This window comes from Pempheris klunzingeri, chromosome 4 (genome assembly GCF_042242105.1).
Source record: "Pempheris klunzingeri isolate RE-2024b chromosome 4, fPemKlu1.hap1, whole genome shotgun sequence".
Classification (NCBI taxonomy): Eukaryota; Metazoa; Chordata; class Actinopteri; order Acropomatiformes; family Pempheridae; genus Pempheris; species Pempheris klunzingeri.
Window position 1 is genome coordinate 7,217,281 of NC_092015.1, and position 142,066 is coordinate 7,359,346.

General features: G+C 41.2%; 7 protein-coding genes across 8 annotated transcripts in view; 1 reads left to right on the top strand and 6 right to left on the bottom strand.

Moving 5' to 3' along the window:
* Window positions 1-1,179: 1,179 nt before the first annotated feature.
* Window positions 1,180-59,380, bottom strand: stard13b (StAR related lipid transfer domain containing 13b). The gene is made up of 17 exons (XM_070828945.1): window positions 58,409-59,380; window positions 51,086-51,229; window positions 49,710-49,856; window positions 44,159-44,192; window positions 10,902-10,973; window positions 9,660-9,741; window positions 7,697-7,760; window positions 5,342-6,705; window positions 5,053-5,223; window positions 4,628-4,787; window positions 4,202-4,400; window positions 3,782-3,995; window positions 3,249-3,363; window positions 2,925-3,146; window positions 2,531-2,748; window positions 2,259-2,435; window positions 1,180-2,070 (listed from the first exon to the last, which is right to left on the bottom strand). The coding sequence occupies exons 1-17, from the start codon at window positions 59,378-59,380 to the stop codon at window positions 1,953-1,955; spliced, it is 4,473 nt and encodes a 1,490-aa protein (XP_070685046.1). The 3' UTR covers window positions 1,180-1,952.
* Window positions 59,381-71,384: 12,004 nt separating this feature from the next.
* hdac12 (histone deacetylase 12) lies at window positions 71,385-73,860 on the top strand. Its single transcript, XM_070829591.1, has 8 exons — window positions 71,385-71,493; window positions 71,589-71,732; window positions 72,089-72,248; window positions 72,344-72,540; window positions 72,640-72,790; window positions 72,919-73,035; window positions 73,122-73,264; window positions 73,407-73,860. Exons 1-8 carry the CDS (start codon window positions 71,392-71,394, stop codon window positions 73,428-73,430), a joined length of 1,038 nt encoding a protein of 345 aa, XP_070685692.1. The 5' UTR covers window positions 71,385-71,391; the 3' UTR covers window positions 73,431-73,860.
* A 1,192-nt stretch (window positions 73,861-75,052) lies between these two features.
* On the bottom strand, window positions 75,053-81,096 carry trmt9b (tRNA methyltransferase 9B). Its single transcript, XM_070829801.1, has 4 exons — window positions 80,915-81,096; window positions 77,002-77,201; window positions 76,607-76,780; window positions 75,053-76,213 (listed from the first exon to the last, which is right to left on the bottom strand). The coding sequence occupies exons 2-4, from the start codon at window positions 77,156-77,158 to the stop codon at window positions 75,252-75,254; spliced, it is 1,293 nt and encodes a 430-aa protein (XP_070685902.1). The 5' UTR covers window positions 77,159-77,201; window positions 80,915-81,096; the 3' UTR covers window positions 75,053-75,251.
* Window positions 81,097-87,232: 6,136 nt separating this feature from the next.
* n4bp2l2 (NEDD4 binding protein 2-like 2) lies at window positions 87,233-89,394 on the bottom strand. The gene is made up of 5 exons (XM_070829502.1): window positions 88,756-89,394; window positions 88,537-88,661; window positions 88,091-88,179; window positions 87,919-87,995; window positions 87,233-87,836 (listed from the first exon to the last, which is right to left on the bottom strand). The coding sequence occupies exons 1-5, from the start codon at window positions 89,295-89,297 to the stop codon at window positions 87,668-87,670; spliced, it is 1,002 nt and encodes a 333-aa protein (XP_070685603.1). The 5' UTR covers window positions 89,298-89,394; the 3' UTR covers window positions 87,233-87,667.
* Window positions 89,395-90,944: 1,550 nt separating this feature from the next.
* On the bottom strand, window positions 90,945-97,321 carry LOC139200248 (breast cancer type 2 susceptibility protein-like). The gene is made up of 17 exons (XM_070829501.1): window positions 96,810-97,321; window positions 96,548-96,646; window positions 96,380-96,449; window positions 95,689-96,182; window positions 95,407-95,597; window positions 95,118-95,305; window positions 94,802-94,972; window positions 94,048-94,420; window positions 93,805-93,960; window positions 93,564-93,711; window positions 93,383-93,495; window positions 93,099-93,297; window positions 92,827-92,996; window positions 92,609-92,735; window positions 92,271-92,527; window positions 91,511-91,654; window positions 90,945-91,403 (listed from the first exon to the last, which is right to left on the bottom strand). Exons 1-17 carry the CDS (start codon window positions 97,246-97,248, stop codon window positions 91,050-91,052), a joined length of 3,693 nt encoding a protein of 1,230 aa, XP_070685602.1. The 5' UTR covers window positions 97,249-97,321; the 3' UTR covers window positions 90,945-91,049.
* Window positions 97,322-97,406: 85 nt separating this feature from the next.
* LOC139200111 (uncharacterized) lies at window positions 97,407-104,890 on the bottom strand. The gene is made up of 12 exons (XM_070829345.1): window positions 104,870-104,890; window positions 104,445-104,543; window positions 103,992-104,225; window positions 103,581-103,644; window positions 103,387-103,439; window positions 103,252-103,280; window positions 103,024-103,132; window positions 102,887-102,942; window positions 102,149-102,239; window positions 101,316-101,987; window positions 97,912-100,490; window positions 97,407-97,445 (listed from the first exon to the last, which is right to left on the bottom strand). The coding sequence occupies exons 2-12, from the start codon at window positions 104,497-104,499 to the stop codon at window positions 97,407-97,409; spliced, it is 3,981 nt and encodes a 1,326-aa protein (XP_070685446.1). The 5' UTR covers window positions 104,500-104,543; window positions 104,870-104,890.
* A 500-nt stretch (window positions 104,891-105,390) lies between these two features.
* frya (furry homolog a (Drosophila)) overlaps window positions 105,391-142,066 on the bottom strand; it is a 51,462-nt gene continuing 14,786 nt past the window's right edge. For both annotated transcript variants that reach the window (XM_070829956.1, XM_070829955.1), the window contains exons 2-61: window positions 141,222-141,421; window positions 137,368-137,421; window positions 136,337-136,476; window positions 136,158-136,248; window positions 135,935-136,014; window positions 135,739-135,819; window positions 134,595-134,763; window positions 134,168-134,260; window positions 133,939-134,037; window positions 133,199-133,300; window positions 132,896-132,999; window positions 132,198-132,306; window positions 132,010-132,096; window positions 131,656-131,827; window positions 131,435-131,567; window positions 131,170-131,277; window positions 130,066-130,321; window positions 129,647-129,829; window positions 129,465-129,551; window positions 128,699-128,958; window positions 128,297-128,486; window positions 127,910-128,034; window positions 127,343-127,400; window positions 127,044-127,135; window positions 126,605-126,777; window positions 125,980-126,140; window positions 125,216-125,326; window positions 124,547-124,701; window positions 124,059-124,158; window positions 123,793-123,964; window positions 123,174-123,427; window positions 122,927-123,073; window positions 122,655-122,823; window positions 122,294-122,384; window positions 122,125-122,207; window positions 121,461-121,611; window positions 121,190-121,293; window positions 120,609-120,794; window positions 119,588-119,789; window positions 119,014-119,135; window positions 118,710-118,897; window positions 118,061-118,155; window positions 117,395-117,975; window positions 117,033-117,130; window positions 116,780-116,950; window positions 116,554-116,694; window positions 115,842-116,021; window positions 114,882-115,046; window positions 114,481-114,555; window positions 114,213-114,383; window positions 112,189-112,389; window positions 111,167-111,310; window positions 110,169-110,329; window positions 109,609-109,816; window positions 109,107-109,256; window positions 108,906-109,004; window positions 108,723-108,806; window positions 107,237-107,347; window positions 106,928-107,133; window positions 105,391-106,842 (exon numbers count right to left, since the gene is read on the bottom strand). In XM_070829956.1, coding sequence (XP_070686057.1) covers window positions 106,584-106,842; window positions 106,928-107,133; window positions 107,237-107,347; window positions 108,723-108,806; window positions 108,906-109,004; window positions 109,107-109,256; window positions 109,609-109,816; window positions 110,169-110,329; window positions 111,167-111,310; window positions 112,189-112,389; window positions 114,213-114,383; window positions 114,481-114,555; window positions 114,882-115,046; window positions 115,842-116,021; window positions 116,554-116,694; window positions 116,780-116,950; window positions 117,033-117,130; window positions 117,395-117,975; window positions 118,061-118,155; window positions 118,710-118,897; window positions 119,014-119,135; window positions 119,588-119,789; window positions 120,609-120,794; window positions 121,190-121,293; window positions 121,461-121,611; window positions 122,125-122,207; window positions 122,294-122,384; window positions 122,655-122,823; window positions 122,927-123,073; window positions 123,174-123,427; window positions 123,793-123,964; window positions 124,059-124,158; window positions 124,547-124,701; window positions 125,216-125,326; window positions 125,980-126,140; window positions 126,605-126,777; window positions 127,044-127,135; window positions 127,343-127,400; window positions 127,910-128,034; window positions 128,297-128,486; window positions 128,699-128,958; window positions 129,465-129,551; window positions 129,647-129,829; window positions 130,066-130,321; window positions 131,170-131,277; window positions 131,435-131,567; window positions 131,656-131,827; window positions 132,010-132,096; window positions 132,198-132,306; window positions 132,896-132,999; window positions 133,199-133,300; window positions 133,939-134,037; window positions 134,168-134,260; window positions 134,595-134,763; window positions 135,739-135,819; window positions 135,935-136,014; window positions 136,158-136,248; window positions 136,337-136,476; window positions 137,368-137,421; window positions 141,222-141,341 — 8,862 coding nt within the window. In that variant the 5' untranslated portion in view covers window positions 141,342-141,421 and the 3' untranslated portion in view covers window positions 105,391-106,583. The remainder of the gene's footprint in view (window positions 106,843-106,927; window positions 107,134-107,236; window positions 107,348-108,722; window positions 108,807-108,905; window positions 109,005-109,106; window positions 109,257-109,608; window positions 109,817-110,168; window positions 110,330-111,166; window positions 111,311-112,188; window positions 112,390-114,212; window positions 114,384-114,480; window positions 114,556-114,881; window positions 115,047-115,841; window positions 116,022-116,553; window positions 116,695-116,779; window positions 116,951-117,032; window positions 117,131-117,394; window positions 117,976-118,060; window positions 118,156-118,709; window positions 118,898-119,013; window positions 119,136-119,587; window positions 119,790-120,608; window positions 120,795-121,189; window positions 121,294-121,460; window positions 121,612-122,124; window positions 122,208-122,293; window positions 122,385-122,654; window positions 122,824-122,926; window positions 123,074-123,173; window positions 123,428-123,792; window positions 123,965-124,058; window positions 124,159-124,546; window positions 124,702-125,215; window positions 125,327-125,979; window positions 126,141-126,604; window positions 126,778-127,043; window positions 127,136-127,342; window positions 127,401-127,909; window positions 128,035-128,296; window positions 128,487-128,698; window positions 128,959-129,464; window positions 129,552-129,646; window positions 129,830-130,065; window positions 130,322-131,169; window positions 131,278-131,434; window positions 131,568-131,655; window positions 131,828-132,009; window positions 132,097-132,197; window positions 132,307-132,895; window positions 133,000-133,198; window positions 133,301-133,938; window positions 134,038-134,167; window positions 134,261-134,594; window positions 134,764-135,738; window positions 135,820-135,934; window positions 136,015-136,157; window positions 136,249-136,336; window positions 136,477-137,367; window positions 137,422-141,221; window positions 141,422-142,066) is intronic.

Genomic DNA, 142,066 nt, shown 5'->3' on the forward strand with positions numbered 1-142,066 from the left:
TTGCACATTGAATTGAATTAGGCTGGATTGTTTTATAGATATTGTGTCCTAAGGTATTTGTTCTTTGAGTTCTTTTTAATATTATTATTTGGTTGTTCCAACATAACATAATAATGTCCTTTTAATGTCAGTGGGGAATCACTATCAGGAACTCAATCCCTTCTATCCTCCCATCCCCTCTGTTTGGCTTGTTGTTCCCCATTTCAATGAGCACCATAAACCCTTCCAGCGCTTAATAGAGGTCAGTGGAGGGGGTTTGACTTTCCCTTTCGCACACTAAGAGCATATGTAGGGAACTGAATTAGAAGAGCAGATCCAGACTCAATGACTTGCGGTGGGGTTCGTGTAATGATCGTTTCTGTAATCTGACACAGCACATCTCACTTTATTGAGTAATGGTTTTAGTGAATGATACTTTTACATTCATCATGTCTGAGCGGCCACAACCTGAACATTAATCTCAGTAAGGTTTTAAATAGGTGCCAGATGGTGATAATTTTCAAACCATCAACCACAATCTATTTTAATACTGGGTATGGTAAAATGGGTATACTGTTAGTGTGGCATCCCATAAGACCGCAACAATTAAAGCAGTATTGCTCAATTACTGTTGACATAGACGCTTCCCCATTAGATTTCTTATTGATAAAATACCTGTGGAAAAAGGGGACTTAATCTCAATCTCATTTTCTCTGGGGAAAATGAATGACTGTAGCCACAATAAAGATTCTGCTGCTCAGAAAAGGCCATCTAGTGGACAATAAGGACAATAAACCAGATTTATGTGTTTAGCCCAACGCTTTCCTTTTCCATTTAATTTGAAGGGAAAGTCCAGACAAAATTACTTACAGTCTTCATTTGCTTTTAATTTGGCAACACTGTTATGTTTGGCTGACTTTCACTGACTTGACATAAAGTGTCCATGTAAGTCCATCTTCCCCTGTGGACTGCCTGCAGTCACGTGTTTCCTTCAAATGGCCAGTAGAGGTCCCTCTCATCCCAGATCAGGGAGAATTGTGTTGCATGTCAGCCAGGGCATCTGAGCAGTGTACATGATTGTGGAATGTAAACATTTTTGCAGAAGCATCACTGACTGACACTGTATTTAGACTCCTTCACAGGTCAGTAGACCTCCACTACTGATGTGGCAGCAACATTAAGAATCAGTGCATACAAACATTTGACAATTTTGATAGTTTTATTAAAAAATGATGTCTCTTGTACTTGACTGCACAATCCAGTACCCTTAAGCAGGTATGATCAAGTCAAACCTTAAGTCATTCTTTTCACAACCATAGGAGGTCAAAGTTTAATAAAATTACACCCATTCCAAAATGGCAATACTGAAGCAAAGTAAAACCAGCTTACAATTTTGTACCATGTGTATTACAAGAAGGTTTACACAGTGAAATCAATATATAGGATATTAACATATGTACTATTTGTCCCTTCACTTATATACAATATATACATCTTGTTTGCATGTACAGTATATTCATACACACATATATACAGACACTTGAGTCTACATCACAATAATTATAGCTTTAAATCTGACATGAATAACATATACATGCTTCCCAGAAGCATTAAGAGCTTGAATGTCCTAGACATTGTAGATTGAAGCAACAGTAACACAATATTATTAAAGATAATTATTATCATAATATAGAGGTTTAGAAACATCAAGGTAAATAAAATCCTAATTCTAAGGATGTTGGCAGGATGATTAATTTCCCATTGAGTAATTATACTCAGCACCTATAACATGTCCTCTTTTGTCATTGTGCAAGTACAGAGGAATTAATTTCAGAGTCTTTCTACTCTGGGAAAAAAGTGAATAAACTGTGCTTTAGTTCTGGGGTCCTGTCTATGCATTGTGTCTGCCTGTTAGCAATGACTCAAAGGCTCAATCTTGATCTCAAGGCTGAGCAGACACAATTGGAAGAGTTTCAGATTTTGGTCTCTGGGCCGTCTGTTATTAGTGGCTGAAAGGAGTTGCGGATCCTGGCAGCTTCTGCAGCACAAAGGTGACCAAAGGCTTTGTTGTACCAATCTGGAGTCCTTCCCCTGAAATCAAAACAGTATTTCAATATATGATAACACGCACACACAAGGGGCTTCAAATCAATATCTTAAAAATGCAACTAAGCATTAGGAAAAAAAAACGTAGTTCTTGAGTGAGTTAGTGAGAAAATTTTAATAAAATAAAAAATTTAATAAAAATTTACTTTTAATAAGATGCTTGTTGAACTTACTTCAAGTCGACTCTGCAGATATGAGTTAGTCTGGACTTTCCTGAGCCGCAGGGTTCTAGCAGGTAGTTGGATTCCAGGACAATGGCTCGTACCCCTCCAACAGGACGACAATCCTCATGTTCTATAGACACAGAAACCAGGGAGCAGGCGCCTTTGGGCAAGTCTGTCCTCCATGACCTTGAATAAACAGAAAGAGATTGAGTAAGAAGTGATGGCTACTTCCAAGCAAAGGATAATATGTTGTTTAGCATTTTCTTATCATCATCACTCACCTGAGTACTACAAAGTCCCTGCTTGGATGAGGGGGCATGCGATTGAGGACGTACTGAAACACCTCTGTCTGCTTGTCCAGTGTCTCACATACTTTCCACTGCAACAGGTCCACATCCCACAGGTGGCGCTCTCGCAGCACACGATTCAGCACTACAGACGGAGGTGCTTCCACCTCCACAGACACTCGCCAGCGTCTCAAAGGGTTCCCATCTCCCACCTGGATGGGAAACACACACAGAATCCACCGTGTTAACTTGGGGATCTGAATGCCAGATCCATGTTTGATGGGTCAAGGAGTGCATGTTGTGCTTGCATCATTTATTTTCTGTTGTCACTGTCATGATTTGGAGTTAATAAGTAATGTATGAAAATAACAAATGAACTCCAACCAACCTTCTTATAGTAGAGCTCTGTGTTATCCGAGCTGCTGCAGGACACCCAGTATTTGGACTTTTCTCTGGCCTCTTTGAGCAGGTTCTGAAGTCTCCCCTCCATATGGGTTTGATATGTTCCATCATCATCCTCCAGCTGCTTGCACAGCTCGTCAATTGTTGGTGCATGCAAGTCAGCCTCCACGTATGAATTACGTGACTGAGTAACCATCTCATGAGGAATCTAATGTGGGTATAAAAGCATGAGGTAAGGCTCACAGAGGGAGATCTGTAGATATAGCATTTTGGTTGGAAATTCTTGCATCATCTCAACTACAGATTGTACCTCAAAGAGACGGTTGCATTCTATGATCATATGAGCGAGGCCCTGTGTTGCTGCTAAGTTTTCATTTAGATCCTTCTGGTCTGGCCTGCCAGTGGCGTACTTCTTCTGCATGGCCCTGAGGATTATGGTGAGAGAAACCTTATTAGGCCAGTCTCCAGGTCAACATCCCCACGACACAGAGTATATAAACCCTTCCTCCGCTCTGCAGGAAACCCCTTTGATCCCTTTAGCAACAATTTCAATGTGGTAAATTAGAGAGCTTTGCTTTGGTTGCACACAGCATGGTCCCATAAAAGACTGAGCTTTAAAAAGAGTGCCATGTCCTTAAACTGTTAAAACTGGTTCAGAAGGAGCATAATCTAATGCCCCCAAGCGCTGAGCAAACCCTGTAACCCATTTAATATCTTCATGGAGGAAGGTGAAGATAATCATGCAGGACTTAATAGAACGCATGCACGTCTTGTTCATTAGCTTTTTAGGAACTGAGTGGCGGGCAACTGTAACACTGGAAGACACAAGGAAACAAAATGTACCTTGGTGAGAGATTGTCTTTCTTGAGTATGTTGAGATGAAAGAGGGAGGGGGCCAAGCACACAGCGATGTTCATGGGTGTCATCTGGTTCTCCTCCACAGAGGAAGTGACGTCACTGAGGAAACAGAGCAGCGTCTGCAACACTTCTCGGTTTTCATCTGACATCAACATGATGGCTGCCTGGACAGCTTGCAACCTTTGGTCCTTCGGCACATCTGCACAGTTGAGAGAATTGATTTCTATTATTTCTGCTTTACAGACATTCATGAACTGTCAGAGGTCTTTTACTAGATTTGAAAATGTATCCTCACACAGCCAAATGTATTCTAAGTTCTTCAAATTAAAACAAAACCAAATGAGACAATTAAGTTAAAACCTGATGTAGGACAAAAGAAAAGCAAAGAGAGATCTATGTTCTTACATTGATAGATATGGAGAAAAGTCTCCCCCAGCTTGCTGGTGAGCAAAGGCTCAGGCAGATCCCTGAAGAATTGCTTCACCATGTCAGCCACATCATAGGCAGACTGTTCCTCATAGTTCACATTGTCTGGGGAACTCTCATTCATCTGCCTAAGAGCTTGAATTCGAGACTTCACCCCTGATTTACGAAAGAGACCCACCTGGAAGCAAAGGAGAAACGTTGACAGCTGACAGCAATATGCAATTACATTGTACAGCAGTTCCGCTCACTGCATTGTTATTATACTACTATTGTATGTGCCTACAACCTGTGTCAGTCATTGTGCACCGAAACCTTATACATATTAGATGAACTCAAACCATTTGTTACATCATATGTGAAAATGCAGGTCATATGCAACATGAGTGAGGGTGTACTGTGGCTGACCTGGTCAAGACACTGGCTCCTCAGGTACCGCAGGGCCTGCTGCAGGCCGAGGGGCAAGGGTTGTCCAGAACGCTGGACATGCACTATGAGAGGCACTCCGAACACATTCTTATCCTTATAGTCTGGTACCTTCATTCTCTTCATAAACTTTGGCACAGACCTAGGAGAGACATCAACACAATATGTTTGACAACTTGCTCTATTGGCTAAACAGGAGACTATTCTGTAGAAATACCAAAAAAATACAGCACAGACACATTTACTTAACATGAAATAGCATTACCAGCATGTAAGCTAAAAGGAAATTTGGTTACAGCAACTCATTAAGGCCTAAGCCAAATGCTGTGCTTTCCCTAATAAAGAATGGGTGTAAATAATCATGAATAACACCAAAAGTGGATCTTGAAAGTTAAAATGAGACTTACCAAGTCCAGCCATGCTTGTTGGACATGGAGTACTTCTCCATGATTGCTGTAAGGCGCAGCAGAGAAAACTTCTGCAGCAAACTCAGCTGGCCTGCTGACTGGTTGGTAATCTGCAGGGATGCCACTGAGTGACTTAGGCGATTAGATATCTGAAAGCTGGGCCATCGTAACCTAATGCCATAATAGATGAAACAGCAAAGAAAAATAAAGCATTTTACTTTTTGTTCAAAGAAGACTTAACCTGGTGTCATTTCAAATACTTCAGGGCTTTCAGTTGCATGAGTCTTACCGATTAGGTCTTGTGAGTGAAGCACCTACTCCTGAGTCCCTCCTTTCCCTGAGCCTTGTTGATTCTGTCTCAGCCAGTGATAGTCCGTCTCTGTCCCCATAACTAGGCGTGGTATGGTTTTCTGTGACAGAATTTCCCTCGAAGTCTAAAGTGATCTGACTAGAGGACTGGAGACCCTCTGTATCTTCCCTCTTGCCATCCACATGCGCCAGTCCTTCTCCAACAGGCAAAACATTTTTAGACCAGTGGTCCACTATCTGCTGTAGACCATTGACGTGCAGCAAGATATCGTCCAAGTGCGGGAAGAGGTCCTCTTTCTCCAGGTCTATCAGGTCTCCGGTGCTGGCATACAGATGTGAACCAGGAACGTTATCGTACACACTGATGCGGCTGCCTCTGGAGCAGCACTGGGTGACAGGCCTGGATTCCTTCCTACATGAAATAAGTGGGGAGTCCAAGTGCATGCTGCCTGTATGCCAGTTGATAGAGGCACCATTGGTTGGAGACAGACTCTCTATGGACAGCGCTTTGGGGAAGGTCCCTGGTTTGTGGTCTTTGGGAATGTGGACCACCAGGTCTTCGTAGGAACAGAATTCATTCCTGCGGTTTTGTTCTGCAACTTTATTCACTTGGGTGCCTGAGAAGATGTCTATGTCCTCCAAGTACATGCCACTGCGCTTGTAGTCAGCCCGGTGAGGCTTACGCTCTTTCAGGCTGGGTGTGCTGACAGTGCTGCCACTAGAATGGCTGCTACCCTCACTACTGGACTGGGACGGCAGAACTTGGCTGGACTGTGTTTCTGGAGCCACACCATCTCCATTTATGATCTCGACACAACGGAGCGTCTTCAGTGCCTGGGCCTCCTGCTGCATCACTGGAGAGCTGATGACCAACATCTTACGGCCCCTTCCCAGAGTTCCTCGGGAGCGCAGTGTCTCCATCCGCTTCAGAAAGTCTTTGGCACGGATGCGGCTTGTCTTGCCGTGCTTATCTGGTAGTGAGCCGTAGTGAGAAATCTCTTTGGGGATGTGAGGCATGGTGAGAGAAGTAGAGTCTGGCATTGCTGCAGAATCTGAGCAGGTGCGGGTGGAGCAGTCAGAGTCCTCTGTGCTGAGGCCCCTATGACCGCTGCCCCCACTGCTCTCACTGTGCAGAGAAGAGACCTCTGGCTCGCTGAGGTCTGTCAGAACACTCTCGCTGCTGGTGGTAGTTCTCAGAGGCACGCCGTTCCTGGAGGACTGACCCTCTCCGTGGTCTCCCAGCAGACAGTCAATGTCCTGTAACCTGGACCAACGCCTGCTGCTCCACTCAAAGGTCCATTTGTCACTGATAGCAAACAGGTCTTCTTCATCAGAGTCTTCACTCTACGGAAAAACAGATTATGTTCTATCAATATTCTGGCCTACATCATATAATTTGGTGATTTTTTTTGTAGAAATGCATTTTTCTATTTAGGTCTCTCAAAAGAGACTACTATCAAATTAAATACTAATAAATACAATTAAATCAAAAAGATCATGCATACACATCCTCCACTCATTACCATGCACAGGAAAAACAATAAACTGAGATTGACTTGGAAATAGCATATGTAGCTGTTGCATATTTTTCAAACTTAATGTTCCCAGTATTAGCTGGCTTGCACAATAAGGCATACACAGCATCAAACATATCATCTATGCCACAAAGACGAGTTAAATAGGGAATGCAGGAAACGCTAGAGGATGTATCTGCTCAGAATTAATAACATTATATAATCAGCCAACAATGATATAACCCCAGACTAATTATTCCTTTGAGTTGAAGACTTTTCCATAAATAGACCAGAGCAGGAAAAAATATCATTAATATAAGCCAGCAGGCTACATTCCAAATGGGGAAAGATAAGAAGCAATCATACTCAACAGGCATGAATACAACAATGGTACAATCTCAAATATCATAGAATCTAGGTTAAAAGGTTGAAACCAGATTATATGTATGTTGGTGCAGGAAGCAAATGCATAACTTAAGGCAATCTTTGTAAGAAAATACCATTTCTTATGGAGGCATTGACATTTGTCTTGTATTTCTTACAGTTTTCAAATGACAGTTATGACATTCAAGTCAAGGCATGAGACTTTCTGAGGAGTAAAAAACAAACCCTAAGAGGTATATAAAAAGTATTATATTTCAAAATAGTCTATGCACAAACAGAAAGCATGACATCCACCTAAGCCTAAACATTTTTATTTATTTATACTGAATCATCAGTTTTTAAAACAATACTTTTATTACATTTGGGGAGTGTTCAAGATGTCAAAGACAGCAGAAGCATCATTTTGATGATAAAGCTCATAATCTAGAGTCACTTACTTTCTTCTTCGGAAGGTTCACATCAAGTTTCATAGAGGCACACTTGTTCAAGGTGTTGAGTCGCCTGAAAGAAAAATGGCCCGAGAATGAAAACAGCTCTAAACAAACAAGAAGAAGCACCAGAATAGTCTCCTAATGAGCAACCAGAAATAAAACCCCATTCTGTTTGCTATTTAAGTGTTAAACGAATCAGCTTGTGGTCTGGATGCACAACCAGACCCAGAGGGAAATTCACTTTGTCCATGCCACAATATCCTGAATCTAATAAACACCGGTAATTGTCACTTGCTCTGTTCTCTCTCTCTCAGCATTGGATCTGAGTGATTGTGACTTGAAAGGTGGTGTGCAGTAGTTGGAAGAAAAGTAAACTGATGTATCAGCCACATTTCAGCTCTAATTTCAGCCCAAGGCATTCAAAATAGTAATTTTTAATTGTTACTTATCTACAGATGCACCAGTTTTTGATGGCATCATGCACATTTGATTCTTTCTGAACTTTGTTGGGTGATTTCAGTTGTGTCTGACGAGGCTTACATTAACACCAAAGCTTTGCCTCTGAAATACAATGCAAATGGAAATATAATGTAATATTGTCTTGAACTCAGTTTTCCAAAAGTCTCTGTGAGAAGCAATGAAACATTTTTAATATTTGTAATCAACCCGGCTTGGAGCCTTGGGCTTGGTGATTAGAGGTTTAGCGGGTGTGCAAACTGGGATATATAAAGGAACAGCCATAAAAACTGTACATAGACCAACAATAGCATAAAGCATGACAAAATACACTCTAGCTCACTGTGCCTCGGCTTTAGACAAAAAGGAACTCATTTGTGGTATGATAATCACAAGCTTTTACAGCTCCAGATATTTCTAAAAGGCTTTTTACAGATCGACAGTATTGTTCTGTGACGGCAAATGGCTTCAGATTGAGACTGAAACTATCCCCCAGTGCTGCGGATGATAGGGGTTAGCCAAACAAAAAGTTCTCATGATTGTTACTGTAGATAGTGGGACCCAACCGAAGAGAGGATTTCTAAGCTGGGGGCCCTTTATTCCACATGCCTAAAGAGCTTTGAATGCGGTTGCTAAAATAGGAGGCTGCTTAGCCAGGGATCAGGGAGAGCAATCGCATACATGAAATATCTATCAGTTTCAGTTATATCAAAGACATCCACAGTTTGTAGGGTGATTTTTATATTTGCACACTAGGCTGTGATGGCGTAACTGACAACAAAGCCATCCTTATGTTACCATAGAGATACTGGGAAGTCAAAGGCAAAATCACGCTGGAGGTGGAACTGTTTCCAATTGTCTTCTATTTATCCCGTGGCTAGTTTGGAATTTAGATGAGTTGCTTTAGGGTTGTTTAGAGTCAGTCACAGTATATTGAGCTGTTCGAGGAAACCCTCATGCGCCTCCTGCTCCCCTCTCGGGGTGGTTGCCATGGTAACCGTGGTAACTGAAGTGCCGTTTTTTTTTTTGGCTTGAGAAAACCTTCCCCTACCTTCCCCTACAAGGGAGTGATGTGGAGCCACCAGTTGTGGGCTTAGTGCACTTTTATCTTCTTAATACTGTCTGGCTAATTGGGGAAAAAACACACACATCCAGTATTTCTCATGTAGTTATATCACAGAGAAAATAAGATATTGTGCTAATGCGCTTGCAGTTAAAGTGTTTATTAAACCAGTATGTCAGTCTAAGACTTCAGTCCCGACAGATGAAGATCTGTACGTACTGATTCAATAAATCAAATAAATGGGGTGTGGAAAATTCAGCTTTTATAGCCAGGATAAAGCCAAACATAAAACTGACATAACATTATACTTTTGCCATCATGAGATGTGAGATGAGTTTTTACTTCAAGCATTCTCACATAGTTACACTTCCTTCAGGCAAGGAAATTATTTATGGCACTGACTAATGGATGAGCCACCGTGTTTCCAGTGTCAATCAAACATCTGGTTACCTGCACAGAGGTTCCACAAGATCTTTGTCCAGAAAGTCATGATCTCTTTTCACAGGAGTAATGTCAATGGGGAACTGGGAATCTGAAGGAAAGAAAAATGGAAGAAAACAGAGAGTGTTGAAATTTGATTTGATATTTCAGCAGTTCTTTTAGACACTGTTCATGGACAGGATGAATGGAAAGAAAGATCTGGAAACCACATTCTTTCCAAAGTACATTGAAGGCTGGGAGACCATCAAACTTGTTTTGTATGCGATGGTAATGAGAAGAGACAGAATGTGCCCAAATAACAGCGCTCAGGCTTGTGCAGGAATTACGTCTTGCTCTGGGTATGGGCCTCCTCTTACATAACTTAAGAGACTGAATCCAGACCCTCAGAATCTAACATTCCACCACATTCATGAGAAGTCGTTAACTTTTTATGAAAAGCAGGAGCAGCAGTGAACGCTATGACCACAACAAGGCTCAGTCTGTTCTTTAAGGGGGCAAACATTCAGATCTACTGTAGGCTATGAAACATGATTACATCCTAATTAGGGATTTAATTTCATTCACTCTAATGTCAATTCTAATGCATGAGCCTGATATGATACATGAGGATCAGGTTATCTGCTTTGCATTCCGACAGCCACTATCAGTGCACATTTCTTGAGCTCTGTTACAACTATCTTCAAGCTGTCAGCAAACAAATATATTGCTGCAAAGCTCATCAAAAGTCTGGCCCCAGCACAAAGATCTGAAGGAGTAGAGCTACTTCAAGCTCTGATAAAACCAATTTCTTCCCATGACTTCAGTCTCTAAGCACAGAAGACAAGTTTATGTCGTAACCGTAGCTCGGAAAAGATTAGACTTTAAAAGCAGCCGATGTTCCGCTTGTTTTGTGGTGTCTGGGGATCCAACTGGAGCCCTTGCTCCGGGGCTTCCTGAGGACAGTTGTGTAAATGAGACTCACTATGCAGCCCGTGAATACATGGTTTTGTGTACAGTGTTGGGGACAAGCGCAACAGACCAGATGACACTGTGCGCCATTATTCACACATCATCTTAAAAAGCCCACATGAAAGCTAAAACAGTGTTCTGTTTCATAACAGGTATGAAAAAGCTAAAATGAAAATGCCATTTTTGGTTTTTTTACAGAGTCTTTTTTATTGATGTGCTACTTCATTTATCTCTATCTTTTAACCAAACATTTCCCCTCTTTGTGATGAATGTGTGTAGGAGTTTTCTGAGTGCTTTTATTACCTTCGAAGAGCTGAGCATACTGGGGAAATCCTGCTGCCCGCAGCCAGTCACACGCCTCTTTCGCTTCAATTTCTGAAACACAAGAAAATATATGTTTTTAAAGAAGGATGAAAAATGTAACTCAGCCCCATTAAGTCATTTTCATTTTGACAAAACCATTGCAGCATTAACCAAAGCAGTAAAACCCCTGTGCACCTGATGTCCTACAAACACAGTAGCTTTGCAGATGGACAGATGTGGATTCTCAAACTGAAACCCCCTTATTATTATTCAGAGACAGCGCGGATGTGATGATGACCCCGCCAGGCAGTCTGTCTGGGTCGGAGGTATCCCAGCTCACTCACACGAGACAACATGGGACCTTACATAATCATATGTATTTTTACTTTTAAAACAACATATATGACATAACATACCAAAGACTTAAAAAGAAGGTTAAATAAGCAAAAAGACACTGTTGAGCCAGAGATACTATCATATATAAACCACATGTTTAAAGAGAAATAACCCATTTTAAGACAACAACAAAGTTAAAAGAATGATACAGGTAAAAAATAATCTTAATCAGAGCCGTCAGTGACCGTCAGTATCACGCCAACTTCTTGATAAACCAGTGACCCCAGCAGTCAGGACCACATGTTGGTCCTGCTGATTTACAGAGTGAGCCGCCTGCAGGCTTCAGAGACGCTGATGACAAGGAGAGGAAACAGACCGTTGGCACCTTTCTATTAATGCTAATATAGTTGGGTGCCATTTACCGCCTCGGTGAGACATACTCTCCGACACACCCGTGCTAAAGTCCACAGCCATCTTTGCATTAAGAAAGAAAATATTGTTATATTAAATAAAGTATATGTTATGTTTAAACGTATAAGTAAAGTTAGAAACTAAATAAAAGCAACAGAATGAGGAAGAGACCCATAAACATTATATTTCACCTAAAATTCTTTTAAAGTTTGCTCCTTAAATATATCTAGAGACAGTATTCCTTCACTTTAGTCTAACAAAAATAGAGCTGAAATGATTAGTCCGTAATTATGAGGAACAATTTCCATCATTGATTAAATGTTGAGGTAATTCACTCCATTCCAGTTACAAATGTGATTATCTGCTGTGTTCTGCAAAAAGGTACATTTCTTTGGGTTTTTAACTGTTTGCTAGAAAACCTCTGGCTCTGGAGGGCTGTGGTGGACATTTACTGTTTTCTCATGTTTTAGTGACAAAACAATGAATCGATTGATCAAGAAAATAGTTAATAGATTAATTGCTAAAAACATACAAGTAGGGCATTCTGCAACAAAATACACAAGCAATTATTTCCATTACTTACAACCCAAAGTCAATCACTCACAGCTACATTATCGAGGATTAGAAACCATAATGGTAAATACCATAAATCATTCAACATAAAATTATAAAGCGCATACTTTTAACATATATAGACGTTATTCTTACCCGCACTTCTTTAAATGCCACAAGCTAATACATTTCCTGCTGCCTCTCAGTCTCTCACACACACACACACACACACACATACCTGAGATTTAGCCAGTTTTCCATAATGTAAAGAATTTTTAAGAGCATAAACATCACATCCAAGAAAACTTAGCACATAAGCTGCAGCCATGGGTAACAAACACCTCTCCCATCACACATCTAAGGTCTCAGTTCCACTCCCTGTCTGTGCCTGTCACACTACAACTGAAACATGAACCGCGGTCATTCATCACACAATACTGTGTAATTACCGCGACTGTAACCTTGTGATGAAGATACTGCTATCGTCTGTTTTTCAGAACTGTGGATCCGTGACTCACCTGTGCTGCTTCATGTCTGTGTCACAGAGAAATCAAGGAAAATTTACTTTGGTCTTCAGACTGACCAACAACTGAATAAATATTAACAGTTCCCTGTGTCCTTGGATAACAAAAAAGTCCACTGTTTACCCCCTCAACCAGCAGTTAAGTCAACATGTGTGCACTGCCAGGAGCCACTCTGCTCTGTTCCCACCTGTATCACCAGGAGCTAAAGGCTTTCTGTTCAACTAGACTTCCCTCCCAGGTGGATAATATCAGGTCTATATTATTCAACTGCAGCACATAGTGAAAGCGCTGCCAGGTCCTCTTGTGTCCCACAGCCACAGGTTGGACCACTGGGAGCAAGTAACATGAGCTGGGAATTCCTCTCTGTTTGGCATTCTGTAACACGATACCGAGACATTCTGTCCTCTCATCCTCTCTCTAAGGAAATCTCTTGTGGATAAAAGGCTGGGACGGGCATCATGCCAATGAATGAGAACTTGTGTTTGCTCTACTCTCCACAACCAACAGCTTTAAAACTGTGTACAGTATAAAATTACAGTCTCACATAGAGATGAAACCCAGTTTGGCTGTCACATAATGGCCCAGAAAGTCAAAAGGCTGTGCACAACTAAAGCATCTGTGGCAAGGGCAACTCCTTCTTTTACAACTCATTTTATGCAACGTTCACAATCAAGAGCATCGGTTATGTAATGATATGTTATGATGCGCCGCAGGAAAAGATATGTCACACTTGCACAGGGCTTGGGCTGAGCAGACACAAGCTGTGGCCAAATTAGAAAGTTTTAAAGCTTCGTTCGCATTCCACCTCTTACACAATATTTACAGCCAACTACACGTGTGAAAACTTTTAAGGGTTTTTTTGTGATAGGCTTTGTTTTGTCTTGAGCTGCATCTGCCTGACTGCAATGTTTTGTGACTAACAATAATCTTCTTCCTTTCATACTCTTCTGGAAAAAAAAAAACAGATTCATTCATCCAGACTTGCTTTGAATAGAAAACAAGACATCAACATGACTGAAGCACCAGCCTTGATATGCCTACTCTCCAAAATCCTTCAATCAACGAACACCATAGTTTATTTCCGGTAACAAATTACTGTGTACTTACGGGATACTTTCATCATACAGAGAGAGTGGTTCATATATCCGTCAAGACTTAAGAGTGTCTCTCGACGTGTCAGAGCATCCTTATTCCCACGCTGAGCCACATTCCTGCTCTCTCTCTGAACACAGCTTGTAGTTTGAACTCAGATCCACTGCTCCCTCTTTCCCCTTTCTCTTTCCATCTACCCCCAACCACCATGTGCCTGTCCCGATACTAAATCTCTCCTTCAACCCACCCCTTTCTGTGGCAGGCTCCCTAATGTTCACCCCCTCTCCCTCCTCCCTCAGCTTCTTGTACCCGACCCTCCTACCCAGCTCTGCCCACGACAACTCTTTTATACCCCACTCAGCACATTTTTGGCAAAGATCTAAGCTGCAGCCAAACAGCGAGCATTGCCTCTGAATTCTGGGACTCTTCTTGTATTTCAAGACACAGTTTTTAAAACATTAAAAATGTACTACCATTTCCTGGTACATGTCTATGTTTTTGTAATTTTGGTCAGATTACATTATGTCAGCTTTTACAGTCTTTCAAAATTTCATCCAAGAAGTGTTAACGCTGTGGGAAATATTTTATTTAAACAAACAAAAGGGAAGTGGGGTTTGGTAGAGTCCAGATGTTGTTCCAGCAGGTCAATGAAATGGAAAAAACGTAGGCAGCTGAAGCGGGGGGAAAACCATGACATAAACTGTCAGCAATCAGCAGCAGTGAATCATGCTGAGGCACTCAGCTCACAAGACTCCGCGCTAACATCATCACAGTGATATATTAGTCTGTTTCACCTCAGTGTCAGCCTCTTTGTCTGCGCAAATCAGTGAATGAGTGGAATTGTGTGATCTGTGTCATCTGAGACAGCAACAGTGGTGCTGTGACACAAAACAAAGAATTAGTTGATTTTTCTTCAGAATACCTGAAAAGATTTCCTTTAACATAATGAATAAAAGAAAACAGATTGCAAAGAAATAGTGACTAATTGTGAATACGTATAATATTATAAATGTTTAAATGACTCATTTCTTATCTGAAACAAAATCTAAAAGACTCTCAAACATTTTGAGTTTCACCATCTATCCAAGCTTATAATGAAGATTATTATGGGGTTAGGTTAAGAAGAATAGAAAAGAGAAAAAATTAAATTAAATTGAAAAAAAAAGCATATAGGCAGTTAATCCATCATAAATCTAATCCCAGAGTAGATACAGTGTGTGGGTCTGCCATGTGAATACATATGGTGAGCTGGTAATCTTAATGTTCCTACAGTGACTACTTCCCCTATTTGGCAAAGAGCCATATGCACAGAAATGACCAGAGTCAGTCTGTTTAAGAAGATATCATTTATATCTGCAAACCTGCTGTCATGTTAACAGCCCAAGTTTACATTATATTATAAAAGGTGACATTACAAAAATATATGATGTATAAGGAAAATCTATTAATTTAAATGTGCTGATAAAATGACCAGCACTTTCAATTATAGGGGTTTGCCCTAGCACCATGATTACTCAAGGATATCACATCTATCCATAATTTCCTATAGCGTAAGTAGATTTCCATATGTAGGCCGCTTTTACTGTGCCTGTCTCTTCGTGATGTTTCTGCCATTTCCTCTTGTAAAACACAACTCTTCTAACCTACTGGGGCCAGGACTGGGTACAAAGCTGCAAGCATAGACAGAATGACGTGGGCAGTCCACTTTAGTCACCTAAACCATTTAGCAATAAAAACACTTTAAAAGCCCTCTAAGACAAACTGCTTAAATGTATAAGCACAAACTGAGCAGACCCTTACAAATGTGCCTGTCCATTCCTCCCCCACACCGCACTGAATGAATCAGCCAGACAAGCCAGCCGAATATATCAGTCAAAAAACACACAGACTAAAACTGAGCGCTGAGATTGTCTGTATCAGAAACACCTGGAGAAAGAAGAGAGCCAGCAATATGGAAAAAAAAAGATTCCACTACTGAGCTGGCTGGCCTAGAGGTGTCGTCACGCTGGGAGGCATGAAGGAGAGGCCTCTCTTCCCCTTTATGATGCTAATTGCATACAGACACCCACTCACAGTGAGCAGTCAGGGTTACTGTAAAAGTAAGGCTAGACAGACAGCCAGGGGAAACACACTGCCCCCTCTTGTAGTCTGACCAAAAACCACAACATCTGATGCTTCATGCCCAAAATAGCCTAACATTTCCTTCTGCCTCACAGTTTGCAATTGTACATAAGGAGACAAGAAGGAAGCACAAACAACAATGAAAGACGGACACAATGATTGTTGATGCAGGTGGCACAAGAGATCTGTTCATAAGAGTTTTTAAAAGTTCAGGTCCTCTAAGGGGAATGCTGGAAATGCACAAGGTAGATTAATACTGCGCTGCCCCATGTAGTTCACTTAATGTCGTGGGAATAAAGCCTGCCTATTTTCAAGAGTAGGTTTTAATTAAGCTCTACATGTCCCTCAGACTCCAACATCCTCAACACAATATGCCACAATCATCAGCGTAACAGGAGGTGCCCCTTACTAATATCACAACACATCTTCAGTTCACAGCATTCTCATTGTCTTTACGCAGACAAGGTGTTGAGACAAAGGACAAGAGCCAAATCTAAGAGATTATCTCCCTAGAAAGGTGAGTAACAACACAGTGCCTTTGTTGGTGTGACTTTATTCTTGGGGTGATTGGCACATGAGCTGGCTGGTCTCCGCAAGGCGAGTAATTACAGAGAGCCTGCGTTGAATCACCCGTGGACTCCCAGCCCCCTCATTTGATCCCGTGGGGCACACAGGGGACCTGTTATCCTGCAGTCGACATGGGATGCAGGTTTAAAATGATCAGCTCCAGGCTGCGTTGCTAAGACAACAAAACAAAATTTCCTCAAATACAAATGAGCTAGCAAATCCTGGGCCTGCTTTTGCCCTGTGGTCCACGGTGACCTGTGGAGAGTTCCTTTCAGTGGAGCACAGGTCTCCAGTAACAAGTGGACATACAAAGCCGACAACAATGCCTCCTGGAGGACGGGGACTTGAGGACAAACACAGTGCCAGCCCATGAAAAGCCAGTGCCAAGGAGGCATTAGCATTCTGAACCGGTGTAGGTCAGGGTTTCACCACATCCACAACTCATTTCATTTTTTAAAGATCAACCTTTTCAATAAATCATCATCATTTGCTCTTCAGTAAAAATTCCACTCTGTCCAATGACGATCACAGATGCATGTTTTAATTATAAACACAGAGGTTTGACAATCTCAGTCATTTTTAACAATACTCGTCTGGTGAAAAGACTCAGGTCCACCTTTCACTTCACAGCAGACAGACACACTCACAGCAAGAGCTTATTGATTCTGAGAGTAAATAACATGACTATGTGAGCTAGGGAGCTGCTGTTGTTGACCATTGCCAAAGCCTGCTGGGTCAAAAGTCATCTGAGCAGTGTTTTTCTCTTGGGGTCCTGTATTGAATTTAAACAAGAGCAGCACAGCTGTGGTAACACTCTCCTTCACCTCTGAAGGACACCCAGAGAGAAGGTTCTTTCATCTTCAGGGGTAACAACCCATCAACTCTCCCTCTTTCTCTGTCTGTCTCCCTTTTGTGTGTCTCTCTCTCTCTTAGGTCTGGAAATACCAGCCACAGCTTTTGCACAGCGCACAGTGACAACATTAAAATACCTAGACGTTCATTCACATTCCCCTTTTTCCTGTGCAGTGTCAATTACTAGTAGTGTCATAGTAAAGCCAGAAGCTGATTCATTTCTTTCACACAGTGCTGCAAGAATGGATGACTGCTTGGAGGAGGGTTAAACAGTTAAAACTAATGTGGGGTCAGCATGATGCCGTATGGAAAATCACTTCAAGTTGTTTCCAAAACAGAGGTTATATGTGTTGCAAGCCACCAGACAACAGCCTGTCAGAAAGAGAGAGGAAGGATTATCATAGAGGAACCGAACTGCACAACGACAGCCCACTGAACCTGGTTGGGAGTCACAGTCAGAAGAGGGGGCTGCTTGGCCTCTGTACAAGCCAAGGCTTCAAAATTCAAACTGTTAGCTTTGCACTGTTTTCATCCAACTCGCTACAATATTTCCCATTCAGTCAGTTTTGAGAAAATGTTCTAACAACCACGTGTTGATGCCCCAGGGTTATTCAGCAAGCAGCCAACAAGCCAAGCGAAGTGTCGAGTGTGCTCCGGCTTCACAGACAGGTGCTCTTCTTCCTCTTTTCTTCCACATTACAGGATATTTTGGCATATGAGTTCCAGCAGACATTTCAAGAGAAGTGACCTTTACTAGAAAAGGGGCCTCTGACCCCCAAACCTCTAGGAAGGAGGAGGCATCTCAGCCATTTCCAGATATCGAAGCCCCTCCGCTCTACTGCCATCAACCCTGAGCAGAGTAGGAATCAATCAGTAGAACTTTCTGTGAAATACATACTGCAGCCACTGCCAAGGCACAATGCACAAGCTAAACACTTCCAGACACTGAACAGCGGCCATGTTCCCACGCATGTAAGTGTTTTGGCACCAATCTTGGAGGCCTTTATGAAAGATTTGCTTTCTTTGGTGATAAAAACATCAACTTTGGCTTTTGGAGATTTCCTTTCTCATTTCATCCTGGCATACCTCCCTAAAACCCTCAACTATTTCTTCAACCCTGTGTTGATCTTTGCTGAATAATCATTGTGCAAGTTGTTCAATTGAAGTTATTTGCTTTATACACAGATAAATAAATAACTCTGTGAGGGATGAATAATGCAGGCGGGTCAGTGATAATACACATCAAGGTCTAGCCATCTATGCTGATACTCAACAGTTTTCTTCTCTCAGGAATTGTGATTTTAGCCAAATAGCCATTCTTATCTCCGTGTTGTTTTTGGTCCTCATTCCAAAATAGTTTTTTATTATAGAGTGAGCTCCTCAAAGTTAATAACAGCATGACAAATCTTCCCAGAAAGAATATAAACAGTAAGACAGTCTGGTGTAACAGCATTGTACCTGTGGGCATGTGTGCTGCCTTGGGTCCAGATGTAAGGCTTAGAAACACACTTTAGAATGGGAAAGTTCAGCTTTGGGCCTCCCTGAATATCCCCCAGCTCTGTTTTCCATCCACTAACATCCCCTTGAAGATCTGATCTGAGCTTTTTCATTTGTCTTTTCGCAGATTTGCAGTCCATGCATGTCTTGTTTCATGTACAGTAGGCTGCATGCCTTACCTTGTCATGCTGTTTTCCTACTCATAATATACAGTTGTGTGGCTGTAATTCTTCCTTCCCTGTGATAGCCTTTATAAACACTGTAATTTGGTTTTCCGAGAGCGCCGTGTAACACAACTAAAGGGGGATAACTGTGAATTACTGACAAACACTTTGCCAGCTGACCCAAAATCTCAACTCAAACATGAAAAAAAAAGATTTACTGGAAAGTTATCGACACATGCTCAGTAAGTCCTGACATCTACACAAATTAAAGATGAAAGACCTCAAGCTGAAACTTCTGTAAGTTTAGCAGATGCTAATGAGAACAGAAAATCTGAAAACTAACAAATGAGGTCTCATGTGCGACCACAGCTCTGTTAAGTACAGGATACGGGTAAAAGAGGGAAAAGAAAAGCATCCAGAAGAAACTCCTCAGAAGTTGAATCCTACAGAGCTTCATTAGGTCCACCTCCCTCTCATTTGGACTGGATCCCAGAGGGGACTACATGGGGTTCCCTCCTTCTCTGAGAATGGCCTGAGAGTCAGAGGGTAGAGAGGGGGCCAATGTCAGAACAAGGGCCCCTACCGTGAGAAAGCCCTCTCAGGACCTCCACAATAAAAGCATGGAATCATCCCTAGGGACGCTGGTCCTAATTAACAACATCAAAGCAAACGGCCACAAGACTGCCTCAGGAGCCTCGCAGCACTCATGCGACAGACTTGTGAGTCGCAGCAGAGATGATGATGCTGTCAGAAAGTGCTGCTGTGCATGATGAGGTGCGGCATACCTTATCAAGAATGCTGCCCATTGAAAGAGCTAAGTGATTGTTCTGCTTTATCAGAGCGTTCAGAGTCTCTCTCTCTCTCACACACACACAGAGCACTGACAGAAAATGTAGGACCATTTGTCATGCGTGGCCATCAATGACAGGCTGTGTTCAGAGAGTCACTCCCTGGCTGAGAGGCCTATAAAGTGAAGGGACAGCGGCTGACTGTCTCTGGTCTGGATGCATGCTGCCTTTGCTCCTCTTGTCAGTTTTTCCAGTTAATGACAAATAATGTACATTTCTACCACAGGAGGGCGGCCAAGCGCTGAACTCTGTCATGGTTTCCACCAAAGACTGTATGGTTTCCATGCAGATGAGGGGAAAAAGTACTTAGATTAACACTGTCCAATACATGTTAGGCATGATACCCACTGTCTCACTGTCTGTAATGTGCTTTTCAAACACAGCAGTTATTTGATCAATACAAATGAATTTGGAGCATGTTTCACATCATCTGTCAGTAATCTATACTGTCTTCATTCATTTGTACAAAAAATGTTTTAATGAGCAGATGTGGACATCTGCATCCTTTTGTAAAACACAAGTTCATGAAATGTAAATGTAAGCTTAAAAATTGCATTACATGCTTAGTTTATCCAAGGCAAGTTTGCTGTAGTTTCTGGTATGATTAAGAGGAGATTGTTTGGGTGAAAATATAAAATATTTAGTGTATTATCTGGATGTAGGGTTTTTTTCAATAAATTAGCATTTCCTAATCTGTAGAATGTAAATGACCTTAGAACTGGACAAATTTTCCATCATGGCTCTGTTAATATGTGACTTTCTGTTCCTGTTACAGTGCAGCTGAGGCATTTCTGAAATCTCCTCTCGGTAAATGATTAACCCTGCGCATGTTGCAGCTGTCAGCTTCCCTGTGTAGGAGCTACACTGATTCACACACAGGAGAAAGATTTACAGCTCAGCCTGCCACCTACAGGCAAAGCATGGTAATCCACACAAGAGCTTTACAAGTGTGACCTTTATTTATCAGAGGTTGGTTGGATTGAGTCAGTTTATTCTTGGCCGTTACAAGACTCTCGAATCATGTACTCTTTATCAGCAGGGTGGGAATTTACAACGGCTACCAGCTGCTGGTAAATTTTGGCTTTGGAAAGGGTGGCAATAAGCACAGTACATTAATCACCTCTCAGAGCTGTAGACAAATCAGATATATGGGGATGCATCTGAGATAAAATGTTAGGCTTTGTTTGTGTATGATTGTGTATGGGTGCATATCCCCCCTGTCAAAACAATGTTTATTCTAAACAGGCATTCTCAAGAATTTCACACAACAAATTGTTGCTACTTATGTCAAAGATTTTATGAATTAGGATTTACAAAATAAATACAACAGTAATGATTCCAAATGCCTTATCATCTCCAGTGTCTGCCTATCCCACATACTGTGCACCTTGGGCACACATTCATATAATTATTCACATGCACACACGCAGCAATTACACAGCGGGAACATGCAAATATCGGTATGTCCCAAATCCAATACACATATAAAACGTATACAAAAGCCAGTGCACCCCCATGTGACATTTTCTTCTTCTTTTCTTTCTATTTAGTACCTGTCCAGCAAAATAATCATATACTTTAAACACAAAACAAGAGAACACGTCACAGATGTAATTAAGTGAAGTGCAATGATGGTAGCACTAGTGGTAGACGACCAGCTTATCACATTGTCAAAATTGCTTTGGGCTCCCTGACAGTATTATTTACTACTCCCTGAAGGTAGCACACAAAATCTGCATCACATAACAATCTCATTTACAAGCAAAGAGGCTCATGAATAAAAGATTAAGTGGCTTCGTTGTACTAAGTAAACAATGCGTAAGGCAACATCTTCACTCATCATCAAACCTCCATTTGAATGAGGGAGCAGTTATATTTGTTTCACACACAGATGATCTAAAGTGCCACATATTGTAGCAGACCATTAATGAATAATTCAGTGCATTTCAGAGAGGAGTCCTGAGTGGGAGAGGACAAAGTCTGACAAGATTCCTCACCTTGAAGAGTCTTTTTTTACCGTTACAACTTCTCAAAAGACCGAACAAAGCAAACCCCTTTTCAAAGCGAGTTTCTAACAATTATCCACCTACTAGTCAGAGGAAGAGGGGTAGAGCTTGTCCTCTTAACAAGCTGGAGTGTTCCTGTGTGTACGCATTATACACTATTATCCTGCTCAGAACCTTTTTGCTCTTCCCAAAGTGGGGTTTGTCTGCTCATAAAGTGCACTTCAGTGTTTCACAATATTAAAACTTTGGCATTAACTGTCTCTTGACCGTGACATGAAGCAGTTAGTGTTGATATGACAAACATTTTGCCAGTAAAATAGAAACTGCAGCAAAAAATATACAACACAGCATTTTCATATCAACTGTAAGTAAAAAATCAGTGTAGGACAGCACTGTGAGTGTACAGTACAAATACTGATGCATGCCAGCAGGGGAACAAATGTGGCCAACAGCACGTTAACCTGAAACACAGTAGCCTTTCGGCCATGACAGCCAAATAAAAGGCATGCTTTGTAACTCCAGGACACAGACTGATTCATGATAGGCACACAGCTGCCACGCAATAACTTGTGTCATTTGACAAGAGACACACAACATCCTCAAACATGGCAGAATGCACTAATGGCCTTTCCAGGGCAAAGATCAGAGTCCATTGGAAGCACTGAGGTCAAGAAGCCATGAGGAAGGGCCACGGAGGGGTCACCCTGGTCGGAGCTTCTTGTCCGAAACACAACAGCTCCTCAATGAGGAAAAGAGCCATACAGCCGGTATGCCAGTCAGCGAGCAAGATTTTAGTCACGGTGTAGCATTCAGCTGCTCAGGGTTTCCACCGAAGCTCCAATGAAGTTTCCAGGACTTTTCCATAGCTAAACAGGAACACTTAGAGTCTAAAAACGGTCTGTGGACAATCAGTGAATTGTCCACAGTCTTCAGTCCAGCTTGGCAAGCAAGAAGCTGAAAACCATCATCCAATGCAATAAAATGTGATGTGATATATGGACATATTAGTACGAGGTGACTCAGTTATATTCTGACATTTGATGAAATCTCAATTGAATCAGTCAAATTCCATGTAACACACCTCAATACATCTCATCTAAATTTCTCTTCAAAAAATAAAAGAATTTGGCAATTTTAGAATCAAATTACAAAAAATACAGTGACTTATTTAAAATCTAGTTATCTTTAGAAAGCATGAATAGCTCATTGACTCACAAATGATATATAAAAACATGTGCAAATTAAGGGTATATTCGTCACATACAGTATGCTCAATGCATGAGTAGCAAAAGCAGATGCAGAAATCCTGAGAATCTGGACACCATATGGGCGGAGCAGGGAGGAATCGAGACAGACGGAGCAGAAAGAAACACAGTAGCCTGTCCAGAGTGATGAAGTATGGAATACTCCTCCAAAAGCCAAGGAATATGTTTGGTAAAGGAGACACATTCCTCCACAAGGAAAACAGGCCCTTTCCCTTGCACAACAATCCCCACTGTGCAGCACTCAAATGCCTGTTTCTTTTTATCTTTCTTGACACAGCTGTGGATTTACATCCATCCACTCTCCAAGCTGATGAGATATACTGGTCAGAATTTTTGGGAGAATGGGAGCTTGTGGGTCTTCAGTCTGTCCTGGTATTTTGTCAGTAGCTAATCATAGTGGACTGAGCGAGCGAGCGAGGACACACATAGCTTTGGTGGCTTTGAAATGCCATCAAATCGGAAACATGACTAAGACCCCACAGGCTCCCCTGGAATTTGAGGTGAAACAATACTGAGTAACTCTGCCTGTCACCATGGCCCCCACTCACTTTCAACCTGCTATGTCAACAGGGTTGGCCAGCTGGAATGCAGGAGCCACTGCAACACATGGAGATCAATCCTGTGGCTCTGCACCCTCTTCAGTCAGTCCCTCAAAATACTCCATTGCTGTTATCTCTCGCATTTCAAACAGGTAAGCATCCCACAAGGTGAGGCATGAGGTATTGGGCTGACAAGCTGCCTCCTGAGGAAAATGAACTGCTACACTGCGAGAAAATTGCTCAATTAAAGCATTTAAAGTAAGTCAGATAAAAAAAAAAAACTACAATTACCCAAATCATGCATAATCACAGCACTTAAGGCAGCCAATGAAAAAAGATGTGAAATACATTAAGTGTCTCCCAGTTTTATCTTTTGTTAATCTTTTATCATCAGACGCCTTGGAGATAATTGTATTATATGCACTATATGCAAGGGACATTAGTGAAATCTGGTTTAAATAAAAAGTGTTTGATATGTATGGGACACTGACTGAATGCAACACAACTCAGCACACACAGCTTTTTTCTATACTTTTCTGCATTTACAGCAATTTGATGTTGTGACTTCTCATATATATATTCAGATGAAACGGAAGATGAGGACGATGACTGTATACAGTCAGTGGAATATTAACAATAAATACAGATTTATGATAGTGATGAGAAATGGTTATCAAAGTCCAGTGTTAGCTTTGGCCGCTCTGACAGTCTGACAGACTGCAGTGGAAAAGCTGTGCAATGAAAACTGTCAGATTGATAAAAAAATATATATATAATTCACCCAGACTGCACTTTGACAACAAACATGAAAGTAATAGCTGTTAAAATGACACTTAACTTTTATTGTACAAAGAATCCTAAAACCCACTTCAAACATGTGAATATTTTCAGTCCTTGTCACAGATATCCTAAATTATTGGTTTGCTGTCAGAGCAGACATCTGTAATCTGAAAACACATGCCAGGTTACATGACTGCACACGTCTGCAAACATCAGATCATAAAGATTTCCACCTGAAAACAAATGTACATACACACAGCTTCAGGACATCTTTACACACCAATCCAACAGTAAGCTCTGTGTATCCCTCACATCGTCACAATCACAAAACATGCATCATGTGTTGCCTCAGTCCTCTGTGTGGTGACACAGGAAATCTTACCCACACAAGGGGCTCCATTATCCTACTCCTACTGCTAGCGTGACTGAGAGGAAAACTATGTTGTGTGGTGCCATCTGATGACGTTTCTTACTGGTGAAGCTTCCTCGGTTCCTTTGATCCAGGGCGCTAACACCTGCAGGAGGGAGCAGGAGTGGTGCTGTTTTGTCCTCCATTTGTATTGTTATGCTGCCCTGCCCCCTCCAAGGGCTGACATTACATCTCCAGGTAAATGTAAAGGCAAGAGGTTACAATCCTCGGAGAAAGATGAATGGGAGGTCAGGCCCTGTTGTGGTTTAAAAAAAATAAAAACACCACTATTGCTCTCCTGGCTACATACAGCACTCCACAAATGAGCTGAGGTCTTGTAAAACTCAGGTCAGGCATTCAGTATTATCTGTTGTTTACACTGTGGGTTTACTTGTTACATAACTGAGCCTACAGCTTATCACCTATCAGTGTACATTATGATCAGTCAATACGAATTGTTTACCACCACTGCACCCATGCCTACATATTGGCTGAAGGTCAAGTTTGGCTTTTGTCTACAGTAGCTCTCTCTCTCTCTCTCTCTCTCTCTCACACACACACACATGCACACACACTCTGTTATCACAATATTTATTCCAAAGATTATTTCTATGAATTCCACCTTTGTCAGAAACAAGTGAACAAGGAAAGAAGTCAGAGTCAAATCAGCTGATCCCAAACAAACACAACAATGCCCTTGCTCACTTGCCAGCAAGTTATCCCGCAATCATGCTCTCATATTCATGCAGATGTGTCATATCTTATTCACAACATGTTTTGACTACCAGCTTGCTTAGCCGTTACTCTGAGCATTCCTGAAAGTATGACAAAGAGGGATTCATTTAAGCACAATGTCTGACCGCTAGCTCTTCAGCCAGAGACCATAAAAAGACCAACAGTCTGAACTGTCACTTGCTCTCCTACCTCCAGCAATCTTCTTGAGTAGTTGCTGCCTGGCAATGATCCTGCCCAGCCTGTACCCAGATCGTCTGCGGTGATGGTCCATTCTCAGGTAGATATCCTGAGTCTCTGGGGTCATACTGCCAAGACACTCGCTGCCTGTGGATTCTGGGAGCTCCCGAAACATAACTGAAACACTGTACCCCAAACAAACCCCCAACTGCTGGCTGATACACGCTCACCCACACACTCTCCCACCAACAGAAAACTTCACATACAAGTGCAAAAAGCCTTAAGTGAACTGAGAGGCACAGCAGAGCCTAGGGGGAGGAGTGCCAACACTTCGGTCTATCTCTGCAGGTCATGTGACCACAGGGAGGCCAATGGCAAGGAAGCAGTGGGAGTACTGCCCACCTTGCTGAGCTGAATCCAATGTCTGTGTGAAGGCTTGTCAACTTCCCCCTGCTCTGGAGGGAAATATAAATACCATTGGAATGCCTATGAACTGAGTAAGGAGAGCAGGAGTGGAAGAAAGAGGGGTGTGGGAGGGCTTACAAAAATAGTGGTTTAGGACCCGCCCTGCACTAGAACAACTCTTCTGCTGTTGCTGGTCACACAGGTGCCAAGTTTACTGGGCAAGAGTGAGTCTGTGCCATTTCAGAGAAAACTACAGAGGAGAGAGAAAGAGAGGGAGAAGTTGTTTTCTCGGTTGGAGAATGCTAATTTCTGCTCCCCCACCCCCACCACATAACCCCTAGTTCCAGCCACAGGAAGGCCTCTCAGCAGGTCTCCTCAAAGTGTCAGCTCCACAAGGGAAAAGAAACTCTAGCTTGAATACATATGAGTGACCTAGATCCTTGTTACTCAGCAGAAAAGGAAAGACCAGGCTTTGGCATGTCATCTGGTCAGTTCTGATGGCTGCTCAGTGACAGGAATTAAACCTTCCTCTGACAATGTGTCCCTGCTAAGACTCATAGTCCTCTATGGATTGGCAACATGTGAAATAGTTGGCAAGTTACATAATTTGGGGAGATAATTTACTGAAACCCATGCTCCTCTGATTTGAAAGTCCACTTGTCTCTCCTGGTTTACAACAGTGAACAACAATCTCCTCACACCTGAAATAAAGTCCACATCCGTAGAAACCGACCCACCCAGCACCAATCAGGGCCCCTGCCACTCTCCTAGTGACTGCCCTGGCCTCTGCATACAGGCTTGCCTGTGTAGTATAAGCATGGCGCCATACATGTGAATAGAGCACAAATGGGCAAGCAACCAAGTCAAACACAGCCCCTGTCTGTTTTGCTCCTTGGCTGGCAAAATCCACCCTAGCTTAAACTCACAAAGACCACAATTCAGCAGCACACTTTGGAGCCCACTGCACATTTTCATAAACTCCTCCAGGGTTTAATGACCCTCTCCACATCCTCAGGTGGAGCTATTTAAATACGTGATTGTTGCTTTTTTAAGGTACTAGGCGGTGGTGTGACACTATTCAGATGATTTCATTGGGCGGTGACTCATTTCTTACGCACACAAACACCTGTATTCATTCAAACTGTAGAACGATCGTTTCAGGTGTCTGATACTAAAAAATGAGTGGCAGCATGTTGGCAACAGTGTGATCTCCCTGAACCCATTTCTGTGTTTTCTTCTTCCCTCCCCGTCTAGACGTAGAAGCTCACAGAGTGCATCATACATATCGCATTACGGAATCACTCACTGCTATGCAACATCATAATGAATGAGATTAATGGTGTTTTCGTCTCTGTCCGCACTCAAATACCGCAGCGGGGATTGTGAAAGACTTACACGATCTCCAGTGTTCTCTTTGGATGTCCCTGTGTTTAACTTTGTGCTGCATGCCATGAAGAAATGGCTGTGGTGTGTCCTTAGTGGGAGTGTTGTGTGTCGGGCGCTGCCACTCCAGCCCTTATCAAACTTGTTCCAGCACGCCTCTGTCTGGGTTTCAGAGCTCAACTACTATACAGCATGGTAACAGGAATCCAGACTCACACTACACACACACACACACACACACTTAAAAACATACCGAGGCTCTGTGAGATGCTGGCCCGCTTGACAGAGTGGATTTTATTGTTTGTCACAATGATGAGAGTAAATGTAACTGCGTGATGACGAATTAAGCCATGTTGAAATGTAACTGTTATGCCGGCATTTATCGCATGTCTAACCTTCACTCATCCTCTGCTCCAGCACTCAGCTTTAGCTAGGTGGGATTAGATTCTGAATCATGGAGTCAAGTCACGGCTCAGGGCCCACAGATGATGAGTATGGAGGCAGTCAAGTGGGGTTTAGACACTGCTCTGATGTGGTTTGATTCGGCGGCAGACACATGTAATCTGCACTGGGCAGCTCTGGCTCTGGTGTGGCTACGTTTCCTGTGGTTGAGGCTTAAGAATAGCACCAGTGTGACTGGAGCTTTCCACCTCATGAGCCATCAAATATCTGAATTCTGAGCTCAGGTCTGGGAGTAAATCACACTTGACCAGTTGAGCTGTTCTGCAGGTAACCTGAAGCATTTGGTAATTTAATGATGGCCCAGTGGATGACGTAGTAGGTGCTTTACCGCAGACTTTGTACTTACTACAACTGTGACTCAAGCCAGCGAGGATCACCCTATGCATGATTATTCAGACCATAATCTCATCTTTAGTGGTAAACGCTCCCTCAGCAGCTGCATGAGGCTGCTGGGTTTTCCCCAAAACAGAGGTGTGTCCCAAGATATTAAGGCTTCTTACCTGCATATGATTAGGTAAAACATGAGCACAAATATACATTTTAAATGAAATAAGGTATAGAAGAGGGATGACATGCTTCTTGCATTGAAATCCCAGGTGAATAGATCTGACATCATTTAAATATGGTGACTTTCTCGTTTATCCCAATTATGTGAGGGATGGTTCTGGCTGAGCACTATGACCGATATGGCTGATTATAATTACACAAAAACATAAGCTACCACGCATTATGAAACAAACCTAAACGGAGGCTTGCTCGTTAACAGTCCCAACAATTCATTGTCTCTTCTTCTCTGTCATTTAAGCTGTGGCTTATCACAGTTAATGCTTTTTAAAAAAACATCACATTGTCGTGTTAGTCATTGTTTCACCGAGGACTCTGAGAGCAGATTATGAAACAGGCAGGTTTTCAGCATCAAGCTCAAGCACAATCTGTTAGAGACTGACACACTGTATAAAAGCTACTGGAATATAATGGAGGAACAAGAAAGTCTGTTTACCCAGCATGGCAAAAATGCAGCCTGTACATAACCCGATTACTGTGGTACCCGTGAGAGCAGTAACGGATGTGCTCATAGCAGTAATGCTGTGCGGTGAAACACACACAATGCCAAGTAACATGTTATGAAGAGGCATAAACCATGTTTGTGTAATTCAAACTAGAAGGTACTTTACATATAAATGTAGTATTCAATCATTCACCTCCTCAGTGTCGAACTGAACAAATTGAGTGGTGAATATTCCCAACATGGGATTTTAATATTTCTGATTCACAGCCCTCAGTTTGAGCTCAAGATGAAATAATAATGGGAATAGTGTTTTGCAGTATCCTGCATCTTCGTTAATCTTGGGTAGTTAAGCCACTGACTCAACTAAAAGGCAAACCCTTACAGTGTAAAAAGATTTCACGTGTCTCCTTGTAATTAAAAAAGCTCAGTGATGTATGTTCATCTGTATTTGGTTCACGTTTTCCAGTTAACCCGCAACAGTTAACACCTATTAATCACACAGGAGTATGTAAAGCCCATCATTTCTTTTCAAATATTTGCTTACTGCAGAGTGACTTTAAATACAGCAGCAGGCTTATAACAATCAGAAGTTTAAATTTAGATTATATTTCATGGATAAGCTCCACACTTCTTACCTGATAGATCACATTAGTCTGTCAGCTCAAGTTTCAGTGAACAAAAACATTTTTTGCACCAATCTCTAAAAACAGACTCTCTGAGACAGCTGCAAACTGTCAATATTTGGCTGTAAACAGGCCACCATCTCTCATTTGACATATGAGAATTCCCTCGTTGACTGGCCAGATCATCTCTGATGAGTAAGAAATTAGCTCTCAAGGGAATAAAACAGGTAAAAAACGTTAATTAACTGGAAATATATATGCATCTGTAACACGCCTTGCAAAAAGGAATAAAAAAGGATAACACTATTCACAGAATTTTCAATCCATTTGTCAAATCAGTGAGCTGCATCAGGTCTATACAGTATGTGCTCCCCTGTTCACTGTGTATATAAGCAGCACAAAGCCTCAGGACTGCAGACGCTGCCAGATGCATGGCACACCTGACTGAGATACGCACTGTATATGGAAAAGAATTCAAGATTAATGTGTCAAACATCCAGACCATGCAGGACTCAGCTGCTTCACCAGTAATGTGCCTCGGCAGCCTGCACAGCTGAGCCCAGAATGTAACGAACTTCAAGCACAAAGTACAACAGCCAGTCTGACATTTGAGCAACAGCTTTCCAAAAAAAAAAAAAAAAAAAAACAGATGCACTTGGTCTGATCTTTAACTGAATGACATTCTGCACTCAAACTTTTGTAGCTTTTCCCAGGTGAAGAGCTGCTGTGGTCAATTCACCGCACTTAGTGGTAAACTAATGCACAAATCAATGATTTCCACTCCTCATGCACAACTCTGTCAAGACCTTTGACTCAATCGCTGCACACCAGCCATTAACCCCCGAAATCTTTCCTAAATCAGTGTTTCTCTAAAAATGTATCCTTTATCATTATTTTCTAAACACTGTAAAACATCTCACATATATTCTTTTTTTAACTCCTGAGATTCTTTGAGGCATTATGCTGCATATATTGAGTTCAATATTCTAATAATTCTTCTTTACCTATTCTTTAAATGGCAGCATCAAATGGAGGATTGTAGATCTATCTCAATAGATAGATAGATAGATAGATACATAGATGTATTTAAAATTACGGTAATGTTAATCTAAGGTGCTCTGTGAGCACATGCATTGCTTTCCATTACCAATCAAGTAGGAAAATGATCAAGCATTGTTCACCTGTCACTCATCTCTTCACTTCACAGTGCAAAAGTTACCCATCAGCGCCACCCTGCGCCATCACCAGGTCAGTGGTCATTAATACTTGATAAAGTTGGTGTTTAAAATGAACACTGTACAGTACTGGATGGCCATGGATTTCCTACACGTGTGCAAAAGGTTAGCAGTTGACTATGTTGTTAAAAGAAGTTAAAATCGATGGGATTTTAGTCCAACTGACCGACTCAACACAACCTCAACTCAAATAAGAACTTTAAGTATCACATTGTATTTTTCCAGTGCGCTGGACCACATGAACATTTAATATCTATCTATTTTAGGATTTTCTTTTTTTTTTTTACTGCACCCACCTGCCAGCTGACCTCATCATTAGACAAAAAAATCTACCACAATCAAAGGCAGATTAATACATTTTCAAAATTGCTTCTTCTTCTCTAAAAACACCCTTGTTGCTCCCGTTTGATGACTCTTAATTTACACCATGAACCATCAGTGATCCATCTAAAATGACAGTGACTGCGGTGGTTGGCGCTCTGGGCGGGCTGCGCTCTGCCTGCAGCGGGCTACTGACCTGCCAGTCTCCGCTCTCTCACATTCTTCCAGAGTAAGTCCCAGGCTTTGGATGTGGAGCTGCGCAGCTGCTCGCTGAAAGACCGCCGGAGCTTCAGTTTCGATGAGTTTCTTCTAGATGTCATCGCAAACCCTCCACTCGGACATAATAACAGAATCCTCTCCGTCCCACTCAAACCCGTTATTAAAGCCTCCGACAGAAAATCACCTTCCCTTTTCCCGGTTCTAAACTTGTTCTCTACCACAGCAGCCAACCTGACTTTGGTGCCCGGTCTTCAAACACAGCTGTCAACATTTTGAAGGAAAGAAAATAAATATATTCCTCTCGGTGAGATATATAATGTATCAAACAAGTCAAAGCACTAAAGTGACAGACTTTCACACTTCACACCAGATGTGTGTGTGTACGTGCGTCTCTGTGTGTGTGTGAAGGGATTCACGCACAATGAGCGCTTCGGAGATGTGATACCTTCAAGTGCTGCGGGAAATATGGCGATTCCCAGCTAAGCACGTATTATCCACCCACAAAAATGGTTAAAGTCTGACTGGAAAGGAGAGCTAAGAGTACCGATAGTTGCAACAGATGGTGAAATTCAACCATTTTCACAATTTCTATTTTGTACGTTATTCAAATATGATGATATATAAGAAGGTTACTGAATTTCAGCCTTTGTTTGACATTATCAAACTCACAGGATCATTTTAGACACAGTTTGTTAAGAAAACTCCGCTGGAGACACGCAGTGGAACAATTTTAAACAATTACCAAAAAAACTCCCTCTTATAATGCACATTCTCTGTAAAAGGATAATATATAAATTAAAATAGGTATAGTAATAGAAACAGAAGTACAACACTCATGAATGTAAGTAACATTTTAAAAAGCTTCTCCAAAATGTTCTTCCAACTAAAAATTATTTGTTGGGTATAAACTGTCCCTGGGTTAACAGCAGCAAATGATGATTACAGCAAAATAGTGCAGGCAATGCTGTGACACAGGACACAACAGTGTCTGAGCGCTATGTCAAAGTTTCCCCCTTAATCTGGGGTAACATAGCCCAACCCTAAGGCACCTGATTTCTAGTATAAAACAACCACAAGATAGAGTTTCCAGTCCAGGTCCGTTCAGTCACTATTATCAGATTAGCAGCACATAGGATAAGACTTTGAGGTCGGAGTTTTACGTGGAGCACCTGAAGGCATCACCAGCTGCAAACTACTCAACACCCCGCCACCACTACAAACACACACACAGACTCTCAAATGACACAATTCAAAACTAAGCAAACACTTTCTCTTTTTTCTCACTTCATTATCATCCCCAAAACAATAAGATGTAAAAAGAAAAAACAGAAAGAAAGAAAAAGGAAAATAAGTATGTGACTAAAAAACATCACTGCAACATTACAGCAATGATCAAGTGTAAGGAATCCTTTGTCTGTGGTGATCAATAATAATGTTATCACCTCATATAATACCTATTATTTTCTTTAAACAGGCACTGAATTTAAAACATTTGATTGACTCAGACCTTTTCTTTAACTGTCGTTAGGATTTTGACCTAGATTTCCCATCAGGATGATGTTGTCTATTGTTTTTAAGCTTAGTGAGAGTTCAGCACGTTCTCCCCTGGTAGATTAGAGTAGGTCAACCCTTTAACAGAAACACGGGTTCAGTTTCAGCACCATTTACTTTTGTTGTCACAATATCTTTCACCGCAGATACTGAAAAGGAAAAGAAAACCTCCGCTCATGTATAAAGAATAAACACGATAAGTTCTTCTATGAGGCTGCAGCTGGCTCAGTAATCATTATACTATAATTATTTTAGGAATTTCCTCCTATTATTGCGTGCCCATTTGGGCAGCACATGACGAGGCGGTGATATCATATCAGCTGTACTAATTTCTTGTTCAACAGCCGGGATAACTGGTTTAATACCGACACAAATACGCAGTCTTAGCACAGAGCAACTAGCTGAAGATTGACAGTTTCTTAAATGAGCAGATCTCTGCTGACCTCAGTTTGCCCTCTCTGTATGAAGCTGAGCTAACATTACTTCATTTCAATAAGGAGATAGACCCCATTTGCCACTGAGCAGGACGGGTGATTTAATGATTATTTCAAGGTCACACGGGGAGATATCTGAGTGCCAAGGGAGTGTGCAGCTGAGGGAGGAATATTAATGAAGGGCTCGGTTTTCCATTTGTTCTGTTAAAAACTGAAACAATGTGGTGGCAAGAGGAATAAACCCCAAACCTCCTTTTAAAGAGTGAAACTCTGATCTTACTTGATCTGACATAATAACATTAACATCTCCATATTTCAGGTTAAAGGCGGCCCACTCTCTTCTAAAGTGGACTGGAACATTAAAGAGTGTACCTTCCAGTGAAGCAAAGCATCAAAACTTTCTGCTCCTTCACAGTAAAGAAACTAAATAATTCTTAGTGTGAGAGCTTTTCATCTGCGCTTGGATCTAACTGAATTTGTCACTGTTATTTTAAGGTTTAGCAAGTGACAGGAATGAAAAGTATGTGATAAAACATAGATGCTTTCTTGGTTCAGCATGGGCCAGAGGGGTGAAACTTGTTCACCAGTGATCAGCATGTTGCTATTTTCAGCCCCACTTGTTCCGACCCCAGGCCAAAGGGTCAGGGTTAGGCCGAGTCAAGCACCTTGTTTTCCGCTGGTCGCGTGAACCAGGAGACTTACAGACATAAAGGCTGAAAGTTAACACACAAATTCTGGCAATTTGATTCAATACAGGTAATAAATTCAAGATAAAGTCACTAGTCTATTTCCTCTAAAAGTGAAGGCATTCACTAAAACAGAGTTTTTTTTCATAAAGAATCTTTAAAACATCATCTTTCCATCAGCTTAGTAATGTTTTGGTTGCTATAGGTTGACATGGGCTGGAAAAAGAATAATGCATGAGTGCACTAGTCGTCAAAAATGTAAACAAGGACTCAACCTCAAGGCCCAGTGACTGACAAGACAGGAATGGACAGACAGACAATACCATCCCTGTCAGCCCCCGCCAGTAAAAGTGATAGAGGAAGTGCAGCGACAAGGTTCTGACCTCTCTCGACATGAATCACCAGAAAGGTAAACACAGCCAACCGCTGCGCCTCTCCTCTCTCACTCTTAAAGAAAAAAACCTTGAACAATGAGGGTGAGCATAATCACAATGAGAATCCTCGTGGCTGGACGATGACTTCGCCTCTGCAGCGGTCCTTGGCAGTGGAAGTAATAGCAGATACAAGGAGAGGAAACATCAATCAGACTGAGAATGTTTTCCCTTCGCTGACTCACCAACTTGTTTGTTTTGGCCAGACAGCTTTTACAAAATGCTCGTTTCACAGTATTCCCTAAGAACTGGCACATTTTCTCTGTTACTTGTTGCCCACTCTCTCCACCCCCCCCCCCTTTCAAAAGCACATAGAGATAAACACACACATATCAATTTGTGCACAAGTTATCTAAATTCCAGAGTTTGCTTGTGTGCGTGCTGTGTCCGTGTCTGGTGACATGTGGAATGCTGCCCCATAGCTGCAGTGGGAAAATCCCAGATGTGAGGAAACTGATTTCTCCTCCACGATTGGGTCATGCTGTTGGCCAGGAGGTCTTACACCAGGCCCCCTCGAATAGTCTGAGAGATTGCTCTTCCCAGCCTAATGGAAACAAGGCTCGGGGAGCGGGGAGTGGGGAGATCTCCCCTCCACCTCCGCCCCGGCCCCTGAGGGCTCGTCCCAGGCATGTGCTATAAATTTCCTGACCATATATTCCCAAGTCGAGTTCATTTTTCCAGAGGAGCCACACATGTGGCGTATATCTGGGTTTAGATTATGGGGTTTGGGAAGGAGGAGCTGACTTTGGTCCCAATCCATTAAAGTGGCCACTAATTCTGTTTGCTTAGGGGACCGTGTGCTGTAACGTCATAGTTTCTTCCTTTAGTGGAGGTGGCTCTTTATGGAAACACTAACTCTCAAACAGATGATCAATTGCATCAAATCTGTTCCAGAGATGAAACATAATAAACTACAGATTTTCACATGACTCACTCATACTGTGTATCCAAATCTTCCTGCTGTAGCAGTTTGTTACATAACTCGACTTTTTGTATTAAACTACAACACTAGTGATGTGAAAATAGAAAAAAAATCTCAAAAGTTTGTTTTAATATTGTGAAACTTCTGTAGAAGTGAGAGCTTGCAGGGGTCAAAGTTTGTATAAAGAGGCTTGAAGAATGTAAAACTGGCATGACAAGCGTACGTGGCTATTGTTTCATTGAATGACAAAGCATGTAATGTTGTCAGGTCTGAATCTGTTAAGGCTGCACTGCCCACAAAAATGCATGGGAAAACATTTACACCACTGTCCAGCACCTGGTTTCTATTAGCGCAATGAGGATCTAATCACAGAGGTACATTTCTCTCTCAATCACTCTCACTCCCACGGTTGCACTCTTTCTCTCAAAAGTGGCAGATGTAAAATAAGCATAATCATGTTTTATTGATTTTAAATCATTTTCAAACTGGTTTCAAGTCTCTTTTTTCCATCTAAGACTAATTTCTAAGACATTACCTTTCTGGTGATATAAAATGCACATTGGGGGGGGGGGGGGGGGGTTTGCTGTAAGGTACCTTCACAGCAACAGCCTATAAATACAGTTGGCAGGATAAATGACATCTTATGATATACTATAGCATGACACTAGCCTCCAAGAAACAAATTCAAACAGGAAGTCGATGTTTATATTCCAAGATGAGTGTTTTCCCAAGAGAGAAATTGGAGTTAAGAGTCTGACAAAGACCAAAGGAGAAAAGGACAGTTGGGCTGGTAGATTCCTCTCCTGTGACAAATGTCTTATATACAGAGTCCTATTTGACTTCATTACAGTTTAGCCAAGGGTTTCATGCTGAGTACAAATGATTCTCAAAATACTAGCTGATCTATACGAGACATTTCTGCTTAACGGAAACCAAATTGTAGCTGACAACATCTGTGTGAGCACTTAAAGGATTCTCAGACCACATGTTAACAAAGCTGAGTTGTATTTGCAACAAATAAGAAAATGGTTTTTGAACTGCAAAAGTTTTTCTGCCTCCCATGAAATAAAAACATATTTAGATCATCTCTAAATCATCAGCAAATAAATGATCAGTTTTATTAATGCCTGTGTGTAATCACTTCATCCAAAGATTCTGCTCAACTCATCAGGCGTGATAAGCTGGAAGCACAGTGCAGGCATTGTTTTCAAACTGAGACACAAACAGGTCCTGCTGGGCCCTTAACTTTTAAAGCCGGTGGGCCAGAGAGCAGAGAGGATGCAGGAAGTCTGCTCTGCCTCTGCCAGCTATTGCTCTTTGATTACTGGGCCAAATTGTTTAATCAGGTCTGAAACCACAAGAAAGCCGTAGTGCTACACTGCCCCGAGACAGAGCCCCTTTTAATGGCATGCTGTGTTTTTTGTTATCTGGGTACAGGTGGAAGCACACAGCTATGTAAATCTCCAGTAGCATGGTTACCCATGGCCTTGCTACTGTGCAGAAGGACACAGTGTTTTGGTGTGACCTGCGCCGTGTGCTTGGCCAAACCAGGGATGTGGAGGAAAGGGCTGCAGGCCCAGCGAAGGCACAGACTTTTTGCCTCCCTGCAACATCTGGAATCTCTGTGGTTTATGTGGGAAATTTGGGAGGCCGGTGACAGAGCCAGTGTGGTAACTGTATCTAAACCAACCCTGCGGAAATGTTCTTGGCTTGGAAACTGTGTGTGTGTGTGTGTGTGTGTGTTATGTGTATGTGTGTATGCAGAAACACTGAGGTACTACAAAGTGAAGCAGCAGACTTGGATGAGAAAGGAGTTATTGTTTGTTATTGGATTCATTTCCAGCGGAGTGGTGAGCATTCATAGGAAAGGCACACGCACACACAGACACACACACACTAAAAGAGATAACAGGACTCGAGCCTGTTTGCATGTTAAGTCACTACATCCTGGTGCTGGGTCCTGAAGTAGTGTGGCCCTTCCTGCCTCATTACTTCCTAAATCTTGTTTCTGCTTTTCTTTTCAGTTGGCAGTTGAGTGTTGGACCAACCTGTTAGCTTTTGTGTTGCTTCACAGTCACAATCTCTCACTCCATCACACCCACTCACCCACCCACCCACCCACCCACCCACCCACCCACACACACACACACACACACACACACACACACACACACACACACACACACACACACACACACACACACACACACACACACACACACACACACACACACACACACACACACACACACACACACACACACCTGAGTGCCTGTCTTCCTGTGACTGGCCTGCATCCTGACACGGCTGCCCACGTCTCCTTCCACTTATTTTATAAAACCCAGGCCCAAATTCCTCAAACTCACAGCAACGCACACGGAAAACACTCTCACCTTGGGCTGTTTTGAGGAAGTTGTTGCCCAAAGGATTTATTGACTGCCTCTTTTCTAACTGGCAGTGTGGATATAATTGGGAATCAGAACATTAAACCTGTCTCCTCCCACCGAAGAACATAAAACTGACTATACAGTTTCTATTTAAACGGCTCTGTTAACACACAGTGCGCACAATGGATCACAGGATCAAACCAAATGATTTATACTTGGCAATAAATTATGCCCAAACATGATGGGAACTGTTGAACATGATGACCTCATTGAGTACAAGGCCCTTGTAGGCATTATTAAATGATATTATGTGCTATTTCATGCATCATAGCCACAATAATTGCAATAAAATTTTAAAAGATTTCAGAGCGGGTTAACCAAATATATTCTCTAATGTTTTCACAACCTTGACAAATGACTGTATATACAAAGAAAAGTCTAGAAATACTACCATGCTTCTTTTTTTTCTCCCTCTCTTTCCCTGTCAAACAGCCGAGCTGGCCTCTGCACTCAGGAAACCACAAGTCATTTTCCATCTTTCCATGTGTGGAATTTTTCATGCGCTCGTCATGCCAGCAGCACCCTTTATAGTCTGAACTGGATCTACAAATGACGACTTGGTTATAAATTTAGCGCATGATGTCACTGATCTGGCACCTGTTAGGCAATGGATAGACGGAGAGCCAAAATAACAGTACAATCTCATGAAAATGGATTTTCCCGCAGCATTTAAAGTCTGCATGTGCTTTAAATCAAGACGTTTCACAATGTCCAGGTCTGTCTTTAAATAGTCAAAGAGCAGATGAAAATGCTTGGCTCTATTCAAAAATGCCGAGGTGGAAAAAATGTCCTCTGTTGCCTTTTCTTCATAATACCAAAGCCACTTCTGTTGCAGCACACATAGTCTTTGGGGGCGACACACAGGTAAGAAAAACTCATTGACGCATCCCCTTTTCTTGTCATATTCCCTCCACAAAGAAGATGAACGTCTCTTACCCATCAATGCACTCAAGCCAATCCACACTGTGTCTTAGTTCCTCTAAAGGGATACACTGGTCCTTAAATTTTACATTTTTTCTCTGCCCATGCACGATTCTACTGACGTGTGAATTTCTAATTCATGTATTTACATGCAGTCTTCAGATACACTAAACAGTGGAATGAAAAATGGCCTCTCAGTTGCTGAATATCTGGAGCAACTCTGCTCAAAAGTATGGAGGAATGCCTTTAATTTTCCAAACAGGGACAGCTGGTCAGTCACAAGTTTACAGGTGTCCCCTAACAGAAACACTCATTCCATATGATGATTACAACATATGCTATGTGGTCATAAGTATGTGGACATCCCTTCCAATCAAGAGAAATTTTAAGGCTACAGCAGTCAAGGAATATTTAGATAATAGTGTGCTTATATCTCTGTGGCAACAGTTTGGGGAAGGCCCTTTCCAACATGACAGTGCCCCACTACACAAAAATGAAGAAACGTTTCTCCCTGCATAGAGCTTTGACTTCAACCCCTTACTGCCCAATATCAGTGGCCGTCCGAATGTCAGTAAATTCCTGTAGCCAGGTTCCAAAATCTGATGGGAAGTCTTCCCAGGAGAGTGGGGGCTGATATAGCGGCATGTCAGTGATTATGGCTTCGGACAAAAAGTTTGCATGATTCTAGACAAATCAGAAAAATAGGACAATTCTTCTGAAATGACATATTCCTTTAAAAAGCCCACGGCCTCCCTTTGGGAATTATGTGATACTTAACTACGTTTGGACCTTTTCTGTCACAACAAGAAAGATTTCATAATAATAAAAAGTACTGGGGTCATTATCCAATACAGACCTGTGAATGACAACGGAGTTAATAATCATGCTTACAGCTCAAAACATCCAAAGTTACATATGATTTCAATATCCTGCCTGCCAGCCCTCTTCTCTTGTTGTACATGTTCTGATTACAACTACGTAGGTGACAGGCTATTTTATATTTCCTCATTTGTTGACACAAAGTTCTTGTGATGTGTATATTATGGTCCCGAACAGGTCTCCAGAGAGAGAGCAAGAGAGAGACTGCAGCTGTCTGAGGTCACAGTCAGCCTCCACTCGCAGGCGGTGACCCAGGGTGAGACTGAAAGCCTGGACTCTGAGAACAGCTGAGGAACATGCAGGAGTCAAAAACAGACCCGACAACCCTGCTGTAATGCCTTAGTAGCTATAGACATTATATAATACCCACTGGTGCTTCATCTATAGCTGGACTGGGATTTATGTAGCCGTGTTTACTCACGAGGGTCCGACCCACACAGGAGTCATTTCACACTCAGATGGATGCTCGTGTTGGCCAGTCTCATACTGTGGGGGTCACGAATAAAAGGCTGGTAAACGGCTGCTCTATTAATCTACTGTTCAAACTCACCGGGGGCTGTTTTAAGTTTTCTTTGTGCCAAGTTTTTCATATGGGTCTTTACTGTTTATCATGTACAAAGCAAAAATGTCTGATGATGTCTCGCATGAATACATTTTTACTTTCTGACCAAAACACCTGAAATGAAACAGGTATATATATATATCAGATAGACAGATATTGACCTCAAACCTGCTTCCAGCTGTTGTGCACAAAACACCACAGGTATTGTTGCTCATCACCAGAAATGCTGCCAAAACTCACCAAGACCATTTTTATATCATTAGAAACATTTGCTGCCAAGGGGTAACAGACAACCACATTTCCCTGGCTTTACGTCCCACACATCCAATGTTTACCTCATCTTACTTTCAGAGTCTAGAGCACATGCCAAAGACACGTCTCTCGGTGCTAAAACAGTCTGCAGCTTGATAAGACAACCCTAAAATCAGAATCAATAAAAGCAGCAGGGCTGCATTTAGGAATTCATCACCAGGTGACATTTGACACTGACAATAAAGGAAAAGTGGCGTGATTAAAACATTCTAAACATCCCTTTTCCCTCTTTTCTGCAGCTTTTCTCTGGGAGTCATTCACACCAACATGTGAGGGCTTTACATTACAAATAGAAAGGAGTCTCCGAGGGATTCAAAGAGTTTCCTCTTTGTTTTTCTTATAATCAGTGGCAGGAGATTTCTACATTGAAAGTAGATTAGCATATTCATTCAGAAAGAGGATCTGTGTAAATGTGCACAGTCTGTCTGTTTGAAAGCTCAGAGGCAGAGTGGGAAGTTTCAGCTTGACACTTCTAGGCCAGAAAGCGCTGTTTAAGCCTCACTTGTGTCATTTTCTCAGACTGGCATTCGGGAAGGTGGTGTTTATCATAACAAAGCACATGACCATTTATTTTAACTGATGCAAGTTAAAAGTCATTGAGTTCTACATAACTGCTTCTCCCTGGACCCTGTCAATGCTCGTGTTTGTCTATCCTACTGCACTCTTTATTTTTGTGTTAAACACTAATGCATTACCTGTGCACAGAATCATCCAACATAAAATGTCTGTTCACTACTAAATACATCTTTTAGACCAGACACACAAATGCAGCTTCATCCTCCTTATCTGCACTGTATCTGTGACAGAAACCTGGCTAGATAGGGAGCTTTCGGCATTTCATTATCACTGTGGATTCATTAATTCTATGATTAATGTCAGTTAAGGCAGCGGGGTTTTGAAGATGAACATAGCTGCCTCCTCTCATTTCCACATTGCAATTAAAGAGACTTTAGGGAATAGATTTCCATACAAATTACGCTGTGTGAGAGCGAATAAGCACTTTTGGCCCATCATCTACTCAAGACTTGAAAAATATAAATGTTGAGTAATGCCTTCAGAAAATAAACATTTGAGAGGGGGGGATTAAGCTTTTTTCCCCTCAATAGACCAAATCTCTTCTGAGTATACCCATATGTGGTTTTAGGATGGAACTCTGTGTTTTGTTTTTTTGCCTCAGGAAAAACAAAACAAGTCAAGAGGTCTAAAAGGTCTAGTGTTTTTTCCATAAATACTGTACATGACCGTAAATAAATAAAAACAAGAAGGAAGGATGAATTTTGAATTGACTGTGACTATTTGCTAAAAATTGGACAACAGCATGATATAAACAAACCCATCATGCATTAAAAACCATGCAAAGTGAATGCAAAATGGTTTATGGTTGCAGTAGATGGCACTACATTTATGCACACACTGTAAATATAAATTTAGATGCAAAAAAATCTTCACTCCTCTAAAAGGTAAATTGGGAGCTTGTAAAATGCATGTTTCTTGTGTTATTCATTAATATATATTTTAAATGGATTTAGTAATTACACAAGGTCATTAATAGCTTGCTATTGTCAGCCAGAAGGTCTTATTTATAGGCAGCTATTGATGAAAATAGTCTGCTTGCAAACATACTGAATGTGAATATAACATGCATATGAAAGCAATAAAAAGTAGATGGACATTTATAGCACAGAACAGCAACAGGTTTCTCTCTGCTGCTTTGCTATTTTGGATCTGGACCCAAAGAATGTGCTTTCCTCTCCTGGACAATGTCATTTTAATGAGGTGGACAGTGTTGTTATGGTCGATACCGAGAACCATCTGGCCACCTCGTATCCGTGTCATAAAAGAGGTCTCCTCAGCCCAGCTGTAAAATACAAACAGGGAATATCGCACCTAATGTGTCTGACTCTCTGCCAGCTTTGTCCTTTTTACAACATTATCATTCTCAAGTTATTTCATCTTTAAATGCCAATTGAAACCATGTGTTGATTTCATTTACTTGATAACTAAATAAAGTTGACAGTGACATTGTCTCTTGTATGGTGCGTTTTCAGCCAAGATAACCACCTAGAATAGAAAGCCCGTGGCTGAATACACAACCTCATATGAAAATCATATGGTGGAACAACATGATGATAAATGTATTTGAAAAGAATTTAATAGCTGTGTTGACAAACTTGTTGATGATATTCACGGTGGTCTCACACTCAAGTTTCCAAGACTAGCAGTGAGGAATGACCAGCGCTCGGTCACAGCGCATATCTCATACACATCAGCAGACCACACATTACTTAACTGCTGCATAAAAGTGACATGGAATTTTTCCAGACCATAATGTCCACTTGTGCGGTACCATCATGCACAACAGAGGTCATGTGAGAGTGCAACCTGAGCCTAAAATGGCATCTACCCAAATCCCGCAGCTGCCCCCCAAGGGCCACATCACACCAGGCCAAATATTTCCCCTCAGCAAAACAGAAACAATGATCTGGCACGTTGCCTAATTTTAACTGCATCCCGCCATGTGACCAATATATAGAAGGCCTTTAAAGTAAGAGGCACTGCACTTGGACATTCTCGCCACACCGGCTGGGGGGGAGCTCGCAGACACCTGTGGCCGTCAGTCTCATTAACATTGTCAGGATCCTGAGCAATGCCACCATGCATGCCAGGACACAAAGCAGGATCAACTAGTAGGGAGATTTTCATGGTGACAACAGAGCAGCACAGTTTCAGCTGCAAACTGTAGACTGACATTGAACAGATTCCCTTAAACTGAATCAAGCTTTAAAACTGATTCAGAAATAAATCTTCAAAAACAAGTAATTCTTTGACATAATGAAAATTTGACAAGGCAACAGTCTTCTACATTTCAGCATAGAGGTTCCTTTTGAAGTCACATTTCTAATTTCATTGCTCAGAACGATGTGATACAAAGGGAGATCTACTGCTCCTCCAGCTACATTTTTTTTGGTCTCTTAGTTAAAATGAACAAAAATGAAAGAAAAACACAATTGTGCACCCTTAAATCTCATGACTGGACATTCCAGTCCGCTTTCAATGAATGTAGATGTAATCACCATTGCATTCATTGTAATACAATATAGATATGCTGACTAAGATTTCTAAGGACTAAAAGTAGTCTTTGCAATACAAATAAGTATCTATTGAACTTGTTAATATCCATTTCTAATATCCATGTAGTGCTGTTATCATATTGACTCATCTGTTTCCACTCTCTGCTTAACCTGTCAGTCCATCACAGGCTTAAGACGGACAGAAAGACAAACACATCTTAGCCTCCCCACTCTACCTAAATTACATGTTTGTGGGAGGAAAAGATAAAGAATTAGAGCCAGAAATCAAAACGCTCTCATTCTTATGTGAAGTGGTGGTATTAAATTCTAACAAAGCAATGAAAACACATTGCATCCAAAAGCAAGGGAATAAACACAAACTAGACCTCATGTTTGTATGTAAGTTGCAGATTAACGTCATCAAGTCAGTATTCGACCTCATGTAAAATATGGTCATAATATCCCCCTCTGTTCCTGAGTTATATTTACATACACATTTAATTGCTTACCTGGCCCTGCTGCGCTGGTCATCTTATTCAACATCTACAAGACAAAACAAATAGCAAAATGTCAGTAACTTTAGCACTGTGAGTTGCTTTATACCTTGATTTCATTTGAGAGGAGGCTATTCATTACTAGACAGAGGATAGCTGAAACCACGAAAGAGGGATGTGAACAACGACAACAAAATTGAGATTTTGGCTTTACTTGAATGTAACTCCACTCTGAAAGACTGGAGCTACATTCAAGGAGAAATGCCACATTATGTGGCTGTGAAAACCATTAGAGACACACACCCAGTTCCCTGAAATCAGGGGCAGAGGATGTCTCACTGCATTTTTGAATAGTGCAATCACAGCCCTATTGACAAAGCCAATAAAGAGTACCCACAGCAGAAGTGGTGGCATGATTTAGCACCGGTTAACTCAGAGGCTGCTGTGCTGCTCATCAGCCTGCTACCCCCAATTATCAGCTGTCAGTGCAGCGTTGATAAGTCAGGAAATGAAAAGAAGAAACACCAGGAGCTTTAAAATTTTGGCTGAAGATTAAAAGGCATTTTATTGAGCCCTGCAGCTTCCCTGGAATACTGTTACATTGGTCATACCCAGAAAGTGGTGTAAGGAAATGGAAGGAGAAGGTGGCTGTAAAATAAAATAAAACAAAATAGGATTATCATTGAAAACATTGGGTGATAGAGGTCCTTGATTTTACAACTAGACTGAGGGACTTTTACATAGAAATGAAAGGTCTTGCCAAACATGCACACAATCCACCACCAGCCTCATTTGCTCTATACCAGAGTTTTTAAAATCTGGTGTCTGTGGCAACATTCCCACATTTGGTTTCCCACATGGTTTGCTTGAGCTGAATGGGGAAGCAACCGAAGGACCTGTAGAGCAATGACCTGTAGGCATACATCTTAAGTGCACATCAACAGTGTTACGCCAGAAGGTGGAGACTAGTTTCAAACTGCAGGCTTAATGGTTAATTTTGCAGGTGATAAAATCAGGACTGAAAGTTTCTTCCTGATCTGTGCCAGTCAGGATTGCTTCCCTTCTCTTGCCAAACTTTCTTCCATTCAAAATGCTGCAAAAACTCAAAACCTGTCAATCAGCAACCAGCTCACATGGTGCCGATTCAAACTCCTATGAACATCTGCAAAGGTTTTCTTGTTAAGTTGGACTCCATACAATAAGTTGTTCGTGTACTGCATGTTTCATGAGGGCCACGGCCCCCAAGTGTTGTCATGGCAGCAGAAACGCTCTCAGTGTAAAGAAGCACTTGGCTGGATGAGCGACCTATATGCTTGCCACTTTGCTGTGAAAACAAAAAAGACCTGACTGGCTGGATTAAACAGGACAGGCGGTTTTGTTTGCGTGCTATCTTTCTCTGTTACACGGTCTTTGACACTTTTAGGCCACACGGCAAATGTGGTCAGAGGACAGTGGGCACCTGCCAGTCCATATTTGATTTATTCAGATGAAAAAGAAGATTTAAAGCAAAGAGAGAGAGAGTCACAGCCAAGAAATTACCAGGGGGATCCATGTGGCTCCAGGGTTAGCAGGCTCAACCATTCACTTTTTTTATGGGCATACAAACCAAGCTCTGACTGTTACTCAACAGAGAAACAAGATAATAAGAAGAAAGGACATAAAGTATCACTCACACCCTCATGTATGTATTTTTACCTCTGTTTAAACATGGAAAAGGGGAGTGGGGCCTGTGCAAAGTATGAGGTGCAGCCACTGATGTATCCCACATTACTGACTGTGAGATTTGGCACAGTCTGGCCGAAATTCGTCACATATTTAAACACTTCTGTAACAGAGATCAAAGGCTGGGTTTGATGTACAGAAAAAGGGAAGGACACTATCTTTGTGCTTCAAAAACATATACATGTGTCTTTGAAGAGAGGGAGATTATTGAAGGGGATTATTGTGTTCTGTAAATCCAATGGACATGATAAGGGCTCCAAGGACCAGCTTTTGAGCCAGTTTCAGAAATAAACTCTAAAAATTAGCACTCTAAAAACCAGATGCTGGGCCCCAGCGGACATGTGCTGATTTGACAAGGCTTCAAAGACTTGAACACATCACTCTCTCTCTTTTTTTACCAGCCAAGAGAGAGTATTTCATCCTGGCACATCTCTAGCACTGACCCACTTTAAAAGACAAATCGCCCTAGTTCATTCCAATCACAGTCAGATGGTGGACATATGTCAAAGGTTGCAGGTCAGGAAAAGTGACATCCTCCACGCAGGAGCAGCACAGCGTCCCTTTCAGGGCTGTTGTCAGACGGAAAACTTTCCTTTGCTTACACCGACAGGGATGTTTATATGGAGTGACAGGTCTGTGTGGGTGAATGATGGCTGCTGTTCCAGCACAAATGACACCCCGCCTGAGAGTCAACAGGGCAGTTACAGGACCGACCAGTCCGAATGACAGAGCAGCACGTCCTCTGTTCTGCTCGTCTCTGTCAACACCAATTAAAAGTAGGAATCCTCAACCCAAATACGTCTCTATCCACCAATAATAGAACACAGTATGCAGCTGGCCTCAACTAGACTCTGCGCTGAACAGCAAGGTCAAAATAAGTACCACAAACATACAATTAGGGCTGCTACTCACAACTATGTTCATCATCTATCACTTTTTAATTCAAATGACTAGTTGTTTAGTCTACGATATGTTAGAAAATCAGAAAAAATTATAGCGCAGCACATGACCAAATGAAAGATAACAAAGAAAAGCAACAAATCCTCCCATTTGAAAAGTTGTAAGCTGTGACTCTTGTGCATTTTTGCTTGACAAATCAAAATTCATTTACAGGACCTTTTTGAGAATTACAATTACATATTATAAAGTACGCAAAATAGCATTTTTGAGCAACTTTTAAACTACTATAAATCAAAGATAGTCAGTTCTTCACTTGTTAGTATAATAATAATAGTAGTATGATAATAATCATTTCTCTAACACGTGAATTGAGCAAAGTTAAACAGAGGAGTAAAGTTTATCCTCTACTGCTTTAAAATGAACTGGATTTTAAAACTCTGGTATGAATAGACAATTGGGGCTCAGGAGAGTCAGAAAAAGAACTTACATTGTATATGACGGATTAAACAGTAGCTTTAGTAGATTATTACAACTTGGATGTTCCTTATTTTGCTCTTTGCTGTTGAAAATGCATTTAAGGAAAATTGCTGTTATGGCTGTAAGTCTATTGACAAAAAGGCACATGCCATCTTCTTATAGTCATTGTGTAAGTAATGATATGAAGGTTAAACAAAAAAAAGAAATAAATAACAAAAATTTGATCTATCCCTCCAGCGAGAAAAAATCAAAGTTAACACCCAACACATTCCAGATAAGATTAGTTCAGCCTGCATGATGTGCAGCAGATTGGGGAAGATATGAGGTGCATTCCAGTTTTTAGAGATCACACAGAGGCTGCGGGGAGTCAAAGGTTGTCGGGTGAGAGCCAAAAACATTTACTAGATAACTTCCATACAACAGTAAAAGCGTGAATGCGTATTCAAGCAGGTTGTACTGGCTCACACATTCGGCTTGTGTATTCTTAGACTCTGAGACTGTGATTCATTCTGTATCACATTCTCGCTCTCTGCTGTCACAAGTTTCATATGGACTCCACAGCTCTTATGTAAGACTCAGAGGAAAAAATCTCTGTGCGATGTGTGATGCTGCTGACATGTCGTCTTCTCTGTTTATGGAAACTTTGCAAGGTCACACCAGTGGCAAACTAAAAGGAATAGTTTGACATTTTGGGCAAGAGGTCTATTTGTGTGCTTATGGAGAGTATGTTTTGTTACCTTTGGACAGAACCAGGCTCGCTGTCTCCCCCCGTTTCAAGTCTAAGCTAAGCTAACTGACGGACTACTGTGCACACAGTAGTAGTTGTATCTTCTCATGTAACTATCACCAAAAGGCGGATAAGTGTTTCCCAAAACTATTCCTTTAAACATAAGATTATCTTAAGCTGATATGATATTGTTTTCCTATCCTCAGCATTTATCACTCTACAAAATTACAAATATTTTTAATGAGACACTTACAAGAATATCAGCATTATAAGTGTAATATATGTAAAATGTATTATTCTATCATTTGGAAAATGACAAGGAAAAATGTATCATTCATATAATCATCAGCCCAGAACATCTTGTCACTAAAAAACATGTGATCTCATTATATTCAAGGTTGCACTGCAGCCAAAATACTCTTGTCTTTAACATATGTGAACATTCCCAGCTGTCCTCTTTAGCCCATGCTGCTGTCATTTTCAGAGGTAGTTATGGGTTCCACCAAAAAGACAGGTGCCCACAGACCAAATAATCTTTCTTTTCTTTTTTTTTTACATTCAACTCTCAGCTCTCTCTTTCAACACGGTCTCCAAAAAATACTGGATGTGCTAAAAAAAACAACACAAATATCAGAAGATAACACGATTCCAAGTGATATCCAATACCACAAAATGAAGCTGGAAACTAAAAGAGAATCTGACCAGATGGCTACAGTTTTCTCTTATAAGCAGGTTGTTTGCCATCACGTTGCAGCAGAGCCATCAAGAAAGCACAAAGCACAAGCTGAAAGGCTTTGAATTTAAACCCGCCCTGCATTCTGCAAATCTCTCAGTTGTCTGTTTCTTTTAGGGCAATTGAATAGTGACATTTATATACTTTGTCCAGCAGAAGTGAGTCCCGCTTGTTTAAGAATGCCTAAGCTGACCTTATTCTCAACGCAAACCTCAAATATTTACAGATGTAGAGGGAAGAGCAGCTGCACAGAGGGGAATGTCACAATTTCAGCTGGCTGGTGGATTTATCTTAAAAAACTCCTGCAATGTTCTTTTTGTGATTTGTTCCCTTCTGTCAACACAGTGATCATGACACAGGGGTTAAATATTTGATTGTCACAAACTGATTTTATTCACGAAGGAAACTGATAATAAAGCTTAACAAAATATTTTGCAAGAGAATAAATCATTCTTTTACCAATGAAGTCATTCTGTTTTTACCTTCATTTAGTCAAAAAAGAAGAACAACTGCTACACAAAAATGTGCATACCCACCTAGAACATCTAGATTGGATCTGGATGATGATTTAACACACAACATCTTTTCAGGATAAAACATAACTGCTCAGCTAGAAAGACTAAAATGTCAAATTTGATTTAATTTGCTTCTTAAAAAATAGACATTTCATATGTGTGAAATTCGAAATTTAGGATGGAGACAAAGTGAAGGAACTTTGCATTAGCAGGGAGAAATGCTTTGTGCAGTGCAGGAAGTAAACGAGTCATGGCAGTCACCCAAAAATGATAAAGCCAGATTTGAGCTGAAAAAAGAAAAATGTGCAACCAGTTGTGGAGTCAGGCTCGGATGTATTTAGTAGCTCACAGCCTTAAAGATGATAACTGGACAACTGTACTATATGCAGCAATGTTGCACGTGCTGCACTACAAACCACCTGTATGATTTCTCATTGACTCAAAGAAACTGTAGGATGCCTGCAGGAAGCTGTTATTCTCAGAAAAACTTACCGTCTTCTTGCTTGTCGCTCTTGTTCCCATGGAGGCGCAGTGAGGAGCAGAAGTCCTGGCCTGGCTCGGACATTCCCCTCTGTCCTCTCTTCGGAGAGCTTGGTCGTTCGGGGTTTGGTTTAACGTGGACTTTGAAACAGCACCCCACTGCAACAACATCACAACAACAATCAGGACCGGGTCCGTCTCTGTCTGGTCCAACCATACAGACTATGGGTCCAGCAGACTAGGACAGGATGGTCTCAACGGTGGCCAGGGGAAAAGAAAACAAGAGGCTGAGGTCAACTGCTGGGGAAGCGAAATCTCCACTCTCAATTCAGCTTGACAGAGGCACACAAAGGAGCCTGTATGTGTGGATCTTCTTTTGAGAGGACGGAGATTATGACCTTGTCAAATATCCCAGTAAAGATGTCTTGTCTTGCCCAATCGCCTGTCATTAGTTAAAGCAAGTAATAGTGAATGCCTGGGATGGCTATGCAGATGCCTGGGAGGCATGAGAGCCTCCCTCAACCATTCCTAATGGACCAAATCATACAAACTCCCTTAAATACAATAGCTCCTCTGTGCGGTACATACATATGGACCCCGAAAGAGCACTTTTGTTCCCAAATGCTAACTCTAGTGGGATATTTCATGAAACATGCCACCATGAGAAGAGCCCTTTTTAAGAACAGAGTTGCATGGTTCTAATGGCAACCTCAAAAGCACAATAGCTGTCTGTTCCTGCCACACCATTCTGACCCGGCTAAGGCACTGTACACTCCAGTATCACATCTAAGAGCTGCAGACCTACATCATAAAACAGACTCAAGCCAGAAGGACACTATAAGATCGCCTGACAAAGCCCATAGTGTCGCAGACAGACTATATCCCCATATTTCACAAGACACAGACACAGTTACGACTCTCACGACATCAATAGCCTGAATCTTCTCTCTCATGCTGCTTTCATGGCTTGATCTAAATTGTTTGAATCTAAACCTAATGTGGAAAACTTTCTAAAATGGACCGGGACGTAAAACTCTGATGAACACCTGTTGCCTTACAGGTCCGAATAATCCATTGGGATTTTTTTTCCACAGAGCCAAGTAAATTGATTTAGGGAAGTTTACAAGCATGACCAAGTATGCAGCATACACTTCACAGGAATGTGCACTGTACCAACCGTGACAGTGCACATACCATTACGGGGGTGAAAGTGCTGCAATCTGCATGCTGCTTTATAACAGAGAGTACATACAGTTAGTCCTGTGTTTATGTCAAAGTATGAGGCAAAGCTCAGGTATGAGGTAAATGGGATGTATTTGTATCGGTAGGTAGGTAGGTTATAGGTACTGTGTTTTTTTAAGTGACAGCAGAGATGAGCACACTCTCACCTGTTTCTTGCGGGTGGTGCAGGGTGTGTCGGAGGGGGAGGAGCTTGCACTCAGAGCCTCCTCTATGTCTAGATTAAGCTGGTCCAGTTTCCTCATCAGCTGGTTCATCGACTCTGACCAGGGAGATGTGACCTGCGGAGCCTCCTGCAGGTAATCAGGGAAGCACTGATTTTAGTGAACAAGCTACTCCTGCTATTATTGATTCAAAGACTGAGCCACTACCAGAATGCTGATGCACTTTTTGGGTCTTGTATTATCCCTGTTTTCAGGGTGGTATCGTTTACCAAATTTGTACACAGTTATTCTGTCTTGTTTAAGCTGTTTCTTTAAATACAACTTGAAGCAGTTTTGCATTGTAATTTTTGACAGAAAAAAAATTTATATATATTTTTACATAATCTTACATAATATCTAATTTTATCTGGATTTTCAGATTCTTTAGGCAAAACACAATTTTCAGGTGCTGTTTGATCTACTTTTTCAGATTTTTTGTCATCATGTTTGTGCAATAAAAATAAATAATTCACAGCAACAATCACATCTACTACTTACATTCATTATGCACACACAAGTTTTCACGTGGGCTACACACGTTCAAGGCATTAATTTGAGGTTAATGTCAAGTTGAGCTGCTGACACTTCATCAAAATTGTGTGGTATCTTAATTATACGCTCCAGCTAAACCTAAAAATAATGTGACTTTCAAACCCACAGTAAAAGTAATTTAAATCAGGGGTAAAACCAGGTTCATTAGCAGGGTCAGTAATTGCCTGTCATCCTTGTCAGACTCATTTAACACACAAGAGCTTTCAGGTAAGATGAGAGCATCTGTCAATTTACCACACTGCCCTAAACTCCAAAAGAGTTACAGGCAACCCCCAAAAAAGTATCTTGTAAATTGCAGACACTACATCAGGGGACTGCACTGCTGCCACACATGGAAATGTGATCTCCTCAGACATGTCTCAGGGTGAAAGAGCAACGAGGAGGGCTCCAGACATGTGTGCCATACAGAGTATGATGGAATTCCCTGCATTGGCTTTCACTACTCCCCAGACACACAGCGTATATAAATAGACCATCCTCACACAGACAGGAGCTGCGTCTGAGGATCTGAAGGTCCAGCCTCATAACTCAGCAGGACACACCTCAGTCACCAAAGCATAAATTAACATTGTTGTTCTGCAATCTGAGCAGAAGTTCAGGCTATCAGGGAGGTTAAATAGCAGTGTGTGTGTGTGTGTGTGTGTGTGTGTGTGTGTGTTTCTTGCCTAGTCCTGGAAAGTGTCACTTGCTGTAGACTCTCTGACAGCATTACTGTGGATTCTTTTTTATCAAGAATCTCAGTATGAATTCCCAGAACAACAGAGGAGTTAATTGTCTGAAGTATTTCTCTTGTTGCACTAACACCATGCATTTCCTAAGATGCTCCTCTTGGAATATAGTTTCTGCAGAAAGTCTGTCAAGATTGTGATGAGATTCATCATCAGTTCATCCAAGAAGTATCTAATAGATGTTTTATAACACACTGTAATGTAGTTGTAGCAGCTTAAAGGACATTTTCAAGTATTTGTTAATGTACAATAAATATTGTCAGCAGTAACTTCTCAGATTAAGATATGTTTTATTAAAACTCTTATACTATATTGTCATTTAACATATTTGCTTACAACTACATTAAAATGTTATTCTATTTATTAAATGTCTATTGCTTATGAATGCTAAACAGTGTTGCCTAATGAACGAGGCCAGAGATTATCCCTGATAGATACAACCAGTATCTTTGCACAAAGATCTGAGGCATCTGAAGTTTGTATGTGAGTATTTCTGATCCTCTTCCTTAACCCTACCCAATCAAGTAAACCAAAGTATTAAATTTTTATGCAAAGCATGACACTATAAAGCTGCAGAAAACTCTAAGACTGTAAGATCCCCATCAAACATAGCTGCCACCTCTTGATCATTCGACTGAATCCCACCCAGACTTCATTGCTTTGCTCAAATTTGGATTTTAGAGATAACTGTGTATAATAAACCCAACTCCAGGCATCAAAATGTCTCTTCAAAGACTTCTCAATGATGTAACAGACAGCTACGTCTATGTGTTTCTACCATCAGTGGTCCTTTAATGTTGACTGACTCCACTATTAAAAACAAATGGCCAAAATTAACCCGAAACAGCAAAACTATTAATTCCTTTCCTAGAACTGAAACTAAAAGAATGTGACTGATCCCTAATTACTGCCGGTCACTTGTATATCAAGTCATTTTTCCAGCCAAGTCATTTTAAGCCTTTCAATGCACAATCATTTCATTGAAGGGACTGGTCAATAAACGCTCTGATGGGAAAACCCCAGTGTCTTGAATAGGGCGTGGTTCCTGTCAGAAGGGGTTTGATAAACTGTTTTGAATTTTGGAAACAAATATGACACTTGTTTTGGTATTTTCAGTGATTCACTGTGGTTTGACTAAAAATATACAGAGAAAGAAAGAGACAGAGGAGTCCAAATGAGGACAGGCTATCCTTCTGACCTATTTTGAAAGTGTTTGTAATCACTTTTCTATCCATAGACTGTTTACTTTCAGTAACTGTTTAAAATAAATTCTGTCCAGTTTAAGGAATTAGTTTGGATACATGCGTCTCTGGAAATAAATCATAATTTGACATGCTTAAGTAATATACCCTTCTACCACTTCCCACAAGCAGCATATCATTCTCCATGGATCACTATCTGTGATTTATATCTAAAATTACAAATTACGCACTGACAAACTTATATTATGTTACATTCTTCCTAAATTGTGAGAAATTAAGGGACCAGACACCAGACGGTCCATTCACCCTGCTGAACACCCAGTGTCAGCTGACTGACCCAGCACTGGGAGAAAGTGTCTTTTTCCACTCAATCCCAGAGGAATGACCTAAATCTGGACAATCCCCAGCTGACTTCTGAGGCCTGAGGGGTCACCTGGGGTCAACGGGAGGAAAAAATAAAGCTCCCCTTCTCTGCTATGTCTGCCCTCCAAGCATGGTGCTGACCAGGAAATATAAAAGGTCTGACATGGGATCAGTGTGTTTAGACAACTCAATCCTCTGCTTAACAAATAAATGCCCCTCACATTCTTTTATACTTTGCATATGTTGATGTCAAAACTGAAGACTGATCAATAATGATTAGTGAAGATCCACTTCCGAAAAGAGAAACTAGATATCACAAACCCTATAACCACCCTTTACAGTCATAATGAGTCAGACTTACTGCTAAACTGTGACAAAATGAAGGCGATATAGATGGTTAGATGGTTATGACTCCTGGAACAGATACTACTGCTACTAAGTACTAGTACTAAGTACTACTCTCTCCTGTAGCTTGGTTGCCTTTGGACAATTTCAATTCATGCCTGGATATTCAGAGTGTGGACTTTTGTCCGTAAGGGGAGCACCCTTCCTTCATTTGAATATCAGAGGCCTCCTACCTAAGATTGACAAAATTCATCTCATCTGTAAAAGCTATCGTGTAGGACTGTTTTGCATTAGTGAGTCTTGGCTGGACAACTCAATTAAGGATGCTGAAAAGAAATTGAGAATTATGTTTTAGTCAGGAAAGATTGTAATCATAAAGGCAGAGGAGTGTGTATCTATATGAGAGTGGATATTGGTTTTAACTTGAGAGACCTAATCCATGATCAAATTGAAGCTTTTGTGTCTAGATATGCCTTTAGCCAATTCTAGCTGGAATAAATCAGACCGCCTGATCAGAAACACTTCTATGAACTTTTGGAAATGGCCTGTTCAAAGTCAGAGGACTTAAATCTGAAGTGATGATGACCGGTGATTTTAATACGGACATTAGAAAAACAGATCTCATGGGGTATTAGGCTCTCACCGGTGTTTTTTCCAATATCATTCCTTTATTTTCCGTACAAGGAAGATAGAGAAAAATGTTTCTAAACTGCCATAACGCCATAAAAATCAGATCTCTGAAAAATATAGTACAGAAGCACTTGTTAACTGTCAAAGGAGTAAAAGGAACTGCTCCACTTTATAGCATTGTACTGACATAGATAAGAAGTTACTACTCCCTGTTTAACCCATATTGTAAATGTGTCTATTAAGCAATGTCTCTTCCCAGTGATCTCAAACTTGCAGACAAAAGAAAGGGAGTAAACCTGATCAGGGAAACTACTAGACCTGTTTCAATCTTGTGTACACTGTCTAAGATCATTGAGAAGATCATTTTTAATCAGATTGGTATGTAGAGTAGGATATAAAATCAATGTAGCCAAAACTTTAGTTAAAGCTACGAAATATGTGTGCAAATTTAATTTTTTCCACCTGTGAGTTCTGAACAAATCCTCATGTCTGCACCTGAGTGGTTGAACATTCTTCCAGACAGAGACTGATCAAACTCTTCTGTAGTGAGTCTATGGATATCATGTATTGATATATTGACTGGGATTAAGCTGTTATGATGGTAAGCACGAATCCTGCTGAAAAGTTCATAAGCAAAAACGTTGATTTCCAGCTTCAGTGGTACTTGGAATGTGTTTGCGTGTGAAAAGATGATTTTTTTTTTAACTTGTCAGATGAAGAGCAAAGACCTGAGCTTCAATTGTCTTTAAAGGTACTTGTAGGAAAAAATGTCAAATCCATGCCAAATGACAAAAACTTAATTTTGTACGAAATAAGGAACTGAAAGAAGCTGAAGATCTTGAGTCGGTCTCTTAATTAACCCCTGGAGTCAGACAAACACAAATGCCAGAAACAGATGCCCCATTCTGGCCAAATCTGGAACACATTCACACTGTCTCTTTTCAGTGACATCCCCACAAGGTGCTGTTTAGGAATGTGGACACTTCTACTTAGAATGAGACAAATTCCAGAGAAGGCCTGACGCTCAAGTGAGACACTACCCTTGATTCATCTCTTCATGCCTTTCCCCTCAATCCGGCCCCGGCAATTGTGTGAAGTCCTCACACCATGGCAACTGAGCTGGTATGAGTCAATCCTTTAGATAAATGCATTAATGTTATCTTCTGGGGACAACAAAATGTGAGCTGACTATAACTTTATCAGCGCAAATTGGCCACATTGTGAACCCCAACACAGCAGCTTTGACATGGAAATGAGGAGTTAAGTGTGTGAGCTCTGGGCTTGGTGCCTAGTCTGCGCCACCCACAGAGAGTGCCAGAGATCACCATGGAGGTATCCGAATGTAGCAGCCGGTCATGCGAAAGGGCAACGGCTACCTGGCTGCCTGGAGGAATAAATTATTCTCCTAATATCCTGCGATGCAAAACACCAACTGAACACAGCCACAGTCATGTCCGTAGAGTGGGAAGATTTGGGGAAGAAATGTGTATTTTCAGCCTTGTTTTTGGGTCTCAGTTGAGTTAAATGTTGCAAGCAGGGGGGAGTCATGAGATGACACAGAGTGCAAACAATATGCTTACAGTGCCCTCATATGGTTAATGTTAACAACTGCATCTACGTGCTATTGCAGTAATTGATACCCCAACATTTTAACAGATATTAAAACTAAAACATCAAGTTAAATCATTCTAAACTCCTGCTGGGGCATTCTGCAGCTTTTAAAAAAATTATCTCTAACTAGAATTAAATACTTTCTTAACCTGTAATATCAGGTAATGTCACGCTCATATTTACTTTTTCATACTTTGGATAGTTTGGAATTATTATGCATGCATGCATAAATAATGAATATTTATCCTTATGCTTATTGTATTATTCAAATAAGACTACTCTTTCTAGGCATGTCTCATAATGATTTTTAAAGACAAGGTTCCTTTATGACCTGATTGAATGGATGGCTATTTCACTTTTATGAGTTGTTTATGTGTTTCTGTGAATGAATAATCTATCTATCATCTTTTTGTATCACATATTACGCACACAGTGATATCTAGTTGAGAAAAAAACTTGTTTTGAATCCTATTTTCCTGAAGTCAATGACAGCAGACCTTTTTTCATCCCAGTTGGATGAAATTGCAGACATGATGATAACAATGCACACAATGCAGCGCACAACATGATAACAGAGTTTGCGGTGTGACAGCATAAGAAGCAGTGACCTGCTGTCCTTTGATAATATTTACAACAGGCTCCCTGGATTCCTTGCATTCCTCTGCAGGTATGCGAGTGTCATTCTGCACATAAAGCTGGCATTACTTCAACGTCCTATCCGACCGACTCACAAAGACGCTAATCTCCACCAGCGTGTACTGATTAGATGTGCACTAATATCTGCAGACTGTTTAGAAAAGGATGACAGGTGTGTGTCATTGCATATGTTCCCTCCAACTCTAACAGAACACATATCTCACAGACTTATGAATGTCCATATGAAGCTTTAAAGGGGCAATAAAAAGCAGGGATGAGGGGTAACGGGATGGTTACGACCAAGGTCAGGGTAGAGGTTGTGTGAAAGAGACTCTAATGGGCCTTGACTTGAGAAAGCTAAAGGGAGCCATTCAGTAATGGAAGGCTAAGTTCAGTGCTAATACAGCCGGTTATGGGCCCTGTCAAAACACCGCTGCCTGCTAAGGGAGTGGAGAGAAAGCAGAAGCTGTTTGCATTCTTTCTGGGTCTGTGTTTCACCAGTACAAATGTGAAATCAGTGTACTCCTACACACTTACTGTGTGCCAACTATGCTTTATCCCACAGTGAAATGATGTCAACTGCTGGGAGCTGACAAATATGGACTCTGACACTGTGGTCTTTTCCCTGAATAGACCAAGCTAATTTATGCCACTACGAGCCCATTTTCTTTAGCGCATACAAAGTTTTCCAGATTTCTGTACATGTGATTTAAAATGCCTTTGACAGATTTCTATGTGACTTTGCGGTATTTGGGTAATTCATTACTATAACTGCATTAAGTATAGGATGAATTACTTGACTCTATTTTCATTTTACCATCTAAAATAATTTTTCTAATTTTCCCCTAAAAGACTTGAAGATTTGTTACATGTGAAACAAAATTTGAATAATAAGCACTTAACAAACACTATTTCATATTCTTCATGGTTTAGAGATCTTTCACATGTGAAACATAAGACATCACATATCAAGTGTTTGTAAATGTTGCTCTAAATAGTTTCTTTGTGTTTGCTAAATATTTAATACCGTTGCATTATTTATTGATGGTTTTATTTTTCTGCTGATCAATAAGCACTATCCTTGGCAAATAAACTAATGAAATAAAATAAATATAAATAAATTCCAGGTAGTGCCACTAAACATCTCTTCTAATTTCTTGATATTAGTCAACATATGAACAACAGTACAAAGCAACACTTACCTCCTTACTGCCGCTGTCCCTCTCTGCTTCATAACCACGTTTTCTGACCGTGTGATCGATCTCTGCTCGGGCACTCACAGCTCCTCTCCTCTTTTGTTTGTCTTTGCCTGTGCTCCTTTGTCTGTGATTGACAACGAGCTCTCTACTTTGAGGCAGCTCTGGGAACACATCATCATCTTCATCATCATCACCATCACCATCACCATCTTCATGATCATCATCCTCGCTCTCAGCCTCCGGTGAAGACTCTCCATCATCGGAGCTCTCATTGACAAAAGCATGGCTGTCAGTTCCAGAGGGATAGGTGTAATGTGAGAAGGTGATGGAGCTCTGTTTGTGTTTCACGATGCGTGGGAGATGGAGGCCTCTCTGGTCTGAATCTGGAACAGTGACAGTGGGAGCAGGAGGGGAGTCCAGATTGAGGATGGAGAATGAGTCCTTTGGAGGTCTAAAGACATGGTCATTTGAGATTGGCTCTAACCGCTCGAAGTCAGATTTTACACATCTAGAGTTCAAGTCTACCGTCTGACCAGAATGATTCTGAGCCACCTGGTCTGACTGGTCCTCTGCCACAGGAACAGGAAGTGAAATGTTGCCCAAGCAGTTGTCATTTGACCCAGTGGACACAATACCTGCTTCATGAAGCTGAGCTGAAGCCAGTGAACTCTGGTCCAGAGGTGCTTCGCCAGAAATGACTAACACTCGTTCAGGCTCCTGTATGTACACAGCCTCTGCAAATTCAACGTTGTTATGACTGTCGCAAACAAGACTGTTCTTCAGCTTGTGTATGTCCTCATCAGGCAGCGAGTTTTGAGCTTCAGGGAGACAATCATCCCCTCTGTACTCTGCTGAGCCCTCAGCTGAGAGAGCACGGCTTTCTGAGGTCCACTCCTGTGCTGAGAAGGATTTTTGTAACCCTGAGGCTGCCAAAGACTGATGTCCCTCCAAATTCACCACAGGTGGAATCTCCATTATTCCTCTTTTCTACAGTTTCTCATAGTTCAAAACATAAATCCACAGGTACTTGTGCTTGATGTATCGAATGGCCATTTTTATCCAAGATGCTCAGTCAATCCCCACAGCAGATAACCTGAAATAAACAGAAGTGAAAGTATATGAATGGAATGTAACACATCTGATAAGCACAGAGAGAGTCTACAGACACATTAAGACCAACTATACATACGTGTTAGAGTGTATACACATCTGTCCTGTGGTGGTCAAAGTTTCGGCATACAACTAGAGTTTAATGTAAAGCTTCTAAATCCAGCTCTGAGCAGTTCCGATTACGTGCCATCCAGCGAGAGGTTTGCTGTGAAATTCAACATCTGGCTCAGGCCGTGCCGTTCAAGTCTGGATCTGTTTCACACACGATCGTGGTGACATCACTGCACAGAGGAATCCGCTTGCTCTTCCCCAGTTGGTGATTTACTACCCTCTACTACACCATTCATCAGGGCAGACGATGTCCCTGGTCGACTGTGGTTAACATCCAACTCACCCCTTCATTAAGCCCTTCTTTAAAACACACTTTGGACTGGTCTTAGACATCTGAAGTACACACGGAAAAACAAACAATTGCATTATCGGGCTGCAGCAGATGATTATCATCTTGTGCAACCAAGAACAAGACTTTCAGATGGGTTAACAGTGCAACTGAGCTCCTAAAACAATTCTAACCTACTTATGACCTGCTGAAAATTGTATAGATGGAAGACACAACACAGCTACAGAGTTAATTTATGTAATTTTTGCATATATTGGTCTCTGCTGTCCCTGTGAGAAAGCTGCAGTTGGCAGTGCCTTTACCATGGCCTTGAGACACTACACATATTCACACTCACACACACACACACGCTCCGTTGCTCTTACACACACCAGCAGATAAAGCAACCTCAGACAAGGACAAACTTTAACTCTGAAAGTACTTGTACAGAAATCTGCCATAATGTTGCAAACCTTGGAAATCCTGCATACATTCTGTATGCATTTGCAATTCCACGTAGCAACATTAAATAATTAGTAAATGAAATGCTGTACAGTGCCTCCTGTAAAACCTGTCCCTACATGGTGAATGTGAAGTGAGTGTACAAGAGATTAGAGTTCCTTCCAAGAAACCCCCCTTTAAAAAACACTATGCAAAGAGGGTCTCATTATTCTCAAATGAATGCAGACCAGATTTAAATTGAGGGAAGAAGTCACAGAGAGAAAATGAACTGGCAATGTTGACTGGTAAGGCAAGACCACAGCTTACTTAGAAGAGTAGAATAAAGCCAGCATTGGAGAATTTTCAACAGAAAGGTCCTGAACAAGTCCTCTCACGCAGAAACAACCTATAGTATAACTTTCTCTACCCAGCCAAGGAGTTTTAGTGAAGAGATAAATTGAGAGTTGATATTTGTTTCTCCACCACAAGCAGATGCCAGTCAATACTGAATCAGATTCACAGGAAAACGGAAAACAAAAGACTCACCTGCTGAGTGGAAATAAAGTTGTCTGTGATGCCCAAACAGTGTTACTGAGATCATGGCAAAACAGTGGCAGTGAGGCTTGTTCCTGTAAGAGCAGAGAGGGTTGGACAGCCCGTCGCAGAGCCACACTTATGTCCCCATAGGCCTATTCCGCTAAAAGGCAAGCTTGTCATCACAGCTATCACCCCCTCCTCTTGCGTTTCCCTAGGGGGCTGCAGGAGTGTTCAGTGAGCAGCGACTAAACCATTCAGAATATGCGTAAGAGCAGGGAGAATGTGTACTTGTTGGGAGATGTAAAGAGGAGGAGAAAGGAGACAGGGAGGGAGGGGGGGGTAAAAGAGGGAGGGAGACGGTTGGTGGTAGAGGGAGCAGCAGTGGTTGGCACTCAGAAAGAACAAGGTGAAATGGGTTTCCAACCCTCACAAACAGGCTCTGAGGAATGGCTAACTTCACTGGCTCGAGCTGTACAGGAGCAAGATGTACCGTGACCTATGGCTTTGAAACACTGGGCTGAGGAATGCTTTCAAGTCAAAGGGGAAAGCTGTGAGGAACCATTATTTGCTGGAGCATAATACACACAGATTACGATGATATCTTTATAAAAGGAACTGATGCTGAACTGAAACCAAAAGCATGTTTCCCCAAGTTTCTATTTGATATTATATGTCAATAAAACTGCCTAAAACTGTTAGGACTCACCCCAATTTACAGAGTAGAAGTAATATATGAATTGGAAGGATGCTCCATTGTATGTTAGGGCAAAGCACTCACTACTGATAGCTGATTAGCATTCTACCAGTGTCAAACATTTTACTTGACCAATCAGGGACTATCCAAATAATCAAAGATAAACGTATTTTTAAGTTAAATATCGTCATTCTTCAGTCTCCAACATTTAGCATAGCATTTATGATGTGTGAAGCAGAAGATACCAGCCCTATCCATTTGACATGAATCCTAAACAAAAGCAAAAACAACATATCTTGCAAATTTAAGACAAGGCATTCCTTCGTAAACAATGGTCCTGTTGTTTAGAATGAGATAGAAATGTATGTAGAAAGAGCCAAGTATACTACATATAGGAACTGTGGGTGAAAGTGAGTGAAAGTGAGAGATGAGCATGGAGAGTAAACATGAGAGGGGCATGTCTGAGCGTTTGCTTGTTCATTGGCTGAGGTCTTGTTGTTTATGCAGCTCTTGGGCTCCCTGGTAGGACAGGGGTGTTGCAGAAAGAATTTCTGAGTTCTCACCATGTAAGTTGTCCTTGACTTTATATCATTGGGGGGGTCACTCATCTGTTTATTCACTCGTTCATTCAGTGTCTCACCAGGAGTGAGGTGGTGAAGCCGCGGCCACAAATCAACACTTGGACTCAGTTTGACCTCCGGCCGGAGTGTTAACTGGCTTCTCTCATTCATAAAATACCTTACAATCTGCCCGTAGCTGTCATTCTGTCTCTGGAATGGTTGAAAGCTTCTTGCTGCTTTTATCTTTTTGGTTTTTACAAGTCATCCTCAGCCTCTGCCCTGTGAAATATGTGGAAACATGCGCACTTTATGAAATGGAGACTCCCATCAGTGAAGCCTGTCTTTTCTACTGATTTTGTCTTCTACTTCACAATAAGCAGAAATGACAATATGTTGCTAACTAAAATTCAGATGCAAGACATTCAAGACAAAAGGTAGAAATATTCTGTGGTATATTTTGGAATAGTCAAGAAGCCATGTAACAGCAATGTTTGATCAGTTAGATAAGCTACGTGTGCAAGCGTTTGATGTTTCCTGATCTTTTGTTCAGAGTGAGTGACATTCCTGATGTCCTTGTTCGTTATCTGTATTTACATTTCCACTATTGTCTGAGTGGTTACATGGAAAGGTTACAGGAGCCACACAAGAGGTTTGGTGTTTGCTAACTATTCAGCATCAAATCAACTTTACTGGCCAAGTTCGAATAGGCAAACAAGGAATTTGACTCTCTGTACAGTGAGGAAGTAAAGTAGAAATAAACTACAACAGTAGGAAAAGAATACAGGACAGTATAAATATAAACAATATATAACTCTTTAACAACAGTATGTACAATAGAGGTAGGTGTAGTGCAGAAATTGCAGTGCAAAATGTTGCAAATGTGCAGGGGTGTGGAACTATTGTACAGTGGATCCTGAGACTGAGGCTAGTGCGAGTTCATCAGGGTGACGGCCTGGGGGAAGAAACTGTCTGTGTCTGGTGGTTTTGGTGTACAGTGATCTGTAGCGCCTACCAGACGGGAGGAGTTTAAAAGAGTTTATGTGCGGGGTGTGAGGGGTCTGCAGAGATGTTACCTGCCCTCCTCCTGACCCTGGACAGGTACAAGTCCTGGATGGAGGGCAGATCGGCCCCAATTATTCTCTCTGCAGACCTGATTGTCCTTTGCAGTGTGTGCCTGTCCTGCTTGGTGGCCGATCCAAACCAGACAGTGATGGAGGTGCAGGAAAGTGAAGACGCACAACTCAGTCTCAATCGTCCCTGAAAATCAGTTTATATTAAAACAAAGTTAAAACCAAGATACTGTCTTAACATAAATTTAAATAAAAAGTGGAAAAGAGACACAGTGAAACAGGAACAGAAAGAAAGTGTCTGTCCCCTGCGTCGGTTCTTACAGTAAACAGCAATGACTGAATTGGCTGCACTTGATGAATAGCAGTCTCTTCCCTGCCTGGTTTATCTGAGCTGTGGAGGTTAATAGTCCAAGGCCAGTGGGACTGAGAACAGTTCAGCTCAAACACAGCTGGATGTTCTCACAAGCTAACCTGTAAGGCCCCGTCTGCCCATGGCTCTAATGGAAATAAAGAAAAAACAGCCTTGTTTGTGCCACTGCAAGAAACATGCTATTCTCACGGAGGATAGAAGTCAGAAACAGCACCTGGTGCAGGGGGATTTAAATAAGAGAGACATCTTTGTGTATTTAAAGTAGTCACTTTATAGTGGCTAAACACCAAGCTCTGTCTGTGCTCCATTCAAGTTTGGGCAAATCAGTTCAGTCAGTTTCACACTCGTAACACCTGTCAAGAGTCTTTTACTGGGTTCATAGCCTCTCTTAGATACTAAAAATCCTTTGCTGTTGCTGTGACTTTAAAGAAATTGTTTAGAGCAATTTGGCTGTTAACAAAACTCAGAGTCTATAGCCAAGCAAGTGGCTCTGTGAAGCTCTGCCTAAGCAGTATGCACAGTTGTACTTTGAGCTGAATGCTAATAAACATACTAACGTTTTCAACAGTTTACCATCTTAGTTTAGCTTGTTAACGTTTCCTCATTAGCATTAAACACAAAGTACAGCTCAGGCTGGTGGGTGATGATGAATGTGATGGACCCATCAACATTTGGCACCATGCAGTAATGTTCCCTTTCATTTCAAATAATCACAACACAATTTTTGGTTTAAGAATGTTTATTTTTCCTTTGATTTACATTATGATATTGTTCTCCAATTTGAGTGCACGCATTTTGGTTAACATTTAGTTATAAGTTTATCAAGCTGGTTTTGAGTTAATACATTTTACCTTCTCTTTGGTTCTCCACATGCTGCTGAGTTCCTGGCAAAAGGGGGAGGTGGAGTTTAAGGCACCATTTTATGCTGGAACGCAGGAAGTGGAAGGTCTCAACTCCCAGTGCTGGGCAGGGGTGCTCTGAGTTGCAGAAGTTTCCAGAAAGTAACATGTTGTTGTATTGTATTATGTGGTATGGATGTTTCTTTGGGTTTTGGGTAGTTTTAGTATATATTGGTATTATTTGTGTTATATCTTTAAATGGCAGTTGGGTTTATTTTGAGGTGTTTAATGGTAAGGAGTTGGAACCCCCCCTCGTTTGTCTGTAGGCTAGCCTATGTGTATATATACCCCTTTCTTTGTGTCATTCACCAGTTTAGGTTTGTTCAGTTTAGATTTCTGTTGCAATGTGGGTTTGTTGACCTCAGTTTATTTAAAGGGCCCATAGTTAGACTTTCTGCTGATACTTTTCCATGCCTGTGTATTTTAATTGTTTACAACCTTGATTTTCCTATTTGATTGTTTAATTTGGCTAAATAAAGCCTTAATGTCTGAAAATTTACTCTTGTGTCCCTGCTCTTACTGCTTGGTCCCTAACAATGAATTTCACAGATTTTGCAGGAATTTAGTCATAAAGTTGAACAAAGTAAAAATTCAACCTGATGATGCTAGAGGAAAAGCTCAGGGGGGACATGAATATGTGCACCAAATTTCACTACAATCCATCCAATAATTGTTGAGATATTTCACTCGAGACTACAAATGTGAACTTCATGGTGATGCAAGAGGAACAGTCAGGTGATCATCAAAGTCATTAGGATATATTATTGGATCCATGAATGCCTGTGCAAAATGGCATGGTAATCCATCCAATAGTTTATATATTTCAGTCTCAACCAATCCCTAAAGCTGCTACTTAGGGGAAGGCAATGCTCTTAGCATGGCTAAAAGGACAAGGATTTGTGTTGAATAAGTGGGCACTTAACATTGGCAGAACACCAAGCTGTGTCTCCATGCTTCATTCAAGTTTGATCATCTGTCACCAGCACGTCTGAAAAACTTTGCCCTGCAGATGTAAAAATGTTGCAGTTCTGGGCAGTATGCCAACTCAAAGACTCATTTTACTTTTGGGCTTTTTCTAGATTCATTGTCTTACTTAAACATCAAAAATATTTGTCTGTCCTTTTCTGAATTGGGGGTCAACTGAAAGAAGGTGACATATGTTAAAACCCTTTGAAGCAAATTTGTGATTTGTGATTTTTTGCTATATAAATAAAATGGACATGATATGATTCTAATTATTCTAAAAAAACCTAAAAGTAACACGTTTGGGCCTGTGTGCCCGTTTAAGCTTCTGTTTGCTTCATTCTAGCGGTGGAAATGAAAACTTCTCCTCAGTACCGATGGTAAATGTAACTTTTGTAACTACAGTCATGTGTAACACTGAGATGAATTCAACTGAGACAAGACAAGGCTTCCTGCTGTCGATCACCACTATGACAAATATGTCAAGATAGGACTCAGGGGATGTGGACCGACTGCCAAAGCAAACTGCCAGGGATGGCAGACATACCAAGGCCCGGATGCAGATCCTTAGCAGGCAGGGAAGCTCAGTGCCAAACCCTCTAGAAAGAGGTAAATGTGAATGTAAAAGGATATTACTGTTTGCTTTTGGCTGATTTACAGAGTGATAAGAATGATAATTTCCCAGTCTGTTCACCATTCACTTCAGCTGGATGATTGTAAGGGATTTAAACTGACAGAGTTCACGACCCACTGACTAAAGAATTGCAGCACCTGAGGGTACAAAAACACTTTTTCAATGAATTATTAATCTCAAACCTGGCAAGAAATCTGCATTTTTGATATAACATTTTAATCTATTAGACAAATTTGTTTCTACTTTGGAATCTCCTCTGCTCTGGTCTGCTTTTTTTTTTTTTTTATGAAATGTGACACTTTGACACAAGTAACATACTGACTCAAGCTTGTGCAAGATATTTCAGCCCTCTAAAACAGCTTGAGTAAACACGGCCATCTGATACACTGTAAAAAAACATCTAATCTCTGCAAATCAACTACAGTTAGATCAATATATATTTCCCAAGTACTAACGTTTGAAATAAATATTATAGTTAGATGAGATATGGGAAAAATGGCCACAGAAGTATTAACTACAATGCATATTTGTGCATGAAGTTGCCTGAAATCTTCTTTTTGGCTCAATCAGTTACTGTATATCCAACCACTGAATGGTTCATGGCTTGTGAGAATGCTTTACAATGTATGAAGATAAAACACATTCTGCGCTGTCATTTCACTTGCTGTCTCTTCTCTCCCTCTTCCCCTTATCAGCGTTATCAACACGGCTGTCAAGACGAGGCAGACGTCCTGAAGTGCCTGTGGTCTTCATATGGCATAGTGAGATTAAAGTGAGGGGAAGAGAATGGAGCCAGCTGTGTTGCTGAAACATGTGGCTGTACGGTCGCAAGTTTGCCTGCCAGCAACGCAACATGTTGTTGCTGCACAGAACAAGCAAGAGTCTGTTAAGGCAGCAAAGACTGACAGGGTTAAATTACAGTATGGAAAATTATTAGATTTTTTCTGCTCCTGCATCGCTGATAACATCCAATTCATGCTGCATTTATACAAAGGATAGTGTGTGTAAAAGCTTGAACGTATATTTTAGTGTTGTTTCTATGCTGTTGCATGTGACGCTCTTATATAACATTAACTATGCCCAGCTGAGGAAAACAGGCGAGTGAAATACAGAATGTAAACATCATTAGAAAACATTCCAGCAATACCACAGTCTGACTCAATATCTCTGCAGCTTTCCGACTCCCCTCTGGATTCTCAGCATACCACAGGCCATGGGCAGATGTTCTGCATTATCACTTCTCTCTGCTGTCTCACTCAGTCTGCCCCAAGAGCTGATCAAATCATCACAGAGTTGTTGTGAGTGCATCAGTGAGTGCATCAGTTATGTTCCCACTGTTCAAATTGTGTCCGAGGTTGTTAAGGTCTAAATTCAACATTTAGTTTTTGTCACAAACCAATTGCTGCTTTTAATGTGGACACATTTCTATAGATTTAAAATGTCCTCCGTGTAGTCCTGTGTTTCGGAACGGAGCAGCTGCTAGCTAACTAAAAGTATCCGCCATAAGACCAAGCAACTTGTCAGGGCAAAGACGAGCAAATGGGATATGAATTATAGAGAATCAAATGTGCCAATCATATCAGATGAGACATTTATGTTTTCACTCTGCAGGTGACAGATTTCCTTTATTTCAAACATAAATTAAGTGGTTTTCTTGGGTTATCTTATCTGTGAAACTTTGGGTTAGAGTATATTCTTGGTCTTATTCCTCTTCATGAAGTCTTGTTTCACTGGCTTGCACACTACTGCTCTCTGACAACACATGTGGGTAGCACCAGCTGTTTAACCCGCAACAGCCGCTCCACAAGATCCCAAAACTTAGTCAACAGTTGTAAGGACATTCCCAAACAATGAGCAATGCTTCAGTGAAAAAAGATGCTCCAGTGATAATGAGGGGAGATGTAAGCATTGACTAAAATGATGGTAAATTACACCACTGCACAACGATTTCACAGTATGTATGTGATTATAAGAGGACAAGGACGGATGGGAGATGAATAAGCTCGGTGCTTCATGTGACCGGGGGGTTTCCTCGGAGGGATGAGGCAGCAGGCCGTCACCATGACACACAGAGAGCAGCTACAAATTAATACACTCCAACAACAACCTCTGTCCTCACCTGCTGCAACATGCTCTGCCAGCACTCGCAAACAACCAGCGAATTCCTTCCGCTCTGAATTGTGAGGTGGAGGTGAAGGACGGGGGGTTTGTGGGCTCGTTGTTGTGATTGTGATCTTGTGTAATTGACAGGTATGTTTGAATCCACTGTCTGATGGAAAAATCACAACGCCCACTCTCCCTCTGAGGTCGGACAACAAACACATACACTTCCAGGAACGTGAAAATACATGCCAAGATGACAGGGCTGGTCAGAGATGACGGGGTTATTCATTTGGTTAAACACGCATTGCGTGCAGCAAATCATTGATCCGTGTGAGACCAAAGATGTACAATATGTATGGTCCAACAAGTTAGTTAAGCCAAGTCTGTGTGTGGCTTTTGTAGTTGATTAAACAACAACCAACAACTGCTTCCAAACAATTTGGCTACATGGCAACACAATGCCCGGAAAAGACAACTGTACTTCAAGTGCTGGTTTAAGTTGGTCTGCTATTATTTTGTCCAATGAGAGAAGAGAAAATCAGATCAAAGCTGAGGATTTGTCAGCTTCTCCTTTTGTATTTGGCAGAGCTGCGAGGCCTTGAAAGCAGCTGCCCTGAAGCAGACTGCTGCTCACTCACAGCTGACTGTCAGCTGTGGCTTCTCTTCCACTAGTGCAAAAAAAAAAACCATGCCAGTGCGTTTGCGAGCTTTACCTTTCACTACAAATCATTTACATTTTGACGGCCATTTTTAAAATGCATTCTTTGCAGTTTTGGATGCGTTGTTACTGCTCCTCCAGGCATCTACTGGATGTCATTTATTTATGAATGTTATGAAAGCCCATCAGCAACATTTGATTTATGTCATCAATCACAGTTAACATCACCAGTCTACATTCTTTTGTCAGTGTTACTGTATAATTGCACGGTAATGCAGTTTACATGTGGACTGATTTGAAGGGTCGATTCATCAACAGAAAAATATTATACGAATTATATCAATTATAAATAATTGATATAATTATAAATAATTCAGTGCTTCTGGCTCCAACTGTTCAAGTGTGAATATTTACTGTATCTCTTTGATTTTGGACTTTTAATCTGGCAAAACAAGCATGAGAAGATGTAAACATGGAAAACTATGATGGATATTTTCCTCTATTTTGTGACATCTAATAGACTGAATGATTAATTGATTGATGAAGAAAATAAATGGCATATCAATCTGTAACAATGAAATGATTATTAATTGGAGCATATTCTGCCCTTCACAACAATAATAGAAATCTGACAAATAAATGACGACGTGATGATTGTACAACTCAAACATGAGTCTGCTGATAGATTTCATACTGTATAGAAATGAATGGAAACTAATGGATGCCTGGAGTAGGATAAAATGCAAATTTTTAATGAAAAAAACAGAAGCAGGGGTTGAAAAGTAATCACTTGTGATGGAAAGTAAAAGTGATTTGTAGTAAATGAGCTAGTATGAACCATGAAAACCAGCAGTGTGGTCCGTTAAAAAGATTCAATTTAGAGCGACATCAAAGCAGAGACAGAACAGAAAATCTATGTGTTAGCGAATGAATGTAACCTTTGTGTGCTGCACGAGGCAAACAGTCTTTCTGTCAGGATATATTGGAGTCTTTCATTTAGAAGGACTCTCCTCTCCTCATTCCTTTCTCCATGCTAGAAATGTCAGTAATTCAGCCAGTAATTGATTTTACCTCTCTAATCTCCTTTCACTATTATGAGGACATCTCTCCTCTGCACCTGGGGCCAACGCTCTCCTCTTTTTTCTTATCTGCCCGAGAGTACAGTGACCCCCCCCAGTAGGGGGGTTTAACTAATCCCCATCCACCAGACTCTTCATTCACACACACACACACACACACACACACACACGCTCTCATGGGAGAGCCCCTCAGCCGACAGTACACCAGACAGTGCCTTGAGGTGCCTGCTAGCAATGTAAAACAGAGACAGATGGAGAGGAAAAACCAGACACAAAAGTAGCTAATCAATGGCCATTTTAGTACAGTGAGAAGGAGGCTATGGTGCTTTTAAGCTGCTGTAAATAAATATGTTTTTATATGTAAGAAATACAAATATTGGACATGTTCCTCTGTCACTTTAAAGTGGAACACATTCGAGTGAAGACAGTGAATCTCTCAGGCTCTGACATGATTTCTGTGTGACACCATAAATAATCCTCTGCCACTGTGATTAAGCACCGCGGCCACAGCTCACGGTGGCTTGACAGGAGGGGAGGTGACAGTGAAGGCTGCAGAGGAGGACAGAGGAGGAGTGGATAAAGACGGTCAGGCTAGAGACAAACATCGGAGAGGAAAGCTGGTGCCTGTAGAGAAAAACAAGTGCTCTCATGGTCAGACAGTATATAAATAAACTTGAAAGGATGAGCAATTTGCCATGAGCTGGACATTGAACAATCCAAATATAAAAGGAGCTTTGATCATTTGATGAATCAAGAGGGGGAAAAAAAACTGAAAGAGGAGAGGAGAATGAAAAGAACATCATGAATCATAAATTCTTATTGTTTGCACGGGGTCTCCACTCATCCTGACCTTGATCTCAGAAAGAAATCAGTATGGATACAGATAGAGACAGAATAGAATAAGATGGACTCAGCATTCAATTAACTATACAAAGGGTCTGAATCTCCGATAAATAATATTCTATGTTTGTTGCATGGCTGTGAATAAAAACAGAACACTACATACAGACAGACACGTTAAAGACATCTGATCAAACAGGTCTGAGCGCTGAGCCTTTAAGCCAAAGATCACTTCAAGTTCAGATGATGCTTTTAGTGCACTGGGATGAAGAAACTGATCATTATTATGATCATCATTACTGCACTACTGACACAGCACATCGTTTAACTACACAGTTAAAATAAAAAAAAAAGCATATTTCAAAACAGCGGAAGGAGAAACCTGATGCATTCATATAGAGACGAAAGCATGAAATAATAATAACAAAAGCTTCCTGAGCACCATGCTGTACATCTGCAGCACTCACTCCCAAACAGTAGATGGTGGCAAATCAGCCAATCAAAGTGTTATTCTCACTCCGCGGCAGAGGGTGGCAGTGTCAGGGAGGACAGACACACCAAGCATCCGTCAACAACCAGGACACCTTCAGCACGCCTTAGATAGGTGTTATGTCAATAAGTGTTTTAAAGGTTCACGTCAGTCGTAGAAATGACCTGCATAAAGCAAATAATCTGTAAAAGACCTCGCATGGGAGTCGGACGGCTGATCGGTGCAGCTTTCACCTCCTGCAGGTGTTTCCATGCTGAACTAGTAAGAGCACACTGTGTTATTCCTCTGGACACCACAGACACAAAGCATTGCGTGTATCCTGACCTCCCAGAGCATCTCCTCTCTCCGCCTCGCAGGTCAGACACGAATCCAGCGGACTTCCGATAATTCACCACAGTAAATACGTGTGTGACCTCCCGCCCAGCCACAGGTTTCCTATGGGCAAGTTCCCCCGGGTTTTACACTGTCTGATCAAAGATCAGGTCATCACAGAGAAACAGGTGAGTGAGGCACTGATGTTTGTAGACACAAGTCTGTTATTTAGTGCTGTGATGTCACCAATACAGTGGATTAGTTAGGAAAATGTGATCAACAGCGATGTTGGCAGATAGTTTCTAATGCTGCTTTCCCTGGTTTTTACATCACTGTCAATTTCACATGTTTTGGATTGTTTGGACAAAACATGAAAAGATGTTACCCTGGGTACTACTTTTTCAGACCAAGCGATTGATCACTAACAATCACTACTGATCGATTAACTGATAGTGAAAATTATTGTTTGAATTTTAGAATTAACATTTGCAGAAGCACTTTTCTCACACTTTCCTGTCACTGTTAATTTCCTTCTTCACAGTAGGTGTGGGTCCCTGAATGTGCCTCTAAAGATCTACTCAGCTGTGTGCACACTGAGGATTACTTGAACAACTTCATAAATGGGAAAATAGATGAGCAAGAGCAAAGAAGGACAGGTTTCCCCTGGAGTGAAGGCATAGTGAGACGCTGTCGATTTGAAACCGGTGAGAGGGACACATCAGAGGTCTCTCCTGTTTTTCATCTTCCTCTTCTGTTGAATCATTAACGGCTAGATGTTCGCCTTTTCCCTTGTTGTCAGGTGGGACTGTTCTAGCTGCTCAAGTGGCTCTGCAGAGGGGTCTGGCCTGCAGCACAGCAGGAGGAACCCATCATGCTTTTCCAAGCTTTGGTTCAGGGTTTTGTCTACTCAATGACTTAGCAGTTGCAGCCAAATACCTGATGGGCACCTCCTTACCCAAAAGGAAGGTTTTGATTGTGGATCTAGATGTGCATCAGGTAACGTTTACCTGTCTCTGCTACTTTTAATGGCGTGGGGTTTGTTTGGTTGATAAACTCAGCCTTTTGCCGTCAGTTAACATCTTTTGCATCCAACAGGGTGACGGCACTGCTTTCATTTTTAAAGAGGAGCCTTGTGTGTTTACTTTCTCGGTGCATTGTGGGAGAAACTTCCCCCTCCGTAAACAACAGAGTGACCTAGATATCAGCGTGGAGGATGGGCTAGAAGATGAGGAGTACCTCTCCACCGGCAAGTGAACACTGGCCATAACAATGAGTTATGAACATAAAACTAATGTAATCAGCCTATTAACAGTAATTTGACTGAACAATTTGTTTCCATGAGCTAACCAGCATGTCTGATGATGTTGTCACCAGTGGAGGCCCACCTCCCCTGGATGCTGGAGACTTTTCGTCCAGACCTGGTTCTGTATGACGCAGGAGTCGACCCTCACTGGGAAGATGAACTCGGGCGGCTGCGTCTGACCGACCAAGGTGACTAAGTGATGCCTTTGTCATCCAAGTAAGTCCACTTGCTAATCATTTCTAGACATTTTATAGTGACTGTGAGTATCTCCCAGGGCTGTATCAGAGAGATCTGTACGTGATGAAGACTGTGGTGAGCAGAGGTGTTCCGGTCGCTGCCGTTATTGGAGGAGGATACTCGAAAGATATTGACAAATTGGCCATCAGACACTCTATCGTTCACAGAGCAGCAACTCAGGTAGAGTACACACATAACTGCTTCACCAGATGTTGTTGAATGACCCTTTTCAGTACCGACTCATTTACTTCAACAGTGTACAAGATATTGACACTTCTACTGAGCATGAGTGGTCATTGTATTCACGTTCATCATATTTCAGGTTTGGAGGGAGTGTGGAATGTAAAACCTCTATGCTGTAAATCCAGAGGACCCTCAGAGCCCGACTGATACTTGATCTGTAGGAGCTGATACAAAGCTGAGCGGAGTATTAAAGCCTGGTAATGCTATGTGAACCAATACTTGTTTTGTATGCTGTGTACTTATATGCAGCAACTTGCAGATCCTGCTCAGAGTAATTTAGAACATTTTAATCTGTCTGACAAATTATGCAATATTAAGTTTCAAATTGTTTTAGTATTTTCAATTGGATATTTGATGCAAACCAACATGCTGGATGTGATAAGCTAATAGAATTGTCCATTCAGTATATGGATGGTGGCCACGACCAATGGAAATGAGTCCAATAATCCTACAGTATGTGTTATGTTGGCAGAGGAGTGATTTAAGAGCTACCTCATCAAGATACTGTATCAGTATTTGTATGGTAGTAACTGTCTGTGTATCTAATAAATATTCTGTTATTGAACTATACAAATTGTTGTTGTCAGTGACTGAACAGCTACCAAATAATTACAGGTATCATTCAGGACAGTAAAAGCAACACAATACCACTCATGAACAAAAATATTTAATGAGGAAAAAACAAGCTCAACAGTATTTACATCAGGTTACATAAGACCATAAGTTAAGGTACCAGTGTCACTTCAGAACAAACACAGTGGGTCCACACATGGTGCATCTCCTTATCAGTGCAGTGTGTGTGGCACAGTGGGTACAGATGATCAGTATGTTTCAAGTTTCACCTACTTTTATGTCATTCACTGGCATCAAGCAGCGACATATTTGTGGTACAGTGCAATGTTTATTCACAGTATATGAGGCAGTTGATTTGCTGAAACACACCAGTGGTATAGTTCAGCTTGGTACTTCAACACAAGACAATATTCAACTATTACAAACATTGAGCACATACACACACACACACGCACACACACACACACAGGCAACACGTTCTTTGAAACACTTGGAGAATAAAACACAACAAGCAAATGCACAAATGTTTCGGAAGATATTCTGCACAACTTTGAGCTCTTCTAATGTAATGATCGATCACACATGAGCAATTTGCAGAAAGTCCCTCCAAGAGGCCCTTGACTTGCTGCAAGTTTAGCTCCTCATATTCAAGAAGGTGCAATTGTAAACCAGACAGACAAAGAATAAAGTAAGATTTTTCCACTGTAATCAATGCATTGAAACATTTAAGAGCAGATGGAAGAGCATAATGTAGTCTCACATATTTCTCTTTGGCTAATGTTAAAAGTCCAAAGAGCAAAACAGTGCATTTCTTTACATTTCCTATACACAAATTCTCTCTTAAAAGAGTTAAAATCACTAGCAGCACTACAGCTCGCTATGGTTTGATAGTAAAAACAAATTCTTGACACTAAAATAGAACACAGACTGGACATCTGTATACTGCCTGTTGGTTTCATGTGTTGAAATAGAATCAAATACTTTAAAAATGTGGTATACAGTGATAGCCAATGTTGAACACTACCATTATCTGTGCATCCTCCACTGCTGCAGCAAAAGCACGACAGCGATACCATCCAAAATACTACTTAATGCTATAATATAGATAGATCTGTCGCACAACTGGCTCCCGGACTATCAGAGACTGCATGAATTAAATTTCCAAACGGTTAGGCAGAGAATAGCAGCAGTGGAGTAGTTAAGTGTAACTTCAACAACAGCTACATTTGCATACTTAAACACTTTCCAGTTACAAGAATGTAAGAATCATCAAATGGGTGATTCAGTGCTAAAACTTGAGGCAGAGTTGACGCAAAATAAAATTGTTTAGTTAAAAAGTTAAAAGTTAAATTCATATTTTCCATAACTGTACTTTCTCTGCCACCACACACCAGTTTGCATGATCAAAGTAAGTGTGTTTGACATGAAGCTCCTCAACATGATTCTCTATCAGCTCTGCCAGTTCTCCCTCCCTGAAGACATGATAGTACCTCAGGCAAGAGCCCTCCACCTGCCCCTCGCTCCCCTCTCCACTCTTTGTGCTTTGCTGCTGCTCTTTTCTCTGTGGCCCCCCTTCACTTTCATCTTCACACTGCCTGAAGTGCTCCTTCTGGAAAGGGACCAGATCTGGCAGGGCCAGAGAGCCACACTCCTGGGCTAAAGATACTGAGACACTCTGATTTTCTGTGCCGTTGTTAGTGGTGATGTTGTTGTTGCCTCCAGGATCTCTTTGGCCCTTGTGCAGGTCTGTGACCGAGTCAAAGACGTCCTCCTCTGATCCGATCACAGATGGCGGGGAAAAGAAGCTGGAGACCTGCTTGATGAGGCCGCGCCCTCTCCCACGCTGGCAGGCTTTGTTCCCCTCGTTTTCACCCGTGGGTGAAGATAAAGTGCTCAGGTCTCTGGAGGACGACCGGGAGATGGCTAAGCTGCCAAAGTCGAACACAGAATCGAGAGACCTGGAGAAGAACCACAGTCTCTGTGTCCTCTGCTGTGGTGTGGTGCAGGTCAGATCTTCTTCATCTGCCACAGAGGATGTGCTTCTAACCTTCCTGTGCTTGTCAGTGTTGTCTATGACTTCGCTCACGCTCTGAGCTGTGGCCCTCCGTCTGGGCTTGGCGTCCTCCCTGCTGAAGCCGGAGGGCGAATGAGGGTTGGGGTTCCAGGGAACGAAGATGTCCTGTTTCTCAAATTTACGACGTTTCTGTTCCATGGCCCACACGTAGATCATGATGCGTCCACCCACTCGCAGGGTGCGGGCCATCTCCTTTATTGCACGAATACGACGCTCTTTGGTGGACAAATGATGGATGACTGTATAAAAAATATTAATTTGTCAGAATTAAGTAGGATGATGAGCAGTAATTCATTTAATTATGATGCGTCACACTCAGTACTTGCAGTCAACAAAACACATTATGTACACTGTGTATGGCACACATCACAAATTAATAGTGTGGGTGTCTGCTATCGTCTATGGCCTTAATTACATTCTTTTGTTGGAGGACACACACGAATTATTTCACACTGTTGGCTAGGAGGCACATAGTAAACTGATGTTTATCATTATTAGGAATTCACTGAATTTGAAGCATTTGGCAGCTACAGCTGTTGAGCATTGCGCACGTGAAGGAAGTGATTTGTTAGAGGGTGGGAGGAATCAACAACATCCAAGCCTCCTTTTGACTGAGTGTGTTTGTCTAGTACCTGCAATAGAGAGCACCGCGTCAAAGCAGCCGTCTCTGTAAGGCAAATGCAGCCCGTCGCACATCTGGACCTCGTGGCCTTGGCTCCAGGCAGAGTCCACCAGGGGGCGACAAACGTCGCACCCCAGCTTGAACACCTCCTTGTTGATGTGGAGATACTTGCCATTGCCACAACCTGCCAAGGTCATGACAGTCAGCTACAACACTAGTGGCTGATAAGGAACAGATAAGCGCTCTGATTAGATTTAAAATACTCCCTTACTATCCTTAAGGGAAGCTCATTTTAGCATTACTCAGTGTGTTTCCAAAACACAATAAAAGACACACAAACGATGTATTAATGATAGAGTGTCATGGGATTGCCAAGACTACATCACTGCTGGAGGGGACACCCACCGATGTCAGCGACGATGCTCCCCGGCTGCAGGTCCAGCAGGAACTGTCGTACCTTCGGCCAGGCTTTGTAGCGGCTGTCGTTGAAATATGGAGCTATCTTGTCATAGACGCTGTGCACATGGTCTCTCTCGAGCTGACTGGCAGCCTCCTCCATCATGTCCTTCCAGGCTGCCTCATGCAGCGGCCTCACAGTATCATGTCTACAAGGACAAACGCATTTCACTGCTTATTTCCAAATCATAAATACATCAAATAGCTGCTCTTTTTCATTAGGACAATAAAAAATTAGCATAGGGAATCCCCACAGGAGGACAGCACAAAGGTGGGGCTCTCCACACTTGTCCAATAAGGTCAGCTGGAAACCTTAATCAGCAGACACTCAAACATCTGCCAGGCAGCCGTAGCTATTTAACACCAAACCCTCAGCTATGTACTTGAGTGCCTGCTGTGATCAGTCAGCCTCCTCACATCCATCCCGCGGTACCCCAGAAGCACCATGAATAAAAGTAATCAGGTTTAACTTGTCATTCGTCGCCTGTGAAAAAACAAAAGAGCAGGAATCATAAATGAACTAACAAGGTAACAGCGAGGAGGCGGTCACCATCTCACAGAGCACTCAGCAGGTCCATTTCCATGGCAGCTGTGTCAAATTATTTTTTCAGTAACGTGGAAGCAAAAGGTCAACACATACATCATGTTTGTTGGCAACATAATGTAAAATGAATACATCAATTTTGTTTGAGTGAAATTTCCTTTTGCAATGATTTTCATTGGCCATGTTTTACTCTTTGTGAGCGGACAGCAGGCTGCTGCCGGGTTTTATACAATATAATAGTGTGAAACAGTGTCACCAGCAATGGATGAATTCAGCATCAGCTCACGTTCTAGGAATCACGTTCACCTAAGATGACCCTCATTGATTCTGAGAAGCACTTTCAATTTCCCTGGAAATTCAAGGCTAATATGTACACATGTAGATAGATTTTCAGTCTAATTGCATTATTTTCCATCATCTGGCAGCGCTGCATAGCTGAGCATCACTTAACTGTGCTACAGCCCTACTTAATATTGTTACTGCAGTTGTCAGATGTAAAATATGTTTCTTTACCCCCGATACATAATTGGGTCTGCTTTCACAGTCACATGGTCACTGCTTTTTTAGCCGAATCGTGTTGGTCTGACTGTAAAGTTGTTCCATACACTACAAGAGTTGCTGGAGTTTTAAACTTTTTCTATTCTCCATGCACTTTGGAAGGAGTTGAAGTTGTGTCATAAATATCTACTTTGCCTTAAAACCATCCATGACATCAGTTTATGAAAATTTCACAAGTATCACGTTGTCATCTTATCACATTATTGAGGATTTTAGTGCTTAAATATCAGATAGGCACAATAAAATTTCAGAACTGATTGCAAATGTGGTATTATGTAATTGTGATGTTTGTGTGATGTCTGGTTTTCACAGCTCCCACTGCAGTCATCTCAGTTTATTAGGATGCGGCCCACAGCTCCTGCAGTGCTGCTGCGACTCCCTCAAGCACAATATGTACTGACGAGTTTTTCTGTTATTATCCAAAGGATAACATTGTTAATTTAGACAAAAAATATCTCAGCATGCACCGCTCTCATTTGACTTGTATGGTTATATTTCATAGCATATTACCATGCGATTTCATTAATTTCATGGAAGGCAAACTCACACATAACGCAAGTTCTATCAGATGCTGAACGTCCACAAACTTCACATTTCCAAAGATTAAGAATCAAACTATCATCTTTTTGCCTTTTTCCAAAATCTTATGATAAATCACATTCTTTCTTGCAGCCAGGACAGTTAGTGGGTTTAGGCAGGTGAGAAGAGGTATTTAGCAAAAATACTGATCAGATCAGTGTACATGACAGCCGCTGACAGGGCGTTAGCTGAGACTGCAAAAACACTTCAGATTTTTAACCCATCTTGAGCGATGTGACGAGTTTCACCAAGGATCATTTGGTCTTGTGAATCACGTGATGGATGGAAGTTGTCAGACTGGCATGCATCATGTATCACCACCATCATACTGCTGCCATATGTTGCTAAATCATTAAGCACTGCTTCGGCAAGTATACCAGCAGATAATTAGGAAAAGTTTACCATTTATATTTGTGTATCTCCATTTGCATTTGATTAAAATCTACTTCACCTTCCATTTGCTGTGAATATCTGCTTCTGATGGTCTCATTGCTCTATGTGATGGCACTGAATTTGGAAAGTAACAAGGTAGACTATTCTTCCACTTCAAGCGTCTGCTTTTGTAGAGACTGTCTAGATCAATATCTACTTCCGTTTTAAATACATCTGCCTGTAATGAAATTCACAATAACAAATCTAAAAACAGAGAGATGCAACCTAATGAACCGTGTAATGCCACCGTGCACTTTGCTGATGAGGTAAACCAGAAGGAAAGCTATCAGACATTTCCCCTCCACCTCTCCAAACAGACATTAGACTGATTTGTCCTTGACTGTAATGTTCTCTGGTGCCCATTGTGTGCACCACTGTACACAATGAATATTTACCACAGGATATTACCAACAAAGGCCAACCTGTGCTTCAACAAATACAAGCATTTCTCTCTATAAACTGATCATTTGAGCCATGCTCTCACTGTGCATCACAAGCCTCGTGTGTGCGTTCTCCTCTGTGGGTAAATAAACTGTGTGTGCAGCATCCCATCTTCCTACTCTCAGACTTATTTCTGGACCACCATCAGCTGCATCATCCCAGCCAAGTGGAAGGAAAACATCCCTTATGTAACGTAGTAATCTGGCCTCCTTCAGTATTGCCGGTGCTCAGTTTCACCCAAGTTTCCCCCCCTCTCCGGCTCACTAAACTGTAACAGTCCTCGGCTGACATTATGTAACCAGCAGCTGAGGAGGCTCGGAGCATTGCCTCCGACTAACAATGGGGAACTAAAATTAAATCAGAGGACAGAGGCAACACAGTCTGGCACACAGATTTGTCTGAGGTATAGGACATACAGATCAAATCAGCCAGTGCTTGTAGTGTCTGGTTTTTTAGTTTAACACTGGTAAATCTCCAAATATTAAAATAATGTCTATAAAAATATATTTTCAGCTCACAATAGGAGCTGCACCTTTAAAGTTGCACAGTTGTGCACATATCCAACTTCAGGCAAATGTTCCTAGACCATGTTGCTAAGTGAGCCCTCAGGTCAGACCTCAGCAGTGCTTTGATGAGATTAGTGGTGTTACTATGAACAGACGAGGCTGTACAGTCATTCTGCCTGCTGCCACTAACCGCTGCACAGACACAAGAAACCACAGAGAACAGGTTTACCCATCCAGTGTGCCAGCGGTTAGTGACTCAACATGTGGTGAGAGGTAGTGTGTTAAACTTAGACTGCCTTCACTATTGTCCTCAAACTACAATGCTCAGGACCTAAAACTGCAATATATCTATATTATGAAATAAATGGTTAATGTATTCATAGGCTACAGATACAGAGCACATCACTAGTCAGACTAAATAAATGCAACTCAATGAAATCAGAATTATTAGATCAGAATTATTATTATTCGTCCAGTTCGTGTGCTTTGACACAAAGTAAAACCAAATTTACTTAAATTGAAGGATTCAGGTGTCAGCCTTGCTCTGCATATGGGCTCCTACTTTGTGTCCCATTAAAGTTTCTTCAATGAATGAATTCAAATCCAGATCAAAAGGCATCCAAGGTCGGATGTGAGGTATTAAACCATCCAAAATATAATCTACATGACGTTACTGCAGTAGCTGCTGTAATCAGCACATCCTCTCCCTTTTCTTCATGATGCACCGAAAATGCAAACACACACACACACACACACACACACACACACACACACACAAACACACAAACACACACACACTTACCGTACAACGTGTGATCCGCCGTGCAATTATCCGCCTCGGTCCTCAGGTCGCTGGAGACAAACTTCCCTTTGCTCACATGCGAAAGATCTACATGATCGATCTGCTGTGGGGATCAGAGGCACGCGCTCCACACGGCGGCACCGAGCCCATTATTAACGACATCGTGAGGACGGAGACGGTCGTCCGGGGAAACACCTGCTGTGTGTGACCGCCAGCAGCTCACTGGCCGCCGGACGCTCTTCAGGAGCATACGATTCAGAGCCCCACACCTGTCAAGGTAGACACACATACAGCAAGACTTCCGGCGAGACTTTTCAAAATCAAAGCCTCGTTGACGAAAGGGAAAGTAAGTTGTCTACCTGGTAAGTGTTGTGTGTCAACTTTCCCATGTGCCATAACATGAGAGTTTACTTCTGTGTGTAAGGGAACAAAAATATTTACATGATACCTTAAGAACAGCAGTAATTCATGGAGAGTAAAAAAGAATAAAAAAAGAATGAAACAATACAGTAGTTCAAGAAAAGCATCTCATCCTTAATCTTGACAGGGCAAATACAATGAATATTTACTCCAGTTGTTCATTATAATCAAAGGAGATCGCAATAACTACAAACTTAAACTATGTAGTTTCTGAGATGAAATGGCAGCTCTGTAACATAGAAGATCAGACAAATAACTATATGGGCACAGCAAGTCACAACCTCGTCATGCTGTCCTGTATTGATTGATCGATTGATTGATCTCAGGCTTTATTCTGTCTCTCTCTGATAAGCTCTGATAATACCAACTTTGGGTTATAAATTGAATTGCATGCTATTGGTGTAATAAAAACAGCTATAGTGAAATTAGAGAAATTTACAGATGAAGGCGATCTGATTATTTTAATTATCTGATCACTTTAGTTCGGTTTAGTGTTACTCCATATTCATGTATTTGTCGTCTGTACTGTTTCTGTACAGCTGCTCACAACTTGACATTTTTCTTGCCAAAAACGACAAATCTTTAGGATTTTATTTTGAAGAATATCCGGTTCAGTATCCTGTCTGATTGTGGCTGACTTGACTCCTCTGACTGGTCGTTGGTGTGTAAAAAGATGACACGCCGTGCTGTTGCAGGACACAGTTGTTATTGGCTGTCAGCCTCACGTGACAACCACAATAAACAACGTTAAACGTATCACCGACAGACAAGCACCTGTCTGTCACCTTTAAAGGGAAGTTTTAAGCCTTTAAACTGCAAAACCCTCATTATTCTCAAATCTGATTTGTCCTCAGGAGAACATCTAAATGTTTGCAACTAAGAGCTGCACCAGGAGGAAACTACTGATAATAATCTTTTAAAAAAAGTTTTGATTTTAATTTTCAGACTGCAATCTATGACATGTACATTTACAGTATAGCCTACATGGTGGATATAACAAGCATAAAGGATAAGTTACAGTGAGCAGGAGTCCATCAGTGTTCCATACTTGCAAAGACATGGAGCATATAATATTGCAATACGATTCCAAATATAAACAAAGTAAGACTAGCTTTGAGTTCTACACCATTAAGCAGAGCTCGGCGAGGTGGTAATTAGCACACATTAGCCTGTCGTGTCTAGTTTTTGCTGTCCTCTGCCTTCTGTGTGGGTGTCAGCTCTGATTTCATCTGCCCTTTATGTCTCTAAGACGGTTAATGGCGGTGACTTAATTGTGGCTCATCACTGGCATTCAGGGAGCACAAAGCACTCATCACTTCTCCCTCACATCATCATTCAAAGCACACATGCTCTTTTTCTGCTGCTGGCTGCCTCACATTACAATTACACACCTGTACTTGCCACCTCACAGCTGGCAAGTACACTGCACACACACACACACACACACACACACACACACTTTCACGCTGTTGGCCAGTGAACAAGGTGAGATGTGGAAAACACACCTGCACCCTCACGGCCAGGCTGAGAGGCTGACGTTTGCCAACCTCCACCTCCACAGCCGTTTCTGTTCTGCCACTCTGCTTAATCTATTCAATCACGAATTCAAATAGTAATCAGGCTCCGTCATTTATAATGTTTGTGTTTCAAGGACCCTCACCAGCACCTAGACTGGTTGAGGAGAATCTGAAAACCAAGAGAGTCTCTCAGAGGAAACTAAAGCTCAGTGAAAACTAAAATGTAGGCACAACAGACTATACATTTATTACATTTAATGCACTTTGACTACAGTTTACAGTGTTCAGATGTACATTTATGCGTACAGATTTCCTTGAGAAAACAGGGACAGTGATGACTTTTCCTGTTTCTGACATCCTGTTGTTGAAAAGCAGCAGGATATTTTGCCGGTGTTTACAAATTACAGTTCACAGTTGGTGTAATGTTGCTTTTAGTTTTACTGTCTGCTGAACAAAAGGATTTCTAGTTTGAGTGCCGATATATGAGAGCGTTTGGAAAAGAGTTGCTGTGACACGATACGTACAGTGGTATAAAAAGTTGCCAACAATCTATTGTGTATAAGTGCAAATATACTACTAAGCTTAACTTAAACTACATTAAATTAAAAGCACAATTTCAACCATTTTAATTAAAACTGAAAACCTCATCAGTGTTGTAAAGGCTTGTTGGATGAGCTGGAGCTGAAATTCAATGCTGAGAGAACAGTAAGGTGAAAGTACATTGTGTGTATATATATATATACACACACACACACACACACACACATTACGAAGATGATATTTATGGCGAGTAGAAGAAGGTCACTGCTGGATATTTTGCCTCAAGAAAGGAATACCATGCAGACTGGAGTGTGCAGGTGCTCTTCTTCTCATTAGAATCAAAGCAGAAATAGAAATCCCAATAACTAGCTAAATCAATCACAAGCGAAGCCCTTGGGGTACTAAGATGAGCTCACATCACAGATTATCTGTGTTAGGGATGCAAACTCACTGTTGTAGGAGCTCTGTGTTAACCACAAGCGTGCCTGTAGAAGATGTGTTGGCTCAGGTCTTAAAACAGAATAATATAAATGAAGGTCCATGATGCTGAACAGCTCCTGGATTTCAAAGCTTTTACTTTGAAGAAATAGAAGGCAGCTAACACTGTGCTCCTTGGATGACGGTGTGAAGAGGGTATTTCATTCTACGTTAACTATTCTAATGAGATGACTGGACACAGCAAAATGTCTATGAAGGGCAGTGTTTAGTACAGAAGTACATATAAACCACATCGTCTACGATATCCATTACTGTAAAAAAAAAAGGGACTTAATTGTTTATGATTACAGGAATATCTGACATGGATTGTTGAAGGTGATTGTTTTGCCATCATAGTCCTTTATCCATAGTCATTACGGTTTATTTTGTGTTATTTACTGAACAGTGTTTTAGATTTGTGATAACTGCTAACTAACATTGGAGAAAAGGGAGGCATGACCCTCCACACGATGGAAGGTAAAACCCATCTGAAGGCCTCTTTAAAACTGCCTCCACATTGATCCTCCACATCCATCGCTGTCTCTGACAGACCCAACTAGACAGCTTAGCCTTTTTATTTACTGAAAGTCAATAATTTGGGACCACTTCTACATCTTATTCATCCACATCTGATCAGCTTTTAATGCGATCAATGATAAATGAATGTTTGTCCACAAATGGGTGCAATGCCTCTTCCATGTCTGTTTTCTTTCATCTTCCTTGCATCTCTCTCTTTAGACCACAGACACTCCTGTGCATTCAAACCCTTTGCACAAACAAATCATTTACATTAATTTTCCTTTCAGCTGATTGTAATCAATTATACAAAATACCCTTGTGGCATTTTATGCAAGACTGACTAGATATGAAATATTAGAAATAGAATTAGATTAGTTGATAGTTTGGTTTGGTGAGCTCATATTAAACAACAATGCATGTAATATTGTATTATTGTTGGGTTATAAATGTAGTTAAAAGTTGTAGGGAAGTACTGAAATAAATGGATTAGATGCACTACCCATTTAACATCATTGTGCCAAAATAAAGATGCCTCTTTTTTGTCTCAAATATCTTCAGTATGAAGATGAGTAATTCAGTAGTTTTGTATTAGTAGCCTCCTGTTGCAGGTTATGTTTCTATAATAACAAATCAGGCGTACCCTCCCCAAGATTGACATTGTTCAGGCTCTAACCATTTTTCATAAATCAGTGACGTACATCTAGGCACATCCTACACCTTACCTATACTGCAGAATGGACTAGGATTCACATTATTTCCTTAAATGTTGAACGTTGGCTGGAACATTGGCACTGGATTCTGTAGATCAAGGTCACTGCCGTGTTAATAAACCTCCAGAGAAGCTCCAGGAAGCTGCAGACAAAAGCACAATGCATACTGCAGTCTGAGTCATCAGTCAACCTTGAAACAGCAAGAGGCAGCAAATCATTTCTTTTCATTCATGTTTTCATGTTACCATTTACGGTTAGCAGACATTTACTTTACCTTCATTGTCAGCACAACGACAACTCACTGCAGGTGGAGGATCACCATACATTTCAGTAAATCAGCTTCTGGGTGAGTGAAACACTAAACATCAGTTAAACATCACTTACAACTGCAAAACTGGGTAATGTGGCACTCTTACTTAACAAGACATAACAAGCAGATTTGTATAACCACTATAGACAGTACTGACTCTAAGATGACCCTTGGTGTTCTCAACAAAAACCAAACATTACAGGCTTCCCCACATTGATTTATGTTGATTGTAAGATGTTATTTAGTCCTTCCTCTCCCCTCTGTTAGTGTTTTAAGCCTCCACAGGCCACTTCTTCACACATACTTGGTTAAAAAAATTACTTTCTGTGCACCCAATTGTCAGTGTTCTTTTATTTTTTGCATTTTTTTTTTTAACATGAAGTATTTGAGTTTGCATAATATGAAGTATAGAGCAGGAAAGGTAATCCAGACCTGTCACATGAAGCTCCACAGAAAAATATGAACAATCCACAGGGAGCAATACAACACTGGTGTCTAACACTGATTGATTTCCTTGATAATTCCAAACCAAATCAAAATTGATCAAATTGTTCGCTCAAATTGGACATGTTTGAGTAAAAATAGTCTGAAATCCAGAGAAAAATCATTTCCAGGTCTTCTCTCTCTTCTCTATCTGCACTGGTTGGAAACAAAACTGCACCTCTGTGTGTGCTGCTTTAATGAACACCTAAGGGAATACCACTGCAAAATGTGATTTCCTGCAAGACACAATAATGAATGCTCTCAGACACAGACCTCTCCACCAACACCATCATTTTCAGCTGTATATCAAGAGCTTTTACTGCGATAAGGTCTCTATATATTGGTTTCGACAGTAATTTAATGCAGGTGAAGCAGGGTTATTCTGCTTCGGCCAGTGGGTATCATGGGAAATTCAGTATGTTTCCCAAGACTCAGTTTGTGAATATTTTGTACTACTGCTATAATTACCATTTATCTACTAACACCCATAACCTAAAGATGCTCCGTGAGGTTTTCATATTAAGAAACAAAAGTCATGTTTACATCCAGTGTTACATTACATTCAATACGTACATGAGACTAAATAGGGATTAAAAAAAAAAACAAAGGGATTATAAGGTCTAATGGATAGTCAGGTAACGGTCTGAATAATGATGCAGGTTTTCAGACATATCTTCTCAGTCTTTTTAGTACAAATTCCCTGTTTGTATCTATCCTTCCACTGCAGCTCTGCAGACAAACAGTGTTGAGGGAAACAAAATAAATCTCTAATTTTGGAAGAGAGCCACTTGATTTGTCTAACTCAGCCAGCTGAAGTCTTATGTAAGCTTCTGGTAAACTCTCAAATACATTTCTACACAGAACAAGGACTGTGGAACTAGTCCCCTAAAACACATCCAGAAGGAATGTCTGCATGGTCAGTATGACCAGGAGGAATTATCCCAGCAAGAAAACCTCTTTTAGTGTTCATATGACTATTGTTTAAAGACAGACCTGGAAAAGAAGGAACTCAGGTAAGGTTATCAAGTCTGGTAAAGCTTTTCTGCTGCTGGGAGTTTGAGGTGTGACTGACGAATATCTGACCTAAAAGATTTCCCCTGATTTCCGTTTTGGAGGAAAATAATTTCCCCATAAACATGAAATAGTAAAAACAAAAAAAATAACTCAACATAATTAGAATCTACAGTGCTGAGCACATGAGCTACTTAATGTGAATTTATTCTAATGTTCACCAAAATTAATTGTGGCACTAGAAGATATTAAACACCTGGGAGATGAATGAAAATTTGCCTTGCAGGCATCAGCAGAAAATGATTCCTTTTAAAAAAAGGAAGACGCTGGCATAAACAAAAAGGTCAATTAACTATGAAACTTGTGGTTTACCAAAATGTAAAACCGTCACACTTGCTCTGCTGACTCAGGAAAAACAGACAATGCAGAGAACAATTGTAACAATGAACAGGTAAACAATTAAGACAGGAAACCGACATGAGGCAGCTGAGTTGCTGTCCATGTTGTTGCATATTGTACAGAACACCCAAACTGCAGAAGGATAATTCTGAAATATCCGTCATTAAATACAAAATGCAAAAATAACTATTCTTGCAAAGAATTTACTCATTACAAAAATATAATTCTTCTCTCTTTACTTAAATTTCTAGTATACAAAACAAATATATAAAAAATCCTGTAGAAACAGCAGTTAATTCTATTTACATCGTTACAAAAGTGTTGGTCTTCAAGGCAAATTATTTGGCTGGTTTAATTCCTGTAAAAACTAATGGTAATCTTGGTTTTTCCTCATCATTGGTGGCTGCTCAGGCCGACGTCTGTGGTTCACGTGAGGCGGCTCTTGTGAACTCATGACAATGTCTATGGATACAGGGAAGGAAAAACGATCCATCATCTGTACGATCTTCTCGTGGGGAACGCCGTGCTTGTTCCTCCTGGAAGAACAATAGTGCCATGTAAGTTTTCATAAGTCTGCACTGGCACACAAATATAAAACAATGTATAAGAAATCCATACTTCTCCAGCTCAAAAGGATCAAATTTCCAGCTAGTGTCAGGTTCACAAAAGTCCACTTTGTATCCTCTCTCCAAAGCCTGTTAAGAATTGTTAAAAAATGTATTAGGGTCTATGAAGGCGGTGTGGCACACCATAACTGAATACTCAATTATATGTAAAATCCCATACCCACCATTTTGACATATGGCTTCATCTCCCAGGCTTGGATGTTCGTATTATCAATAATGATGGGAGATCGGCCATCTTGCATAGCGTCTCTAGCTGTAAGAGGATTAAATACAATATCTGACTTGACTTCTGGCAAGAAAATAGTCTCATCAAACCACATTTTTTTTTAAATCATCAACCATCTAAGAGGACTTGTATGTCCTGTAATAACATTCTTCACTAAAAGTTAGTACTTGTGTGTGAGGGTGACATTATTTTTCCCCCCCGACAGGCAGAGACACCTGACTAGCATTTTCTCTGGCTCAAACCACTGTAACTGGAACTACTCTTCATGTGTCGGAAAATGTCATCAGTGTGGCAGAAAATACTGTCCTGACTAAAGTTTGACAGAGATATTTTGTTGTGTTGATGCAATGAAAACTTGTTCAGGACATTAAATGGAGTCGATACCTCTGCTCTGGTTCCATTCATGTGCCGCTCCGAGAAAGCCTGGTTCATAGCGGTAGCCGTCTCTGTGAGCAAAGTAGTCATCTGTGCTCAGTATGAGTCCACTGGGACCAGTAGAGAGCAGCTCCCTGTGAGAAAGACGGGATACAAAAATAAAATAAAAATAATGTGCTCGGGTGTGGAAACTGACAAAGCAGTAATTCATGGGGAAAAAACACGTACCTGGCTAGTGTTGATTTCCCAGATCCTGGTAATCCTCTCATCAAGACCAGCACCAAGGAAGGAAGGTATGTGTTGGTGTTATTAGAGGGTTGGCAGTGATGCTCCCACTGTTCATTTTCTGAATCATATCTCTGGTGCCTGTCGACATGTTCACCAAATCGACGCCATTCTTCTTCTCCATCTCTGGACCATCCGACATTTACATCATCTAAGTGTGCGTCAAAGCGACGACGTTCATCCTTGTCAAGGTGATATGGAGAATCTCCATAAAAACCCTGAGAGGGGTGGCTGGATACATTCGGAGGAGGGAGGCCAGCAAATGTTGACCAATGCGACTCGTCTTCATACTGGTTCGTCCTGCCCGGTCTGCTCCAGCTCTGATTCACGTTTGAAGGTGGATTTTGTGGATTTGGGAATGCGGATGGGGGTGGAGGGCGATGGAATGGGGGTCTGTGAAATCTTAGGTTTGGTGGTCTGTTCACTGTTTGAGGATAATGCCAGTGATTTTGAGAAGGAACAACTCTACCAGAGCTCGAGTCCATGCCTGGCCTCGGCCTTCTGGGGTAGTACGGCTCATTTTGATACCAGTGTTGCCAGGACGACTGTTTGTGTCCACTGCTTTTCTGCCAGCCATCTGTTTCTGCACATTTGCTCGTGTTTACTATTTTCTCCTCACTTTCATCCTGAGTCTCTTTGCTGGTGGATGTTTTCAGAGGTATGGATGGTTGAACAAAACCTGCATCTTGTTTCCCTGGGTTACCATTAGCGCCATCAGGCGTATCGATCTTCTCAAGCTCTTTGTAAAACTCGCTCAGTGTGTCTTCAATGTCAGACCTGACTGTGGTTGTTTGTGGAGGAAATGCTGGACCAATGAAGGTGGTGCTGGTGAGTCCGACCTCTTTTAACACACGCTCCCTCACAATCCTGTCTCTGTCATCACAGTCATCCCTGCCATCTTCGGTTCTTTCACGCACACCCACACAAGGGTTTTCTATGTCATGAGAGGATTCAGTAAGAGACATCTGCATGAACACAGATTAAAACAAAGTTAATACATCGGACAGCCACGGAAATAATCAACTATAAATGATTAATGCGAGGTGTTAATTTGTGTATACAATTACAGTAAGTAGGTAGCGTTAAATCAATGAATGTATGCGCATCTACACAACAATTATATATATATTTTTTGTGTTTACTGAGGTCACATTGTAGTTTAACTGAAGCTACAACCGAAACCAAACTAATGCTAATAGCTAGTGTCGCCTCACGAGCTGTACAGAAAAGAAACGGCTCTCTTTTGTTTGGAAACTTACTTAAAATAACATAAAGTAAATGTAGCCATTCATTATTACTCACCGTGTACATCCAGGATGCATAAATGAAGGAAGCAACATTAACAAAAAACACCGGGCACACGACTTCCACATTGCAGGTGCCTCGTGTTTACGGAAGTGACGTCATTCTTCATCTTCTTCTTTTCCTGATTAATGGTCAGGGAGCCGTCAGCGACACCTGCTGGGCCAGGCGGTGACACAAGTAATACACGTGTACCAATTAAAGTGGAAGTGGATTTGATTATATATATTATTATTCTAAAGTAAACTGGGTTTGTTTTAAGATGCACTGTATACTATTATCATTATTATATTTTACTGCAATCTATTTTATAAAGTGAAGATTCCCATTAAAATTTGTTACAACTTTATGTCTTTTCAACATAAATGTGTGTCCCTTATGTGCCTACAGACCACTAAACTCTCTTCCCCCCCTGCTCCATCTTTTAGTAAATGTGTATGGAAACGGTAAATTTAAATGTGGCTCACTCCCTGATGTCATAAGGGGATCTGTTGAACATGTGACCTCCTCCAAAACTTCAGCAGACTGACACTGAAAACCTCCTGAATCTCCAAACACCAGTATGAACCTGAAAATGAGCAGAATGTAAGGCCTTTAACACCTATTTTAAGTCCTTTGAGTTTAAATCACTCTCTTGCATACAAGTACTGCATATCTACAAGCATGGCAGTAATCAGCCCTCAGTTATTTGTCCTCAAACAAGCACAACGGGGAAAAATTGGATCCTAAATTTGCTTTATACACAAGAAAGTAGACCGCAGACCATGTAGATCAGTATAGTGATGAAGTGACTTTACTGTTGTGAAGTGATTTCACCTCTAATGAATCCAGAGACAAGAAAAACAACCACAGAATATGTACATGCAGCTTTTAGCCTTTACATTTCTGCAGTTTTTTAAAACGTATCATGCTCATCAACATACAGTCTTATGCACCTACAGTAAGTCACCAACGAGCAATGCCTGAGTATCAATCATAGCCAGCTCCTCGTCATTCACCCACCCATCCTCCATTGGTGAACTGACGGGTGGAGCTGGAGTCTGTACAGTTTTTAAAGTGCTGGGTGTTCCAGACCTCCGAGGGGGGTTGAATGTTTTATTTACACACGGAGAAGCCAGTGAGCGCAGATGGAGGAGAGGTGGTGGAGAGGGGATACGAGACAGATAGTCCAGAGCTCTCCTCCTCTTCAGGCTGCCGGGGTCTTTCTCTGTTGAACAGTTTGCTGCAGGAAGGTTCCTGCTGACAGGTGTGAAGGATCCAAGGCTTCTGACTGGCTGCTGAAACGTCACCTGTATTAAAGGACAAACGTTTCGTTTTTAATCAATATGAAGTGGTACTGAGAGCAAACTACAAATACATGAGAACAATAGATGTCACAGCAAGCGCATGAACTCACGCTTGTCTTTGTGTCACATCTTTTGTCTGCTGTTGAAACTGCGGTTCTTGCTTGCAGAGCTGGAGAGGAGATGGAGCTCAGGCCGTCAGATTTGACTAAATGTGAAAGCCTCTCTTCAGCAGCTAGAAAGAAGTTCTCCTGACCCTGAAAACACACGTTGAAAATTCTAGCTGTCATTTCAACATTTTATTGTATACAAAAAAGGAGATGGAGAAAAGCTCTACATGGTTCAGGTCAGTGAACAGTAAACTGAACAATAATCAAAGGTTTTGATCACTAATCTATTACATACCGCGACGCTCACACCTAACCCTTATACTGTTTGTCTCGGGTCTGCATCTGTCCATTAGAGAATGCTGATAATAATAACAGGTTTGTTTTCTTTCAAGTGTGAAATAAAGCAAAACACTTGGCGTGCTGGGCTGGAAGAGGTCAATATAAGAGACTGCAGCGACTAAAACTTTGATATTTCATCACATTTTCTGCAAATGCATTCTCAGTGCTGTTCAGCACGTTTTAAAAGTTGAATCTGTAAGCATGACAAGAATCACTTGATATTTTAGAAACATTGATGTTCCTATTCTGCATTTCCAATGACATCTGTCATAATCTGCACCTCTATAGCTGATGCAAGTTTGATTTTTTTATATCTTTAAAAAAAAAAAAAAGTCTGTTAGAGCATCCAGTGTTTGACAAAAAAGGCATCTTTAAATGAAACACTGTTTAACACCTTTACAGGTTTGGGATTTTAGCATTGTACCTGGACCAGGTTTCTGAGTTGACTGAGGGATTCCCGTAGATGAGGTTCCTTGGGATTTGTTGAGAAGATGGTCAGATCTCCAGCATACACAACAGGAGTGGGAGATGTGGACTGACCTCTCAGCTGCAGGTTGCTCAGAGCCAACAGGACACGTGATTTTACTACGTCTTCCAAGCCAGACTGAGCCAAGCTGTTGAAACAGCGCACTTTAACAAAGTTCAGTTTCCCATCTGCCAAATAAAATGCAGGCAAGGAACCTGTGTACAAAAGCACAAACAAACATTTAGTAAACAATATATTTATGGAAGAAAAGGTTAAGAGAAAAAAAAATCACCTACCCTGTCCATCTATGATACTGATGATATATCCTGTGAGATCAACCTCTCCACAAAGTGGCTGGAACTCTGGATTCTGAAGATCCACAAAATGGGTGGAGGCCCTCGGTTGAAAAAATCCCAGAGAAGCCTAAATGATAACAAACAATACGTTTTATAAATTATTTCCATCATCTATCTAAATCTAGAAATACTCTATCTACAGTGAGTTTCTACAGTACCTGTTGTTCCTGAAACTGTGTTTTCTTTGTTCCAGTGAGCTGAACAGTTCCAGTGCCACCACCAAGTTTCTTCCCTTCTGAAGCAGTGAGGTTATACACTTTGTATCGACAGCCTTCCTTCAGTACAGACTGAAGATCTGATGACGGTCGCCAAAGGTTCAACTGGTAAGCTGAAACAAAACCAAAAAACTCCAACATAAGTTTAAGTTCTAACAGTAAATACATTAAAGTAACCACAGCCACATCTAAAATGACTACAAATAAGCACACACCACTGCAGCGTTGGTCCATGGAGTCAGCAAAGCAGAGTCTCCACACAGGTGTAACATCTCGCTTGGGACAGCCACCATCACTGCCGTCTGCATTTTCTAAAGCTCGTCTGTACCGATCCTGCAGCTCAGCCTGCTTCTTCTCCATCAGGGAACGCCTGTACGCATGTAGCGTCTCCAACTGCTGATTACTCAAATGAGCCTGGGACATGTAAGTAAAATAGGTGTGCAATTACAACTCTATTCATGAGAGAAATTCAGTCATCAATCTGTAAATTCTGTATCACCTCAAGGTAAGATGCGTCATCCCCCACTGCTTCGTAGAGCTCCTCTCCATCTTGAAGACTTGCAATACTCTGATGACTGATTGTTCGCCTTCTACGCTGAGGTTTGTCATTACCTGAAGGTGACAATTTGTTAAAACTCCATTTTAACCTGCACTTGACATACTTAAAACAGGGTTTCTACCTTTCTCCTGCTTTTCAAATTCAGCTTGTATCTTGGCAAAGAGGATCTCCATAGCTTTTTGTTTGTGGCTGTTGTATCTTCTGGCCTCCTTCTCTTCTGCACGAACAGAACGGAACACAACGCCTCCATCTGGTTTCCTCTCCATCCACTGGAAAATGTGACAGTGTACGTGTGAAAGGGATCATAACATGAACTTCCAGGAGGAACAGTAACAATACGTCAACGCCAAGACTGAACGCACCTGTATGGGGTAGCTTCTCAGTATGATAATGTCTACGCATCCTACGGGTCCTCCATTGCTGTACAAACAGGAGACAGGAAGCAGGAATGGTCGTGGATCCCTGTGAAATCCCAGCTTAGCATCCCATCGTACAGGTCTGCTGCTATTGGCGCAAATCTAAATACACGAACAATCAATAAGCCAGTTATTTGTTTGCCTTGTGGACAGACAGAATAACATGTTCCCCATGTCTCCTTAAAGTACCTTTAACATGAGAGATTCAGGCGCCTCCAGAGGGGAGCAGGCATCTTGTGATCCCACCAGCTGAGCCCCATGGATGATCATCTTCCCACCGACAGCCAGTCGACCTTTGTGAAGCATGGCAGTCAAAGGTTCATCCAGCTGGGCCTTAATGGCATACCATCCATCTGTCAGCCAAACAACTGCAGATGGGTTTTCAACCTTGGCATCAGCACCTTGTGGAGTGTTGATGCCACTGAAACTCTGTCTTTTTGGGGAGTGACCCCTAGAGACGACCCCACAAACACAGAGGACCAGGGTTTTGACTGCTGTGTCGTCCTTTTCCATGATCTTTCTCAGGGCTGGCCTACGGCTGTGGTCCACCTCTACATCATATCTACAACATAATAAGATAAAATCTTTTAATAAGTTAGAGAACAAGTGTTTTAATAAAAAAGTACACTTAAAATTCAAACCTTTACTTAATACATGCAAGATAATCAAATTTAACCATTTTGTATGCATGTGCTGTACCTGATATGCCCAAAAAGTGCTGTTTAGTGAATAAAAATCTGCTCATTTCTTTTGGTTAAATGCTTATAAAAATGTAATCATATGAAGCTTTTGAATCTTATATTTGTAATACCATTGTTAGTTCATGGACACATTTGAACACATTTATACAGAAGATGTGCGTATGTCTTGTTAAGCGCATGATGAAACTAACTTTATCTACAGCAACACACTGTTCACTACAATGAGCCATAATCCTACGTACCTGTATTTAAGTTGTAGGAGAACCTGCTCTGGGGTGAGACAGATGCTGCCCATCGTTTCAGGAAATGATCTTTCCATGGAGGCCTGCTTCCACACAATCCATCGGTAGTGATTGTACACCCACTCCTCACTGATCAGCTTGGGGTCCACACCTGGTGTGTCACATAACGCTCTGCAAACGGAACAAGAAGATGTTCAGTACAATCAGCCTGCAGTCTCTGCATTTACAAATACCATGATACCCCAGTTTTCTCAAACATTATAATAGTTCCAACATTACAAAGCCCGATTCAAACTGAACAAAAATGTAATAATACCTATAAAACTCCTCTTTCCCTGCAGTCCCATCATTGCTGGGGATCAGCCAACCTCCATCAGCAAGCTGAACACCACCTGAATCTATAAATGCTTCCTGTTTGATAAAATGCTGTAAACTGAAGCGAAAAGATTCTGCAGTCTGACTGGTGATTTCATACACATGCTGATGAACTCCATGGCCATACAGCTGGAAAACAAGAACACAAACATTTCAAAAAGCTGTTTACCTGGCAGTGACCTTCTAACCAACTAACAGCATAAAAGAGTGACAAACAGTTCTAGCCTTGCCTGTTTTTGGGTGTATCTTGCAGGAGGCTTTCCGTTTACTGCAGCTTTTAATGGAATCCTCGTCACTCCTGAAGTTTTAGTTAGAAACAAGCTGCCCGGCAAAGGTCGAATGTTCTGGCGCTTCTTTTTCCTAACCCTCATGTCTTGCATATCTCGTGCCAACTCTACATTGTGAAGACTCTGAAACATGTCTGTAGACCATAAACACAGAATTATTTTACCTATGTACTGCAAAGTATTTGTAGTGCATCATACTGACTTCATCCAAAAAGGTTACTGCACCTTGGCTTCTGGACAACGTGCCCTCCACATGGGATCCTTCCGCAGCAGAATCGTCTGCTCCACAGCCAACAGGAAAGTTTTGGTTATTCATTATATTATCATTTGTCGTGTCGCTGTAGGCCACCGTCTGAATGCTCTCTTTGCTTTTATTAGCAGTTGCATCTGTAGTACTTTGTGTCTTTTTTGTGGGCGGCACAAAAGTGTTGCTGTTAAAGGGCGTTACGAAGAGATGGGATTTATCTTCCTCCTCCTGCGGTTTAGAGGAGCTCTCTTGGACAATAGTTCTTTGTTTTTTGAATGGAGGAACAAATGCCGAAGAGGTTCTCATGTTGTCCTTGAGCACATTATTCTTGTGACTCTCCGTCTTTGCATTTTTGAGAAATGGAGGAACAAAGGCTGGCATCTTGAAATGGGCTGATCTGCTGTCTCCTGGGATTGAGTGTGGTGTTGGTGTTGTCTTTTGCAAACTGTGTGCCACATTGTTTTTTTCATTCCTGTAAAAACAAAAAAATAAAAACCTCATACTTATCAAAGCAGGCAATCACACTCATTTCAAAACTTGATTATATCAATTAAAAATAGACAGTCAGAAAACATAGTTATCATTGTAAAAAAAATCTAGCTACGATAACAGAATATGTGGAACATGTTTTCTTCAGAAAACATGACTAACAATTTGCCTGCATCTTACCCATGTGGCCTTGTGATGTTTGGATGAAGTGAGACACAGTACTTGAAAACTCTCCTGTCTTTCATTACACCTTGATTAAGAAAGAAAAAAACACAAATTAAGAGTTATTTCATTTGTAAGAGAAAATAAGTATTCTTTAGATGATTTGTTACAGCGCTAGTGGTTTACCATTTGGACTGCTCTTTTCTGGATGGAGTGTTGAACTTCTTGGCCCGTCAACAGTCCTGTCAAATTCTTCCAGTAATCGTCTCTTCAGGGGAGGCTGGCCTAGAATTATTTCAAGATAGTAAAGACAAAACAGTCAAGCTAGTTAGAGTCACAGCTTACAGTTGGAAATATACAACCATTTAGTTAGATAATAGTGTGTACAGCGATAAAAAAAAATGCTTAAATTCTGCTTACATTTCGGAGTAATAACACAATGACTTACCAGTCATGTCTGGGTCCTCTACCAGTCTTTTCCCTGCTCTTCTTTGTTCCCCTACAGATCTGTTCCTGGATCTTGGGTCATCTTCCAGTTCCACATTTTCTAAAGTCATTGAGGTACTTTGGCCAGCAAGATTTTCATCCTCTAGCAAAGCTTTTGTGCAGTCCAGAGCTTCCTGGACAAGAAACTTGTGCTGGGATTCAGTGCAGCCACTTAAATTAAGTGACTTAAAGTAAAGAACTGAGGACTCTTCTGTGCTTTTGCCTTTAGATCCATCACTGCTGCTTGTCTGATTCATTTCCTCTCCTGGGCTGTCATGGAGGTTGCCAACCCCTGATGGGTTACGCATACTTGAATTTTGAATATTTTCATTGTCTTGGTTTGTCTCTTGCAAAGGCGTTAAAGATTGAACTGCCTGAGGGGCACTTTCCTTGGTAGACATGTCTGTGTCACCGGCTGTGGTGAGAGTAGAATTTGAAGTTCTTCTCGCATATTTTGCTTTTGAAAGGTCTGACTTATGGGTGTCATGTGGGCTTGTTGAGTATGAATTTGAATCATGACACACCCCATCAGTAAATTCTTTCAAAAGCTTCTTTGCTCTCAAAAGATTTTTCTCCGACACATTGACTTTTGCCCCCCCTGCAGTTGAGAAACCACAATGTATTTTCTCTGTATTTTCAGCAATCTCTCGTTCTTTGTCACTTTTCCTCGTGTCTGAAACAGCTGGGCCCACTGCACTGAATGTGATGTCACTGAAGAGAGCTTTTGCCGTCTGGACGGCTTCAGATGAAAGTGCCACTGGCTTACTATGGGCTGCAAGAAATCCATTACTCTTGGGTGCTGGACCAGGAACTGGCATCTTTGACTGTGCTGCATTTACAACGGTTTTATCCTCAACCCCTTCACATTCACTGAACAGAGTTTTTGCTTTCTTTAGGGCTGCAGATGAAATACAAACTCCTTTGCCACTGGCTGTTTGAAATCCTCTGTTCAGTGTTGGCAAGGTGTCTTCTTTTTGTTTCAGTTGTTTGTTTGTATGCTCAAATGTAGCACTTTCACTCAAAAGAGACTTTGCTTTTGTCATTGCTTCATCTGACACGGATACCTTTTTCCCGCTGGCTGTACAGAATCCACCAGCGTTGCTCGATTCATTGATGGCAGAGCCACCAGTGCTCTTTGATGCTGTGCACAACTGCGAAGAAAGTGGCTGTGCCATCAAAGACAGGGTTCCATGTAATGTAGAGGCATTGGCAGAATCCAGTGTGTTCTTAAAAACCGCTTTGTGATTCTCCACATCATGATACAGCACCATTTCATGGTCTACAACTGGTCCCCCTGGCATATTGTCAAAGTCAGTGTGTCCACTTTCAGGCTCTCCAAAGCTGTTTACTGTCACCCTTTGATCGGTTTTAAATTTTGAGAGGTTTTTCTTTTCGCTGCCATTCCCAGTCGTGAGTGCTGTGCTTTTCTTGTGTTTTACTGACATGCCATTGTTACCGTCCACAATGTCACAGTCCGTGAAGAAAGCATCTGTTTCTTGCATTGCTTTTGCTAAAACAGAATCATCATCATCATCAAATTCTTTCAAAAGGTTTTTTGCTTTCAGTAGATTTTTCTGGGACACGTGGACCTTCGCTCCCCCAGCCGTTGAGAAACCACAATGTATTTTCTCTGTATTTTCAGCATTGTCTTGTTTCTCAGTCCTCTTTGTGTCTGAAACAGCTGGACCCTCTGCACTGAAACCAATGTCACTGAAGAAAGCTTTTTCCTTCTGCAGACCCTCAGATGAAAGTGCCACTGGCTTACTACAGGCTGCACGAAATCCACTATTCCTGTGTGGTGGACCATGAAATGGAATCTTGGAATGTGTTTTTACACCAATTTTATCCTCAACATCATCACATTCACTCAGTAGCGACTTTGCTTTCTTCAGAGCAGCAAATGAAATGGCAACTCCTTTGCCACTGGCTGTCTGAAATCCAACATTTTTAGCTAGTGAAACTTGAATTGGATTTGTGAGATGAGGGGTATTCAAATCAGCTCCTTTTTGGTCCTGTTGTTTGTTAGCGTCCTCAAGTGTATGGATTTCATTCAAAAGAAACTCTGCTTTTTTCATTGCATCAGCTGACACCAGTACTTTCTCCCCACTGGCTGTACAAAATCCACCACCACTGCCCAATTCAGCAATTACAGATGAGCCAGTATTCTTTGATACTGTGCATGAGAGAGATGAAAGCACCTTGGACGAATCTGCGTTAGTCGAGGCTGGTGCTCTCTGAAAACCTAAATTGTGAATCTCCCCATTATTTTGTACAACCTCTGTATGGTGCACAGGTGGTCCAGCTTTCACATTGATTGATCCTTCAGAAAAGTTTTCTTTCATCCTTTCAACATTTTGAAATTTCTGAGGGTTTACCTCGTGACTGACACTTCCAAGCAAGGCTCCTGTGCCCTTTTTTTGTTTAACGAACACAGCAGTGTTGGTGTCCATTGCATCACAGTCTTTGAAGAATGCATCTGCCTCTTGCATAGCTTTTGCTGAAACACAAATCCCTTTTCCACTGGCCATCTGGAACCCACTTTGACATGTGGCTGGGTCCATTTTGCTATTTTTAAAACCTATTGATGCATCTTGATCTCTAATGCCTGCAACCTGTCTGTCTGGACAGACAGACTCCTTCATGTTGGAAAAACAGCCCTGAATCCTCCCCCCAGTATTGTTACTGTGACCTGTGAACTTCAAATGATCCTCTTTATGATGCAATAGGTCATTGGTGTGAATATCCACACTACGCTTATGCAGTGCTTTAGAATTAGTTTCACTAATATCCTTGTCTGATGATTTTTGATTCTCCTCTAAATCTGCAAACAAAGCTCTAGCTTTGCTCAGACACTTTTTTGAAACTCTCAAAATATTTCCTCCTGCAGTCTTGAATCCCACACCAAGCATCAGAGAATTTGTGTTCTCCAGCTTGTTTGTTTCAACGTGGCCAGCTCTGTTGCCTCTGCATTCAGAGATGCGTTTTGAAGAGGACGACACATCTTCAGTAGAGGAATTTTCCATTTTGATTGCATTTGGCAGTGACAGATCTTCGGATTTACTTCTGATATTGGATGTTTCACAATTTGTTTCACTATCTGAAACTAAGATCATTTTGTCAGGCATCACAGTTACTGCCAGGTGCTTTCCAGCATCTGAATTAAAACTGTCATCAAAATCTATACCCATAAGAAAATCAGGGTCAAGGTCTTTGTCAGCTTTTTGGGGAGCGGTGGCAAAATCTTGAGAGTGTTGTTTTAGCTTTGCAGTTTTGAACTGTGTAAATTCAAACTGGCTATCTGCTTCTTCCAACAGAGTGCACAGCTCCGTCACATCTGCTTTTTGTGATGCTGTTAACTGGCAGCTGATATCCACACATTTTCCACTTGAAGAAGTTAGCTGGTTTGTGTTAGAAGTTGTATTATTGACTGATCCATTACTACCAATTTCAGCTTTAGTGACATGAGCACATTTGGTGGGCTGATCACTAGAGGTTTGTTCCCCTTCAGGCTCTTCAAAGAGACGCTTAGCTCTCTCCAGGTTGGCTGAGGAAATTTGTATACCCTTATTTGAAGCGGTTTTGAATCCTGATGCATGGATGGAAGGAAGAGAAACAGCTGTTCTCTCTGGCAGATTGCCAGGGGCTTGACCATTAAGTGGAATGCAATTAATGTTATCGACAGCTCCCCTTGCACTGCAGGTTGTTTGTGTTGATGCGCTCTTTATGTGTAACTCACTCTCTCTGACAGGGCTTTTCTTGATTGCAGCGGACAGCTTGGCATCAGTTTCACCTTTTGGTAAAATATCATCCAAATGTCCTTTTCCGTTTCCATTATCTGTGGACGTACAAGCATTAGTTGTAAAGCCTCTCCACTGATGACTTTGACCATTGTGCTCTGAGCTGGGAAGAACAAATGATGATGCAGTCATGTGAGTGACATCTGGTACAGCAGACTGGAATCCACTGTCACTTATTGTGCCATCATCTATGGAGTTATTGTGAATAGTAGTAGAAACACATCTTCGGTTATTGACACCATCGAAGTCAGGGTTAAGGTCTGCATGCTTTGTTTTCTGCTTAGCTTGTTTCATGGCTGACAGACAAGCTGATGGACTGAAGCCATTTTTAGGAGTATCCTCTGCCACTTTACTCAGTTTACTGGGGCCAGACATTTGACTGAAGTCTTGTGCAAAATCTCTGCAAAGCTGTGACATGTCAGAATCTGGGACTTTTTCTTGTTCGGAGGGACGTAGATTTTCTTCAGTGAGACTTCCATGTTTTTGCATCACATTCTTCCCGGTACTGCAACAAACTTCTTCATGTGGGGCTTTTCGCACCTGCTTCACATTCACTTCTTGTCCTGAAATAAAGGATGTTGATAAAACAGGATCAATTAGTTTTCCACGTTAATACAGAAATACAAAATATTATAGCATTTTTAAACTTGACATATATGAGAATGTGTTACCAGAATCTGGGATCCCTGGTGATGAGTCCATTTTCTGAAAGTGTGTTTCTGTGTTTCCTTGAGTTTGCGGTTTCAAAGTCTCAACAGTGTAAACAAATGTTCTCCTTTTCTTAGTAATGCCAGAGTATGTAATTTTCGCAGGTGGCCTGACACGCTGTCCAGAATCAGGATTACTCTGAACTTGGTTTGTTAAAATACTGTTTTCCACTTGTGTAGCAGGATTATTATTGTGGCTAGAAGCATCCGCCGTACAAGGTGGAATTTCAGATAAACTCAGTGGAGACCACTGAGTAATTCCAACATCTTCAGTTTTCACTGGTGGGGATGAGGGGTGTCTGCCAGGTTCCTGATCAGCTGTTCTTTGCTTACTGGATGCATTGTTGCTTGCTGCTGAGATGTCAGGAGAGCTGCAGTAATGTTCTTTTGTTGGAATTATTTGCTTTCTCTTGATTCTGTCAGTTTTCACTTTTCTCAGTGCTGAGCTACTGTTGGTGAAAAATATCGAAAGAACATTTTCAGCTCCATCAAGAACACTTTCGACTGTGCTGCGGATTTCTCTATCCTCAATAGCATCTGGTAGCCTCTGTCTCCAAACGCCGTCATTCTGATTCAGTGGAGTATGGGGGGAGTCGTGGGACTCAGGATTCTGACCAGCCTCAGGGGAAACAACACCTAATGATTACAGACCAGCAATCAGTATAATTTTGCATTATGCATCTAAAAGCCTGCACAGCACAAAAGGGCCATCTGTTGCAATGCAATTCATGTAATTCATATTCAGTGCTACTGCACAATCTTGGATATTAGGAAATTGTAAAGCAAAAACACAGTACCTTGGTGAACGGTGGGAATGTCAGTGTTTTTGGGTGACACCACTCCAACGGTGGATGCATTTGAAAGAGAAGGGAAAAGCTTCCGTACAAACTGAGAAAGACAAGACAGAGTTTCAGAAAACAGTTTCAAATGCCACACCTCTTTACTCTAATGTTTACTGTAATGGCATGTTTCTTCTGTCTTCCACCAGGTAAAAAAAAAATCCTCCACTTTAGAGAAAGACTTGGAAAGCAATCCTTTAACAACTAATTGACTCCTCTCACTGTTAAAGACAGGGGGTTCTATATTTTAAGACTGTTCTGGTCCATTTACCAAAAACCATATTATCCAAAATACATCCACATTTAAATCCTGACTCAATCTTTGAACCTCTGAGTGATGCATACAAAACAATGTATTTAATGCTGTTGAATTAACCTGCTTTCAGCTTGTCATCTTAATGTATTTAATTGGAATAATCCAAAACCCCTTTCTAATGCCAGGTGGTTAAAATGTGTCATATTTCATGTAAAACTAAAGAAAATCATATTTATCATAGAGGGAAAATCTGAGAACTTTAGGAAAATGTAGACACCTTTGATATCCCTTTTTCCTATGGTCACTGGGATATAAAATAGGAGTGATGAAAATGACCCCTTATACGCAGGTATTCAAGGTCCTGTAAATGCATTGTAAACACACATTTGTTTTTAAGTCTATATGTAAATTAAATTAAAAAAATATATAAAACTACTCACAACAACATTTTTGTCAGCAGAAGCACTCACTGGACAGGGACTCTCATCTGTTTTAGCTATAAAATTAGAAATACACTAGTTATTTAAGTAATCAGACATGTACATTTCTAAAACAACTAAATGTGTCATTTGCTTACTTAAAATCAGGGTGGATGGCACTGGTGGAGTATTCAGAGAACTGGTCCATGACATATCGGGATGGATCTGTGCGCCAAGACTTTCAGATATGTTCTTAGCATAACTGACCTGTATCATTAAAAAAAGGGAAAAGGAAAACATTAATGCTATCCATTACTCCACATTCAAATGCTAGCATTTGCTGAAAGGAAAATAACATAATAACATCACTGTTAGATTTAACTTACTGGAGATTTTTGTGGTGTATGAAGCAAATCTGTACAGATGACAAAAGCAAACAAACAAATCAACCAATAATGATTAAATCTTATTTTCAAAAATGCAATTCAAACAGATGCAATACAGATAAACTTGCAGCTCACCAAAACTGTCGTGACTCTGAGGTTGGATACCTCCATATTTCGGACCTTGGACCCTAAAAAGAACAAGATGGACAGCCAAAAGGACATGGCCCTTACAAACCTATCGTTGAAATAGCTCTGTGAACACTGAATACATGTATAATTTCTCTTCTAGTAAAGAAAGCAAAGACGGCAAAGTGAGTTGTTGCACTTACCCGTCTTTTGACATCCGATATAAACATGGACTTTGTGTTGCCCTCCATGGCAATGTCTCTTTTTCTAGGATGTATTACAGAGAAATATTATTTTTTAAATGCAACCGATCAGAATCAGAATTATTGTCATCATACAGCAAAGTACAATGAAATTCTGTCTGACCTCTCCCATATGACATTCCAACAAGACAATAAATAGAAATATAAGAATATAAAAATAGGAAAAAGAAATATATATATACACACACACATACACAAGTAGCAAAAATTGGTAGCAGTATAACAGTATTTACAGAGCAGTGCAATGGCAGCATTTGAAAAGTGAATATAGTGATTAGGATAGGATAGGATAGCATTTACACAGTGTTTCTTCATAAATACATCAAAAGTCACTCTTTTATCAGACATTACCTTGTTCAGCAGTGCTCCACTCATCATCCACAATTTCAGGTGAAACAACTCGACTGCATCTGAAAACTTTTGGGGTTGAAAATAGCTGACTGTCTGCTGCGGTTTTGTCAAAAGGTGTTTTAAAGGTTTCCTCTTGGTTAGCATGCAGGTCATCCTGATCACAGCCATTTTCCTCACTAATGAACGTCTGAGCTGTCAGTGCATCAAACCAGTCAGGATCCAGTGGTCCCAGTTCTACATAGGAGAATTAAAACGGGTTATTCAGATTCAGATCACTTTCTGTCCCAGAGGAGCAATTTAAGTTAAAATGTATAGATGAGTAATAAGTACACAAACTTCAAAAACACAGAATATGTTTTGTCATCATGCGGGTTCTGCAACATGAACAATCTTAGTGCATCTTATAATGTTATATTTGTAGCTTTATTTTTAAGAGAAAAGTCAAGCTGTTACCTTTCCAGATGTCATCCTTCAATGTGTCGTACATGTTTTTGAAGGGCGAGTCCATTCCAGTTGATTTGTGCAGTCCCTAAAGTTTGTTATGTGGCACACCTGAGAAGACACAGATTTTCAACACGCCTCGAGTCAAAAAGCAGAAACTTAAGCTAGTTAGCTTTAAGCCTACAGGTGCTTTAAGTTACTAAGCTAGCTGCTAATCAACTAACGTCACATTAGGCTACATTAACGTCAGATAACTTGATAGATAATGTCGATAAGATAATGTTTGATAATGTTAATTGTTAGCCACAGCAAATGTTATAGTAAGTCGCCAAAGTTAAGAAAATACACAAATTCAGGTTAACTAACTTCTTCACATCCACAACGAGAAACCAGGCGGTAAAAGTAGACTTCGTCGCTTTGAACACTCTCTAACTTACCATGACAGCCGACAGCAGTACTGACTCTCATGTTGCGGTGAAACTCTTGACGAAATGTTGACAAAGAAACCCCCAAAAAACGAGATTAAATGACAGAAAAGTGTGACTGTGATATCATGTCTTAACCCGGGTTAGCTTGTTTGCTCCTGATACAGACAAACCTCGCGCGCCGTAAACCGGAACTCCCAACTTCAAAATAAAAGTCCTGTTATGTGGAAACTATAACTCCGTTCATTTTCATATGGTTTTCAGTTGTTTGCAACAACATAGGTGACTCGCTGCTTGAATATTACTTTAGTAGGATAACCTTTTCTGTGCTGTTTTCCCTTCTTCATGAGGTTTGGCAGAGCCAGATAACATCCATGGTCCTCCTGCCAGGGCTGCTCCTCTTCCTCTATCTGACATTTTAGGTGGTGCACAACTTTTAAGGACTGTCAGACAGGTTTCACCCAAAGCACAATATTACCCAAGCTCATGAAGCAGTAATATATAGTATACAAATCAGAATAAAGAAACCACAATTAACAAATGTAAGTTTTATTTTTCTTGTTACATAAGTGTACAGAACACCAAAGTACAGTACATTGCAAAGGCAGTAGTATTTACAAGGCAAGAGGCTACACCAACAGTCCTTGTGGAAGCTTTACAAATATGTAGCTATCCCTGTCACTCTACGTGCAACTCAAATTGTAAGTTCATAAAAATACAATCTTATGAGTCTGAGCAAAGCCCCCATTGCACTATGTACATTTATTCAGTTAAAATAGTTTCTGTATTTGTTCATAAACATAACTCTTACACTTTATAGTACATAGAATTTGCAAGCTTGGCAGGTTTAACCGATTAAAATAAAATATTTGTTTTCTATAAATCTAGTCTGGTAAAAGCATGTTTTCTGTTGCAAATAATATAAATAATTTTCCTAAATGCTAAAAGCTGCACAGTTAAAAGGTACAGTAAGATGTTTTAAGTAACAGATAACCCACACAGCAGCATGGAGTGTAGGTTTGGGAGAAATTACAGTAGTTTTGCAGCATTTGATGTAGTTAAATGTGAACAATTTATATAAATCAGTATCCATAATTCCATCTCTGATGGTCGTCAGGTTTATATCACACACCCAAGCACCCACACAACACACCCACACACAAACACACACACACACACAAAAAGACCCACTACTTTCACCGAGTAATGAAGCCTCCCTTTTCCTGTACTGACAATGTTCATGTTTTCCAATGCTATAATATTCAAATACATTCTTTTCTTTCAGGATACAGTAAATGTCTTCCACTTCTGTGAAGGATTGCACATTTTCCCTTGATAATTAAAACAACATAACTGAAAGAGAATCACTTAGCTTTGGTATGTCATTTGTTAAATGTGAAAGTTGTTGACCTCAGTAGCAAGTGGTCGCTTTGTGACATTTTTTTATTATTAGTGCAATAAAAGCCTAAGTTTCTCTGCAACAGCAAAGTCTCTCATCTTTCTAAAAAGAAACATCAGTATTGCTGCACATCTGAAAATCTGACATATGACATTCTGATGCGCTCTGAACAAGAAGAGGAAAGAGGGTTTGGTTATTCCCAGGAGAGAGCAGAGTGCTTGTTAACCACTGAGATGATAGCAGCAACCCCAGACAGGACCAGAGGCTAGGCATGGAACAGGGTGCTGTGCTGTGCTGGAATGGGTATCACACACTGCCACACTGCCATCAAAGAGTTGAGCCTGAAACCCTGGAGTCTGGGAGGAAAGCTGTGATGGCTCGGTAGCCTTGGGCTCGCCTGATCATGTCCCGAATTTCTCCGTTAAGTTCCATCAGTTTGACAGAGATTTCTGTGAGGTCCTGTTTTGAGCCCACTAGAGCAAATGTTCCTGTCTGACCCAAGGTTTGATGTCTGAAGTAGATGTTGAGTAAGATCTGGACCTCATCCTCGGAGGGGCTGCCAAAGATGTCGTTAGGCCACATTGTTCTGTAATGAAAAAAGAAAATGTTATGCATCTGACTGGGGGCATTTTTGACAACATACTGTACAGAAAAACAAGAATTTTTCTCACCTGCACTCACGAATGTAGCGGATAGCCATCGTAAACTCGTGGTTCCTCAGACACTCCAGGATGGCCTGTACAGCAGCTTCAGAGGAGCTGAAGGTGGGATTGGAGCAGGAGCTCTCACGGGCGGCAACCTCATCATTTGTCACTGAGGCTGCTGCTACCCTCAGGTTGTTCTTCAACTCATTTAGCTCTCTGGACATATTTGTCAGCTAAAGGTTGAGAGGGATTGATATGATCCAACAGGGACATGGATTAGATGGAGGGTGTCAGGATTCCAAAAACAGAAACCAAGCAAATGCATGATGTACCTACCTCGGGAATAGAGCTTATTGCATGGACCTGTTCTATCAGCTTACAGTAGGACTGAAAAAGCAGCAGCAGCTGAAAGTGGAGTTTGTAGAGTCTTTGACAGAGCTCCAGTTGCTGAGAGAAAGGGGAAAGTGGTTGTTAGCAAAAGACCTTTTAATTAGGCTTGCTTTTTCTTATTCTACATGTCATCATTTTCAGTTCTGCACTTGGTGGATAATGAACTAACATATATAAATACATGTCAAACCAGCTGCAGTTATGCAGAAGGCAGAAAAAAAGCAGAAAAAGACCACTTAAACAACAAAGAGGAACAAGTCTTTCCAACTTACAGCCAGAGACTCCATTTGCTACAAAGCAAGCATGTTACAGGACAGAAAAGAAGTAAGGAAAACAGAGGATCAAAAGACGGGCATGCAATTCCTCATTATGTCCATTTTAAAGTGGGTGAAAAGTATTAGTACAGGTCATTTTATTGGCATGCAGAGAGAAAGTGAGGGTTGATGTATGTGTAAATTCGAACTGAAAAGGAGAGCTGGTAGTCGCCATGAATTAAAGGTTCCCTGTGGAGTTTCTGACATCTATTATTGCTATTGCATGTTGCATCTATGGGTCCCCGTTTTGTTTATCATGTGCATGAGGGCACACGTACACACGCGCATATGCGGGTGATGAGGTCCACAGTCCTATCAATGGTGTCACATGACCCCACTGATCAACAGGTGGCAGTACAATGCTGGCTTTAAGATAACTGCCTCTGAAAATGCTTTAAGAGGAAGGAAATGCACTCTGCACTTTTGTTACAGCCCAAGGATGCTCACAAAGCTTCTTGGCAAGTAACACTCTATGTCAACATAACTTTTGTTTGTTTACAAGAAAACTCCACAGGGTACCTTTAATTAAAAAGCCAAGTGAAACAAGCCAAGCAAATTAACAAATTAACATAATTAATTTTGACTGTTAATCAGCACACATGAACTCACTTTGGTGGGAATCTCTTAGGAATAAAATTCCAAGTTTTAACAGCAAAACTTTCCTTTTTGCTGTTTGCTTCACTCAGTTATGAAGTGAGAGTAATTGTTTACTGCTTGATCAAATGCAACTTAAGAGGACTTGCTCTCATGCCCAGCAGAGCTGAAAATAACTACAATGCACACTGGAATGAGATAAACTTTGTGACGTGCGGCAACTCAAGGTTGTCAGAAACTTGACATTTACATAGTGTGAGAAAAGAGGTAACACTCACAGAGCTACAGTACCACACAGTAACCGTAATGCAGAAAGTACAGTGTGAAAGGTCAGTTGGAGTGGAATCTTTAATATTTTCAGGCATTTCTATAATTCAATTTGCATAATAAACAGCTGTCTTGTGTGTGATTGCACGCTGGCTGAGTGCATTAGCTAAACTCCAAAACATACCAAACCAGTATTTTACACTATCATCTGACAGCATGTCAGAGCTGTTGCTCAAAAATAATAATTTCAGTTTTACCTTTTCCTCATGCTCCGCTGGTTGACATGTTATCACCGTGCCCCCAGCACTCCTGGGAAAGGTGGCCTTACAGTTGCTCAACCACTGAGGGTGATAGAGACAACATAATAACAATGTAAACAAAGCAGTGATCACATACAGTTGACATTTAGCCTTGGAAAGCACAATATTTTATGTCCTTACAGTGAGAGCTGTTTCCTTTCTGTTGTTGTAAGTGTCAAGATACTCTTGAAGTTCCAACACACTGAATTTCATCTTTTCCAAGAGCCCATAAGACATAATCTGTGAAAATAGTTTTGTTGTTGAATTTGTTCCACTTCCTACCACTAAAATGTCATATATTTAAAAAAAACATTAGAAACTGGGAAATGTCAGGTTACTCACTGTGTCTGCATCAATAAATAGTGTTGGGCACTCCGAGCATGATGTCAGCATCTGAGAGGACCTCAAAAGCTTTGATCCTAATCCTCTCAGGCCATCACCGAGGTAACTCACAGCGTCACAGGTCAGGGAACAAAATTTGGACTGGATACTCTGTAAAGCAAAAAAAAAAAAAAATCAGGCTGGCTGTGATGCTGTCAAAATCACTCTTACATCACTGAAAGTACCTACATTCTGTTACTATTTCAGTTTTTTTTATAAAATCCTCCCCCGTCAGCTTTAGTCAGTGAAGTGAATAACATCTGGTTAATGATTCTCAGAAGATTTTCACGCTGAAGCCCTCTATTTGTAATTAATCAGACCTCATCTGAAAGGAAGCCTCTTTCTCTAAAGGTCAATCAGCCAGATAACTAATCCTGTCACCCTTTCAGTTTAATTATTCAGTTCAACCAGGAACACTGTTAATGGAATCCAAGTGTGTGCTGGCTACAAGGCCATGCTGTACCTGAAATAGTGCAGAAAAGACGTGAAAAGTGTAGACTGCACAGGATCCATCTGTGTCAGACACAAGCTGGTTGATGTGACTTCGCCAAGCCTCCTCTGCATCATCGCATACTGCCGGTTGGAAAGCTGCGAGGATGGCGGAGAAGAAGGGTGACGGTGGCGGTGAAGAATGGGACTCCAGCATGTCATCTCTCTCCTCCTCAGCGAGACTGTGTAGTCACAAAACCAATGCTATTAGTTGTTATGTCTCGTCAAGTTTGTTAAGTTTAGTTGTTGTGTTTTTCTGTCACTTCCTGTTTTATTATGGTGTTCAACTTTTCCCTCTCGTTTCAGGTCTATTGATTTCCTGCTCCTGTTTTTTTTTTTTTTGATAGCGTCTGTGTTTTGGTGCCTTGTCCTTGTTATATTGTGTGCAATATTAAGATGCACCTTTTTCAATCGGTTTTACCTTGTGTCGAGCTTTTGAGCCAATCCTCCTCTGTGTGCTTCTGGTCGTAATAATTAATAATGTCATTTCTATGCTACTTTGTTTATCATCAAAAAGAAATTGGGAATAGGTACCTGGGCAGGCAGCAGTCAAGGTCCAGTTCACCTTTGTAATCAATTTGAACACTGTCCATTGCCAAACTGTCGCCACAGTGAAATTCAGGAGGCAGCTCACTGATGGAGAGAGAGAGGTCGTCCTCATGAACATTGTCTTCATCTTCTTGGGACATCTCATGCTAAAAGAAAGCAAGAGAAATATGCACTTTTATCAGCAACTGGCAAAATGAACCAGTCAAACAAATACTGAGGCAACATGCAGTAAAGGTTATTATGAACTGAAATGTGTTCCCTCTGTTTTAATTAATTTTTACACTGATAAGTTTGTGGGTAAAATGGACACACTAACCTTGGCACGGGTCCCTATGGACATTCCTTGTGGTGTTTTCTTTATTTAGTAAATTTAGTGTGCATAAATTGTGCCAATTAAAGAGATTATAAAATAATTTAATTCAGCCAGCACTGTGGCCCTGCACACTCATGTTTTGGGACAGGCAATGTGTAAACCTTTCTTGACTTCCTGCATGCCAAGAGTTTTTAGTTGTTGCTTAGAGCCACCCACACAGAAGCAATAGGTATACACATTGCCTTGAACAGACAGACACAGAAAGAAAGAGATCTTTTTTGTTCTATTGCTGGCTATGACCCCCTAACATCCCCAGACAACCCCTGCCACAATTAAAATAAGACACAAACTAGCCCACAGACCAAAGCGTTATTGATTGCCTGCTTGTAGGTTTTAGTTCATTCTCCTTTATCATGCAACTACTGAAAAATCAAGAAAAGATTGGCTCATGCTCTACTATGAAGAGAGGAAATGTAGAAAGGTCACACCACCACAAAATAATACTTAATATAGACTGAGCCCAAAGCACATAAAACATTCAAGACATTTCAAAAGAACAGATGCAACAGAATAGCTCCTATTTGGCAAAATTAGTAAAGAACTCTAGTATGGAATTGCGATAGGAATTAGTAGTTCCCAGTATCTCAGACACTCTGAAGCCCTTATTCACCCGCTGCTTCGAGTCCTCTGGCAGTTGGGCCTCGAAACTAGGATTTTTGGTGTTCAGAGGAGTTGAATCTGGTGAGGTTGTATCAAAAAAGGTGGAGGGAGAGTCCATGCTACTGATCTCTGCAGTTGGAGAGAGGTTGATAATCTGCAAGGAGACAGAGTCAGAGTTGTTAGAATCTTCTATGCATGTGCCATTTTTCAATAAACATAAGAGGTTTTTAGTAACACTGAAAAAATCTGACGGAGGAGGAGCGGGATGACAGCTGCATGGACACATTGGCTTTCCATCTGCCACCAGCTTTTATAATTTGGATCTGTAGTTGACAACAGAGGAAAAGCTACACAATCACTAAAATCAAAAGGCCTTATCATCTTGTGAGTGCAAATGTTCTCAGCAAATTCAATTATCTCATGTGCAAACCGAGATAATAACAGACAATAACCTGTGGGTGGCACAAGAGGCAAGCTGTTGGAGGATCCAAGATGAGTACAATTTATATTGTGAATGTCTAATGTAAATTTCAACTGACAACTGGATTTTAATATGTTTTGTTAGTATATGGCTGAAATTATTGTGATGACAAGGATAAAGGTTTTCCATAGGGTTCATCAAGTTAGCTTTAAGAATTTTAAAGGTGTTTTTAATACCACATAGAATCCAACATAATACTTGTTCACACGCTCATACTGACCAAAGTATTATAGAAAATCATATAGGGAACTATGGCCTAAATTATTCATGATTCAGTATATAACAATAACTCCAAATTATACAATTAAATCAACATGGCCTGGACCCAGATGAGCAGCAGAAAAATGGATGGCTTATACAATAAAAATGATAAATTCAAGTTCATTTAAGGTTTTGCTTCTAAGCCTATTATTTGAGGAAACTAATTTCAGTGTAAGACTTTTGAAGACCTGCAGATAAGGATAATGTCTTGGTGCTTATGGGCTTCGACAGCCTTGTTTTCCCTTCATGATGACTTTAATTTATTGGCATACAAACAAAGGTGAACTTACAAGCTGTGAGTGGGAGAGAATCTGGCTGGCGGTAAGGGAATCTTCCTCAGACGACTCGTCTGAGTCCTCACGGGTGATCTTGCTGAGGCTGGGCATGCTGCTGGACAGCTGACTCTCCTCCAGGGGCTGCAGGTCACTCTGGTCCAGACTGTCCATGGAGCGTCTACGCACACCCCAGTTAAAATTGTCCATAGTCTCTCCCTGCAACAGAGAATGGCCTTGAGTTATCGAGTACCAAGAAGTAAAGCACAATCTCCTCTCTAAAACAAACACATGCACACACACATACTGTATACACACGGTCACATAACCATGCTGTGCAGGTTCAGGGAAGGGGCTGTCTCTGAGAGAGTTTTTCCCCTCATGGCAAAGAATGGAAGGAATACTGGAGTTTGACACAGTGATGTGAGCCCTTCACAGTGTATCCTAACAGAGTTTCCTCACACTACTACCAAAATAGCCAAGATGCTGACAAAACTGGCAGAAAGGTTTAGCTTTGAGAACATCCAGATAATGTTAGACTTTAAATATTTACAGGTTTTATTCCGCTGAGTCTGGCTGTTTCTTGTTTGAAATGCAGAGTGACTTTTCAACTGGACATGACTCTGCTGATGTCGGCCAACTTCCACATTCCACTAAAAGTCCACATTAACGGATCAAACAAGGGAGACTTCCTGGGGTGGTTATCTAAATACTTACCACCGTCAGAAAGCAAAGACTTTGACTTTGGCTTATTAGCTCTAACAAACCATACAACATTCAAGATCAAAAACAAAGTTTGAATGTGGTGTTTTTGCTCACACCTTGCCAGGCCATTTAACTTGTTCTGGTGTTTTTAACGGGCAAAACTGTCTGTGTTGCACTTTTGTTGATCACAGCAGTTATTTTAGTTTTCAGTGTGTTCACAGCTCACCCTCTGATCCAGGGTATAAAGTCTGCAGTTTTTGTTATTATGTAGGTTATTTTTGCATCAATTTGCTGAAAATGCCAAGATTTTACTGTGGTTTTAAAGCTTGACTCAGTAGTACTAAAATTAAACAAATAGATATTTATAATCGTACAATGCAGCATGAGTGGTGTTAAATTTAACCAGTTAACAAAAGCAACACTGTTACTACAATGTGAACAACAGTGACAAATGTGACAAACAAATGTGACAGAGCTGATGTGTTCTTTTGGAAAGTTTGAGATTCTACTTCTCAAGGTGAAAAAAACCCAACATATTTTCACTGCATCATCTTAACAGATAGTTGACTGTACACAGGGCAAAGGTATACAGTACAATTACTTTGTGTATAACTTTCTGTTTGGATTGCATAATGATTTCAGTGTGATGTCCATTAAAGTAGCTGAAAATATACACAGTTTCTTCTGCTGTGTCTCTAGACCAAAAGGGGAGCTACGTGTCAAATATCATCGCCAATAATTGTTGTCTCTTAATAACCATAAGAATATTAAATGCTGAAGATGTAATTACACAGCTAAAAGCTAAAAAAAAGATCAGTAATCCTACCTTAATGTTGACATTTCATTATTAGACTGTGACTATTAGACTACTACTCCTATGTGAAGTCTATGAGAAACAGGGTAGCATACTTAAGAACTGGGTGAATATCTCTACATGAACACTACATGAACATTGCACAATCTGTTTTGTAAATTACACGGCATGCAAACACATTTTCTACTCTGCCATCAGTGTGGAAGTTCACTAAATTATCTGCACAAACAAACACTCGTTTAAAGAACACAGCAAGTACAAATGTAACGTGACTAAACTTACCTGTAGCTCCTAGATAGCACAGACAGAAAAAACAGAAAAACAGAAACCCCATTACATAGAGCAGGCAGACTGGACCCAACACAGTATAAGGGTGCTCTTTAAAGGCAACTATTCTATTTTTTTGCTTTACAAGTTTGACTATGTTGTTGTCCATCAAATGTGAGAGAAGGCAAGAAGGAAGATTAATCTTTTTTTTTTTTTTTCACTGCTGTTTAAAAACTTTTGACTGCCCGAGACTCACCTCTCCGTCTTCAAGCTCCACATCCAGGAAGTCAAAGTCTCTGAAGACTCTGAACTGCTGCTCTGAGGTGGTGTCGTCCATGTTGTCCGGTTCCCGGGTCCCATCGTCGGAGGACACCAGGCTAGGCTGGTGCTCCATGAGGTCCAGCTCCCCACAACTGGAGAAGATCACCTGTACAGAGAAACATACAGACAAAGGTGAACAAAAGGTTAACAGGCTATTGATGAATGTGTGATAATAATTTTTTCCTGCTAAAATTGTATCTTACCGAAGGATTTTTTGTGAGCCCCACTTCTTGTCCACACAAAGACAATACATTCACCAGTTTTTCCCGTGTTCTTTTCTGCAGAAAGCAAGAGAAATAGAAATACCAAACGTTGGATGTCACAATTCAACTCGGTTTGATATCGCGGGTAAATCTGGTGTTAACGTAATCTGTATCGGGATACATTATCTGTATGATGACACTGCAACGTATCCAGATACAGACCACCCTTTAATAGCAGGTGGTGATAATGTGTTAAATAGGCATCAATGTTTTTTGTCCTTTTAAAAACATTATTAAATACACTGACATTTTATATCTTCATTATCAAATCAAAACTCATTTATCCCTCTACCTTCAAATTACAAGCAGTATTCTAAGCAGGGATGGGAAAAAGTGCTCACCTGTGAAGACTGAGGCCTCTTCCAGCTGACCGGCACCAGTACGTTGTTGGAAGTGGATCCAGAGGAGGTAGAAGAGGTGCTACGGGTCACTGCTGTGGTCCTGCTCTTCACATCTTGGCCTGGAGAGCGCTGCAGGTCATCATAACGTCGACCAATCACCGGCGTCTAACAGCATGGAACAAACAAACAGACACGTGCAGACAGAAACCTTCATGAGTCCAGGAAGGTTTGAAGGAGAGAAAGTTCCTCTCTGCCTAGTCAATCCATGACTCATGCTCCACAGCAGCTGCTTCTTCAGAGATCTGACGGTCCGAAGAGGATCGTAAAGTGATCAATTTTACAACATAAGCCGACATTGTTTTTTTATCAATGTTCACATTATAGATTCCAGCTGGCACTCAGTGGGAATGAGGAATTTCAGGCAAAATAAACCTACTTTTTCTCTCCTTTATCCCTCAGTCTAAAAATATCTGGGTATTTTAAGAAATATCAGTGGTTTATCCAGTGTGTATCAAGTTTAAATACACACACCGTCGGCTATCCACTAGAACTCACTTGTTCAGATACAAAGAACGGCAGCAAAGAGTTGACATCATTTCCTGCCATTCATGAACTACACAAATAACTCCCTGTTCAGTTCCCACACATACACCACTCTGTCTGTATCTTTGACATCACTTTCCAGCTCTGCACTGCTTAGCTAATTGTGTTTACCTTTCGAGCTTTCAAGCTAATCTCAAGGGGTTTGGTTAAAAAGAAATATCAGCATCAAGGAAGGGGAACAAATGTTTCCTTTCCAAAAAGCTTAACAAGATTCCACAGGACCTCAACGAGCACCACACCCTGGAAAATACAGGAAAAAATACAGGGGCAAACATACAAGCATTATACTCTCCTCAAGCTTTCAGTCCAAGAGCTTTCACACAAAGTAAAAAGAAAGTCAGATAAAGCGTCTCTAACCTCAGATATGTCAAAGTGGAAATCCAGTGTTTTCCCAGGCAAGGCCTTGGAGGAGCGGTCCCAGACACGGCTCATGTCCTCGTAGGAGAGGTCACTTTGTGGGAGTGAAGGCTGCACCAAACTGGCTGATCGAGAAACCACCAACTTCAGGATATTCAGCGCTTCCCCCCAATGGACAGTCTGAAATCAAGACAGGCACACACACACCAATTCACCCATACGTGCAGAAAAAAACCCAACATAACCGCATGTTTAGAAAGGAACAACTGTAAATGTCTATCCGTGTGTTTTAACGTAGTTCTATTTTTGGAGACAAATGTTCTGGTAGCTGGCTTATAGTAAGAAGCTAAAGGAAAATGGATTCAGTATGAGAATAAGCAGAAGCCTGGCCTGTGGCAGAAAGACAGACTGTTTATAGATTGGGTGTGTCTACAAATTTACTGCGCTGACACAAGACAGCTTTTTTTCCTTTTTTCCCCCCAAGAGCACAAGACTCTTACTCAGAGCATGATGCCTAAAAATTTCCAAAGATCACATCTGATGTAGGTGAGTGTTTTCACTTTCTGAGCACATATATCTCAGTGAAAGCTACCACAGAAATATCCTAGAAATATAAACAGCTATAATCCAAAACTCAATATAAGGCATTTAGTCACTGCCTACTAATACATCTGCAATGAGACACATATTCAGGTGTTTTACTTGAACTCACCTGGACAAATTTCTCAATTGTCTTGAGCACCTCCATATTGAAGGGTTTGGCTTGAATTCCACTCAGGTCCATGTGACTCAGGAGGCTGTAGATGATTTGTAGAAGAGTCTGCTGCATACTGGGGAGACCTTTCTCCAACAGCTGTTGGAGGCAGAAATGCAATATGAATTATTACTGTACTGTACTTTTACTGTGGCTCAGCAAATATACAATCAGCTGCACAAACCTCTGCCATGTAAGTGACCAGATTGAGGGTGATATCCGAGAAAGCTTCGTGAAGATATCGACACACGACATTGACCCACGAGAAGCAGTCACGCGTGTAGGAGTGTGTTTTATACAGAGTCATGACGTGAGCAAGGTTGGAGAGCTTGGCGTTCTTCTCCTCAAGGCATACCTACACACAAAATGTGCGTTTACTTAAAACATTTATTTATATTTTAAGTGGAAATGAGGGTAGAAACATTAAAATTGCCAACCTGTGCTATCCTCTCAGCAACATCTTGACAGAACTGCGTGGGGCCATCAAAGTTCTGCACGAGATGTGGGAGCAGGCAGAGAACATTTAAGGGAAAACCTGATGGACGAAACAGACAAATTATTTCAGTGTTTCACATGAAAATGATCATTTTGAAAAAAATCATTTCAGAGAAAGTTCACTAGCCTGTAATTTATGTAATATTATAAGGATACAAGGCTACAGCAGCTTTTTTGTATGTTTATGTGTTTTACAATGGAACTTTATGAAATTTAACAACTGAACAGCTTACAAACACCTAGGATATCAACACTGATATTATCTCTCTTCAAACCCACACATCTATCTATCCCTACAGTGTACCTATGGCTTGTGACGTGTCCACTACAGGCACTCGTGACACAGGTGTAAGTTGGCAGAAGAGCTGGAGCGTGAGGTCAGTGGTGGACACGGAGGTGAAGCCCTTCAGCAGCTGCTGCTGGAGCCCAGTGAAGCTGCTCCATTGCAGCTGGCTCTGCAGCTTCTCCAGCTTCTCCCTGTTCTCCTGTTTGTCCAGCGACATGTGGCCCAGCAGCTTATTCAACAGTCTCAAAGACATCTGATACTCAAATTCAAAGTCCGACTCCATCAGTGACACCGCCACCCAGAAGATGGTGGCCAGCAGGTTGCTGGGGTGGTTTACGTTGGTTGGGTCGGTGATGTTGTCTTTAGATGCGGATGAGCTGCGGGTTTTGGCTAACAATGCCTGCTGTTCACAGGCTTGGATACGATCCAGTGTAGCGCTGCGAGGTGGATCAGACCACCTGTCCGCCTCTCCAAACTTCTTGGGCACAGAGGAGCTCCTCTGATGTCGGCTCCTCTCTTCCCTTCTAAGATTGAGCTGCCCTGTGCTCTTCCTGTTGGACAGCAACTTCAAACTGGTGAGGAAATCTGGAGATGAGGCTCTGGGATTTAACGATAAATAAAAGTTACTACATGTTTGAACAAAAACACCTTCTTTTAACATAAAAATGTGTGGAGAAGACAGACCTCGTCAGGATAGCCATGAAATCGTTGTTCTTGAGACATTCTGCCAAGTTATCCACTACAGATTCCAGTGTAAGTAATACTTCCATCACATAGCCCTGCAAGAGAAAAAGAGACACAACTGCAGTTTTGTGGAGGATTTCCTTATATCCTTGCACCATTTATTTATAATACAGAACACACTGCTGACAAAAATAGATCTAATAAAGTTGGAAAGGAGTATTTTACGCTGCTTGTTTGTCTGCATGGATTTGGATTATATTTGATGGTCAGCTGGTAGACTTTTATGATGATTCTGCCATTAGATGAGTATTAGTTTAAATGCTTTGTTTATGCGCTGATTAGTGGATCAGAAATCTGGGGCATTCAAGTCATTTGCTAAACAGCACAGAATTCATGTGCTGCTACCTTAAAAATAAACTCAGTATACAATTAATACAGTAAGTCTAAACTGTTCCCGAGGCAGTTTTCAGTTCCTCAGTTTGTGCTTAACCAACAACTCTTACTGTAAAGTATCTCTCTGCTGGGCATTCAACAGTGATAACGATGCAAAGAAGAAATTCCTACACACTTGAACTTGATGCACAATGCCCTCATATCCACATGCACAATGCACATGCACACAAGAGGTACACAACCAAGGAGCACTGACCTGCACTTCTTCTCCATGCTCACCCACGACTTCCACCAACCTTGAGAGCAGGTCGGAGACAGCGTGGGCAGAAATGGGCTGGCGGAGGGCTCGAAACACCTGGAAGGAACGGCCAGCGTAGTGACGCGATGAACTACACAAGGCCGTCTGCAGCGCCACATCGCTGAGCTGCTGCTCCAGGTGGAAATCTGACAAGGACAAAGAGAAGAATGCTGATGACAGTGAGAATAATTGTGAGGTTAAGACAGGCATCTGTAGTGTAAGTAAGTATTAATTACTGTTAAGGATTGCAATGAAGAGTTACCTGACTTGGACTCTTTGAACACAGACACCACATGTCGCAGAAAGTTTGTCAGCTGCCCAGTGCTTTTTGAAGTTTGGTTCTTTGCTGATATGTCTTCATGGCACCACAGTGATCCATATGCTCTGCAACACAACAGTTTTCTAGTTACTTAAAACACCAAGTATATTGTCTGTGTGGAGGTCTGCTATGAGGGAGGTGAGACCATTAGCTAATTATTCTGAAACACCTGCACCAAACCCAAAGGCAGGTGTCACTTTGCTTTTGTTTAGCCTTTTAAGTACTTAAAACAAACTTGATTATTTACTTATTTAGCATAATTGGAGAATCTACTCTACTTCTTTAAGAATCTATTGCACTTTGCATACATCACCACTAGGTGGTAATCTACATCAAGAAATACAAGAAAGCATATCTGCTTATCAGGAGGGTATTTCTGCTCTTTAACGTGCATTTGTTGACTAAAATACTTCAAGTCCTCCTTTACAACCTGTAGGTGAAACTACATTCTTTGAGTTGAACTACTTAACTTGTTGGAAACAATTCTAACAGGGGAACAACATAGTGATATCCGTACCTTGTTGTTAAAAACTCAATGAGCTTGTTAGTCTTCTCATCAATTTTATTGGAGGCAACCAGCTCCTCCATCTCATGTGAGATCTCCGGCAGGTTGTTGCTGCTGCCTCCCAGACTCAAACTGGATGATGTAGAGGAAGAACTCAGACCGGAGTCTGGGACAGGAGACGCCTGACACTCCCGCAGGAAGTCAAAACATCCTCCTGTACACAACAGAAGAATGGGTGTGTGTTCAGAAACAGGCTATGGTGGTTCATTTGCATGTTTAATTTAATGATTCACAGCTGGAGACGGCAGGAGTTGGTGTAAGGAGACAACATGTAGGGAGCAGCATGACCTGTTTTGACATGTCTGGAATTTGAATCCAATTTGGCTTGTCTACTAACAGTACTTATTTAATGTTTAACTAGCTTGTTGCATACCTAATCTCTTTGTTGTTAATTTAGATTCATTCCTTAATTTTACTGATGAGATATACTAAACATGGAAGTGAAGATGATACTGGGAAGAAAACAGGATGTTTTCCTTGGAACCTAATGTTATCATTGTGTGGTATCGCTGCTAAAAACAAGAAAAATCTCTATTATTAGCTTACAACTTGTATTCAAATGGTCAAAGGAACACCGAATACTCTGGGCATTTCAAATGTCTAGACATTTGCAAAACAAATTATCAGCAGGGGGAGGAGGGGAGCCAAACCAGCCTATCCAAGCCTGAGCAGATGGCCCCAATTTGGGCAAGAGGATAAAAATAGCAGAATGGAATGCTTTAATCAAGACCTTTGATGTCCTCTGTGCTCAATATTGCTTTTGGCACAGTGTCCAAATATTTTCTCCCCAGATAAGAAACTTATCTATCCCCTGAAAGGAATGTTAGCCATTCCCTCCTGATGTTCAAGTTTGTATTTGCCAGAGAGAAGAGCAATGTGTCAAATGCCAGACAGCTCTGTCCACTGGATCCTGGTCCATAAAATATATTTGCAGTTGAAGCAGGTAAGTATTACTAAAGGGATATATTTTTACCTGAAGGTAAATACTCTGGCTGAAGACTTGGTTTGCAGGTGAGGGTCTTTGTGCCGTTGATCTCACGTGTCTGCAGTAAGACTGAGGCAATGGCCTGGAAGTTGTTGTTACAGGACAATGTGATGAGCAGGTGGAGGAGGAGACGTTTGCTGTGCTCAAACACCTCTGGACGGTAGTGATCCATGCCTGGAGAGAGGAACAGGTTAGTCAGTCTGTTTGAAGACAGTGTGAACTCTGATACAAGGTGTTGTTTGTTTGTTTGCAAGGATGGGAATGTTTTTTCAAGCTCCCTTCTCCCAGTTTCACAACCTTGATCTCACAGTCTATCAAAAACCCAAACTGTGCGATACCAGGTATTTGAAACTAAATATAAGATCTCTACAGAGAGCAACTTCAGCTTAATTCCCCGACTCCAAAATACACTGGTACTGCATCATACTGGACTCAAATTAATTATTTCAAAATAAGCACTTGGTGACAGTCCTTAAATGTTTAATAAGCTACAACAGTTATTACATCAAATATGTACATATCATGTGATTACATTATTATCATTATCAGAGATGATAGTGTCAACTCACCCAAAAACAGGGCGTGTAGCAATAAAGGCAAGTGCATGGCCCAGTCGTCTCTCACACTGTGGTCCACCACCATCTCTGTCATGAAGATGACTGCTATGTTACACCTGTAACAAACAAAAACACACATCAAATTGAAACAGTTGAGCGGTGCTGCTTGTATCTGCAGGCATTTAGAGGTAAACTGTGGCAGCTTATTAAAGGCCAAAGATCAGCTTGACTGCTGACCTCAAGGTAAAAATCCCGTGGCGCATTAATGTACCAACAGTCTAACCTGTGCAGTGGTCCTCTGGGAGTGATCGTCTCTGGCAAAAAATCCACCAGTGGAGCCCAACAGCCTCCATTCAGAGGCATGGGCAGAGGATGGGGTTGGTTGGTCTCAATGACAACCATCAGCCAGTCAACATAGGGTGGCAGAGGTTCACCTGAATGGTTACAGAAGATTATACTGCTGACATCCATCCCACACACACATGTGGCACATTTAAATCAATTATGAATGTTGCTGAATTCTCTATAGCTCAATATGGGCGGCATGTTGGCAAATGACACAGATGCAGAGTTGCATTTAAATTATGTACAATAACATAACATGACATCACTTGTGAAGCTTAGTTATCAAAAGGGTATTTAAGGTTGCTTTACATTGTCAAATTATTCTTACTCACATTAGTCTGCAGGACTAATTTGACCAAAAGAATATAACAAAGCTGTTTTGGGGTCATTGGCAGAAGTGTTGAGGCCCTGGGCTCGACTACTTTTAGTTCAGTGCCAGTTCTCACAGAAGCCCTTTAAGAACCCCAGGCGACTCTGCACTGCTCATGCATTATCAATGCACCATGCCAGTCACCATCCAACCCAGCCTGTGTATTCCACACTCACCAGACCATGACAACCGCATTTTTTTCATAAGGTGTCTGGTACAGAAATACACTCACTCTTATCTTCATCGTACGATCCTCCAGAGCTGTTGCTGTAGCGTGACTCCAGCCGGTTGTGGGCTCGCATTATGTGGCTAAGTCTGAGGTCAGAAAAAAGAAAGCCATCATGATGGATCCTGCTATTACTGTACTTAATCTAATGATAAGCTTAGATATTAATGTGTACCTCTCCTCATTCTCCTTTACAGTCTTGGTGTCATCTGTGTCAGCGAAGCTCTCCTGGCCTGCAACTACAGTATTGCTGCTCGATGTGGTGCCTACAAATGAAAAAAAAGAACAAAATACTTGTGCTCTACAGTATGTTGAAGGAAAGTCAACTGAGCATGATGATTAACACCGACACTGCTTCACATTCACCACTGGGATCTGTCCAGAGCAAGCACAGTTTTCTAAGGTTGGCCACTAAGTGGTTCCACTGGAGCAATGGGGATTTCCTGGCTGGTTGATTTATTTTATAAAAAAAAAAAAACACCCATTTCAACTGATGTTCATTCTGTTCAGTGAGACAGTGTTTTTAAAAGATGTACCTGAAGCTGCTGCGGAAACCTTGCTTGTGGCAGTGAAGCGATAGAAAGGAGGGCTATCACAGTGCTGCACCACAGGGTTGACTGGATCCGTTTGTTGTAACTCAAATATCAACTCCTCCATGGTTTGCATGGTGTTGTTCCGACACAGATAGATCACCACCTTCTTGATCTGAACAAATATATCAAAGAATAGAAGTGAGAGATGTGAGAGAGAGCTAAAAGATGGCTACATAACATTTTCCAGTTGGCCTAAATGATACAGTATATCTTACATATGGCAGGAGGGTGGTGTCACTGCTGACACCACATAAGCTGATGAGAAACTGCAGTGTGGTTCTCAGATTGTTGCTCCACTTCTCATTGCTGACTAAAGCATTCCAGGCGTTTTCCATCTCTGGTCCAGGTATGTCATCTCCATACTGACCAGAGGGGTTAAAAAAAAACAACAACATGGCTCCGCATTAGCTGCATTGCATTGACAACACTCTATTTCATAAAATTTTCCCAGCATGAATTTACCTTGGCTGTCATGAACATGAGGTTATTGAGGACCATTGATGTGGCCTGTAAGGAGCCCCAGCCGGTGCCCTTCAGCTGATGGGATGAACCTGTGCTGGTCCTGCTAGAAGCATCATAATCTGAGGTGCATGGTGTGAAGACTGGGAGCAGCAGGCCGCTATCCACAAGCTCAATGTTACCGAGCCAGGGCAGGAGGTAGGTTAGCATGATCTGCCTCCCATTGGGATGAGTGGTCGGGAACCTCTGGCTAACCTCTGCAATAAGAAGGGGTATGGCAATACTGACATCAGAGTAACATCATTGGGGACTGCAGCATTTATAATCTTCATGGAAATCAGGCACATACTGCATACTTAGTTTCACCATAATTGCCAGTTTAATCCAGATCCGCATATGCATTTGACTTAAACCTGGGAGTCCCTTAATCGACTTAAGCTCTCAGTTTTTCTGTGGTTCGTGGGAGTGTGGGAGGGGAGGACTTCTTTGGAGTACGAACAAGCAGCATTTAGTGAGAAACCATAAGGAAATGACAAGCCTGTGAGAATATTACAGCAGGCTGAAATACCGTGGCTGACCCTACTGTGGCCCCACACGCAGCACACATGACATTAGCAGTTACCTGAGAATAGAGGAAGTGTGAGTTCTGGGTACATCCTGGCCAGCTGGCAGGACAGCTGAGGCAGGGAGACACTGTATAGAGGTGGCAGTGGACCATGGGTGCCATAGAGGATACTGTTTGGCTTCTGCTCTGCAATCCTCTTAGAGTACACGAATAACTTAGCTTCAAGAATCTGTTCAAAGAAAAGGAAGAAATGCGTGATTCCTCCATTTAACAACAGAGAGGTTCACTGAAGCACAAAAGGTAGCTGTGCTTGTGCTTCTCACCTGCATGAGCTGCATTGAAATCTCATAGATTTCTCTGTTGGCATCTGATGCCTTGAAGAGGACCAGATTCAGCAGTGTGACTATGTCACTTGGGTAGTTTCTGTTAATAAGGGAAGAGAGAGAAAAAATATCTTTAAAACAATATATTAAGAAATCAATGCTGAGGTAAAGCAAGAAGGGAAGGCCAGCTTCAGCCAAATAGTGAGCCCTGTAAGAGGATTATCTGAGGTGGCGCTTTGAAGCTTAAGCTAATTTGCCAGTGGTTTCCTCACTTGGACAAGAAATCTGGATGATGCAGAGAATACGGTATCTAAACTGAACAGACAAATTATCAATTAAAGCTGCATCTGAAAATGTACAAATAAATGTAAAATGGCGCCAGCTCCAGAAATAGAAAAGAAGATGAGAATGTATCCACCCTTGAAAGAAACTATATGCACAGGCAGCTGGCCTTAACTGGTTAAACAGATGATAGAGAGATTTTGTACCTGCTGCCACAGACTGTAGCGATGGCTTTGAAGCAGCCTGAGGCGAGCTGGTAGGAGCCTGTGTAACATCGATCCACAGCCCAGTTGAATAGGTTGACCTGGTCGGCATTGAGCTCCAGGAGCAGGATGACGACTTCACAGCCAAGCTGGTGGACCTGAGCCAGGAGTAGATTCCACACAGACTCCAGTGAGTTTAACGTCTTTTCTTAAGGTCCCTCTGTATTCCTGATTTTACCTCATGATTACTGTATTTTTTAAAGATTCAGTGATTCACTGTCAAATGATTCCAGTAACTCCGCTTTTGTCTTATAAGAAAGATGATAAATAACATTTTCTGGCTAACTGCCCAGTTACTGCTTCTCCTCAAGCCATGTAATGAAAACACGAAGGCACAAAGTCAATTTTGCAGATGAGGAATGTGTAAAATAAACATGCAGTTCCTTTATCTTGTATCACAGCAAACTGAAATAAAGACAATATCAGACAGATTTATTTTGAAACAAAACTAGCCTTCACTACTTGCCAGCAGCCTTGCTCGATAATGGTGAGCACTTGGCGGGGTCTAGTGCTGGGCTTTTACAAAAGCAGGCTTCAGCGAGCCATCAGAGGGGCTTTCTGGGTCAGCTCTTTGTTTAAATGCACCATGATGGTAAAGTATTGGCCACATACCCGTTGATCCTGGCAGGCGAGTATATTATCAAGCCACTTATAGAGGTATCCATCTGGGGATAGGCCAACGTTATCAAAGACAGGCCCACAGCACAGCACAGCAGACATGGCCTGCAGGAACAAACAACAACAATAGTCACACACAAACTTCACTTCTATTTATTCTCTTCATCTCACACTGTTCCATCCACAGGAAGATTTACCAAATAAATGCAAAATAGCAACACATTTAAACTCAAGGTGGTCATTCAACACAACAATGGACAAGCAAGGGTGATACAGTTTTTTTGTTTTTTAAGAATATCTGACTTGGCAGCTGGTTACTGCTGCAATAGGCAACACTGCACAAAGCTCAGTTTATTAGCAGGAAATATGTGTTCTCAGAAGTAATACTATGTGACATTAAACTGCAGCGCTCACATCTGCCAACCTAGCAAGCCTTTAGTTTCTTTAGAACTAAAGATAACAGCAGGATGAGTGATGTAAAAATTTAATGTAGGTGAAACCAGGATTTTCTGGATAGAGCACTCGCTCCCACACTGCAGTTCAGGGGCAAGTGCACTGTACTTAAGCTTGTATTTGTCTTGTTGGCAGAGAAGAGTCTGTGCCAAACAACAGAATTACAATGAAAGAAAAATATCTTGGCTGGAAGAGATGGGCTGGGAGGATTTTCTCTAGTTCAGGAGCCCGTTTCACAACAAGATTGTTGCTCAGTGAAATAAGTTGAATCATTTTGTGGAAGATTGTGCAGGAAGATTATTTACCTTTAGGGCGCAATATTGATATCTTGTGATCTGGTGATTCCTGTCACTGTAGCGGTCCAGAGGGGTGAACATGATGCTGAAAGGGCCGGCCCACTGACTGAAGAGGATGAAGAGGTGATGCCGCAGGCTCTGCTGTGGAAACAGGAAGCGCCTGTGGTGCACTGGGGAGGAAGACAAGAAAGCCTGTTATAGGTCTGCTCATTTAAGAATGAAGAGTCAGCAAAACATTCAAGTATCTTAAACTCTTAACTAACCATTAAAAGTGCATTTTCCGATATGATAATAAGGTGATGATGTCCCTTGACAGATCATTAGCCACTCAGTGGGGACTTGTTTGCTTAGCAACCCATGAGTCATCACCTGTCCTTGCTTGCTCTGTCCTTAAGCTACACTATTTTTGCAGCTCCACTTGGGCTGCATCCAAATCAAGATCAATGTCAAGAGTATTGTGCTCCATGTGCTGTGCTAACTGCAGCCAAATGGTGGCCTATTATGTAATTCACAATCAGATAGGATACACATGGATTGTACTAGACATCCATATAAAAGAGATTTATTCAGTAATTCATTAATCACAGCCCTGAAAAGAAACGTCTTTCAGGTTGGATCTGGATTTTCTGAGTACCTGGTACACATTGGATGAGGTTGGCCACCATGGCGCTGAAGTGAGCTCGGATGTCCTTGAGGATTTCTGCATCTTTGTCATTCTCAGCTTCCAGGAGCATCCGGGTTAGATCCACATACTCCAGGAACAGAGCGCCCAGGGCGAGGGTGTCACGTTCCAGAGCTCCGTTTGTACTTCAGGATCACAGTGAAAACAGGGAGACGCCCAATGAAAAGAAATCACAAGCCAAACAGTAAGTCACAGTAATATTTCAACAGCTTTTTCAACATCTGTCAACACGTTCATTGTATTGCAGCAAGTAATCATAAGGAGTCATGTAGCAAAACGTCTAGGATACACCTTGATGACCCTGTTTAATCTTGATTTATTACAAAACAAACTCCTCCCTTATGTTCTGTGCAGAGTGGAGCTGTAATCTGTCAACTAACGCCATACTAACCTGTCACTGATGACACCTGCGTCAGCCAGCAGCTCAAAGATCCGCAGCAGCTGAAGTCTCAGCAGATCTCGTCGTTCACGCCGCTTCTTGTTCTGTTAAAAATCATGAAGAAAAATCAATAATGCCAGAAGTCCTGCTAATAAATTTACATTTAGTTATTGAGATTTTCTGACACATGCCAGCTCTCTGACAGCACTACAGTCCACTATCTAGTTCATTTCACAATTAAATCCAACAGTGAATATTTTGCTTATGTCAGGTGTCAGTTGTAAAAAACAAAACTAAACAAAAAAACCAACCTCTGGTCTTCTTTCTAATGCTTCTTTCATAAGGGGATGTAGCTCTTCCACAAGTTCCCTGTGTGCAGATGGTGAAAATATAAACAAGTCATCATGAGGTAAAGTGCTTTATCAAAATCAGGCATAAGCATTCAGTTAAAAGGAGAAAACTCAACTGCAGTAAGACTGAGAGATTTGAGCTGGAAATATTATATTTTTAGGGAACAATTTAGATGCAGCTGTAAATGGCAACAAAGCACCACTCAACCATAATCCCCTGTTTATCTCCACTTCAGATCCACACAAATACAGGTCAACATGCACTTTAACTACAGAGACAATAATGGCTTGTGCTTCATCTGACTGGTACGGTGTCATTAAAAAGGGACAAAAACAAGGCTACAGCTACAGGCAGCAGCTACAATATCATGACACTGTATCTTTGAAGCCAATGAGTCAATCACAAATGCGAAAATTCAAGAGAACAAATCATCATTTGTAAGAGAGGAAATCTGAATTAAAATTGGTTTGTTGAGGCAAAGAAAATTGCTCAGATTAGGAGATCTGAAAAACTGTTCTTTGATATACCTGAACACAAGGGAATTGGTGCGACCAAAGCCCAGAACTAATGACTCTGTCAACTCGATGCTCTCTGCCCTCATCAGTGGAACCAGCTGCTTCAGAAGCCAAGCTACAGATGGGCTCCCGATAACCTGAAACATCAAACACAGACGGTTCGGTTGGACAAATAAACCACTAACGCTGCTTGAACCCCGCTAATTACACAGGGCCGCATTGAGATAAGTGTCTTTACAGTGAAGAGTATATCAGCTTCCTGTTCCATTCATGTAAGGTAGCTGCTGTGTAATTTGATGCTTCAAGTTTGAATGTCAACAAGCTCCGTATGAACACCTGATCCTGGAGAGACAAAGCACTGAGGGAATTAATAAGGCCAGAGGGCGGGGAGGCAGCTACCTTGTTATCGTAGGTGACACCGCTGTCAGGCGTGGCGGTGGTGATCTCAGGTGTCGATGCTCTCAGATGGCCGGGGCTCATGATACTGGGCTTGGCCACCCCAAAGCAAAGGATCAGGTAGTTTCTCCACAGGGTTATATAATTGTCCCCACTGCCAGACGTGCTGGTCTTCTTCGCATACACAGGGTTACTGGTGAGTCACACAAAATGAAAATAAGATCCCTATTTTTATCTGAGCTGTTTTTCACAAGGGATCCTGAGGAGGAGTTTTTCATATGTAATGGGGAACTGGTGTCAGGTGGCTACAGTTAAAACAGGAACACTAAGTAGGGATGTACAGAAAATAGAAAATAGAAGAAGTTTCATGATCCCTCCTGAACTGCAGTGTTCGAGGACACTTACTTTGGGTCCACCAGGGGCATGAGCATCTGCATTCGAGTGAAGGCGTAGGGCCAGGCGTAGCTGAGAGCTGTGGGGCAGTGTTTGGGCAGGTTGTCCTGTCGGAGGAGGCAGTACACACACAGCACCCAGGGGTCCTTCACAGACTGGGCAAAGATCCACACATGTGAGGGGCTCCTAATGTCATAATGACTATTAACGAGCAGTGCGTTCCACTCTACGAGCCACTGAAGGTCAACGTGGTGGCCAGCTGGCAGGGCGGCCTGGAAACGAGCAAGTGGCACAGCAGGGGCAAAGGTCAGGGGTCATGACTGAATCAGACGTCCAATTAGCAGCATTTCTCTCAACACACAGTGGATTCAGAAACACAATTCAGCAATACACGTAGGGACATTTACTATATTATCCAGTCTTAATAAATCTATATACATGTTCACAGCTTGATGATTACATGAATGAGAGTCAAAAGGTCAACAGCTGCTCAGTTCCAGCTGTTCATTCAGTCTTTTCACATTAGATAACTAAATCGAGCTTCCGCCTTACAGCTGATGTTGCTGTGCATTTGCTCTGTTTTGTAATATTTGAGTGACACCTGGTATTTTCATGACAGTAGCTTGAATTTCTGGAGTTGACACAACTAATGAGCAATTCATTTTTCTATTTTGAAGTAGTCATGCAAAATTATTATAGTATAACAAATAGTGAAAAAAACAGAGACTCCAGGTTTGCTTTGAAGATGTGCCACAGAGTTAAGGTACCAACAACTTACTGTGTCAGAGACTGCAACGTTAACGAAACTTTCCAGGATTACAGGACTGAGCTGGTCCATAATCTCTATCATTGGTTTATCATCATCCTGCAGTTGACAAAGCAGAAAATCACAGGCTGTAAACTGAAGTAATCAAACTTAATTTTATTCTGCCTCCTCAGTTTGATTTTGTCTAATATTACCTCAGACTGTCCAATGGTCATAAAGAGACTCCGTATCTCTTTGAGTATGGCGATGGAAAGTCTGCGGGTGCTCAGCTGACACGAGCAGAGTAGAACGAGCGCCAGTCCCTCCACGGCATGCAGCACAGTGGAGTGAGGGCCTCGCTCTGCAGGCATCTTGAGACTTGAGCTGGTCTGCAGCAGCTGTGACATAAACATCAAAATAAAACAAAAGCTGATTTCACGGTTGCTTGATTGAAATGACAGTACATCAGACATCAGTATTTTAGATTTTTGTTTATACAACAGGCATTTTTCAAAAGTCTTAGCAGTAACCAGAAGGGCATATAGCAAAAAACACAAATAAGTTGATTTGTAATTGGTCTTTCCCACTTGTTAAAGGCACAAAGATATGTTATAATTGACACAAAGGTGTGTACCTCAGCAGTGTGTATTTTAGCGGTGTCATAGCTCTTCCCTGGGGCAGCCAGGGTTAGTTTCCACTGTGTGAGCAGTTGCAGCAGTAATTTGAGGGATGTATCCAACAGTCCCTGGTGAGTGTCTTGGACCTCACGCAACAGGAAGTTAGTGAATCCAAACAGGACGTCGTCACGCCAGTCAGAGAAATCCAACAGCAGGCTTTGCAAGGAATTCTGGGCTATGAGTCGCAGCTCGTCATCCATGTGGATTGTCAATCTGACAAACAAGACAAAGAAAAAATAGAATGAAATGGTGATTTTTCTGGGAATAAAATAAGTTCCTTCTCTACTACCAGTAAGTCAATTTCATTTCAAATAAATTTAACCTGTAAGTTACCTGGCAGGGAGGATTTCCACAACTTCACAGGTAACATTGTTTTTAAAACATAAAAAAGTTATTTTGATGATGTAAGTCATGGCTTTATATGTAAATACTAGGGAGCTCTGTGCATTAGTATAAAAAAGTTGGGATGAACTTGCAATGCATCCTCACATTGCACTTGTAATCTGATTTATTATCTCTACCAAGAGTAAGCCTTGAGGGGACCATGCAAATATGTGAAGTAAAAATGTCAATTTTTTAGTTTATGATTTGCCATTTGCTTTAGAAGAACCAAAGAATACAATAAAACCCTCTGTACCATATTGAATTGCATAGCGATGTATTCATTTGTGTCACATCAAATTGTGTTATATAGCGCTGAATCGCACTCTGTTAAATCAAATCATGTAACTTCATAGATACTTTTAATCACATCGTTGGCACTGTATCAAGATGCATATCGCACTGGCCTCAGTGATGGAGATGCACATCCATAATGAATACTGAATATTAACAGTGAAAACTGTTGCTGGGGAAAATAACATCATACTGGACTGCAAAATGAAAACACAAACTGGGTGTTGCCATTCTGGTTCTTACCCTGAATGATTCAGCTTGTTTCTGCAAATATTAATTACGTTTGATAATGACGATCTCCAGTTAATTATCCTGTCAGACAGTCGGAGAGTGTGTCGCCAGCTTTGTATAAACTATAAAGAAACTTTTCCCAACAGGCAGCTCACCGGGAGAGCAGGTCTATAAGCTCTGGCTTGGACATCCCGTCAGGCAGGATGCGAGGAATGGCAGCGACACAAGTCCGGAACAAGTCAATCTTGGGCTTCCTTTCACCTCTGCAAAGGTCATAAATAACCAGATTGTCAAACAGTTAATTAAGTTAAGGTTGAGTTAATAATGGTACTGGAAATGCTTTTACACTTCTCTGCTCTGGAGTTATGCCAGCATGAAATGTTTTGGCAGCCAGGATGACAGAGCGATGTGTGCACTTACGTGATCATGTCCTCAGGCTCCTTGTTCAACATCTGAGCGTTAGTCATCATCATGCAGCGTCCCACCTCCTTGTCCAGGTGTCTGAGGATGTTGTCAATAGCCTTCCTTACGTGAAAATAATACTGTGACATCCCTGGAGAAGATGACAGGAGAACACTGTTATGTGAGTCCGCCAAAGCATAACATTTCTTACATTCCTGACCACGGCCTCTCTCACTCACCAATGACTTTGGCCTCCTCATCTGTCAGTGTTTTACTCAGATATGTCTTCTTCACTCGGAGTGTATGCCCGGAGGGTAAAGTGCAACCAGTGTTAGGCATGGGAGGCTCACCGTCCTTCTGCTGCAGTTTATCGGCTATGACCAGGAATGCTCTCAGACCAATATTCATTCTCTGCACAAAAAGAATCAGAATCAGAATCAGAATTCTTTTATTGTCATTGTGCAAGAAGCAACATATTAATACTTTTAGGGAATTAGATACTGAGCAGGATTTAATTGGAAAAAAACAGCATTTGCTTCTTTTTGTAACATTATTCTGTGAACACATCATATAAGTGAATGTTGAATGCATACCTCTGGATTAAGACTAAAGGCCTTTGCGGGTTTTCCAACACAAAGAAGGTCAAAGATAATCTCTTTCATGGCAAAATCAAGTCTTTCCTGTAATGAAACAAGAGGAAATTTTAGAAGGTTTCAATGAGATACCATAAATAGGTTTGAACTGGGAGTGAAAAATCATTTGTGTGATAGTGTGATTTTACCTGTGCAATAAACTGGATGATTTTGACAAAGATATTGAGAGGCATGTCTCTAGGTACCACACTTCGGGATCCTTTGGGGAAAAGCGTTGTTACAATGGTGTTGAGGCGGCTGTGGAATCAGAGGGGAGAACATTCATGTGGACAAGCATTTAAAAAGTTTTAAAAGTTTGTGTAAAATTACAGTGAAAACTATATTAAATTGTTCTGTAAAATACTCCTTTGAAAGGCTTGAAAGGCGGTTTATTTTAAGAAGTGTTTATTTTGGGCCTAATTAACGCGTTTGAAAGGTCAGGCTTGACCCGTTTGGGATTCCTCATGTGGGCTCAGGCTCATAATAACATCTGTACGCTGCTGATAAACCTGTCGGCCACCGACACTGACAATCTGTTGTAGGCCTGACCCCAGGCCTGTGCATGTACAGCATTCCTCTTTCTCCAAACACCAATAAAATCAGAAAAGAATGGAGTGTTTGGTCTAAAACTGCTACTTCACTTAAGAGTTTTGTTTTTTCCTGTTTACTATCCAGAAATAGTAATGACTTCTCACGGTATTTTACTGCTATATAAAAGCACTGTGAAAAGAATGTAAATGCGTATTAATTGAGGAATTCTCTTTCATGCCCACTGGAAAAAAATGCTAATGGGATCTATACATCAACCTCTTTGACTGGCTCAACACAGAAGTTAGAAGATACATACCCCTGTGTTGCAGTGTTGCTCTCACACTTGATTCTGATCATATAGACCCACAACAGTCGATACAGGGACTCCAGCGCAACTCGAGCCATTTTCGGGTCTCTACTCTGTAATAAAATGATGGTATAAAAGAAAGTCAGTGACAGAACCACTTTGCACCATATAAAACTACAGAGTTGATTACCGTAATCACACTATATTAATACTTATTTATTAAATGCTGACCAGAATAGTTAGAATAATAATACAATAAAATACAAAATATCAATGCAGATTTACACCCTTCTGGTTTCCTGGTTACAATACCTTCAGATTTGAGAGGCAGTTGTTAAGGAAGACATGCCATCTGTTGAGGAAGAACTGTTTCTGACTGACACACAGGAGGCACGTCACCAACGGGTAAAAAGCCTGTGTAGAGAACAGTTAGTGTTAAAATCTCACACGGACTTAAAAATAGGTTGAACACACATAGTTTCCACATTTAATATTTGAGGTTGTGCTTTGAGTGGATAATTATAGGAATTAAGCATCATCTCTGAATTGTATCTGCATAAGTGCAATTTAAGACGTAAACCAATTTTCTTTTGAAGACATAATGAGGTCTTCTCCTTTTGTTATGCTTTTTGCTGATGATGCATCACTCATGAAATGTGGCTTTTCAGCCATAATCGCTGCCTCAGGGGAATGTAGACCTTCTGTGAGGGCAAATAGCTGTTCCATAAGGGCTGTTGTCTTTCCATTTCACTGTGAACTGCTGTGGCGAAATGCTTTTTTGATAACTCTTTCAAAGGAAGGGTCATTACTGCACCGCTTTAATGCTTGTTGTTGTCTGTTGTCTGTTATAAATAATTTTTAGTGTGGACAATGACGTTGTAAGAGAACATTACAGAAGAGTGACCTTGAAATGCTTGAGGATTCAAAGAGACCACAGGCATCCAGGCAATTTGTGCATGCAGCAGTGGGTGTCTGAGTGAAAATGGAGGTGTTAAAAAAAAAAAAAACGGGCCAACAATCAGTGTCAGTTTGTTCTCTGCTGGGTAACTAACCAGCGAGTGCTTCTTTCTGGAGGACAAGTCCAGGGTTGTGTCGTACAAGCTGTCCACAAAGTTCCTCAGGCAGGGTACGTTCACCTCGTTCTTCACAGCCTAGGACAACATCACACACAGTCACATGAAAAGACGCAATCCTCTCCAGACACAATACTCTTTTGATATCTTAATTAAGTATTGTGTAATGCATGTACTGAAGAAGAAAAAAATAAGAAAAAAAACGTACTGCTGCGACAGGAACTAGAATTTCAACAAAGAGACCAGCCAAGGCGTGCTTAATGTCTTTGTCCTTGACTTCCAGGAAATACTGGGCACACTCCTGTAGAAAGGAGAGTAGTAAATGGTTCCAACACGCAATAAAAAGTTATATCACTTTAAATCTCCAATACATGTGGAGATTGTTAAGAAAACAATTACCCAAGAGATAAATAAACTTGATACTATATGATCAAAAGTGAATGTAATCCACAAAATGCATGCCAAAGCTAATAGGAAACACAGTCAAGTTCAAAATCTAACAACCCTGAGTATCATTTGTACAATTTCTACACCTTTGTGATATGAGCCTATATTTTGATCACATTTTTAAATGCAAAAATCAAATAACTAAGGGATTGAGATATCATTCACTTATTCCGTGAAGTCAGTTGTACCTGCATGAACTGAAAAGAGGCCTCAAAATCCTCGACAGGGTACATCTTAATTCGGAAGAACTTGACCCCCATGATGAGGCTAATAGTACTCTGGACTACATATGGACTCTGTTCTTTCTGTCGCAGCTCCTTTAGCTCAGTCATAAACTTCTTCTTCACAGCAGGAAACCTGAGAGAAAAAGAAAACGAAATGAGATTCTATATAAAGACATGCCTGCATAGCTCAGTCACATAAATCCCAAATCAGCACTTCTGCAAAAAAAAGTTCCTCCACTCAAGAGTCGTGACGCGGAGAGAATACAGCAACAATATTCAGGGAGTACGCCTACCAAAAATATCATCCCCTCTTCTTACCCTCGAGATGCAGACTGCCAGTCTGTGCCCCTACATGAACTCCTCATCTAGCACCTGATCCGTTGCCCAAATTGAACCAGAGATGGGATTCTTCAGCTGGTCTAAATTTAGAGGATAATTCATCATGGGAACTCATAACAGCATCTCTTAACCTCTTCACTGGCAGCTATTAGAGTCTTCTAGCTACTGAAAATGGCTGTTTCTGCATCTTAGTATTTCTACAGACAGGTACAGTGATTGAGAAACCACACCGAACCTTATTTAAAACAGCATTAATCTATCTGAAGATACTGTAAAACCACAACTAATTCTATCTGAATATTGAGTTTACAGTAATATTATTAACCTCTTTCTTTGTTTCTTGATCTCAGAGGAAAAGTAAAGATCCCTATTAATGCCTCTCTGTGAAGTATGTCCTGCAGGAAATGAAGCAGAGTGCTCTTTGGAAAAGAGGTATGCAGTGTGTTCACCAACCATATCTCTATTTTAAGGGTTTGTTCCTTGCTGCAATGATCTGAAAACTTCAAATAAACAGACATCAATTTCCAGTCCTAGTTTGGTGTGAAGGGGACCTGTCCAAAAGTGTGTCGTCCCTACAGTATGTTCCAGTCTCTGGAACCGGGGAATGTTTTGCAGAAAGGCATTAGGAATGGCAACACACCACTGTGATGTGGCATGACACCAAAGCGCAACAGAGCAGATAATGAAGATTATCAGCCAATGAGGACTGATGGAAAACAGGAACAATAACATTCAATTACATAATCACGGTTGGGTTTTTGCTACTTACTTGGACTGGGCTAACACTCCGATGATTTCAGCATAGAGATCTGCTACAGTATGCATGTTGCCAGTGTTAGGACCATGATACCTGTGGGAAATACAATATAAGACAAAGATGAACAAACCTTTGAGAAACTTAAAATGATAAAAAAAATATATATATATAAATAGGTGACAGTGCCTGAAAAAAAACAAGAGCTCACCCCTCTCTGTATCTAAAGTGCTTAAAGGCTAAGTTAATGACTTCATTGACCGAACTGTCCAGGACCGGATGGAGCGGCATCTGGTGAAGAGACAGAACACACAACGGGATGCAAATGAATGTTCAAAAACAACATGATAACTTAAACAGCAACTCAACAGCAATGATGAGAAACACTTAAGTAAACTATGTGAGTTGTGTAAAAAAGACTTAAGACAAGTTACCTGTTTTAAAACTTCTATAAGTACAAGAGAGAAGATGAAGTCGATGGCCAAATCCCTCCTTTCAAGTAGATAATCTCTCTGCTGCTCATCGCTGTTTGAGAGAAAATAAACATGACTTTGTACAGTTCTTCTACAGGTGGCACATTGTTGCACGCAGAAGTCAATTAAATGATTCTCACTTTTTGGACTTGGTGTTGGCTCTTGGCCGGTACTCGTGCATCTCCTCCTCTAGTCCATTTTGTCGCTTGTACCAGTCAAACAAAGTGCGCAGGATGGAGGGGAGACAGTACTCAGCCAAGGAGCTCATGGTGCTTATCAGCTGAAAGAACGAGACATACATCGTGCAAATGCATGTTTGTGTTTGGCAGTTAACATACCAAAGTAACAGATAGCAATCAGTGTTTCCTTTGTTTATTTGTACAGCAATTTAAACAAAAAAATCACAATGGGATTAATCTACATTTCACCATATTTCCTATATTTGGATAATAAAAAAAGAGCAGGGCGAAATGAGGCAGATTTTAAATAAAGTCCAAAGCTAAATTAAGGGAGTGAGATGAGATTGAAGGGTGAGCTGGTCGTCATTGGAACTGTGCAGACAGACAAGGTGCCCATGGGGCAGCTTCCCTCAGTCTTGGGGGAGGGAGAGGGAGAGGAAGGAACGGGTGGGATGGGCTGGGCACACAGGAAGGGAGGAGAGTCTGGTCGGGCCGGGGAACACAGCGAGCCCTTCATTCAGCACGAGGCCAGAGAAGAATCCTGGCTCTGTGTGGCTGCTGAATGGCCTCACGCAGCAGCACAAACACACCCCTGTGGCTGTGAAAGGGCCCTCTCTGCAGAGCCACAGACCTGCTGGACACACCTAGCGCAGAGCTGGTGCCAGCTCTCAAGGTAAACACTCCTGCCCTTGACTGCATCTGAAAGACCTTTTGGGATGTGAGCAGGGCTTTCACCCATCAGCTCTTTCATGTTACAGTGCAGCGTACTGGAGCAGTATCTATGACTGGCTTAGGTGCTCACAGGGAGAGGCAAAACAGTAAAATGTTGGTGATTTATATAATCACTTGCAGGTTGTATTACATGTACTGATTCAAAATACTACCACAAAACATTATCTACTCATTTTAACTAATGGTAAAATGAGTACAGTATGTTCAATGAACAGTGACACTGATCAGTATCAATATCACCAGCAGGTCACAGCACTTACTTGGTCAAACTGAGGGTCTTCTCCCCTCTGCAGTGACTTTGTTAATGGCTTTTCCTGAAAACACAGAAAAAAGGAGTCATTTCACAACTTTTGTAGGTTTTCTTATTTATACAAATCTAAACTGGCAAAGTTTTGTGAAGTTTGGTCTAGAGCTCATAACTCAATCTGCCCTGTCGGAAGAGTGTGCAGAGTATTTTTGAACAGGGAGTCATTACAGCCCAGCTAATGAGGGAGCTATCAATCAGTCTGATGCCAGGCAGGAGCAGGCAGGGTCAGATATAAGAGAGGGGACATTCATGACAGCTCCCATTATTACAGTCTTCTATCATCTGAGATAAAAGCCTTCATGAGAGATTTGGGTTGAATACAGTCTTCTCCTGCTGTAAAGTCCTGTATATCATTTCATAGTAGCACATTGTATTTGTTAGTAAATGAAGACTGAACAAGTTTATTTGATTCAGTTTTTTTGGACCACAGGTGCCTTAATGTATTTCTAATATATATCTGGTTCAATGAAGCAACCCTTTGTTTGCCCAATTGAAGAGCTAAACATGCTTGAAATGATCAATGTTTTATAGTAAATCTTCAGTATATCACTAAAAAATGGACCATGTACCATAAGGTACATCATAGAAACGACAATTACCAAAGTCCGGATATTTTCAATATATTTCCAAAAGATTTACTCATATTCTGCCACTAATGAAGGTCTGTGTCACAGTCTTAAAATGTATGAAAACTAATAAAAACAAAGTGAACAAATTTAAACACACACACAGTAACAGTACAGAATATGTTTATAGCCACACTTAACCCTGAATTACCACTTAATTCACTCTTTCACAAATCAAACAATTTGCTGTCTTTGACCTTTTTGCTACTCTGCTCTGCCAGATATGTCCCTCTGCTGCCTCGTTAGCCAGACACCAAATCACAGCACCTCGCTTACTTGATGATTAATCCAAAATAGCCTGATTTGTCTGACATTGACAGTGACATTGCGTGGGCTGATGGTAAAATCTTGCTCTCTGTTGCGGCTGAAATGCCAGCTAAGCCGTACGCTCTGATGAAGCTTTTAGCTTTTGGACAAACGCTTGTGGCTGAGGATCCGTCTGTGACAGACTGACAGAAAAGTCGATGCCTTTAAAGCATTTTACTGCCCTTTGTATGGTAGACTGACAAAGCAGCACTGTTTGCATCCTCTCACAGATTTACAGCATTTTTTTACTTAATTAATTTTCTTCATACATCTGTTCTTAATATACCCTCTCAATAGAGACTTTCATTTTTTCCATATTTTAATAATTAATACTAATGACAGTTAATTGAACATGATGGAATCAGTTAAACAAATCCACGTGAATGATGAGGATAAGCTGGAGCGACAACTGTATGCCAATAACTACAAAGCCGGGCTAAAGCAAATGACACTATTACCTGTTCTCTACTGAGAGCAAAAACAAAGAGACACACGTCCTCTCTGCAGCTCTCTAGAGGGAGTTACACTGAAACGAGGGGTTGCACACTTTCCCTGTGGTAATTAACACTTCCCTGTAGACCAAGGCCCATGACTAACAGCTTCCTATAAATCACAGCCCCTAAAAACGGAGACTGCCTCTCCATAGCAGCCCCAAGTAAACTAACAGCATATCAGACCTGTGCAACCTACATAAAATTAATATAAATAGCATACAGTTGGATTCCCTTCAGCTGGGGCGCGGCAAAGCAAAACTATTTGTGGTAAACAATGCTACAGTACCTGAGGACATAAAGCTACAGGTATGGTGGTTACTGTTGAGTGTTTCTTAGTTGGAGTTTGAGGTTTTTCTTGGTAATTTGGATCAGGTGATCATTTCAGTTGACTTCCAGTAACAGATGCTCGCGTGGTTCTGGGAGCAGGTAGTGAGTGGTGCCTACATTAACACACACTGGCTCTTCCCCGTCTGCCTGACTGTCTCTCAACAGAATTATTTATGACAGCTGTCGCTGGCCTAACAGACCGGCTTCAACCTTCACTGGACAAAAGGTCTCTCAAAGATTTTATTGCCAGCTTTTATCGTCATTTCATTTTCCAGAAATCTTCATTAGTAATGGCCATTAGTCACAATATAAAGACAAGGGGAAAAAACAACAGATAGAAAACACAAAATACTGGTCAAAACAAAGGAAATGTGAACCTACCAAACCCACTTGATCAAAATAGTTCCCATTCATTTTCTGTCAATCCACTATTCTATTAATCACTTAAGCTTTAATTGTAACTTTTCTAATTCCAGCTTAACAATATGAGAATATGTTCTAATTCAAAGCTTACATCAGACTTACAGTTCCCCTAAATGAGAAGATTTGTTTTTGCTTTTATAATTAAACTGAATATCAGGGGTTTGGGACACTTGGTCAAACAAAACTAGACATCTGAAGATGCCGCCTTCGGCACTGCAAAGTTGTGACATTTCACATTCTAAACAATCGATTCATTGATAATTGAAAATAACTGCTAGTTGTTGCCCTCCTGTAAAGTAACAATGCAGTATGAGTTTACTATGCTGAAGAGCCAAGCGAAGTTCATATTAATCCATGTATACAGAATATATCTGTAAGTCCTGTAGCATTAAAGAGGACATGACTATGACTTCTCCTCCTGTGTTTGTTACAGAAGTACATTTTGTGTGCTAAACTCAGTTGAAGCCTGTAAAAATTCCACATTTTGTCCCCAGGCTGCTTCTTTGTGCCGAGTTGCTACAGCAGACAAAACTACCAGGACTTCAGCTGACAGCAATTAAACATATACATCGAACAGATAGTTAACGTCTCCACTTTTGTATGTATGAGGCTCAGCAGCATGCCCAAGGCCTTGACAGTGAAGTTTAAACTGTTAAGGGCTTTATTAGCAGGACTCAGGCCGCCTGCTCAAATATCAACACATTATACATTTATCATAAATCAGGTGATAACAACTTTTAACAACCGTTGTTCTGTTTGCCAGCACTGGTGGAAAGCAACCAAGTACATTTGCACAAGTACTGCGCATAAATACGACTTCAAGGTACTTTAAATATTTCCATACAGTACTTTTTACTTCACTACAACCAAGGGAACCACTGGACTAAACTTTAGCCCTGTACATATATTAGTTAAAACTAGAAGTAAAAAGCTATGTGCAGATTGATGCATCATAGTAACAATCTAATTTATGTACATTGTATAAATATACTTCCTGTACTTTTAGTAGGATTTTGATAACTTTGACTTGCCCTGGAGTATTTTTTGTTGTCTTGTTGTATTCGTAGTTTTACTAAAGCAATGGGTCTCAATACTTATTGTACTCTAAATACTGTTTGTAATATATCACTGTCAAAGTGGCTATTATGGGCCTGTCGGTCAGGCTTCCTGTCTGACCTTCTGATAGTGCCTCACAACCTGGGGGTCAGGACACCCACAAGGGGTTACAAGATGATTAGGAAGGCAGCAAACAAGAAAAAGGAAATCTCCTACAGACAATTCTGTTTATTTGGGGGATTTTACACTTTTCTTACTGTATTATCTAGTACAGTTCCACCAGCCTTAAAAATTATTGAAATGGACCAATCTATAATAACTTTAATCAAACTTTGGTTAAACTGTACACAGCTGCCGGGTGTGCAACCTTTGATGAGTTGTTGGCTTCGTATTAATGATTTACAGGAGCAATGCCTGTTACAGAGCACCAGTGTCATGACCTCACTTCCCCCTGATAAAACCAAAATTGGTAAAAGCAGCACAAACATACATCCTGCTTTAAAAGAGAATCCGAGCAACAACCACAGACCACAAAGGTCAGCAGCCCTTCAGTCTGTCGCTCTCTGCTGACTCACCAGCGGCTCAGCCATGATGATGCGGATCTTGCGCTCTGACACGGTAGTGAAGTTGGCGAACAGGCTCTTGAGGACGTACTCGCCCGGCTTGCTCTCCGGGTCAATGCTGATGGGCATCATGGCCGGAGGACCCTTCTCTCCCTGAGGACAGCAGACTGGAGGGACGGGGGGTTTATTGTATCCGTTCCCCACGGGCGACGCTACGGAAATGACACAAAAAACATGGGATGTGAAACCAATTTTGTCAGGTCAAACATTGCCAATTCAAGAACAAATGAGTGGGACAGGACTAGCCACAGATCTGTTTACAAAGAGATCACCGAGTATTACTGAGAAGTTTCCAAACATGGACATAAAGTTCCCAACATGTTGAACATTCCTCAGGGAGACTGTCCAAAGGGCACTGGCTTGCCCCGAGTCTGATCTTTCTTTCCTCCTGCTACAGTGAACAGAGCGCATATGGAAATTAAAACACCATGGCCAGCAGCTGGTGTTTTCATTTCGTACCAAAGATGTCATTGCCCTTTGAGGGAAGCAAAAATCTTGTGCATGTGACCATCCTCCAGCCAGTGTTGTGATGTGTCCCATGGTTAGTTACGGGTGGCCTGGCTTAGGCCATAAAACCTTACAAACTAACACACAAGTTAAAATTTACCCCGGTGTTACACCCTGCTGCTTCCAGACACAAAAAGTGCTAAATATAGTAAAGAACTGCATACAAACATCTCATTAGAGCTGTGAAATTTTTATTTAGCCTCAAATAACCCCTAACAACACCTCCACCTCACAAACTGCTATAAATCTGATATGTAAAGTATTGACAGAGTTTTTGGGACGGACAGAAT

What these genes read in the sequence shown, in the direction of transcription:
- trmt9b (XM_070829801.1), bottom strand. Translation starts at nt 77,158, where the DNA reads ATGATGGAGGAGGCTGCCAGTCAGCTCGAGAGAGACCATGTGCACAGC. An exon ending in GAGCATCGTCGCTGACATCG is followed by an intron (nt 76,781 to 77,001) that starts GTGGGTGTCCCC and finishes TGACCTTGGCAG; the next exon opens with GTTGTGGCAATGGCAAGTAT. An exon ending in CGCGGTGCTCTCTATTGCAG is followed by an intron (nt 76,214 to 76,606) that starts GTACTAGACAAA and finishes TTTTTTATACAG; the next exon opens with TCATCCATCATTTGTCCACC.
- LOC139200248 (XM_070829501.1), bottom strand. Translation starts at nt 97,248, where the DNA reads ATGTCTACCAAGGAAAGTGCCCCTCAGGCAGTTCAATCTTTAACGCCT. An exon ending in CAAGATACACCCAAAAACAG is followed by an intron (nt 95,306 to 95,406) that starts GCAAGGCTAGAA and finishes CTTGTTTTCCAG; the next exon opens with CTGTATGGCCATGGAGTTCA. An exon ending in AACTCAGAAACCTGGTCCAG is followed by an intron (nt 91,655 to 92,270) that starts GTACAATGCTAA and finishes GTGTGTTTTCAG; the next exon opens with GGTCAGGAGAACTTCTTTCT.
- LOC139200111 (XM_070829345.1), bottom strand. Translation starts at nt 104,499, where the DNA reads ATGGACTCGCCCTTCAAAAACATGTACGACACATTGAAGGATGACATC. An exon ending in GTGGAGCACTGCTGAACAAG is followed by an intron (nt 103,645 to 103,991) that starts GTAATGTCTGAT and finishes AATACATCCTAG; the next exon opens with AAAAAGAGACATTGCCATGG. An exon ending in CATTCCCACCGTTCACCAAG is followed by an intron (nt 101,988 to 102,148) that starts GTACTGTGTTTT and finishes TGTAATCATTAG; the next exon opens with GTGTTGTTTCCCCTGAGGCT.
- stard13b (XM_070828945.1), bottom strand. Translation starts at nt 59,380, where the DNA reads ATGGAGATTCCACCTGTGGTGAATTTGGAGGGACATCAGTCTTTGGCA. An exon ending in GGGACAGCGGCAGTAAGGAG is followed by an intron (nt 51,230 to 58,408) that starts GTAAGTGTTGCT and finishes GATTACCTGCAG; the next exon opens with GAGGCTCCGCAGGTCACATC. An exon ending in TTTTCTCCATATCTATCAAT is followed by an intron (nt 3,996 to 4,201) that starts GTAAGAACATAG and finishes TCAACTGTGCAG; the next exon opens with ATGTGCCGAAGGACCAAAGG.
- n4bp2l2 (XM_070829502.1), bottom strand. Translation starts at nt 89,297, where the DNA reads ATGGACTCGAGCTCTGGTAGAGTTGTTCCTTCTCAAAATCACTGGCAT. An exon ending in GGGAAATCAACACTAGCCAG is followed by an intron (nt 88,662 to 88,755) that starts GTACGTGTTTTT and finishes TCTTTCTCACAG; the next exon opens with GGAGCTGCTCTCTACTGGTC. An exon ending in TGAATGGAACCAGAGCAGAG is followed by an intron (nt 88,180 to 88,536) that starts GTATCGACTCCA and finishes ATCCTCTTACAG; the next exon opens with CTAGAGACGCTATGCAAGAT.
- hdac12 (XM_070829591.1), top strand. Translation starts at nt 71,392, where the DNA reads ATGACCTGCATAAAGCAAATAATCTGTAAAAGACCTCGCATGGGAGTC. An exon ending in ACGCTGTCGATTTGAAACCG is followed by an intron (nt 72,249 to 72,343) that starts GTGAGAGGGACA and finishes CCTTGTTGTCAG; the next exon opens with GTGGGACTGTTCTAGCTGCT. An exon ending in TGGATCTAGATGTGCATCAG is followed by an intron (nt 72,541 to 72,639) that starts GTAACGTTTACC and finishes TGCATCCAACAG; the next exon opens with GGTGACGGCACTGCTTTCAT.